We start from the raw sequence: 144,179 nt of genomic DNA, 5'->3' as shown, positions 1-144,179 counted from the left end.
ACCGACATGCTTTTGATGTGAAAATCCAGAGATTTTAGATAGGAGCGCGTATCTTTGTTCCGGTGTATCGTATCCTATTTACGCTACGCCACTGCAACTTAGACGGGCAAGTGCAGTATTCACAAAGCACTTGCCCCATAATCTTCTATTGCCCGGGGGCCCCATGAGTTGTCAGTCCGCCCCTGGACGGGAGCGCTCGTTCTGGTAAAACTACCATTCGTAATGGAGTAACCACATTCATCACGCTGAAACAGACAGAAAAGCGCGAATCGTCTTTTACTAACAGGAAATCAGCTAAAGCAGCTAAGGGTGGCGTCATCCGCATGGAACTTCCCCTTTATAGTGCCGTCGTACGTGTTGTACTTCACCGCGCTTTGCTAGAGCATTTTTTTTAAACGATAGTGTGTGGGCAACGTCGTTTTAATGATGAAGTTGGAAAAAAAACAACGTTTTTTCTACATGCCGAAAAACATAGTTTTTTCATGCCTAAAAATGATCGCGTGTACGCGGCATCAGTGTATTCTCGCTTTAAACACAGAACAATATACTGGTGATATTGTGTTATATTTATCGGCCACTACCAACACAAATAACTCACCAGAAACACATGACTCCCCACTACAGGTAAGTTGTTATGTGCTTGTTTTTACAGTGTTCTGTTGGCACCATCCAGGATAAATCACTCTGCTTCTACTTTATATTCCTTCCACAGATAAACTCTTGCCATATGGAGGAGTTCTATGCGCCTGGGGTCATACAATGGTAATCAGGCAGCAGAGGAGTCCAGAAGAGCAAGCCAGAGGTCATACATGAGTACAGCACACAGGAATGGAGTCAATGGAACAAGCCAAGGGTCAAAGCCAGGAACGGAGACAAGCCAGGTCAAAGGCAAGCTGTGTCGGTAAAAGGAAATCCAATAATATCAAGAACAGGAACACACGGGAAAGCTGAAGATCATCCAGCAACTAGTGGCTGATGCTGCTAAACAGGCCACTGGGCGCCAGAATCTGTCACGCATTGCGTGCGCACTGGCACATGAATCTTCGCCGCCATGTGTGCCCGTGTGCACATAAATAATGATAATAAGGATAAATATAACACAATATCACCAGTGTATTTTTTGGTGTTTAAAGCGAGATTACACGGAAAGACACTTGGATTAAAAGCACTGCATGGACACTTTATTGAATAGATTAGGAGACAACAGGAGCCCAAGATCACTAATATATATATATATATATATATATATATATATATATATATATAGACACTTTGTTTTTTATTTGTTTATGTAAAAGTTTGAATTGGTTTGTTAACCGCTTGCCGACCGCGGCACGATCATATACGTCGACAGAATGGCACGGCTGCGCAAATGGGCATATATATACATCCCCTTTAATTTTCCGCCATGTGGACGCGAGCTCCGTGCCTGCGGGACCCGCTGACTCGATGTCCGCCGGTGTCCCGCGATTGTGTTTACACTGACATCTCCCCGTTCTTCAGCTCTGTGACCCAACACACTGATCGACTGTTCCCTGTCATCGGGAACAGCGATCAGTAACGTGTCACGACAAGCCACGCCCCCTAAAAGTCAGAAGTACTCCCTAGGTCACACTTAACCCCATTCAGCGCCCCCTACAGGTTAACCCCATTCACTGCCAGTGTAATTTTTACAGTAATCAGTGCATTTTTATAGCACTGATCGCTGTAAAAATGACAATGGTCTCAAAATGGTGTCAAAAGTGTCCGATGTGCCCGCCATAATGTCGCAGTCACGATAAAAATCAGTGATCGCCGCCATTACTAGTAAAAAAAATATATTAATAAATATGCCATAAAACTCCTTTATTTTGTAAACGCTATAACTTTTGCGCAAACCAATCAATAACCGCTTAGTGCGATTTTTATACCAAAAATATGTAGAAGAATACGTATCGGCCTAAACTGAGGAAAATATGTTTTTTACATATTTTTTGGAGATATTTATTATAGGCCCTCTGATCCCTCCTGTATTGAATTGTATTGTAACTTTACTGTCTTTCCTGATGTTGTAAAGCGATGCGCAAACTGTTGGCGCTATATAAATCCTGTATAATAATAATAATAATAATAATATAGCAAAAAGTAAAAAATATTGTATCTTTTTCAAAATTGTCACTCTATTATTGTTTATAGCGCAAAAAATTAAAACTGCAGAGATGATCAAATACCACCAAAAGAAAGCTCTATTTGTGGGGAAAAAAGGACGTCAATTTTGTTTGGGTGCCATGTCGCATGACGGCGCAATTGTCAATTCAAGTGACGCAGTGCCAAATCGCAAAAAGTGGCCTGGTCTTTGGCCAGCCAAATGGTCCGGGGCTGAAGTGGTTAAAGCATAAGCGCTGTATATAGAATATTGCAATTAGTAGAACATGGTTAATCATCACTGGGGATACAGCAGCTGTTGTGCTGGATATTATTTCATTTTTGTGCACATAACTATAGTATTTTCATGTTTTATTTACCTTTTTCCTAAGTTCTGGTATATAACATCAAGTAGAAATGAATCGAAAGTCATTATCTCATTACTTGTTTCAGGTTTGTAACTGAAAGTATTGAAGAAAGAGAGTCAATCAGCAAGAGAGCCAGATAACCAGATAAAACTAAAACTGGAACAGTAAAATTATTTGTGCACTGTCTACAACAATGGTATCCTTCCTTAAATGTGACAGGTCCAATTAAAGATAGGTGTGAAATACTTGATTTGAGAACAATACCCTAAAGATGAATGGAATTATCCCACTTTCAAAATAAATATCTTATGCAGCGGCACAACAATGAAAACTGGTACGAGGTAAAACGTTTTTAAAATAACTTTTAAACAACTGTAGGTTGTGATTTATACTGGTGTTTCTCAACTTTATTCAAGGCAACCCTTAAAATTAAGCAAAATCTTGAGGCACCTCATTATAGTTTTACATAATGCAGCAACATCCACAAGCGTAGGACACCCAACATTAGAGATGATTTAAGTCTAGTAAAAATGGTCGAATGTCAACCAGCATCGGCCGGTTCAATAGAAACTAGTCGACAATTGACCTGTGTGTACAACAGTTGGTCCAACAGAGGCCGGTTCTTCAGCCCGGCTTCTTTTGAAGGCCGATGACCGAAATCTGAGTCTGACCAGATCCTGATCAGTTGACCGGAGTGTTCTGGTGGGGCCCCGTCATAACACAATATCTTAGCAGGGGAGATAGCTGTACTAACATCAGATTGGTAGTACAGCCAACGCTGTATCCTGGTCTAGGCCCAGGCCTAGGGCAGCACTTTGCATGGGGGCAGCACGGAAAGAGTCCCCGTCGGCTTGTGCTACACTGTTTGTGTAACGCAAGCTGCTTCTGATTTTGACTGTCCTATCATCCTGGACCACAAACCTTCCTCACTGTGCTATATGTTTTCTGCTGCACCATTGGCATAGTTATATCTTCTTAGTCCTCTCCATAAAATTATCAGATATTTGTGCTTAAAGTAGAACTATAGGCAACATCTTTATTTCCATTTTGGATAGAGTAAAGGAGAGTTATAGCCCCTGTCAGTTTAATTTTTACCATCCCTGTCCCATTGCAGAGATATCCCTTCACTTCCTGCCCCATAGCCAAACAGGAAGTGAGATGAAATCTATGCAAATGAAGGGAATCCATTTCCCTCACCCCCCAGGCCCTAAGAACTAGTGTCCCCATTCGAAAATTTCAGGGTGGGTCTCAAACAGAAAGGGGTGGGTCATATTTAAATTAGGGGGTGCACAAGTTTAGTCAGGCCTAGGGCAGCACAAAACCTAAATACACTACTGAGTACAGCTACTCTGACATGAGCTGTCAGATTTTTTTCATTCAACCCGCTGGGTCTTCCTTATCAACCGATAATAGAATTGGTTGTTAGGATGCTGGTGGTTAGAAGGTTGTAACAGTGCAAAATTAAAATGTGTGGCTTTGTGTAATTAAAAGAAGGCTTCATCCACCTTCTGGCTTTTTAAAAAAAAATTGGGCAATTTTTAGCCATTTTGTCAAGGCACCCCTAAAGAAACCTAAAGGAACCCCAAGATACCTGAACACCCTGGTTCAAAAACTATACTATACTTTACAATCTATTATTACTACTATAGTGTATTATACTTTACTATGGGAGTATTTACTAAAGGCAAATCCACTGTCTACATCCAAGTGCACTGCAAGTTGCTGTAGATCTGAGGGGGACATGAAAGCAAAATAAAAAACAGCATTTTTGCTTGCACGTGATTGGATGATAAAATCAGCAGCGCTTCCCCTCATTTCAGATCTTCCCTTCAGATTTACAGCGACTGCACTTCCAAGTGCACTTGTAGTGCTTTTGTAGTGAAGAGTGGATTTGCTTTTAGTAAATCAACCACTCTGTATTCTTACTATTATACTATACTATACCATTTAGTCTTGTTTTCCTCTCAGAAAAAAGCACTTTATACTTTACAATAATTCTTCACATTGCATTGCATGCAGATCTCAAGTGTATGATAAAAAAGAAAAATAATATGTATATATATATATATATATATATATATATATATATATATATATATATATATATATATATATATATATATATATATATATATATATATATATATATATATATATATATATATATATTAGATCTCTGGAACACATTCACAAATCCCATGTTTTAATCACTTTATTTATTTGTTTATTTTGTGGTTTCAATATTTTTATTAAAAAAGATAGAATACATAAACAGGGTAATACAGATATGTTATATAAAATAACAACAATGAATATACAATTTATCTATTTTGGGAATAGTTAACAACGAAAAAATTTAAATTTGTGAAATAAAAAGAAGAAGGGGAGGAAGAAGAGAAGAAATAAAGAAAAGTAAAAGAAGAGGTGGATTAGGATATGCTGGGCTTAGGTCAATGGTGGATATAGTCATATCATTTAAGAGAGAAAGCAAAGAATTATTAATATTAAGTGTGGGTAAAGTCAAGCCATGGAGGCCAGATTTTTTAAAAGTTAGAATGGTTATCAAGTAGGATCATTTTCCATGAATCATGGTGCCCATAATTCTTTGCTTCACTTCTCTTGGGGGTTTGGGACTACCGGGACTGGGATTAGGTTTAGTGTTCTGGGTTTGGGACTACCGGGACTGGGATTAGGGTTAGGGTTGGGGGTTTCGGACTACCGGGACTGGGATTAGGATTAGGGTTAGGGTTCGGAGTTTGGGACTACTGGGACTGGGATTAGGGTCAGGTTTGGGACTACCGGGACTGGGATTAGGGTTAGGGTTGGGGGTTTGGGACTGCCGGGACTGGGATTAGGATTAGGGTTAGGGTTTGGGACTACTGGGACTGGGATTAGGGTCAGGGTTGGAGGTTTGGGACTACCAGGACTGGGATTAGGGTTAGGGTTGCGGTTTGGGACTACAAGCTCCAAAGATGCTGCTTGCAGGACTTTTGTCAATGCCCAGTCAGCGCAATGCCTCAGTGTCAAAGGATCCATCGAGATGCATGGTAAAGCATTTTGCAGGTGCTTTTTTAGGCACTAAAACACCTGTAACACGTCTCAGTGATGGAGTTCTCCAGGCTTTTGCAATAGTTTGTCGTGTGGCCAAAAAAAAATAAAAGAGATACATAAGTAGTAAGGCTTGTTTTAATCACTTAAAACATGCTGAATCTACATAAAAATAACCGTTGGTATCAGAAATATAGAATCCTCTTAGAAGTAGCAGGAGCCCTCTCAATAACTAACAAAGGTGTGTATAACATAAGAATGGCTAAAATTACAAATGTATAATTTAAACAGGAAACATACATTTCTGAACTGTATACTTCGCTGTTTTACTGGTGTTCTACTTTAATAAAAATCTGTTTATCCACTCTCTAATAAAACCTCCAAATGAAACTACTTTAGATTTAACCAAAGGTCCCTCAAATAATGTCTTTGTTGCTATTAAAACCAATGTTCTCTTCGAGTAAAGATAGACATCAATAGACAGATCATTATCCAGGTTAACTCCACAAATCACTCAGTCTTTAGCATTGCGTACAGATTTTCCAAGAAACAGGAATATTTCCATGGGCAATAATGCTATCACCCCATAGGCGTACCCCTAAACAGCTCAATTATCACCTGAGCATTGCATTGGGTCATCAATTTGGGGTGGGTTCATGCTGTTTATTGCCATCCTAAGTGATTAGGCAGTCTAACAGTCCCACTGAACAATCATACACCCACCAGTCAAACCCACATTTACATAGCCTCTAGACCTCTAAGCAAGATGATCAGCAGATGCCAGGGGGCAACCTACAAAGGCTCTGTCACTTTGATCCACACTTAACACTTTTTGCAGTTTGCTAAATGGATGCTCGTTTCTCACTTTTAAATCAGGGGTCTTAAAGGTTATACATTTGCAACTAGACCACAGCTCCGGGGCATAAGCATACATTACACTAAACTCACTTACTTGTGATCCCTAAATCACACAACTGATGGTAGCAATCTGTCAAATATGACAACTTGGCAGGAAGATTTGTTATTAATCCTGATATTATATTATTATATTTGTAATAAGGACTCAATGTACATGGGAGTTAAAAACACCATGGGGTAGATTCAGGTAGCAATTGCGTCTGCGTAACCATAGTTATGCAGCGCAATTGCTTACTTGCGCCGGCGTTTCAAATGCTCCTGATTCAGGAACCTCGTTACGCCGACTGCAGCCTAAGATATGACTAGCATAAGGCTCTTATGCCAGTCATATCGTAGGCTGCATTCTTACGATGGCCGCTAGGGGGCGTTCCCGTAGTGGTCAGCGTATAGTATGCAAATTGCATACTAACGCCGATTCACTACCCTACGCGAGCCCTGCGTATGCAGTTTACGTTGTTTTCGTTCGTCGGGTTTCGCGTAAGGCTGCTCCTGCTATTAGCAGGGGCAGCCAATGCTACCTATACCCGTCGTTCCCGCGTCGCGAAGTTTAAATTTTACGTTGTTTGCGTAAGTGAATCGTGAATGGCGCTGGGCGCCATTTACGTTCACTTTGAAGCAAATGACGTCCTTGTGACGTCATTTGCCGCAATGCACGTCGGGAAAGTTTCCCGACGGAGCATGCGCACTACGTTCGGCGCGGGAATGCGCCTAATTTAAATGATCCACGCCCCCTATGGGATCATTTAAATTACGCGCCCTTACGCCGGGCATTTTTGAGGAGCGCCCACGCAAATTACGTGGCTACTGCTTTGTGAATGAAGCGTAGCGCAGATAATTTGCGGGGGCGCAGGGCAAAAACGGGACGCTGCGCCTCCGTAAGAAGTGCGCAGCGGTACCTGAATCTGGCCCCATGTCTTTTTATGAATCTAGACATAAACGCATTGTTGTCTATGGAACCATACACACAGCTATATAAAAATGAGTAATAAAGCAGCGAGTACAGAGCCATAAAATTTTAATTTTCAGTGCAGTCATTTATGTTCCCATGCCTATATGCATGTTTTTCGAGCGTCTATACACAGATATTGCAATACTGGCAACGAAGAAGAATTTTATGCTTGTATACACTTACATGCCTTTATGCTCCTTTACAAACATTTAGCAAGGTCTCTACAGAACATTCTACTAAGGATCTTTTTGTCAACAAGATCCTGAGTATAAACCTCAATAAATTCTTATGTCCATGTACAATTGGCCTTAAGCCCTGTACACACGCTTGTTTTTTTCGGCGGTAAAAAGTCAGCCGAGAAAACGGAGGGGAAAGCCGAGAACCCAGCAGGAAAACTGCCATGGAGCTTTGGCCAGGAATCCCGGCCATGTGTATGCTCCATTGGCACTGCCTCGCAGTCTTTTCCATAGGTATGTAGTAGATCTGGCGGGAAAAAAAACGCTGGGAATCCCGACGGGAAAATAGAGAGGAGGTTCTCTATTTTCACGACGAGATTCCCTGGCTGTTTTCCTGATGGGAAAACTGCGAGGAAGCATACACACATCCGGTTTTCCTGACCAAAAGCTTTCCTGGGAGTTTTCCTGCCGGGAAAACCGGTTGTGTATACGAGCCTTTAGAGAAAATTTCTTCTTGAGGGATAATGGAAAGTATTGCAAGACAAGGTGATCCATATTCTCTTTAGAAAAATGTGCTAATATCGACCTTTATGTGTTTTTTTTCTCTGGATAATAAAACCGACAAATATACAAGGGTTGAGTATAAAAGGGTGAAATGTCCATACTTTTTTCTTATTTTTCTTTTGTTTTATATTTTTTATGTATTTATACATCTAACCTTTTGACTTTGACCTAAAATAATGCTGTAGCTATTCAATTTCACTTCAATTTCTAACCATATACATATCTCCAAAACACACAAATTAGGGCGGCAATAAACCCTAAACCAAAAATGTAATATATTGCAGATTACTAATCCTTAGATGAGGTGGGTGCATTTTTTTTAAGCGTTCCCCTCCCCCCCTCTGTTTTTACCTGGTGATCTGGCCAGTAACCCCCCTTCTTTATTAGAGTGAATGATATTATTTTTATTACAGGTACTTATATAGCTATGACTAAGCGCCACAAAAAGGCATGAAGCGCGTCAGCTGTTCCTCCATATACATGAAGTGACAGCATTTGGATTTTACATATTTTTTCATATCAATAAAGATGCCTTCTATGGTGTGCGGCTGTCCAGGATCTTTTTTCTTCCCTCAAGCTTGTGCAGAGCCAGCACCTGTGGGTTCCATTAGGGCGGGTGTTCCTGTTTAGATTTGAAAGGCTGGAGCGGCAATTTTGCTTCACTTATATAGCACTGTCAGCTTACCCAGCGCTTTACATATATATTGTACATTCACAATAGTCCGTGTCCTCAGGAGCTTACAATCTAAGGTGCCTATCTCACATACACTATATTGCCAAACGTATTGGGATGTCTTTAATGGCCCCCCAGTCTTAGTATATAGGGTTCAATATTGAGGTGACCCAACCTTTGCAGCTATAACAGCTTCAACTATTCTGAGAAGGCTGTCCACAAAGTTTAGGAGAGTGTCTATTGGAATGTTTGACCATTCTCCCAGAAGCGCATTTGTGAGGTCAGGCACTAATGTTGGACGAGAAGACCTGGCTTGCAGTCTCCACTCAGGGCCGGCCTTTGGGGTGTGCGAGCTGTGCGGCCGCACAGGGCGCCATGGGCAACAGAGGCGCCGTGCGGCCATCACAGCTCGCACACCCCAAAGGCCGACCCTGAGGCTGCCATCCCGTGCCCTCCATCCTCCACTCTACTATACGCCGGTGCCCGCACTCATCTCACCTGTCACACCCAGCCGCCGGGCACGTGCATTGGGTTCCCAGTAACGCGGCGGGAGCGTACACGCCCCCTAGTGGCTCTGCAAGACAAGGACATCATATGACGTCCTCTCAGAACAACAGAGCTATCGTGCCGCCGTCAATTGACGGTGGCTGGTAGTAAAGTGGTTAATGTATTTAATATACATCATTGTTACCAGTCTATCCAGTTATTTATTATTGTAATTGTTTGCACATTCACTTAAATAACTGTTATTAAAACAAATTATTTGTTATAAATATTTTTTTCCTTTGTGTATGTTTAGGTGACCAGGGGGCGAGGGGTGAAGATGGGGGGGGGGGCGCCACAGGATTAGCTCGCACAGGGCGCCTGAACACCTAAGGTCGGCCCTGTCTCCGCTCGCATTCATCCCAAAGGTGTTCTATCGGGTTGAGGTCAGGACTCTTTGCAGGCCAGTCAAATTCATCCACCCCAAACTAGCTCAACTATGTCTTTTTTGGATCATGCTTTGTGCACTGGTGCACAGTCATGTTGGAACAGGAAGGGGCCATCCCTAAACTGTTCCTACAAAGTTGGGAGCATGAAATTGTCCAAAATGTCTTGGTATGCTGATGCCTTAGGAGTTCCCTTATCTGGTACTAAGGTGCCAAGCCCATCCTCTGAAAAACAACCCCACACCATAATGCGACTTCCCCCTTCCATCTCTTCCATACAGGTGAGGAGAGAACTATATGTAGAAGAAGAGTAGGGGAGGAGAGGAGAAGGGGAGTAGGGGTGGAGAGGGGTAGAAGTAGAAGAGGAGTAGGGGAACAGAAGGGTAGAAGTGGAAGACGAGTAGGGGTGTAGAGGAATAGATGTAGAAGAGGAGTAGGGGAGGAGAGGATAAGCAGTAGAGTAGAAAGAGAAGAGGAGTAGACTTGGAGTAGAAGAGGAGTAGACTTGGAGAAGAAGAGGAGTAGACTTGGAGTGGGAGTGGAGTATAATACAGTAGAGTAGAGCAAACTAGAGTAGGATTAGACTAGAGTAGGACATTTTTAAATAAATAAATAGAAATCTAAAAAAAAAAAACATTTAAAAAACATATATTTTTCATGACCATTTCACATCACCTTGCCCATCCAAGCCCACAAAAGGAACATTTTGGTTGGACCATCTGAATTCATTTAATGAACCATCTTCTGGATATGAGGATGTAGAGTAAGAGAAGAAGTAGGAGTGCAGTAGGGTAGAGAAGAAGCAGAGTAAGAGTAGAAGAGGAGTAGGAGAGGAAAGAGGTAGAAGTAGAAGAGGAAATTGAGAGGAGAGGAGTAGAAGTAAAAGAGGAGTAAGGGAGGAGATGAGTACAAGTAGTAGAGGAGTAGGGGAGGAGAGGAGTACAAGTAGAAGAAGAGTAGATGAGGAAAGAGGTAGAAGTAGAAGAGGGTTAGGTGAGGAGAGGAGTAGAACTAGAAGAGTAGGGGAGGAGAAGAGTAGACATAGAAGAAGAGGAAAATACGTAGAAGAGGGGTAGGAGAAGGGTAGAAGAAGACAAAGGGTGGCAGAAGAGAAGGGTAGAAGTGTAATGCCACGTACACATGATCGGTTCATCCGATGAAAATGGACCGATGGATTTTTTCATCAGATATCCGATGAAGCTGACTTTCATCAGTCTTGCCTACACACCATCAGTTAAAAATCCGATCGTATCCAACGAGGTGACGTAAAACACAACGACGTGCAGAGAAAAATGATGTTCAATGCTTCCGAGCATGCGTCGACTTGATTCTGACCGATGGATTTCCCCACAGACGATCGTTTTTTTCTATAGCTTTTTTAATTTTTATTTACCACTGTTTTTTTATTTTTTGCTGAATAAACAAAAAAAAGGCAAAAAAAAAACCATTTCTCTTTGTTTCTGTTTTTTTTTTTCTCTTTTGCAAATAAATACTCTTTTCGTTAATTTATGTCAAATTATAGAAATTTCATATGGGTATAGTGTTGCACTACTACGCAATTGTGGCAGTATGTTAAAAAAATTATAATAATAATAATTTTGTAATAATATTTAAAATATTTATTTATTTTTTCTTTACATACAGTGATCAGAGCAATGCAATGGAAGAAAGCAATCTTGATAAACAGAAAGGCTTCCTCTTGAACATATTTCACCAAAAATTCTAAACTGATGGTACTTGACTCATTACATGTTATTAAAAATATACCCCTCTGCTTCCCGGATATGTTGGAGGTTCAAATAGGAAACCTACACCACACCTAATGGAGCTGTAAAAAGGTACACAGCTTCTGGAAGGCTATAGCCACATTCATAGCTGACCATACTGGTAACCTTGATTTCATTCCTGCTATGGCTCTATTAGCAGTCCATTAAAGGCACAGTGGCGACACCCTCTCTATCATGCCACCTCCCTATATGTATCATGGATAGATTCATGCAATCTATCCATGGTGCTGTGGCCACCCCCTATTCAGGCATCCGGCCCCTTTTAGGACACCTGAATTAGTGGTGGGGGTGTCCAAATAGGATGGACTTGGAGCGCAGAGCATTGCACTTGGAGCCCACCTAGGTGTATTAAAAAAGCAAATGAATATTCGATTTTCTAAAACTGAACCGCCTCTCTGCCAATCAGGAAGCGCAGGTCTAATACCCATCACCTGATTGTCTGAAAGGACATGTGCTCCTTTTGGATGCCTAGCAGGAAGAAAGAAGAGATGCATGGAGGACACAGTTCGCCGCTGCCTGACCCGCTGCCTTTCCCACAGCTCGCCGTTGTCACCCCCTGCCTGACCCAACCACCATGTTGGGGTAAGTGCCGGTCAGACAGCGAGCGGGTGTGTGGGGGTCACAGTGGCTGCATTTAATGGGCACAGTGGCGGCATTTCATGGGCACAGTGGCTGAATTTGATGGGCACAGTGAGACTGAAATGTATGTGTTTTTTTTTCAGGATTTTTCGGTATAATTGCCTGCTCACCTCCCAGCAATGACCCTATTACAGAGTCAAATTTGCCTGATAAGATGTCTTTTTGGGATGATTTTGGGATACTCCTGCAGAGAATGTCTAAGAGCCACGTGATTCCACTTCCACACGCTCGATCATCTGTGAATCACCAGAAAGGAATTGAGCCAATTTCATTCCTGCAAAATAAATGTCCAATGTGTATGGGCTGCCTTATTGTGTGGTGGTCTAGTTGCAGTGTTCTTGCATTACGTTTTCTTTTTCTTTTCTCAAATGATGCCTAATAGCAAAAAAAATTGATATTAAAAATAAATAAAAATAAAAAACAACATCACTACAATAAATAAACACAGACAAAGCTTGAAAAACTTACAGACGTATTACATTTTTTGAAAGCCTAAAATATTGCAAATTCAAAATCAATATTTAAACTGCATAAACACTATGGGGTAAGTTTTCTAATTAGATTTCATAGAAAAAAAATCGTGAATCCTGAGTTTAAGTTTAACAAATCTTAGGGGAGTTGTGCAAACTCCTCTGATTTTATAACATGGAGGAGATGCTGCTCCCCATTAACAAAAGGAGAGCAAGTCCCTTATTAATGTAGCGCTGGTCTCCCATTGAGTCGGGCGCTATTGTAAATTTAGGGATGTCTGAGCCAATAGTTGGGCTCAGACTTTGCTAATTCTATGTACATTATCCTCTGTTCTAGCTGTGGTTGTGCTCAATAGAGATTTTCCTCTGTTGCCTGTAGGTGGCGTTACCACCTCGGGCCCATGTTGGAACTCGGGCGAACCATGGTGTGTTAGGTGACCCTTCTCGGCAGCAGCCCAGTGGGAGTGGTGCCCCGCTGTGCATGCTGGGAAGAGGTACTAACGGCTTTGGTATTCTGACAGCTGTCACCCATGGCTGCCGAATACCAGAACAGAATACCAATACAGTGACAGCTTCTTATTGGATGAAGTCACTGCTCATCTGACATGCTCCGTGGACTTAACAGCTTTTGTTAACCAGGTGGCCACCAAGGGCTGTGTTTTACACCTTTAAAAGAGTCACATGGTACTGACGAAACATGTTGGGTCGGAGCCAATGGCATTTCCACATCACTGGAAGTGCTGTCTGCATTGTCAGGAAGGTAAACCCGATATTTTATGCTCCTTAATGGGTTCTTTTTCCTCATACTAGCCCATTATTTTGCACTTACCTGCAAAGGAAGCCCATGATGTCACTGCTGTCCCCGCTGTGTTGAAGCATCCATTTTAACCCCTCTTCCTTCTGGGGCCACGGACTGGAGTCACGTGACTTCACTGCCGTGCATGCGTGTGGGAGCCGTCAGTCACGAAACAAGCCCTTTAGAAACGGCACAATCGTGCCATTTCTTAAGTGCGAATGCGCCAATGATGTCGATGCATGTGTATATGGTAAATATCGCCTAAACTGTACAGGTAAGCCTTAATATATGCTTACCTGTAGGTAAGCTAAACGTGGTTATACAAGGTTTACAACTTTAAGGAGGCCAGTGTCTTTTTTTTATCTGCTTTTATCCCTTTGTAAGTGCACATTTGAATGTAAGTGCATTTGATTTAGTTTTTTAATAAATTTAAAGTCATTTTAAAAAACATCTGCACAATGGTGGTTCCAATGTTGTTCTTTTGAGTGCTTTAAATCCCTTATTGGAAGGAGTGGATCCAGGAAGAGAGTCGGCCATTGTGGTTACCATTCAAAGGTGTATACCATAAGGAAAGACAACCGTAATGGTTGTCTTTCCTTATGGTATACACCTTTGAATGGTAACCACAATGGCCGACACTCTTCCTGGATCCACTGTTGGTTCCAAGTTAGTGATGACCCCTGCATCCACTGAGCAACCCAAGGGTTAGGCTATTGCTTGTACAAGTATTTTTTATGAGATAATTATGTGGAACCATCTCAAAGGCTTTGCTGAAACCAAGATGTCAACAGCACCTCTCTAGTCTAAAATATTTGTGATATAGTCGAAAAATACCAAAAACTGATATCTGGAAGTTCTGTTTTTTTTAGAGACCATTGCAGATCAGGGAAGCAAGCCAATGGTACCAGCGGACCTTGGTATACAGATGCAGGACTGCTTTGCTTTTTATACGCATGTAACAAGTTTGCTATATGAATTGCAAAACTGCTGAGCAGTTAAGGGTTAAAACGAGGACCTGGGCAGCAAACTGGTAGGGAAGAAATGTACAAATTTTAGTATACTCACCACACAGATGTAGAAGGGTAAGAACCTGCTTGTGTTGCACCATGCAGAGCAGTCCTTGTATCCAAGCTCTCCTAACTGACTCATCTTTCCAGGTTACATTGTTATAGCTCCATTCCCCAAACATATCCTGTACAACATGATTACCCTGGAAGTGGTGACAGTGTCAGAAAAGGAGGTTATACTCAACATGAGGTGGACAGAAAACTGAGTCATGAAAATTATAAATACAAAAACTACACACAAGTGGAAAACCATAGTGCTCTCTGCTACCAGCCATTTATCGAAGTCGAACATAGGGATTAAAAACAATTGCAGAGCTACATGAATAACAAGCATATCATCATCTCACCATGCTGATACAAAAATGCAAACGTCCTAGGTAATGGCTCCTCCCACCTGGACGCGTTACGCCCCCTGTAGGGCCTATTCAGCAAGACTTGGATGTGGTATGTAACCCTAGGCACCTGCGCCCGCCCGTCTTTTAAGGGTTTCTGAAAGACAAGAAGGTTGAGGCGGGCTTCCTGAGCATGAGATCTCTGTGATTGGCTAGCAAATGATTGGGAGCCTCTCCCACTGGCATAAATAGTTGTTATGACAATGAGCGCACTCTCTCCACAGAACAGTGCTTCTGGAAATGATAAACTCTCCTTTAAATGTCCCCTTCAGTGTAGTTGCAGGCCAACGCAAAGCACTTACTGATCTTCTGCACCCCTGGCAGACATTGTTCCCAATGCTCTGGTGGAGGATTGTCCCTCAGCATCCCTATGTTCAATACAGGGCTTTTGGACACTGCATTGATTTTAATGAAATCAGAGGACCTCTGTCTAGAGGAGCAGCATGCAGGAGTGGAGAATGAATTAAGTAAATTTACTTTTCCAAATCCCCTAGACAGAAACGAGTAGTTAATGCTTGCAGTGCAGGCAAATCCCCACTGCAATTTTTAGGCTTCCTGAAGTTCAGCTTGGTGCATGGGGAAATGCAAACAAATGGCTTGTTTATACATCATCACAGTTTACTCTGTTATCATAATAATAATAGAACCGCTGTGTTTATTGAATTGCTGCAGTCCCGTAGGAAAAATTTACATTTTCAGATTTTATTATGGTCTCTTTTTATATTTATTCATTTTTGTTTATGTTTTGTGTGCAAATAAAGCATACATATTTAGAATTTTAGATGTCTGAAGTTGCCCTCTATATTTTTCTGCTCATGTCTAACATTGTGAAGTGATATAGGGCGCAGAGAACCATTTGTGAAATTAATAAAAACACATTCTACAATCAATCAACAAACAAATATATATCGTCCATATGTAAAAAATGAAATATATTGTGTCCAGGCAGATTTCTTCTGTATATCCAATCACATGTGCAAATAATATTCAATAAAGTACAAAAAAGAAAAGAAAAGAAAAAAAAATTAAAAAAATAAAAAGGAAAAAAAATATATATAAAAAAAAGGAAAAAAATAAATAAAAAAAAAGGAAATAAATAAATAAATAAAAAAATAAAAATAAAGTGCTTCATCCGAAGTGATAATGGTTGAACTCTCACCAGAAATCTTTGACCACCAAGTGATCCACAAGCATGTAATACAGGGCATCAGTGGCCTCTAGGAATCGCATGACAGATCACATCAAATAACAATCGATTCTCCCATCCAATCAGCATCAAAGTGTGTGTTGTATCAAGCTCTTGTCCCCAGCAACTGCAGATATTTGGCTCCGCCAAACAGAGCCACCAAAAGCCAAAATAGTGCAGTAACTTATTTTTAATAATAAAATCAGCACTTACAGTTCATGCATGTAAGCCAGATGCAGCAAACAATCATGCGCAGCTTGAGGGAAAGCGTAAGCCAGTCTGTCCCCAATGGATCGCTCTATGGGCAGGCAGTGTGTGTCAGCATGTACCTCAGCTGTGCGCTTCAACAATGTGGAAGAGGAGGACTCCTGTACTTTCTATAGAGCCTCGACTTCAATGCATTTCATGCTTGTCCCACACGTCATCAGAATTTTTTTTCCCTGATGACGTGCGGGACAAGCACGAAATGCATTGAAGCCGAGGCTCTATAGAAAGTACAGGAGTACTTGCCCTTGTGGGGAAGAAGCCAATAAATATGTCACACATGCATATGTGTTGGAGCTTTGAGGTGCATACCCTAATGCAATAGGGAAGGCTGTGCATGCCTATGACTGGTGTTTTGTGATGTGGGATAAATGGGGTGATTTTGCTGTAAAAATACACATTTCACTGATTTATGACAAATCAAAACAATTTCACGCATTAAGCTGCTTAGGAGAAACTGGCTTGAAATGTAAAGCAATACACTATTATTTTAGTAGGTGCGTTTGGGACAATGTATTTAGTATAGTTTAATTAATTTAGTGAACATTGTATTTCTGTTTTATTTCCTTTCTTGAGTATTTTGATTGTTATCTGTGTGTTTTTGTTTTATTTTACTGTCTGTTTTTTTTTCTTTCTGTAAAAAATAAAAAAAAATTTAAGCAAATGAGGGAATGGTTATTTGCACAAGAAAAATGTAACCCACAAGAATAATTTAAAGCAGTTGTAACCCCCCCAAAAAAAGGTCCTGTAAACTTGTATGCAGAGCTTTTTTTCTCAAAAAATAGGTGCAGGAACTCAACCACGACCCGTTTAGATTTCACAAACAGTAGGAGGGTCTTAAAAGGGCATTAAATACCAGAATTGCATTACATACAGATTGCAGAGTTCAGGGGGTTACAAAGCTGTCACTTGTAAATACAGAAACCAGACTTCTGTGTTTACAAGTGATTGTGGTGAGCAGGCACCAAAGGGTCTGAGCCAGAGGTGGTGGAACTGAGTTCCCCAAGTTCCCCCTGAAAAAAAGCCGTGCTTGTATGTATATTACATTACATTGTGCAGCATGGTGCGCTTTAGTGCAGTTTCATTAACTTCGACTTTGTATGCTCAATAGAGTGCTATTCAAAATTTGCACATGCATGAATGAGTGTTGGGGTAGCATGTAGAAAGTGCATGTTTTGCTGCATGGTACCACGTGCGGCCTTAGGACATTTTTGTGCCTTGAGCAACGCTGCTTAAAGGCAGCTCATTTATTTAGAATTGGCTATTAACATGCGTCGATGTACATTACATCAAGATGTCCCAGCCCTTGCAGCCTTTTCCATCTGTGCAAGGAGCTGAGTCTCCACCTCCTCATTAACACTGGGAGGTCTATAACAAACGCCAATGATAACTTTTGTAGGATGCACAGCCATGTACAGTTCCACTCACAATGCTTCAGACTCATCACACTCTCCATCAACTAGGTCCTCTTGCACACTCACTTTGAGATCACTTTTCACATAGATGCAGACACCACCACCCCTCCGTTTTACCCTGTCTTTCCCAAAAGAGAGCATAGCCTGGAATATTATAGCCCAGTCATGTGAAGAATGAAGCCAAGATTCAGCAATACCAATTAGATCATAGTTCTCCTCGTGCACGAGAGCTTCCAACTTACCTTTTTTGCTTGGCAGACTTCTGGCATTGGTGAACCCTCTTATTCATTGTCACATTTTGCAAACATATGTTGCATATTTTTTATTTTAGTACAAATAATACCATTTCCAATGGTTGTTGGTAACATAGCAACCTTCATATCATCTGCTATAGCCCTCCCCCATCTTTTCCCATTCCACCCACCAGTAGGGGCCGACCCCTGTCTGACCTGTCTGGCCCATTATAATCTAATTCACCCTCCCCCACAATCCTAGTTTAAATACTCCTCCAGCCTTCCCATACACGCCAGGGGGAAAACCTGGAAAAAAGATCTGGGGTCCTAGTTGATGACAAACTCCGTAATAGCATGCAATGCCAAGCTTCAGCAAGCAAGGCCAGTAGAATATTAGCATGCATTAAAAAAAGGTATCTACCACTTTACAAAACTCTGGTCTGGTTGCATCTTGAGTATGTCATTCAGTTCTGGTCACCAGTCCTCAGAAGGAATGTTCTGGAACTGGAGATAGTCCAGAGCAAAGCAACAAAACGAATAAGGGGACTGGCGGACCTCAGTTTACTTATTCTTCCTGGAAAAGAGACACCTACGAGGGGCTATGATAGCGATATACAAATATCCTAATCTCTTAACGCCGGCACCTCCCAGCTCTTTATGAGGTGTATGATGCCGGGAGGCAGGGCTTAAGAGCACGTGACCACTGTCATTGGCTTTCACAGCGGTCACGTTAACCTAAAACTCCCGATCACTGAACTTTCGGTTAGGCGCCGGTGACTGTGTCAGGAGTGAGTGCTGCATTATGAGTTCTCACCACAGCTGTATGGACAGTAATTCGCAAAAATAGGTGCCAAGTGGCTGCACATATGCATGTGGCTGGCGCCAAGGGGTTTATGGGGCAGTTATCAACATTTATAGGGTTCTAAATTTGATGTGAACATATACAAAGAAAAACACAAATTGGCTGTGTTTTAGGGCCGGTTCACACTAAAAATTGCATAGAAACTAGGGGCCAGATTCACAAAAGGGATACGCAGGCGTATCTGCTGATACGCCGTCGTATCCCTGTTTCTATCTATGCGGCTGATTCATAGAATCAGTTACGCATAGATATCCCTAAGATCCGACAGGTGTAATTGTTTTACACTGTCAGATCTTAGGATGCAATACCGCGGCCGCCGCTGGGGGGAGTTCTCGTCGTAAACCAGCGTCGGGTATGCAAATTAGCACTTACGGCGATCCACGAAAATTTTTCCCGTCAGAAAGTCGCCGCAAGTGTTAGTTTGCCGTCGCAAAGATAGGGCTGCTTTTACAAAGTGTAAAATTAGTACACCATGTAAAAGTATACCCGTCTTTCCCGCGTCGCTTTCAAATTTTTTTAAAACATTTTTTTTCCCAAGCGCAACTCTTTTTTACCCGTCGCGATTCACAAAACCTTGGCGCATCGTAACTTTGCGCAAAGCACGTCGAGAAATTTGCGTCGGGAGCATGCGCAGTACGTCCGGCGCGGGAGCGCGCCTAATTTAAATGGGACTCGCCCCATTTGAATTGGCCTGCCTTGCGCCGGACGGATTTAGGATACACCGCCGCAAATTTCCAGGTAAGTGCTTTGTGGATTGGGCACTAACTTGGAACATTTGCGGCAGTGTAACTTAAATTGTTTAAGTTACATTGCGCCCGGGCTACGTGAATCTGGCCCTAGATCTCTGTGTGATTCAAGTGTGGTGCATTTTCAGTCCATTCATTTGAATCAGCTAAAATTGCACCGAGCTGCACCAAAAGTAGTGCACACCTAAAAAATATACTGCAGGGGGCGTGGCCTGGAGCGGCATGTAAGCGGACGTCTTTCCTAGCAGCTCCGAGATCCCTCTGTACAATCCTGCACCATCCTGCCATCCTGCCCTTATACACCGACGGATAACCTTGCTAATCCCTCGGGGGACCCCTTGGGATACTTTTCGGAGGAATCTGGTGGATGGGAAAGAGGAAAAAACAGCCCGTGGCCAGGATGAATGTCACCACGCGCTCCGGCCATGATGGCCGCCGCAGCATCGCGCCACTCTCCTCTCTGGCATCTACGCCAGAGTTGTTTGCAGACGATCCGGAAACATCTCCCCCACCCTCTCCCGGGTCCTCCACCACGCCAGCGCTGCCTGCCCCTGGGTCGCCCAGCGAGGATGGCCTGGAGGAGGGCCCGGAGCCGGAGCCTACGCTGCTGGAGGTCCTCAAGTTAATGAAGGTAAACCATGCAGACACTATGGGAAAGATGGAGGAACTAAAGCTGGACATTACTATTATGCGCCAGGACATGCACAAGATGCGGGACCGCGTTAAGGAGGCAGAGCGCCGTATCAGTGACCTGGAGGATACTGTGGGCCCCGTCCTTCCTACTGTTAAAGCCCAGGGTGTAAAAATTCGCTCACTAGAGGACAAAATGGACGATTTGGAGAATCGTTTACGCAGAAACATCCTGCGCTTGGTGGGCCTTCCTGAACGGGTCGAGGGGTCCAACCCGGTAGCTTTCCTGGAGAGCTGGTTTACCCAGGAATTTGGGAAGGACTGCCTATCCCCCTGCTTTGTCCTGGAACGGGCCCACAGAGTGCCGGGCAGGCCGCTGCCTGCCCTAGGCCCCCCTCGTACTATGGTAATGCGCCTCCTTAATTACAGGGACCGGGACTCTATCCTGAGGGCCGCCCGGATTAAGGGGAGCCTAAAGATCAACAACGCCTCGGTGTCCCTCTTCCCGGACTACTCCCCTGCTGTCCGTGCCTCGAGAGCCAAATACCAGCATGTCAAGCAGAAGCTGAGGGAGAAGACCATCCAGTATTCTATGCTGTTTCCTGCTACGTTGAGAGTGGTACACCAGGGCCAGGTGAATTTCTTCCAAACCCCTGCCAACGCCTTATCCTGGTTTGAATCCCTGCACCAGCCTGGCCGTGCATCTGACAGGGCATCCGATGGGTGATTCCTCTACTTTTGTTGTTTTATTTTTTCATACATTCGTTTTTCTTACCTGGGATAGCCCCCCTTGGGGTTTTTTCTTTTGTTGAACTCCGCTCCACCAGAGTGCCTCCGGGGCAGGAGGTTTTTCAGATACTCACCGTGACAAGAGGACTAAGGTCTCCTCAAGGTGACTGTGCTGCTATTATTTAGCCTATAACCGTTCTGTTTGAAATACGTTTATGTCAGTCAAGTGAACATTGACCGTTCCTAACTCGCTTGCTGGCTTGCCTGCGGCGGGCCATGTTCCCTGTGTCCACAGGTAGTTCGGGGTTAAAGCCAGCCCCGTGTTTTTTTGGGGGTCTGGCAGGGGTTAATTGTAATGGGTTGCTGTCTAAGATGTGTATGTTTTGGAGTGTGATTGATTTCCTGCATGTGGTGTTGTGTGTTGTGTGCTTGTGTGTGTGGGTTTCTGGCCCTCTCTCTGCCCTCGCCTGCGCCCTGTCTGGGCCACTGTCACTTGATCCGCCCTGTGTCCCATTGTATTTAAAGCTTTAACATGTCTGTGGTAAAGTGTATTTCATGGAATGTTCGGGGGTTAAACTCTAAATTTAAGAGAGCTTTATTGTTTGATTTCCTTAAGGCATACAACCCCCATATTTTATGTCTGCAGGAAACGCATCTCTTGGGTTCAAAGGTTATGGCATTGAAGAAAAGTTGGGTTATGCATGGTTTTCATTCCACCTACTCTAGCTATGCACGGGGGGTATCCATTCTAGTGCGGAAGGGTCTCCCTTTCTCCTGCGAACGGGTGGTGTTAGACCCCAAGGGTCGGTATGTGTTCCTCCAATGCACAGTGTATGCCACGCCACTATTGTTGGTGGTGGTATACGCCCCCCCCCCCCCTGTAACGGCAGACATCTTTACAGACTTAAGTATACAATTTGCTACCTTCCCGGCTATGGCTGCCCTTATAGTGGGTGACTTCAACTCGGTGCTCGACCCTGTTCGGGACCGCTTGAGGCCCATCCCTTATGACTCTAAGCTGTTTAGTCAGTGGTGTGACTCCTTCGGTTATGTAGATCTCTGGAGGCTCAGTCATCCAGGGGCTCAGGAATATACATGCCAGTCCCGGACGTACCGTACTCTTTCCAGGTTGGACTATGCTCTGGGGACTCCAGACTTGATTCCCAGTGTACAGACAGTTTCCCACTTACCTCAGACGTTGTCTGACCATTCCGCAATGACTGTGGAATTGGTGATGGGTCATAGGCCCTCCTTTCGGGTGTGGCGGCTCAGTCCTTTTTGGGTCTCCGCGCCTGAATTCCAGGAGCCGATCAGGCAGGATATGTCCCACTATTGGGGGGACAACGCTGGGTCGGCCTCCTTTGGTCCCACCTGGGATGCCTTTAAGGCGACGGTGAGGGGTTCATACATTTCTAACATCTCCAGTCATAGGAAATCCTCCCGGGCCGCTCTTTTGGCCCTGGAGTCCTCCCTGGTGAACGCCAGGGCTCAATACTCCGCGCACCCCACCCCGGACTCCCATGGGGCCCTGGTGGGGGCGCACAGAGCCCTGGACCTTCACAGGGTGGATGTGACGCGGAAACAACAGCTATATTTGTCAGCTAAGATACTTGAGCATAGTGGTAAGAATGGCAAGATGTTGGCATATCTGTCCCGCACGGAGTACGTGGATCGGACGATACCCCGTATTCAGTTGCCGGATGGCTCTGTCGCTTCGGATCCCATAGCCATAAATCAGGCCTTTAAATCCTTTTATGAGAGCCTGTACGCCACCCCTCCCCCCCCAGACGAGGAAGAGACATTGGGATTCCTAGAATCTCTTCGGTTCCCAGTCCTAGAGGAATCACATGTTTCGATATTGGACAAACCCCTAACAGTAGAAGAAGTCACCGAGGCTATTTATTCACTTCCTCCAAATAGGGCCCCTGGGTTAGACGGCTTGCCCGCCGAGTTGTACAAAAACTGTGCGGAAGAGTTGGCACAGAAGCTACACTCCTTGTTTGGGCAGGCTCTGCAGGAGGGTGAGCTCCCCTCCTCCATGTGTGAAGCCCTGATTGTGGTGCTCCCTAAGCCTGACAAGGACAAGTTGCTATGTGGGTCGTACCGCCCCATTTCGCTACTAAACAGTGATGTGAAGGTGCTAGCTAAAGTTTTGGCCCTAAGGTTACAGAAGGTTATTCTCCATCTTATTCACAGAGATCAGGCGGGGTTCATGCCTGGAAGGAGTACGTACGACAACATCCGGCGACTATATTTGCACATCCACAGGGCTGAGGCCAGGAAAAAGGGGGGCTTGGTGCTGTCTTTAGACGTACTAAAGGCCTTTGACACTGTCAACTGGTCGTTCCTGTGGGAGGCCATGCACCGAATGGGCTTTAGTGCCCGATTCATCAGGTGGGTCCGCTTGCTGTACACCAATCCCAGAGCCAGGGTTAGCACTAATAAAGATGTTTCCGATGTTTTTACTTTGCAGAGGGGTACCAGGCAGGGCTGTCCGCTCTCGCCACTCCTGTTCGCATTGGCCATTGAGCCTTTGGCTCTGGCGGTGCGACAGACGGCGGAGGTGGCTGGGATCTGTTACGGTTCCCTCTCTGAAAAGATATCTCTATACGCGGACGACGCCCTGATTTACCTCGACGGTACGGAGCGGTCCTTTGTCTCCCTGATGAGGGTGGTGGAGGGATTTGGGAAGGTCTCCGGGTTGAGAGTTGGTTGGGAAAAATCGGTTGCATTCCCTATAGGCCCTATGCTTGATTATTCCTACCTCTCAAGGTCCAAATTGTCCATTCAACCTACCTTTAAATACTTGGGGATAAATATTAACGCAGACCTGTCTTCCTACGAAACCCTAAATGTTACCCCAATTGTTGCACATATGGAGACTAGGCTCAAAACCTGGACCTCCTTACCGCTCAACCTTATTGGCCGGGTGAACATTTTCAAGATGATTTACCTACCAAAATTTTTATATGTGTTTCGGGCATCCCCAATTTTTTTGTTAAAGAAACTTTTTAAAAAACTTGACTCGATCCTTTTCACCTTTCTGTGGCAGGGATCGAGCCCCCGCATGGCCAGGGCCTCTCTCCAGGCGGCTAAGCTGGAGGGGGGTCTGGCTTGCCCCAACCTACGTCGGTATTTTATTGCGTCTCAACTAACGTATGTCTATGATTGGTTCCTGGAGGCCTCCCCATCATGCTCCACTGCTCTACTGACTGCTCAAGTGGGCTCCAGGGACTCGTTGGTCGATGACCTTCTCAGGTCAAAGGCAGGACGATGCTCCCGTTACGCTCCGTCAGAGGTTGGCTGGTTGGCGTGGCACGAGGGCAATGGCTTGCTCACTGATTCAGGTGGGGTATCTCCTAGGGCCCCCCTATGGTATAATTCAAATTTCCCTGAGCTCCTGGGCCATCCCGACTCTGGGTGGTGGACCCAGGTTGGGATCACGCGTGCTTCCCACATTTTTATCAATGACCGGTTTATTTCGTTTGAGGAATTGCGGGCTCGCAATGGGGTACAGGCGAAATTTCTATTCAGATACATGTCCCTCCGCCATGCGGTTCGGGCACAGTTTGGGGGTCTGGCCCAGGGGCTCACAGAATCGCCCCTGGAAGCACTCATGTCCTACTCAGACATAGAGAAATTGGTCACAGCGTTCTATACACGCCTACAATCAGTGGGGGTTAAACCCTTTCAGCTTGCTCAAAGAAAGTGGGAGGTGGATATTCCGGGGCTGTCCGAGGAGGGGTGGGAGGAGGCCTCGGAGGCGTGCTTCCTCGATCTTATAGGCTCTAATGATCAATACATACAATTTAAGTTCATCCACCAGTTGCACTATACCCCTGCCAGGTTGGCCCGTATGGGTCTGAATCCCAGTGCTTCCTGCCCCAGGTGTGACTCCACTGAGGCCGACTATTCACATATGTTTTGGTCATGTCCCGCTGTTTTATTATACTGGAGGGAATTATTTTCTTTTTTTAAGGACACTTTACACATCTCTGTTCCCCTCGCCCCGGAGACCGGATTGTTGGGGGTGCTCAATGACTCTGTACCTACCACCCATGCTCGAACTTTAATACGAATTGTTCTATTCTATGCCAGGAAACTGATTTTGTTACATTGGAAGAGTGCCTCTGCCCCGAATACCCAAATGTTGTATCGTATGGTGAATAAGGTATTACCTATGTTTAAGTGTATATATAAGGGAAGGGCCTGTCCCAAGAAGTTTTACAAGATTTGGCAGCCCTGGTTGGACATAGCGGACTCCTTTTGGGGGGACACCCCTCTCTCTCAGCCATAAATGGCTGCGGGTGGGGGGGGGGCTCCGAGCGGCCTGGGCTGGGGGGTGTGTGTGTGCGGGGGAGGGGGCTGGGAGGCCAGTATGGTTGTATGTGGGTGTGAGCTGGAGTGAATGTTGGCGGTATATGATATGTCATGTTTCTAACTGTTCCTTTTGCTGACAGCCAATTGTTTGCGCCGGTGGACCAGCTTGGGCCCAGGCTGGGTCACCCGGCGACAAATTATCCCTCCGTTGAGGGACTGGTGCAGCTATGTTCCGGGAGGGGACGGGGCATGGGGGTTTGAAATGTTTGTTTCTATGCCACCTCATGCTGATTTTGTGACAACCATTGTTCCCTTTCTTCCTTTCCGGAAGTGTATGTCAAAGTAAAACCAATAAAAATTGTTTTAAAAAAATAAAAAATAAATATACTGCAAACAGATCACACGGTACTTCTGTTTGTGATCTACATTTGGGGTGTCATTAGTATTGCATTGATACCTGCTGCAGATAGTAATTTCAGAGCGTTTTGAACATAGTGTGGGAAACATGCACAGAACATGGGTTTCCCGCACCCTGTTCTGGTGTGAACAGGCCCCTACCCAGATTGTATGAAGGAAGAAGAATTATCATGCAGTGGATCCTCTCCCTGCCTGTGTATGGAGACGAGTGAGGGGAAGATGGCCTCCACCTGTTTCCATATCCCATTGCTCTTAAAGGGACATATTTATTTAAATTTTTTTTTAGAATGCCATCATTTTTTTATTGCATTTTAGTGTAAATATGAGATCTGAGGTCTTTTTGACCCCAGATCTCATATTAAAAAGGACCTGTCACCTTGTAATAGGAATAAAAGTGACCCAAAATAATAAAAAAACAAAAAATAAATAAGAAAATAAATGTTTTAAAGTGCCCCGTCCCGACGAGCTCGCGCGCAGAAGTGAATGCATACGTGAGCAGCGGCCGCATATGAAAACAAACTACACATGTGAGGTATCGCCGCAATCGTTAGAGCAAGAGCGATAATTCTAGCACTAGACCTTTACTTGGCGTAACATTATCTTTCACAATCAAAAAATTGGGCTAACTTTACTATTGTCTTATTTTTTAATTAAAAAAAGTGCACTTGTAAGACCGCTGCACAAATACGGTGTGACAAAAAGTATTGCAACAACCGCCACTTTATTCCTCAGGATGTTAGAATAAGATATATATATATATATATATATATATATATATATATATATATATATATATGTATATATATATATATATATATGTATATATATATATATATATATATATATATATATATATATATATATATATATATATATATATATATAATGTTTGGGGGTTCTAAGTAATTTTTTAGCAAAAAAAAAATGTTTTTAATTTGTAAACACCAAATCTCAGAAAGAGGCTCGGTCCTTAAGTGGTTACATTTGGTCATGTTGCACAATTATTATAGTTATATTAATAAGTTATGATAATTATTTATCATCTGATTTTGTTACACGTACATCTATGAGAGTTTTGATTTAGTGTTTACACATGATTTTAATTTACATTTTATTGTTTACTGCTGCACAATCTTTAAGTGCTTAATGTGTTTTTATATATATTTTATAGTTTTATATTTATGGATATACTTTGCAGCCCAACTCTTTCAAAATCATAAAACAGGATAGTTTTAGAGGAAAAATCAGCCCTGGCTGACTTCATCTAGCATTGTCCTGCACAGTAATACATTTGTGTCACTAGATGTCCCCAGTCTTCCAGTTTAGAGATGTCTATCATCATTCAGCTTGAAAGACTGAGGACATCCAGTGAGTGATGAGCATCATGTCATTGCATCATGCATTGTTATTGAGAATCACTCTCTTCTAGAGAAGAACTCAAAAGTATGAGGAGCCTGAAGACATCTGAAAACAAGAAGACATTAGCATTAGCATTTCCGATGTTGTGAGCTGAAAACATTATTCTTGCTCTATTACTGTATAAAATGGGCATTTCCAAGCCGTGGAAGTGATTGCTACCTTGCAGCATGTTCAAAAACCTGAAAAAAGATTGAAAAGTTTGAGTCTTTCACATAGCTTGTGCCACAATACAGTTCTATCGTAAATAAAGATTGTAAATAAAGATTGTGGGGTAGATTCAGAGAGAAGAAACAACGGCGTATCTCCAGATACGCCGTCGTATCTCTGAGTCTGGCCGGTCGTATCTATGCGCCTGATTCATAGAATCAGTTACGCATAGATTTCCCTAAGATCCGACCGGCATAGGTGTTTTACACCGTCGTTATCTTAGGCTGCATATTTAGGCTGGCCGCTAGGTGGCGCTTCCATAGATTTACGAGAGGAATATGCAAATGAGCTAGATACGCCGATTCAGAAACGTACGTCCGTTCGGCGCATTTTTTTACGTCGTTTACGTTAGGCTTTTTTCGGCGTATAGTTACCCCTGCTATATGAGGCGTATCCTATGTTAAGTATGGCCGTCGTTCCCGCGTCGAGTTTTGAAAATTTTACGTTGTTTGCGTAAGTCGTTTGCGAATACGGCTGGACGTAATTTACGTTCACGTCGAAAGCAATGACGATTTGTGGCGGAATTTCGAGCATGCGCACTGGGATTTTTTCACGAACGGTGCATGCGCGGGGGTCACAGTTAATATACATAAAACACGCCCACATCATCCACATTTAAATTAGGTGGGCTTACGCCGACACAGATACGTTACGCCGCCGTAACTAAGGGCGCAAGTTGTTTCTGAATACAGAACTTGCGCCCTAAATTACGGCAGCGTAACGTATCTGAGATACGTTATGCCGGGCGGACAGATAGACCATTCTATCTGAATCTACTCCACCAAAAAGAACACCGGATAAGTGAGAATATAATCTCCTTACCAAAAGGAAAGACCGGATTTGCAGCGGTCTTATGGAGCCCAGGGATGTTTATACTAGTCTTCCCAAAAAGACTGTTTCAATGACTGAAAAAATCCACAGGACCGGTTCCGGATCATGTATGCTCCAACAATCATGTACCGATATGACCACTGTGGAAGGGGTTAATCCTGTGCATTGAGAAGAAAGGCTGATCCTGTCCTAGACGTGCAGTTTGTTTCATTACAAATCAAAACTCTGAGAAATTATTTGGAAATTCAGATTTATCCAGATTTCCGAATTTCAATAGTAACGAATTTAAACTAATACTGACTTTTCAGTCTCTAAATTTGCCAGGGTTCCTCCAGAGGTTTCTCCTTGAGCTGTGGAAAATTGACCTTGATGGTGCCTTCATAGTTCAGGACTAACCCTAACAAACCCAGCAGCCTGACCTAATTATCTTTAGTTGTCAGCAAGGGTTGCATTCTTCAGGAAGAATGCAACCCTTGCTGACAACTAAAAATAATTAGGTATGCAAGACAAGTTTGAGCCAACATCCATCGTAACAAAATCCACGGTTTTGTTGTCGGAATGTCTTATCGTCTGTACAGTTACAGTTTCTCTATACCATTTTTTTTATCACTTTTATTCCTATTACAAGGAATGTCGGGTCTTCTCTATGGAGAGATTTGGGGTCTACTCCAAGCTGGAAAGATAAAAACTGTTTCGGCCTTTCCAGTCACGTCCCCGGCATTTCTTACTTCCACCAGCCCGAAAGCGATGTCATAACGTTGCGTCCGGGCCTCTCTCCATATGGTCACCATAAATCTCTATGCTCAACTTCCGGTGGTGACCAATTAATTCTCCGTCTAGCCGATCGCACGGGTAAGACAGTAGATGAACCAGAGGGAGGCGGGAGAGGGGATGTCCCCTCCCACCGCCTGTAAGAATGATCAAGCGGCTGAACTGCCGCTATGATTGTTCTTACGGTGCACAGAATTGCCGGCCGATAAAACATTATATCTGCAGGATGCCTGCAGCTGATATCCCCGATATAGATCTTTAGCTAGACTTAAGCCTTGTACACACGACCGAGGAACTCAACGGGCAAAACACATTGTTTTCCTCGTCGAGTTCCTTGTCAGGCTGTCGAGGAACTTGACAAGGCAAGTTTCTCCATTCCCGTCGAGGAAATAGAGAACTTGCCGGTTTCCTTGGCAAAAAATATCTCCCAGCAAGTTTCTTGCTGGTTTTTGCCGAGAAACTCGGTCGTGTGTACGAGGCCTTAAAAAGGATGTAAACCCCACATTTTTGTTTTATGTCACCACGTACAGTATAAGATTTCCTATCATCTGTGCCCAGTCTTGCCACACGGAGTTAATCCAGCTCTGAGAAATCCTCTTTTATTGTTCAGTGAAATAAAAACAGACTTACGGAGAAAAACCTTAGTCCGTTCCGCCCCTGAGTGACAGGTTATTTACATATCTCATGCACAAGCCTGGAGACAGGCATTATTTTTTAATTCCCACCCCCACTCCATTTCTGAAATCATGTGGTTACTTTTCTGAATTTTGAGTGGATGTTAGTGATCATAGCAGAATTTAGTGTAAGGAATACACAGGAAAAAATGCATGTTGACAAGGGGAGTGTAGAGGAGGGCGGGGAGTCTACTCACATCACGACTCCACCCACAGAGCTCTAGACAACAAATCCACCCACAGAATCTGCAGTTTTTCAGTTCTTATAACAGACAGAGGGGAAACATTTGACAGGTAAGGATACATGCAGGAGGCAAGTATATCCTTATAGATCAGCACTATGACAGTAGTTTAGAAAGGATGAGAGTGGGTTTTCATCCACTTTAATTTAGAACATTGGGCTCCATTCATGAAGCAAAATAAACTAAAATACTGCATAGCGTTTTTTCCCCCAAAAATGTTGGCATTCACTAAAAAACGCTTCTAAAATGCCACATTCTATATTTTTCCAAAATAGGCAGCATTTATCTCATGAAACCATGCAGTATTTTATCTTATGCAATATCCAGTGGGATGGATACAGTGGGTAGGATTAGAACCCCTGTCAGTTTTTATTGCTAATAAGGAAATAAAATGGTTTAAACTGTAGAAATATGCGACTCACTAAGTCAATATGGTCCCTGCAGCATACGTGTTAATACAAAAGTAAAAACTAGAATACCAGTCAAAGGGAAGCTGCTTTCACAGGACACACATGGTGTATCAAAAACAAGTAAGTTAAATTAGGTAAATACAAAATATCTTAAAAAATGTCAAATATTAAATGAAAATAGAATAAAAAATCACACATATATACAGTATATAAATACCCTTCTTCTACATTGTTGTCATTTTTATTGGTGGAAGAAGGGTATTTATATATGTGTGTGATTTTTTTATATAATTTTCTTTCAATATTTGACATTTATAAAGATACTTTGTATTTACTTAAAGTATACCTAAAGGAAAAACTTTGTTTTAAAGTTTTTGATAGGGTGGGCAGGCATTAAAATACCTATTACATTTTTATTGCTGTCTATGTCCTTATTAGGGAGATTCGCCCTCTCTATTTGTCCTGTTTACCATTATAATTGAAAGTGAAATGAAAAGAAAATCCCAACTTTTCCAATAAAGACACTAATTCTGGAGACCTGCGGACCCCAAGGAATTCCTTTAATTTGCAGAGATTTACTCTCACTTCCTGTCTTGGCAATGGAACAGGAAGTAACGGTAAGCCTCCCCGATGGGACACAGATGGCAAACAAATAAATAATAAAACTCACAGGGGTCCTTCATTACTCTCTCCAAAATTAAAAATAAAGTTTTGCCTTTAGTTAGACTTTCAAGCAGCCTTTCTCTTTGGTCAGTAGGAAGAATGTCCCTTACAGTTGTGGTCACTGGGAAGAAATACCCCTTATAGATAGATAAAAAAAATTCTCTAAAAATAGTTGGAAAAATTCCCACTACATAATGACATATGTTCTAATAAGGGATTAGAGCAGTGGTCTCCAAACTGCGGCCCGGGGGCCAGATGCAGCCCTTTGCCTGCCTCTATCTGGCCCTTGGGACATTATTCCTCCAACTGACACCAAGGATGAGGCACCATTAATCCCACTGACACCATTAATGGGACACTATTTCTCCCACTGGCACCATCGATAGGGCACTACTCCTCCTACTGAGACCAATGATGGGGCACTATTCCTCCCACTGACACCGTTAAAGGGGCACTATCGCTTCCATTGATACCAACAATGGCGCACTATTCCTCCCACTAACACCATTGACGGGGCACTATTCCTTCCATTGATACCAACCATGGGACACTATTCTTCCTGCTAAAACCCAAAATGTTAAAATTAATGATGGGGCGATTTTTACTCCCACTGATGTCGGGACATTTTCTACTCACACTGGCCACAGTTCGGCCCCCATAAAGTCCGAACGACACTAAACTAGCCCTTTGTTTAAAAAGTTTGGAGACCCCTGGATTAGAGCATTGAGATTTGTATGTACATTGTATTATGTTTTTTTCGTGATTGGGAGCTTTTTTGCAGAAAATTATGTATATGCTTGCATATTAACCACTTCCTGCCTGGCGTATTGTAATATGATGTCTGCAGGAACCTCTCGTCCCTCCGGGCAGACGTCATATGACGTCCGGGGATTCCCGGCCATCTAGGGGGAGTGCCTGCCGCATTGCTCAGGACCCAGTGCGCGTGCCCGCCGGAGATCTGCGATTGCCCGAAATCACAGCAGGACCATGGATCTGCGTGTTTGTAAACACACAGATCCACGTTGTGTCAGAGGTGAGGAGACTGATGTGTGTTCTCAGTACAGAGGAACACAGATCGGTCTCCTCTCCTTGTGAGCCCCCCTCCCCCCTACAGTTAGAATCACTCATTAGGGAACATATTTAACCCCTTCAGCGCCCCCTAGTGTTAACCCCTTCCCTGCCAGTCACATTTACACGGTAATCAGTGCAGTTTTATAGCACTAATCGCTGTATAAATGTGAATGGTCCCAAAAACGTGTCAAAAGTGTCCTATATGTCCGTCGCAATGTCACGGTCACAATAAAAATCGCAGATCGCCGCCATTACTAGTAAAGAAAAAAAATGCCATAATTCTATACTCTATTTTGTAGATGCTATAACTTTTGCGCAAGCCGATCAAATACACTTATTGCATTTTTTTTTACCAAAAATATGTAGAAGAATACTAAGTGGAGCTCCTGCGCTGTATGGGATATAGGTGAGAGGGAGTGGGCCAGGAAAGGGGGCAGGGGAGTGAATGAACGTGAATACTGCAGCAAACAAAAAGGATATTGTCCTCTCAAGACAAGGAATAATAGTGCAAAAAATATGTGAAAGTGTCTGCGCTGTGAAATCCAGAAATGGGGAAGGGGAAAGGGAGGGGTGAGTGGGCAAAGATCCGTGGACCAGTGGGGTGGTGGGGTGTACAAACACAAATGGAAGTGACCTACACCCGGAAATAAAGTGAGTGCAGTCTATCCTGGACTGTATAGCAGTGAACACACAGAAAATCTTCCAATGTAAATGGTTAATACACTGCAACTCAAAAAATCTTGAATTGGAGATGGAAGTCAGAAAAAATAAAATAAATAGAACTAAGCAAAAACTGAAATCCTACAAAAAATATTGGAGTGCAGTCCAAAATTCCAAACAAGTTCAAGGTGACAATAGGTGAAATGAATGGTTAAATGTGAGAGGTACCAAACTCAGGTGAGTGAAGGTATGTAATCAGGTGAAATCCACACACCGTGCACCCTTCACCAATGGTGAATCTTAACAGCTTACCTCCCTGCTGACATACAGAGCCAAATGAATAATCACTATACCAGTTTTCTATTTGGTGGATGTCTTCTTGTCAGATCTCAGTAGTTGATCATACATGTAAAGATAATGGTAAAAGTATTGTAGCCTTATCCTCTTTTTAGACAAGGAGGAAAATACTGCGCAAAAGAGTGGTCAGATATCCACTTACACAACTTACAGAGTGTGTAGGGAGCGTGTGCCTATCTCCACGAGCGCCGAGCTCATATCCTTGTCTTCTTCCTGCTAACAATTTCTCCCCTTATCATCCCCTGATGAAGTCACGTGATGTGACGAACACGCGTCGGGACAACAGAGCATTCACCAGGAGCAGTACCTGACGGACGGTGGACGAGCGCGGTGCTCGTGACTACGTGACCGCCTTTAGACTGCCCCATGTGAGTCTTTTTCCGACTGTTTTATGACCCAATACATTTTATTTTGCTGTTTTATGCGATGTGCCCCCTTCTCTTCTTCCACCCCTGCCTTTCATATCTCGCCATGAGCGGACGGCTCTATGGATGCTAAGGGGAGAAATTGTTAGCAGGAAGAAGACAAGGATACGAGCTCGGCGCTCGTGGAGATAGGCACACGCTCCCTACACACTCTGTAAGTTGTGTAAGTGGATATCTGACCACTCTTTTGCGCAGTATTTTCCTCCTTGTCTAAAAAGAGGATAAGGCTACAATACTTTTACCATTATCTTTACATGTATGATCAACTACTGAGATCTGACAAGAAGACATCCACCAAATAGAAAACTGGTATAGTGATTATTCATTTGGCTCTGTATGTCAGCAGGGAGGTAAGCTGTTAAGATTCACCATTGGTGAAGGGTGCACGGTGTGTGGATTTCACCTGATTACATACCTTCACTCACCTGAGTTTGGTACCTCTCACATTTAACCATTCATTTCACCTATTGTCACCTTGAACTTGTTTGGAATTTTGGACTGCACTCCAATATTTTTTGTAGGATTTCAGTTTTTGCTTAGTTCTATTTATTTTATTTTTTCTGACTTCCATCTCCAATTCAAGATTTTTTGAGTTGCAGTGTATTAACCATTTACATTGGAAGATTTTCTGTGTGTTCACTGCTATACAGTCCAGGATAGACTGCACTCACTTTATTTCCGGGTGTAGGTCACTTCCATTTGTTTGTACACCCCACCACCCCACTGGTCCACGGATCTTTGCCCACTCACCCCTCCCTTTCCCCTTCCCCATTTCTGGATTTCACAGCGCAGACACTTTCACATATTTTTTGCACATGTAGAAAAATACGTATCGGCCTAACCTGAGGAACATTTTTTTTTTTTTAAATTGTGATATTTATTAAATCAAAAAGTAAAAAATATTGTGTTTTTTTTTCAAAATTGTCGCCATTTATTTATTTATAGCGCAAAAAATAAAAATCGCAGAGATGATCATATACCACCAAACAAAAGCTCTATTTGTGGGGAAAAAAACATAAAGATTTTATTTGGGTACAATGTTGCATGACCGCGCAATTGTCATTCAAAATGTGACATCGCTGAAAACTAAAAATTGGTCTGGGCAAGAAGAGGGTGAAAATTCCCTGTATTGAATTGGTTGACAAAAAATAATTCTTTAAAAACCTGACAAAATGACAAGTATATTTTACTCCATGAAATGGGGTTGATTTACTAAAGGCACAGAGGCAGTACACTTTGCAAGTGAAGTTGCTCCAGAGCTTAGTAGATGAGGGGAAGCTTTGCTGACTTCCATAATGCAATCATGTGCAAGCAAAAATGCTGTTTTTTTCCTTTCATGTGATTGGATAGTCTTTGCAAAGTAGGGGAGGGACCCTGTCATGTTTTTTTTGCCATCTGTGTCACCATTGGAAGATGTCCCCTCTATTACTCTTCCGAGGACAACACAAAATTTGGGATTTCCTTTTACTTGCAATAATAATGGAAAACAGGACGAATAGAGAGGGTGAATCTCCCTAACGGGGGCACAGACAAAAAAAAAAAAACATGTCAAGTGTTATAATTAATCTCCACTAAAAATACATTTATTCATTAGTTACACTTTAAGTAAATCAACCCCAATAATTTCCATATTTAGTTTTCTATGCATTACTTTTACATTCCTTAACCACTTGCCGACTGCCACACGCTGATATACGTCGGCAAAGTGGCACGTTCCCGCAAATCGCCGTATGGGCATGTTGTCTCCTTCAAAAAACCATAGCAGGCGCGCAGGCTGCTCGACAGGGAACACAATGCACATGGGCACAAGAGCAGGTACAGGGATTTGTGTGTGCAACCACACAAATCCCTGTTCTGACAGGGGAGAAGATACAGATCGTCTGTTCCTAAGTAGGAACAGCGATCTGGCTCCTCCTCTAATCAGTCCCATCCCCTTACAGTTAGAAACACACCTAGGGAACACATTTAACCATTTAATCGCCCCTAGTGTTAACCCCTTCCCTGCCAGTGACATTTACACAGTAATCAGTGCATTTTTATAGCTAGTCACCGGTCACTGGTCCCAAAAATGTGTTAAAAGTGTCTGTCCACCGCAATGTCACAGTACCGCTAAAAATCGCAGATCACCGCCATTACTAGTAAGAAAAAAATAATAATAATAAAAATGCCATTAAAATGCCACAAATCTTTCCCATAGTTTGTAGACGCTATAACTTATGTGCAAATCAATCAATGAATGCTTATTGCTAATTTTATTTACAAAAAATATGTAGAAGAATATATTTTGGCCTAAACTGATGAAGACATTTGTTTCTTAAAAACATTTTTGGGGATATTTATTAAATTGTTTGCTCTTTTTTGTTTATAGCGCAACTGCCCCCCCCCCCCCAGAGGTGATCAAATACCACCAAAAGAAAGCTCTATTTGTGGGAAAAAATATGGCATTTTGTTTGTGTACAGCATAGCACGACCGCACAATTGTCAGTTAAAGCGATGCAGTGCCATATCGCAAAAAAATGGCTGTTCATTAAGCAGGAAACTCTTAGGCCTCGTACACACGACCGTTTTCCTCGACAAAATCCATCAAGAAACTTGGTGGCAGAGCTTTTTTGCCGAAGAAAACGGTCGTGTGTATGTTTTTCATCGAGAAAACTGTTGTGGTTCTCGACAAGAAAAAAAGAGTTCTGTTTTTTCTCGTCGGGAGTCTCAATTTCCTCGTTTTGTTTCTCGTCGGGCTTAAAACGAGAAATACGTTTGTGTGTATGCTTAGAAACCCGCGCATGCTCAGAATAAAAAATGAGATGGGAGCGCACCTTTGGTAAAAGTAGCGTTCGTAATGGAGATAGCACATTCGTCACGCTGTAACAGACTGAAAAGCGTGAATCGTCTCTTACCAAACTTTTACTTAACACGCAGTAACATGAGATTAGCAAAAGCAGCCCCAAGGGTTGTGCCAGTGGAATCAAACTTCCCCTTTATAGTGCCGATGTACGTGTTGTACGTCACCGCGTTTGAGAACGACGAGATTTTGTCTTGGCAGTGTGTACGCAAAGAAAGCTTGACAAGTAGGGATGAGCCGAACATCCCCCATTCGGTTCGCACCAGAACCTTCTAACGGACCGAACGTTCGCACGAACATTTAGAACCCCATTGACGTCTATGGGACTCGAACGTTCGAATTCAAAAGTGCTAATTTTAAAGCCTAATATGCAAGTTATTGTCGTAAAACATCTCTGAGAACCCGGGTCTTGCCCCAGGGAACATGTATCAATGGAAAAAAGTTTTGAAAAACGACCATTTTTAAAACTTTTTTTCCATTTATACATGTTCCCTTGGGCAAGACCCGGGTTCTCAAAGACGTTTTCACAGGCATACTATAGACACCCAGCAGGTACAATATTTAAAGGAATTTTTCCTTTTTTTATTTTTTTTATTTAAGCATCATTAAAATCACTGCTCCTGAATCTTTAGGTGCAAACTACAGAGCACACGGCCAGTACACACCAAGTAGCTTTAGGTGCAAACTACAAAGGACACAGTCAATAAACCACGTAAGAATACTGCAGCTAGCACAATCACCTGCCTGCCAGTAAATTAGGAAGAACTGATCTAGCTAAACTATACAGTGTTTAAATATATATACAACACCTGGGAAGTATATATATCCTCTACACACTGTAACATTAACTGACTAGCCTGCCTGCTCTATCTACCTGCAAAAAATGACACTCTCTCTGTCCTCTCTTGACCACCGCAACACACTACACAAGGCCAACCTGCAGGCGGCCTTTTATAGTGTGGGGCGTGTACTAAACCCCCTGAGCCATAATTGGCCAAAGCCTGGCTTTGGCCAATTATGGCTCTCTGTTTTTTGCAAGCTGTGATTGGCAAGCACGCTGTGATTGGCCAAGTGCATGCTTGGCCAATCATCAGCCAGCGATGCCGCAGTGAATTATGGTCTGTGAAACGTAACTCGAATTTGGCGCAAACGACCTGTTTTGATCGTATTTCGACGAACAATCGAACATACGATGTTTGAGTCGAACATGAGTTTGACTCGAATACAAAGCTCACCCCTATTGACAAGATTCTCGACAAACCTGACAAGGAACTCGTCGAGGAAAACAATGTTTCTTTCACGACGAGTTTCTCGGTCATGTGTATGAGGCCTGGCGGTCCTTAAATGGTTAGATGCAACATGCCTGGACCCCTTTTAAATCATCACATGCAGTAAATTATTTATTTCCTTCTGTGAATTAACCCCTCTTCGTGCGGTATTTAGCGAGCTCTTTCTGTGTTTCGCGCTGAAAACCGCAAAACAGCATAGTTAATTGACAGTTTCAGGATCGCATGCGATATTAAGGAAAAATGTGTCCAGACACCTAAATACTGCATGTGATCACCTTTAGTGGATGGAGCCCAGTGTGTCCAGTTCTGGAGACCTCACTTACAAAAAGATATTGATAAGATAGAACGTGTCCAGAGACAGACAACAACAATGGTGAAAGATCTGAGGGATAAACCATCAGAAGAGACTTCAGGAACTTAATATGTACAGTCTGGTGGGAAGAAGGGAAAGGGAGACATGACTGAAACCTTTAAATACTTCAAGGGGGTGAATATGATTCAGGAGGGAAAATTTTCAATATGAGGCTAAGAACAAGAACACGGGGACATGACCTTATGCCGCGTACACACGATCAGGCTTTTGCCCGGCCAAATCACATCGGAATTTCCGACGGAATTCCATAGAGAAAAATAGAACATATATCTATATCTAAACTCAGATGGAATTCATCGGAATTTCCGAGGAAAAAACTCTGATGGGGCTACACATGATCGGAATATCCAATGGAAAAAGTCAGTCAGACTTTTTCCATCGGTAATTCCGATCGTGTGTACAAGGCATTAGACTAGCAGGAGAAAAGTTCAAGACTCATCTTAGAAAGTATTATTTTAACCTAACATTAAATATAATAACATAACACTTTACCTATCTCTCTCCCTCTCTGTCAAACTTCGTTTCTAACCACTTCAATACCAGGCACTTTTCGCCTCTTCCCGCCCAGGACAATTTTCAGCTTTTAGCGCTGTCGCACTTTGAATGATACTTGCGCGATCATGCTACACTGTACCAAACAACATTTTTATCATTTTGTTACCACAAATAGAGCTTTCTTTTGGTGGTATTTGATCACCTCTGCGGTTTTTATTTTTTGCTGAATAAACAGAAAAAGAACATAATTTTTGAAAAAAAAAAGTTTTTCTTAGTTTCGATTATAAAATGTTGTTTTCTCCTTCACTGACGGGCACTAATGAAGCGGCACTGGTGGGATGGCACTGATAAGGTGGCACTGATGGGCACTGATGAGGATACACTGATATGTAGAATTGATGGGCACTGATATGCAGCACTGATGGGCACGAGTAGGTAGCACTGATATGCAGAACTGATAGGCACTGATAGGCGGCACTGATAAGCGGCACTGATGGGCACTGACAGGCGGCTGTCATGGGCACTGACAGACGGCTGTGATGGGCACTGACAGGCAGCACTGATTGGCAGATAGGCGGTACTGATTGGCACTGACAAGTGGCACTGACATTTGACATTGATGGGCAGCACTGATGATGAGGTACTGACAGGTTTTACTGCTGGGCACTGAGATGGGCACTGACTGGCACTGTGGTGGGCACTGATTAGCACTGTGATGGGCACTGTGAGCTGTGTTTTTATGGGGCACTGTCTGACAGCTTATGGGCACATTTTAAAAGGTGTTGTGGCACATCTGAGGGGGCTGATTATCAGCACAGACCCACCCCTCTGACGTGGAGAGCCGCCGATCGGCTCTCCCTGTCAGCGTGAACCGAGAAATGCCGTTTACTGGCACTTTCTGATTCACGCGATGATCAGCTGTGATTGGTCACAGCTTTAACTGTCAGATGCTTCTTACCACGATCAGAGATGCGGCGTGTCAGACTGACAAGCCGCAGTCGCAATCACCGCGCTACGCGCCCTCATGTTATCCTGCTGGACGTCATATGACGCCCAGTCAGGATAACAGAACCCCTTCCTGACCATCTGATTGCTGTATAAATGACAATGGTCCCATAATAGCATCAAAAGTGTCCGATGTGTCCGCCATAATGTCGCAGTCACAGTAAAAATCGCAGTTCGCCGCCATTACTAGTAAAAAAATAAATATTAATAAAAATGCCAAAAAAATATATCCCCTATTTTGTAGACACTATGGGCCAGATTCACAAAAGAGATACGCCGTCTTATCTCTGAGATACGATTGTCGTATCTATGCGGCTGATTCATAGAATCAGGTTACGCATAGATAGCCCTAAGATCCAACAGGTGTAATTGACTTACACCGTCGGATCTTAGGCTGCAATTCTAGGCTGGCCGCTAGGTGGCGATTCCATAGCGGTCGGCGTAGAATATGTAAATGACTAGTTACGCCGATTCACGAACGTCCGCTTTGCCCGTCGCTCTAAATTTACGTCGTTTCCGTAGAGATACGCGGCGTAAAACTAAGGGTGCCCTCTAGGTGGCCTAGCCAATGTTAAGTATGGCCGTCGTTCCCGCGTCAAAATTTTAAATTTCATGTTGTTTGCGTAAATCATCTGTGAATGGCGCTGGACGCCATTTACGTTAACGTCGAAACCAATAGCGTCCTTGCGACGTCATTTAGCAATGCACGTGGGGTAACTTACGGACGGAGCATGCGCAGTACGTTCGGCGCGGGAACGCGCCTAATTTAAATGGTGCCCGCCCCATTTGAATTAGGTGAGCTTGCGCAGAGCGGATTTACGTTACACCGCCGCAAGTTTACAGGTAAGTGCTTTGTGAATCAGGCACTTATGCTGTAAACTTGCGGCGGTGTAACGTAAATAGGATACGTTACTCTGCCGCAGCGTAACGTATTTGTATGTGAATCTGGCCCTATAACTTTTGCGCAAACCAATCAATATACGCTTATTGCAATTTTTTTTTACCAAAAATATGTAGAAGAATACATAAACTGAGAATTATAGTAAAAAGTTAAAAATATTGTTTTTTTTCAAAATTGTCGCAATTTTTTTGTTTATAGCGCAAAAAATTAAAACCGCAGAGGTGATCAAATACCACCAAAAGAAATCTCTATTTGTGGGAAAAAAAGGACGTCAATTTTGTTTGGGTACAACATCGCACAACCGTGGTTGGCACCAATGGTTGGCACCACAAGGAAACTTTATTGCCCTCCATTTTATCAGAAGTCTTTCGATCTTACTGTGCCTTGCTCTGCAACTTACCTTATGTCCCACAGCAGAGATCACTGAAAGTCAACTTGTCTGGTTGCAATTATAAAGCAGCCTCCAAGCAACCATTACTTTATAGAGGACATTTGAGAGCTTAGGTAAGTTTGCCCCAAACCCTTCCCCAGATTTAAGCTTCCAACTGCTTGAAGGCTCATGCCAATGCTAACCGGGATCTCATTATTCATTATGTCTAGTCATGTAATTTGGGACACCCTTCCCATATTTAAATGATGGTTTAGACATATTTATAGTTTTAGAGTTTCTAAATTAATGCATAAGAGCAGTTTAACTTCAATGTAACAGTGAGCATTAAAAAAAAAATGCTTGTTGTCACACAGAGATTTCCCCACAAGCCTGAAATCTTATTGATTGATGAAGTATCATTCAGTTTTTGGCACTGAAGTAGAAAACTGTAATGACCATCAAACCAGTAAAGGTCTTGCCCTGCATAGCTGGAGCCCTCTAGTGGTAAGGACTGGAACTAGCTGGGAGAAGAAAGTGATTATTGCTAGCGACTATAGCTGGTTGTACCCAAGATGATCGATCGACCAACTTAATACATTCAGCTGGCGCACACACGGTTCCTGTTGAACCAGCCAAAATTTGAACCATGCCTAAAAGTTACTTTTATGGCACGTTCCCTGTAATAAAGGATCTCCAGAGGAAAAGCTCTATGATATGCATCTCTACACTTAGATAAGGTTACATTATCTGATTAAAGAACAATTCCAGCAACAAGTGAAACCAATTAGCAAGTTGTCCAACAGAAATTACAGCGGTCTAAAAATCACAATGGGGTGGATTCAAGAAGCAATTGCGCCTGTGTAACCGTAGGTTACACAGCGCAATTGCTTACTTGCCCCGGCGTAACGAGTGCTCCTGATTCAGGAACCTCGTTACGCCGACTGCAGCCTAAGATCTGCGCGGCATAAGGCTCTTATGCCCACATATCTTAGGCTGCATTCTTGCGATGGCCGCTAGGTGGCGTTCCCGTTGTGCTCAGCGTATAGTATGCAAATTGCATACTAACACCGATTCACAACGTTGCGCGAGCCCTGCGTACGCAATTTACGTCGTTTACGTATGGCGGTTTTCGCGCAAGGCTGCCCCTGCTATTAGCAGGGGCAGCCCATGTTACGTATACCCGTCGTTCCCGCGTCGCGAAATTTGAATTTTACGTAGTTTGCGTAAGTGAATCGTGAATGGCGCTGGACGCCATTCACGTTCACTTTGAAGCAAATGACGTCCTTGCAACGTCATTTGCCGCAATGCACGTCACAAAAGTTTCCCGACGGAGCATGCGCTCTACGATCGGCGCGGGAACGCGCCTAATTTAAATGATTCCCGCCCCCTACGGGATCATTTAAATTGCGCGCTCTTGCGCCGGGCATTTTGCCGGCGCGCCCGCGCAATTTACGGAGCTTCTGCTCCGTGAATCAAGGGCAGCGGAGCAAATTTGCGGGGGCGCAGGGCAAAAACGATGCCCTGCGCCTCCGTAAATAATGCGCAATTCTAACTGAATCCGGGCCAATGTTTCTTCAGTATAACTTAGGACCCCATTTACACATAACACAGTGCACTGGAATGCACAAATTCTCATGTGTTGGAGGCATTGCTTTAGGCATCCAATTTCATTTTGATGGACTGTCAAAACGCAAACAATTACGTTTTGCATCTTTTTTTTTTTCAGTGCAACGCAATGTATAGAGCATTAGGGTGCGCACCCCAAAGCTCAATGCATAGAGCATAAGTATCTGCACATTGAAGTACATTTTAACGGTAACTGTGAATGGTAACCACTTCAAAGCACATCAGCAGTGCGTTCCCGTAACAATGTGCCCTATGTCTTGATGCGCATCATAACGCATATTATGACGTGAGTGAGCCCTCGGTTTTATTTCTGTGTAATCTGCAATGGACCAATTTCATAATATATAATATAATACACAAAAAACTATGTAAAAAATAAAATTCTTATTTAATTAATTATTTTATTTGCACACGATTGGATAATTAAAGTGAATGCTCGAAAATTCTCATTTCCTATCAAATCAGCCTCAGACGTTCAACTACAACTTTTAGTTACCTTCTCTGTTCTTCTTCTGTCACCTATTATACTGAATCTTCAGAAATAGGTTTGGATCTGATCGTTGGACATACACACAATTCCTACTAAATTGGCCAATATTTTAGCTGTGGGTGGCCCTATCAGCACCACCCAACGCAACAAACTTGATTGAAAAATGAAAGGAGTTGGGTGAAAAATTGTCTGCCGAACAGTGACTGCATACCCATTGCTGGGGTATGCAGATAGCCGCAGATGCTAGAGACTTCATTGGCCTAATATGGTCATCATGTGGCACTGTATGGTCAATGTCACTGTCCAAATATGTCCATGTGGCCATTTTACGTCAATGATGTCATCAGCATTCATGTCCCTTTGTTATGTGCAACCAGGGCCGCCATCAGGGGGGTACAGGCATTACACCTGTAAGGGACCCGATGGTCCCCAGGGGCCTGGCCACCCCCCGTTTTTTATTTGGGGGTACAGGCATTACACCTGTAAGGGACCCGATGGTCCCCAGGGGCCTGGCCACCCCCCGTTTTTTATTTTTACCCCCCTCCACCTTTAGAAACACGCGGCAGGGACCCCCACCCCCCCACTTTATTTATTTATTTTACTTTGACCCCCCCACCTTTAGAAACTCGCGGCAGTTTTTTTATTTATTTATTTTTAATTATTTAAAAAAAAATCATCTGACCCCCCCCACCTTTAGCAACTTGTGGCAGGGGCTTACCAGCCCTGTTTTTTCATTTTCATTTTTATTTATTTTTAAAATTCGTTTGACCCCCCCCCCACCTTTAGAAACTCGTGGCAAGGGACCGCCCCCCGTTTTTTTAAAATATTTGTTTATTTTTCATCTACCCCCCCCTCCCACCTTTAGCAACTCGTGGCAGGGGAAAGAGAAGACTTGATTTGACTTTGTTTTGTGATGGCTGCCCTGTGTGCAACTGTGAGGCAGGGAGTTCCACATCTATGCTGATTGGGCCCTCTATCATGTGACAATTTCCAGTGGTTCGACCTAAACTATAGCTCATCCCTAATCACAAGAAGGAGTTTTTGGAATAACAGATTATCTAGATATTATAATGCACATTAAAATTTAAGGGGGGCATGTCCATATTGAATAATCATCTGCCGTGTCCAGGTAAAAAGCAGAACTGAAAGTTCTTGCTATATCTATATTTTGGGGTTGAAGACTGAAATGGAAGGAACCGAAACAAATAATTGTATACTACAATATATCTGTCAACCACAGGAAATATTTAAAAAAAAAGTTGGGCCGAACACCGCCCCGGTTGGGTTTACATCAGAACTCTCGAACATCGCAAAAGTTTGGACACAAACTCAGAACCTTATTAAAGCATACGTAAAGGTTTGATAAAAAAATAAAAAATAAAAAATAAACATGTTATACCATTACCTACCTCCTCTGTGCAGTTGGTTTTGCACAGAGTGCCCCCAATCCTCCTCTTCTGGGGTCCCCCCGGCACTCCTGGCTCCTCCTTTTTTCTAGTGCCCCTGTTGGAGAGCCGCTCTCACTTGGGGAACTCGTGCGGGCATGCTCCCATTTCCTGCTGCTGCATCCATTGACGCAGACAGTAGACTTGGCCCCTCCCCCAAGCTCCTGCGTCATTGGATTTGATTGATAGCAGTGGGAGCCAATGGCTGCACTGCTATCAATCTATCCAATCAGGAACCGAGACACCGGCTGGAGCTGGTGTGCTCATGCCGTCGCTGAAAATACCCGTTTCAGGTAAGTAAAAGGGGGCCTCTGGGGGTCTGCTGCATCACAGGAGTTTTTTTGAGGGTTTACAACTCCTATAAAGTCTATGGGACTCGAACTTAAAAAGGGCATAAGGGAACTGCCCTGGGGGACATGCATCAATGCAATCTTTTTTTTTTTAAAAAGATCATTTTTACAGGAGCAGTAGTTTTAATGATTGGACAAAGCTTTGCCCATTTAGGGCTTAGAATGCACTGCGCAGTGCATTGTGGAGCGCTCGGCAGGCAAAACATCCCACGAGCCCCCTGCAAAATTGGGTGTTCGCCAAATGGGCAAAGAGGCAATGTTCGGCTAAACTTTTGATTGGCTTGAACTGTTCGCCCAACTCTATTCGAAAGTAAACTGCACAGTAGCTTAGTGTATAAATAGAAAACCTTTTGCGCTTCCCCTTTAAATAAATGTGTATCAGAAAATGTGCAGTAAAGAATCAAAATGTGCCAAAACTAAATACACAATCTCCAAATAAAGAGATAACAATAAAAAAATCTGTGAAATACATTTATGTGTATAATATCCCACAACATTCAAACCACAAACAGTCAAAATAATAGAAGTGAATAACTCCACAATGAAGAATAAAGTCCATCCACAGTGAAAAGTGCTGCTTAAAGCGGGGGTTCACCCTATCAACGCAAAAAAAAATATTTTTTTTCCTTTTACCATAAAATCAGGCATTGTAGCGCGAGCTACAGTATGCCTGTCCCGATTTTTTTACCCCCGTACTCACCTTGTACTCGTACATCGAAGATACCGGGGAATGGGCGTGCCTATGGAGACGGAGGATGATTGACGGCCGGCTCTGGCGCGTCACGCTTCTCCGGAAATAGCCGAAATAGGCTTGGCTCTTCACGGTGCCTGCGCATAGCCTGTGCGCAGGCGCCGTGAAGAGCCGAGACCTACTCCGGCTGTCTTCGGGGAGAGTGACGTGCCAGGGCCGGCCGTCAATCATCCTCCCTCTCCATAGGCACGCCCATTCCCCGCGGGAGCCGAAATCTACAATGTACGATTACAAGGTGAGTCCGGGGTTAAAAAAATCGGGACAGGCATACTGTAGCTCGCGCTACAATGCCTGTCTCGATGGTAAAATCAAGTCAGTGAGGGTGAACTACCGCTTTAAATAACCTGGGATCACTTCTGTGCTCCAACACCGAACACAAGCTCGTACTAAAGATATCAGACCTCTGAATGAAGGTCATAAACAAATGAAGACTATCCAAGGCAATTGTCAGATGAACCTCCACAAACAGGCACCAAATCTCCTCAAAGTATCATGTACAGAAAGAGGAAGAGGACATACTCATAGCCCAATACTATCATTTATGGTAAAAATCTCCAATAGGCACTCACATGGGGAAGACAAAATACAGCATGTACCAGCCAAAAGCCATCCACCAGCATGTGTTTTAACGTCAACCACTCAGGCTCCGCCCAACATGTTTTGTTGCAAGAGAACGTCTTCATGGGCCCTTAAAACCTAAAACCCTGAGCCTATATTTCATACGTCTATCATGGATTCTATGTGTAGCACTACCCCGGAAGGAGCTGCTGGTTACATTTTGGGTTTGCACGTTACCTCTTAAGCTTCGTTGTCAGGGTAGGGAAGTCCATAATAAATGCAATGTCCAGACAGATGTAAAACCTTCAACAATTTGGTTTTATTTTCACTGCAGGATAACTTGAAGAAGAGAAAGTAGAAGGGAGGAGATAGTAGGGGAAGGTTCAGGCACACGGTACAGAATGCTCAAGAATAGTCAATCAGTCTCAAGTACTGAGTGGGTATTGCTCACCCGGATAGTTCCCTCTCACATGGCCTAGCAGCCGGGATGATGCACAAGCTAAAGTCCAGACAGTCTCTGCCACAGACTGTCGTAGAATGAATTTGGTCTCTGCCACAGACCTTTTGGATTAAGTTGGTCTCTGCCACAGACCTTTTGGACGAACTTGGTCTCTGCCACAGACCTTTTGGATGAACTTGGTCTCTGCCACAGACTGTCGTGGAATGAACTTGGTCTCTGCCACAGACCTTTTGGATGAACTTGGTCTCTGCCACAGACCTTTTGAATGAACTTGGATGCGTTCAGGAAACCTTTGCCACAAGGTTTTTAAAGTCCTGAACCTCCAGCCGTGCAGTAGAAGAGCCTTTGAGTCCAACTGGGAACTGCAGGGCTTTTAACGTAGTAGCTCCCTTCTTAACCAGGTCACCAGGCCTCACCCGAGACACTAGCACTTTGCCGGTCTCCTCCAGGGCAGGTCCTTCCCCACTTTCCTTCATAGAGGCAGCTTCCTCCTTTGTGGACAGACAGCTTGGATCCCCTTTTTGGATTGTAGGCACCAGCCAGCATAGCTGGGCCTACTCAACAGCGAAGCAACCCCGGGCCAACGTGGCCCCGAGGTCAGATTCACACACACACACACCTCGCGCCAGAAGGGCCATCCCATCAATGGCGCCTGCCCTTAAGTATCCCCTCCCAGCAGCCACAGCGGGGTCACAACTCCCACTATACCGATCACTTCTGCTTTTTTTATTTTTTGTGCTATAAACAAAAAAAGAGTTGGAGCTGCTGGTTAAATTTTGGCTTTGCACGTTACCTCTTAAGCTTCGTTGTCAGGGTAGGGAAGTCCATAATAAATGCAATGTCCAGACAGATGTAAAACCTTCAACAATTTGGTTTTATTTTCACTGCAGGATAACTTGAAGAAGAGAAAGTAGAAGGGAGGAGATAGTAGGGGAAGGTTCAGGCACACGGTACAGAATGCTCAAGAATAGTCAATCAGTCTCAAGTACTGAGTGGGTATTGCTCACCCGGATAGTTCCCTTTCACATGGCCTAGCAGCCGGGATGATGCACAAGCTAAAGTCCAGACAGTCTCTGCCACAGACTGTCGTAGAATGAATTTGGTCTCTGCCACAGACCTTTTGGATTAAGTTGGTCTCTGCCACAGACCTTTTGGACGAACTTGGTCTCTGCCACAGACCTTTTGGATGAACTTGGATGCGTTCAGGAAACCTTTGCCACAAGGTTTTTAAAGTCCTGAACCTCCAGCCGTGCAGTAGAAGAGCCTTTGAGTCCAACTGGGAACTGCAGGGCTTTTAACGTAGTAGCTCCCTTCTTAACCAGGTCACCAGGCCTCACCCGAGACACTAGCACTTTGCCGGTCTCCTCCAGGGCAGGTCCTTCCCCACTTTCCTTCATAGAGGCAGCTTCCTCCTTTGTGGACAGACAGCTTGGATCCCCTTTTTGGATTGTAGGCACCAGCCAGCATAGCTGGGCCTACTCAACAGCGAAGCAACCCCGGGCCAACGTGGCCCCGAGGTCAGATTCACACACACACACACCTCGCGCCAGAAGGGCCATCCCATCAATGGCGCCTGCCCTTAAGTATCCCCTCCCAGCAGCCACAGCGGGGTCACAACTCCCACTATACCGATCACTTCTGCTTTTTTTATTTTTTGTGCTATAAACAAAAAAAGAGTGACAATTTTGAAAAAAATTCAATATGTTTTACTTGTTGCTATAATAAATAGCCCAATTTAAAAAATAAAAAAATAAAAAAAAAAACATTTTTTTTCTCAGTCTAGGCCGATACGTATTCTTCTACATATTTTTGGTAAAAAAAAAAAATCACAATAAGTGACTGGTTTGCACAAAAGTTATAGCGCCTACAAAATAGGGGACAGAACTATTATTATTATTTTTTTTACTAGTAATGGCGGCGATCTGCGATTGGCTGGGGGAGGTGACCGATCTGTGTCCCTATGTACAAGGGACACAGATCTGTCTCTTCTCTCCCTGACAGGACGTGGATCTGTGTGTTTGCACACACAGATCCACGTCCTTGTCTGTGTAACCGCCGATCGCGGGTGCCTGGCGGACATCGTGGCCGCCAGGCACGCGCATCGGCATCTCAGTGATGCGGCAGGCAATTGGCATCCACACTGCGGCCGTACAAAGTCGTACTGCCGGCAGGAAGTGGTTAAAATCCTGACTCAGTTTGCGAGTGTTGCAAAACAAGCAGGATTCAAGCCACAGCGGTGTGCAGTACTGCATTTGGCCAGAGGTTCGGGGGCGCCAAAGCTCATCGGAGCCAAGCAGAGCCGATCGGAGCCGTTCGGAAATACTTGGAAATACTCATAAACACTGGGAAATACTCCGTTCCCGAGCCTTTCCGAGGGTTTCTGAGTTCAGCAGAGCTTCCCCCGAGTAATTTCTAGGCTCTCCGCTGCCCCCACATCTCTGGCCACATGCGGTACTGCATTCCATAGAAGTCAATGCGTAACTAATTATTTTTGTTTCCATTGACTCACTTTGATATGCGAGTGCTTTGGATTATGCTCGTAATGCAAGGTTCCACTGTACATGATTATACAGAAAAATAGATTGATAAATATCTGAAGATTGGATAGATAGGTATGGACAGATAGATTAAATAATTAGATACATTGGGCCAGATTCACAGTTGAAATACGCCAGCGTATCTACTGATACGCCGGCGTATTTTCAAATTTGCCGCGTCGTAGCGTTGTTTTGAATCCTCAAAACAAGTTACGACGGCTTTAGGCTTCGATCCGACAGGCGTATAGCTTCGTACGCCTTCGGATCGTAGGTGTAATTCTCCGGCGCCCGCTGGGTGGAGTTTGCGTCGTTTTCCTGCGTCGGGTATGCAAATTAGATGTTTACGGCGATCCACGAAGGCACGCGCGTTCGTCGCATTCGCTTACGTCGTCGCCAGTCGGCTTTTCCCGTCGCAAAGTTACGAGTCCTCTTTAGGTGGTGTAAAATTACACCATCCATGTTAAAGTATGGCCGTCGTTCCCGCGTCAAATTTAAATTTTTTTTTTTGCGTAAGACGTCCGGGAATACGAAACGACGTAACGCACGTCGCCGTTCAAAAAATACGAAATTTCCTAACAGGGCATGCGCAGAACGTTCGGCGCGGGAACGCGCCTAATTTAAATGGTACACGCCCCATTTGAATTAGGCGGGCTTGCGCCGGACGGCTTTACGCTACGCCGCCGCAAGTTTACACGCAAGTGCTTTGTGAATCAAGCACTTACGACGAAAACTTGCGGCGGAGTAACGTAAAGGGGATACGTTACGCCGCCGTAATTGTTCGTGAATCTGGCCCATAGAGATTATTGTTTTTTTTTTTTTCAAGGAGTGTATGACTAAAATGTTATGTATGTATGTTTACAGTATGGATGTTTCTATCTCTATCTATGTATCTGTCTTACTATTTCAGTAATCAGTTTACTACTTGATCTATCTATGATGTCATAATGAAGATCCTCCCATCTTTTATCCGGTATAGATTTACTGGGAATGTTGTACAAGACAGAAACCAGTCCTTACAGAATCTACTTTCTGACACACTGATCTACTAAAACTAGAAAGAGATAAATCTGGATGGTAGCCAATCAGCTTCTAACTTGTTCAATTACACTTTGAAAAAAAATAAAAATAAAAACAGGAAGCTGATTGGTTTGTGTGCAGAGCTACAGCAGATTTTTCACACTTTTTTCAGTTTTATATCAACTCCAAAGTGACTACAAGCAAGCTGATAAGTGCCAGAAATGGTGACTACTATGAGGTTGATATGAAGATGGTAAGCTGTGTAGATGTGACAATGAGGGCTGTGTACTGTACAGTTTAGATAAGACCCAGGGCCTGAGTGATGAATTGTAAAGTCTCCTGCCATTGTTAGGGGACTGTGTCCTGCCAACACGTGTAGACTGAAGAGGTCAGTGACAAGAGGTCCTCCAATCGGCTTCTCCCTTCACCTCTCCTATGCACAATGCACTTAGAATAGAATGGGTGTCCTAGGGGCTATTGTTTTCAGCAATCCGTTTGAACACGGTCAGGATAACACATCACTGATAACCTGATCAAACGGAGTGGATGATTGAGAAAACAATATTGGTACCCTGTGGGACACTTTTCCTTCTAGGTGGTTAATGCTTCCCTTTAGAGTGATCTACTTTTCCTAAGTCTTTCCTACATGGTGAGCACTTTTCCTAATGCTTTCCTATAGGGTGATCACTAATTCTTTCCTACATGGTGATCACTTTTCCTAATTCTTTCCTACATGGTGATCACTTTTCCTAATTCTTTCCTACATGGTGATCACTTTTCCTAATGCTTTCCTACAAGATGATCACTTTTCCTAATGCTTTCCTATAGGGTGATCACTTTTCCTAATGCTTTCCTATAGGGTGATCACTAATTCTTTCCTACATGGTGATCACTTTTCCTAATGCTTTCCTATAGGGTGATCACTTTTCCTAATGCTTTCCTACAGGGTGATCACTTTTCCTAATGCTTTCCTATGGTGAGCACTTTTCCTAATGCTTTGCTACATGGTGATCACTTTTCCTAATGCTTTCCTATAGGGTGATCACTAATTCTTTCCTACATGGTGATCACTTTTCCTAATTCTTTCCTACATGGTGATCACTTTTCCTAATGCTTTCCTACAAGACGATCACTTTTCCTAATGCTTTCCTATAGGGTGATCACTTTTCCTAATGCTTTTCTATAGGGTGATCACTAATTCTTTCCTACATGGTGACCACTTTTCCTAATGCTTTCCTATAGGGTGATCACTAATTATTTCCTACATAGTGATCACTTTTCCTAATTCTTTCCTACATGGTGATCACTTTTCCTAATTCTTTCCTAATTCTTTCCTACATGATGATCACTTTTCCTAATTCTTTCCTACATGGTGATCACTTTTCCTAATGCTTTCCTACATGGTGATCACTTTTCCTAATGCTTTCCTACATGATGATCACTTTTCCTAATGCTTTCCTATAGGGTGATCACTTTTCCTAATGCTTTCCTATAGGGTGATCACTAATTATTTCCTACATGGTGATCACTTTTCCTAATGCTTTCCTACAGAATGATCACTTTTCCTAATGCTTTCCTACAGGGTGATCACTCTGTCTAATGCTTTCCAATAGGGCGATCTACTTTCCCCAAATAACCCAAATAAACTGAAGGGTTAAATCATGTTTGTTTTAACCTATTCATAACCCGACTGGCTATTTGTGGCTCACATTAGTAAATCTAAATGTTGATCGCTTTGCAATCTCTGTTTTCAGAATCAACGGGACTGGTTTACTAAAGGAGAAGAGGCTGTTCACTATGCAAGGTGAATGTTCACTTACCTTTGGTGCTATGCAGTGAATACCCAATCATATGCAAATAGAAATGTAAAAAGACTGATATGTGCTTGCTTATGATTGGATGATTGCAGTGAACGCAACTCCACCTTACTGACTACATACATACCTAAATATTCACTTTGCTAAAGGAACAGTCTGTACTACTTTAATATTACTAGTTTTACTACTAAAAATACTATATATATATATATATATATATATATATATATATATATATATATATATATATATATATATATATATATATATATATATATATATATATATATATACAAGTGTATATTTGGAATGTTTTTGTTAGACATAATAAAAAATATATAATAACACTAAATACCTGAATACAGCTTCACAAATCACAATACCTAAGCTACTCGAACATACTAAATGAAAAGTCTATACTCTTTTATTATATCAATCCCGTGTAATACTAATTAGGTAGATATTGTTATTTTTTGACAAAATAATAATAATAATAATAACAGCCCCTATGATTCTACAACATCTTATATTAAAAGGCATATACTGTATATATATATATATATATATATATATATATATATATATATATATATATATATATGTGTGTGTGTGTGTGTGTGTCTATAGAGAGAACAAGAGAGAGAGAGAGAGAGAGAGAGAGAGAGAGAGAGAGAGAGAGAGAGAGAGAGAGAGAGAGAGAGAGAGAGAGAGAGAGAGAGAGAGACATTATTATTGAGATAGTTAGATAGCACTATATAATTATTGATATAAAATATATCTATCTGGATTATTATTATTATTATTATTATTATTATTGAGATAGCACTATATACTATTAGATATACAATCTATCTATCCATCTATCTGTCTATCTATCTATCTATCTATCTATCTATCTATCTATCTATCTATCTATCTATCTATCTATCTATCTATCTATCTATCTATCTATCTACCTACCTATCTATCTCTATTCTTTATTTCTAGGTGGATATAGATAGATAGATAGATAGATAGATAGATAGATAGATAGATAGATAGATAGATAAATATATCTATATAATATTAGATATTCTATCTATCTATCTATCTATCTATCTATCTATCTATCTATCTATCTATCTATCTGACATATATTTATAAATAGACAGACAGGTAGATAGAGATAGATTATCTATCTATCTATCTATCTATCTATCTATCTATCTATATATTTATAAATATATGTCAGACAGATCGATAGATAGATAGATAGATAGATAGATAGATAGATAGATAAATAGTCTCTCTTTTTTTCCTCTCTCTCTTTATATATATATGTGTATATATATATATATATATATATATATATATATATATATATATATATATATATATATATATATATAGAGAGAGAGAGAGAGAGAGAGAGAGAGATTATCTATCTATCTATCTATCTATCTATCTATCTATCTATCTATCTAAAATGTCTATCATACTGTGGTAGCTTCCTTGTGTTTTATCTAGTTTGATCTAGTGTCACTATAGCCAGTATCCCAGTTATTAATTACTAATATAATCCCAATAATCATTTGCTTATATAGAGATAGAAATAGAGACGGGGGGATTATCTATCTATCTGACAAATAGATAGATAGGTAGATAGCGATATATATATATATATATATATATATATATATATATATATATATATATATATATATATATATAGATAGATAGATAGATTGATAGATAGATAATCTCGTTCTCTCTCTCTCTCTCTCTCTCTCTCTCTCTCTATATATATATATATATATATATATATATATATATATATATATATATATATAAAAGCGAGAGAATATATATCTATCCATCTGTCTGACACACACACATATATGTAATATATAAATAGATAGACAGGGAGATAGCGATAGACAGATAGATAGATAGATAGATAGATAGGTAATCTCTCTCTCTCTCTCTCTCTCTCTCTCTCTCTCTCTCTCTCTCTCTCTCTCTCTCTCTCTCTCTCTCTATATATATATATATATATATATATATATATATATATATATATATAGAGAGAGAGAGAGAGAGAGAGAGAGAGAGAGAGCGAGATTATCTATCTATCTATCTATCTATCTATCTATATATATATATATATATATATATATATATATATATATATATATATATATCTGACAGACAGATAGATAGATAGATAGATAGATAGATAGATAGATAATCTCTGTATCTATCTATCTATCTATCTATCTATCTATCTACCTATCTATCTATCTATCTATCTATCTATCTATCTATCTATCTATCTATCTATCTATATATATATATATATATATATATATATATATATATATATATATATATATATATATATATCTGACAGACAGATAGATAGATAGATAGATAGATAGATAGATAGATAGATAGATAGATAGATAATCTCTGTATCTATCTATCTATCTATCTATCTATCTATCTATCTATCTATCTATCTATCTATCTATCTATCTATCTATCTCTATCTACCTGTCTATCTATTTGTCATATAGATAGATAATCTTTTGCTCTCTTTCTCTCTCTATATAAGCAAATGATTATTGGGATTATATTAGTAATTAATAACTGGGATCCTGGCTATAGTGACACTCGATCAAACACAAGGAAGCTAACACAGTATGATAGACATTTTATTGCATTAACTAATTATGTGCCTTTTACATTATAAATCATAAGCATGTTTCAGCTCTAACTGTATACAGAACTTAGACACGTTTCCTGAACATTATTTGTTAATCTATGCCAAACGATTGTAATACTAATGTTTGCACCCAGGCATATGTTGGCTGTATGATGCCATTGTAATAAGTTGCTTGAATGAAGTTGTAGCTCAGCTAAGAGCAGCCAGGAGTTTTTTCTGCTTTGTGCACTTGGTGGCTGGCTTCTGGCGTAACAAGTCCAAAGTTCACCTGAAAGTCTGACCAATAAACAGAGGCAATAAATGTGTTGTCACCAGCATAGACTGGGAGATGAGGCCAGCCTACCTTCTCCTCCTTCTCCTGCACTCTGGGTGACTGGCTGCCTTCCCACTCATTTGCATGATTTATATTGCCCGATGGAGGAGAGCATGGCTAGTTAGAAGGAGCAGGCCCTTTGTAGGAGCTTCCTTGGATCTTCAGTGGGCACCACAAGAACAGGTGCTCAGTGCCAAGAAGATTCCTTTTTTCCCCCCTTTCTTTTCCTTTTTTTCCCCCTTCCTCCCCTTTTTCTTTGTAAAATGGTTTCCAAATTATCCTCACTACAGCAGGAACTATTAAATGCTCTCCTGAATTCTGGAATAACCAAGGAGGTGCTGATCCAGGCGCTGGAGGATCTGATTCCCTCGTCCAGCTTTGGGGTCAAGCTGGAGGACATGCAGATGTCCCCTGGGCAGGACCCTGACACCAAGCCAGTCTTCCACACCCTCACCAATGGGCACCATAAGGGCAAGCTTTCTGGGGACGAGGGATCCGAGGATGGGGAGGACTTTGACACCCCACCAATTCTTAAGGAGCTGCAGTCCCTGAACACCGAGGAGGCGGCTGAGCAGAGGGCCGAGGTGGACAGAATGCTAAGGTGAGTGCCCACAAACCCTGGCATTGACAGGGGCAAATTCGCAGTCACTTTGCTGGCTTGGCAGGGATCTTTTTATTTTTGTTTTTTATTAAAGATCATTCCATGTGCAATATTATATAAAATTATGGCAAACTACACTTGCTCTTATTTTAGCTCCAATGCAATCATATTTAATTTTAAGGGTAAAAATAATAAAAACAAATAGTCTTTTGACAGCGTTGAAACAGCACCATTTACTTAAGGCGCCCAGCGATGTCTTACTGCACATTTTCTGTGTTTTTCTTTTTGTTTTATTCTAAAAAAATATTGTTGACATCCTAGAAGTTAAATATCTGCCAGGTTGTCTGATTAGGATTTTTGATACATTAATCCCGACAATTAAACTCTTTCTGTTTTCGAAAACTTTTCTCTAAACTTGTCAGGTTGTGTTCGTTACTTTTTTGTTTTAATGTATCGATTTTTTGCTTTAAAATAAATAAATAATGGTCAGCTGTTTCAGTTAAAAGGTCCTAGTTCACGATTCGGACCAGTCCTGTCTGTACAGGTCACTTTCACCAAGTCTTACTACTACCGCTGCAGTTAGAAATATACGGTGTTAATGTACGGTAAAAAAGAAAAATCCCATAACATTATTTTATTAAATCTGGTGCTTCAATTTACTATATATATATATATATATATATATATATATATATATATATATATATATATATATATATATATATATATATATATATATATATATATATATAGATAGATAGATAGATAGAGTAGATATATACAGATAGATAGATAGATAGATAGATAGATAGATAGATAGATTTATATATATATATATATATACATAGATATATACATAGATATATCTATATGTATATATATATATATATATATATATATATATATATATATATAGAGGTATATCTATATATATATAGAGGTATATCTATATATATATACCTATCTATCTCTCTCTCTCTATATATATATATATATATATATATACACACACATTAGATAGATATTTGCTCCATTGTCCTGGTGCATTACATATATTATGGAGTATGTGTGTGTGTATATATATATATATATATATATATATATATATATATATATATATAATATATCTGTCTATCTATCTATCTATCTATCTATCTATCTATCTATCTATCTATCTATCTATCTATATATCTGTGTAAATGCTTTTTGATACAATATATCTATCTCTATATATGTATGTATGTGTATATATATATATATATATATATATATATATATATATATATATATATATATATAGATAAATAGATCTATATATAGATATTTAAAAAATGCACCAGGACATTGGAGAACATATCTATCTATCTATCTATCTATCTATCTATCTATCTATCTATCTATCTATCTATCTATCTATCTGACTTATATATAGTGTGTGTATACTTTTTGATACACCAGAGCAATGGAATACATACATAAATAAATATATATATATATATATATATATATATATATATATATATATATATATATATATATATATATATATATAAATATATTTAGATATAGATATATATCTATATATAGATATCTATATCTATATATATATGCATCAGGACATTGGAGCAAATATCTATCTATCTATCTATCTATCTATCTATCTATCTATCTATTTATCTATCTATCTATCTATCTATCTATCTATCTATCTATCTATCTATCTATCTATCTATCTATCTATCTATCTATCTATCTATCTATCTATCTATCTATCTACCTATCTGACTTATATATAGTGTGTGTATACTTTTTGATACACCAGAGCAATGGAATACATACATAAATAAATATATATAAATATATTTAGATATATATATATATAACTATATATAGATATAGATATCTACATCTATATCTATGTATATATATATATATATATATATATATATATATATATATATATATATATATATATATATATATATATATATATATATATGCATCAGGACATTGGAGCAAATATCTATCTATCTATCTATCTATCTATCTATCTATCTATCTAATGTGACTTTTATATTGTGTGTGTATACTTTTTGGTACACCAGTGCAATGGATTTTATATATATATATATATATATATATATATATATATATATATATATATATATATATATATATATATATACATACTCCAAAGGCGTCCCAAACTATTATAAGCTTTTTTTTTTTATCAAAAGTTACTGAAAAATGTTACCAGAGTGTAATATTTGACGAATGTAATATTATCAGTAAGAATAAGTATCTGAATATTCCCAATCAAATAATTGTTTAGGCTAAGTTCGTTGCATTGATGGCATCCAGAAGGTTTTCCCCTGTCTTTTTTTTTTTTCCTTATTGCTGCTTTTTATTGCTTTTTTTTTTTTTTTTTATAAGCATACATTAATTATTTTACGGGCGAAAGGGTTTACCCTTGTAACTTAAAAAAAAACAATGGTGTTTGTAGTGAGGTTGTGTGGATTCTTAAGTAAATCAGCCCACCATTTGGAGTTTTTGTGTATCCTCCCAGCTTGCCCTCTATGTACTTTCTCTTAGTAATACTACATCAGAAATAAGGCTTGGCACTTGCCGACAGCCAGTCTGTGTTAAATGACACCCACAGTCCAGAGATTTAAAAAAAAAAAAAAAAGAATTCTTCAACTGTAAAAGAATAGTCGGATAACAAAAATAACTGCCGCCTCTTAGTGTAAGTAAGTGAGCATGTTTTGATGATGTTTACTCTTTCCTTTCAAATATTTGCTTAATACATCTACTTTAACCAGGAAATTCTCCTGCTCTCCAATAAAAGCCAGCAGATCCTGCTGAAGAGTATAATGGCTGCTTTTACATTTAAAACAGTAATTGCAGTGTGTTAGGATAATACCTGGGAAAGTATAAAAAATTGATTGTATCCTACTAAAACAGAGTTTTTTCTAAGAAATTAGAGAATTATTTGCTGTTGCTGTCTTTTTTTTTTTTTTTTTTAAAGAAAAATCTTGCATAGCAAAGCTGGATATGCAGCTAATTTCAAAGTACATAAATCAGAGAAGATTTAGTGAACTCATTTAGTCCTGGGCAACCCAGTTCTCCTGCTTGAGGGGTGCTGAGAGAAACTACATGAGCACATTATAGGGGGTGACTAATGGCTTGGCACTAAGTTATGCACAGAGGTGTACTGATCCCTCTACATATACCTGTGTGTAATGTGCCTGGGAGGACTCATGGGAACAAGGACGTGAGCCATACACCCTACTGCACTGGCACACACCTTACACAATGATGGCTGTAACCTTGCTTTGTTCTGGTGGGAATTTACTAAAAGGATTATTTTATTTATTTATTATTTTTTTAATTTTTTTACCCCACAGAACCACAAATCTTGCAAAAAACAAACAAAAAACAACAACAAAAAAAACTTTTAGTTCATAGCTATAGTTTTGTAGACAAGCACAACTTACTGTTTTTCTTTTAGATCCCAATGCACAAGATTGGGTGTTGGCAGTGAACACAGACTAGAACTACTTTAGTACTTGCTTTAGTATTTACTTTCTATACAGAATTCTCAAAATGTGTTCAGTTCTTAAGTGCAAATTGCAGAACAGTAAAGTTTCTCCACTATTGCTGAACAATCAGACACACACATGGGAGATATTTTTATAATATATTTTTTTTTAATATTCTTTGTGTGTGCCCTACTGTGTGAGGAGCACCAAGACTGATGCTACAGTATGTACAAACTCATTTGAGTTCACTACACACTTTACAATCTAAGTATACAAACTCCTATACCAACAACCCTGTAGTGCAAGGAATCAAATAATCACTAAGTATGTACAGAGCTAAAAGTACTTTGCAATATATTACAGTGTACATACATATATATATATATATATATATATATATATATATATATATATATATATATATATATATATATATATATATACACACATACAGTGTATGTATGTACACATATATATATATATGTGTGTGTGTGTGTGTGTATATATATATGTATATATATATATATATATATATATATATATATATATATATACACATATATATACACACACACACACATATATATATATATATATATATATATATATATATATATATATATATATATATATACACATATATATACACACACACACACACATATATATATACATGTGTGTGTAGAAAAAAAATCTACATTATACATCTATTATATGTTAGCGCAAATAAAAAAATGATCACGGACAGTACTCAATTTTCTCTAGAAAAAAATCTGAAATAATTGTATAATGATAAAAAAAATACTTTTTTTTATTACTTATATGATTTTTACATATATTTATTTTGGTACGTTTTGTGCTGTGCATACTTAGTGATTATTTGTTGTCTGTCCCATATAATATCACACAACTACTTTAAATTAATTTCAATACAAGGATAATTTTTGAGAGCAGAGTACCTCATGCATACAGTATATAATGTGTAGCGTAAGGGCGTGCCTAATTGGATACAAATTGATTGAAAAGATTAGGCGGATCCTGATTGTATACATTTTTGGTAAATGCAAAGTCGAGTGAATAGTTAGATTGTATCATGCATGGTGAGCTTTAGATTTATCAACAGCCTCCTATTGTGGGCCAAAGGGAGATTTATGTTGTAACATAGGTGGTCAGTTCTACAATGACTGAGCCATGTAGTGTTCCTGTCCTGATAATATTAACTAGTATGTTCTAAAACAGGGATCCTCAAACTACGGCCCTCCAGCTGTTGTAGAACTACACATCCCACGAGGCATTGTAAAACACTGACATTCACAGACATGACTAGGCATGATGGGAATTATAGTTTCTGAACAACTGGAGGGCCGTAGTTTGAAGACCCATGTTCTAAAAGTTCCTTGTTAAGTTTTCCAAATGGAAAAGGCAAAACATATTTGAGTTAGTAAGGCAGTTTCTAATTTTGTCAGTGATCAATCTTACTGTCCCTAGTTACCCTCTAGCTGGCTTTGGATCTGCATAGTCCTAAGGTTTTTTTTTTTTTTTTTTAGATATGTATACCCCTATAAAAATGTGCAAGTGCAAAGAGCTACCATAATTTTAGCTTACAATTATTTTTTACATGTACTTAAATAGCGCCATTAATTTACATACGTATTATACTTTCACATCAGTCCTTGCCCTTAAGGCACTTACAATCTAAGGTCCCCAATTTAGACAGGAGCCAATTAACTTACCAGCATGTCTTTTGGAGTGTGGAAGGAAACTGGAGTACCCGGTGGAGACCCACGCAGGGACAAGAAGAACATGCAAACCCCGTAGAGCAGGGGTAGGCAACCTGGGGCCCTCAAGCTGTGGCAGAACTACAAGTCCCATCATGTCTCTGGGAGTAATTGTAACTGCCAGCCTTGCAATGTCTCATGGGAAATGTAGTTCCACAACAGCTATAGGGCCCCAGGTTGCCTACCCCTACCGTAGAGGTAGTGTCGTGGTTGGGATTCAAACCAACGACCCTAGTGCTACTAGGCAGATGCGCTAACCACTTAGCCACTATAATTAGAGTGATATTTTCATTGTTATTTGGTTAATGAAAGGTTCATCTCCTTTTATTCAGGCAAAAGGTCCATTTAAGGGATCTTGATGGAATGCAAGCAGTTACTTCATATCCAGCTTGTCAATAGTGGTGTTCCAATAGATATCATGGGTATGTAACATATAATTAGATGTCCTGCTGGAGTTTTTATAGGAAAGTGAATTTGTATTTATTTATAGGTTAAACAGAATTAAAACTATAAAAATAATATATTCACTGGCCGTAGACACTAGAGCACAGTTGGGCATATAGGCATATAGGCATGACTTGAAACCCCCCAGTCATCTCCAGTGTATTGCAAATAGTTGCCATGGATAACCATTCATGGGGAGGACTGTTGCAGACACCTGTGTTGCTGGCTTATCAGTGGCATAATCTTATGATTGAATAAAGTTTTCTACCCTGTCCAATGGCTATTCAACCAGCTGAGCCATGGTTGGTGGCATCTGCAGCTAGCTCAAAGGTAAAAGATCTTCATTGTAGCCATCCAAAAACATCTGGAATGGGAGACTGCCGTCTAATGTCTATGGGCACCAGAATGGCTGTTTGATGATAACACAAGTTTGTGGGTCTAAAAGACCTCTAGCAAACCAACCAATACAATATATTATGATATTACAATATATATGATATATTATATTATATTATGATGTGTATTTAATCAGGGATTGCTGGCATGACATAACAATTGCATTTAACATAGCAGTGATCATAGCTTCAGGAATTTAGTAATGTACTACTATATATAGTGTGGGTGTCACTATTAAATATTTATTTCCATTGTGCGAGCAGAGAATGGTGTAGTAAATTCCCAGCTTTTCTGTGCTTTCTGTCATGTTGTCGGAAATGGTAGATAACCTCTAACAAAGCAGGATCATGGTGCTGTAGAAGAGAGTATTTTAATATGTATGATATTACATACTCCTTTACTTTCATAGTTTTACATAATAACAATATACCTCTGAGATAACTAGGAGAGCTAGCAAACTAACAAGATGGTTAAAGAGATGATAAAAAATGTAAGCCAGGGATAGATATAGAGGTAAAAAAGTAAAAAAAAAAGTCAAAGTTCTATCTAAAAGAAAATAATAATCCGAATTTGTGTATATATATATATATATATATATATATATATATATATATATATATATATATATATATATATATATATATATATATATATATATATATATTTTTATTTATATTTATATACACGTTTTTATTTTTCAGTTTTTTACCTGTCATACTACCTGAACCTTGTATTTTTTTTTAAATATTTTAGTTAATAAAAGGTATCAGTTTGACAACACATTAATCTCTAAACTAATATAATAAAACTAAAAAAGACTAATTCTTCCTTTAAAAAAAAGTAAAATTAAAAATAATAAGATGATACTTTATTTAAAGACATTTGCCACTGTACCCTTAAAATATCCATGCATGCAATGACAGTGGCCCAGTCTGGGTGGTTGTCGGTGCCTGCTCTCCATTCCCCTCCTCTATAGTGAGGTTTTCAGACCTAAAACATGTTTATGGTACACGCCGCAGATAGCTTGCCCTGACGGCAATCAGATTGTGTCTATATACACAACCACCTATAAAGTCCATTTATAGTTCTTTCTGTTTAAATTCAAAGCTCTATAGCAGAAATGTACATAGCGTGTGGGGCTCCATGTACATGCTGTCAAAAATGGGCACACCCTGCGGCCCCACACTGACTTTGTTTAATTACTAAGTGCTGCATGACCAGGAACTGCTTTTTTGGGTGGCAGATTCTCTTTAAAGAGAAAGGAACAAAACCTAGCCTTCTGTGTCAAATACAATGTGAGCTATTTTACACACTAAAGGCTCCATTTATATTGCTCATTGTAGAGTGTTTTATATAGAAATAAACCTATCATGATCAAAGTGAAACTCCAGTTACTGTTTTTCTTTTAGCCCCCTCCCAAACCTTGTTTAAGAATAAAACCCAAGTTCTACTTACCTTCTCCACATTTCAGTGCTGTACCCGGCTTTTCCCTATATCCGGCACTGGCAGTCCTCTTTGAGTAGGATGGCAGTCATGTTATTCTTTCCTGTGAGTCAGTCTGTCCTTTCCATGCCCCCTGATGGGCCACACAGTTTGGGCTCATAGTACTCCAGGACTGAGCGGTACTTTCATGTAATTACATGAGAGCTGCTCAGTCCAGGAAAAAATGCTCCCCCACTCCACCACCACCACCACAAGAAGAATAAGCTGCCGTAACAATACCAGACTGGTTAGAAGACTGCAGGAAAATGTGTGGTTACCGGAAGGGGAGAGTTGGGGTTTTAAATATTCACTTTTCAAAATTTTAGTCAAATCCAAAATCTTTATATTATACATGGGAGCAATCAAAATATGTTCCTAGTTCTAGTTAAAATGGGGAAGGTTTAGAGCCTCTGTCAGGTATAAATTGCTGTCTGTTGGCCTATTGGGAGAACTTTCACTTAACAGGTTGAGTGTACAATGTTCTTTTGGACCAAAACTAAGGCCTCGTACACACGACTGAGAAACTCGACGGGCGAAACACATCGTTTTGCTCGTCGAGTTCCCTGTGAATCCGTCGAGAAACTCGACAAGCCAAGTTTCTCCATTCCCGTCAAGGAAATAGAGAACATGCTCTCTTTTTGGCTCGTTGAGTTTCTCGACAGTTTCCTCGACGAAAATGTACACACGACTGGTTTCCTCTGCAAAAAAATATCTCCCAGCAAGTTTCTTGCTGGTTTTTGCAGAGAAACTCGGTCATGTGTACGAGGCCTTAGGCTGGTCACATTTGGATAATTTTTTTCCCCATCAGCCTGTGGGACGATTAAAAAAAAATGAATGGCTTCCCCATATCCATTCAAGCTAGGTGGATGGAGGAATCCTCCCCGCCCTGCTACAGTATTCTGACAGCGGGGATTCCTTAACTGCCAGAATACACTGATTAGTGTGCAGGCGCTGATCGAATGGAAGTTTTCCAACGGTCTTATTCAAGAGAAGTCCCTGCTGAACTGGCCAAATTTTAATTACTTTATGGTCAAGTTTAGAGGGAGAGCCTACTTGGTTGAATATGAATTGATTGGATTGTTTAGATTGGCCTTACTTATTTACCAAGTTGATTGTTGATAAATCTAACGAATTCTACTTGCCTTTTACAATGTGTGAATTTATGTTGTGAATAGTTTATAATTGTAAATTGCTTTATGCACCGGGAAGAATTGTTCCCTGAGGAATAATCAGACATGTATCTGAAAGTATTTTTCCGCACACTGGAAAACCTCTGCAACCAATAGTTATAGCCATTTGTAAACACCTGTGTTCTGTCATACCTAAACCTAAAGAAACATGGGAGCAATCATTGTCTACCTGCTTTTGAAAATGTTAGTTAACTGGCTTTTATGGGCTTTAATACTTTTTGAATCTTAAGGGTTGATTTATAGTCAAACCTATTGTGTGCAAAATGAGTTTATACTTAGCTTAGTGAATGAAGTAAAGCGTTGCCTTCAATCATACAAACCTATGCAAGCAAAGTTCCTGTTTTTTTTATTGTCCTCGAAGGCAGTTAGGTTTCTTTGGAAAATGAATGCACACTTAAGCATAGTACACAGGAGACGAATGTTGGGTGGCATCGGCCGGTTTCTAATGAACATTCAGCTGGTCCGACAGCTTCTGTCGAAGGGGCATGAACAAAAACGTTCTGCTGATCGGCATCCAATCGGCGCTGACCAGTGTGTTCTGGGGGGACGACAGCAGGGGAGTTTACTGTACTAACATTGAAATGAGCTCTTAATTTTTTTTTATTTAAAAAAAGTTACTAGTGTGTACCCAGGCTTTGGGCAGCCCCTACAAGAGTAACCAGCGGGTTGAAAGAAAGTAAGTTATTTGATTCCTTCTTAGATTGTAAGCTCTAATGAGCAAGGCCCTCTGATTACTATTGTATAAAATTGCATTGTAATTGTACTGTCTGCCCTTATGTCGTAAAGTGCTGCGTAAACTGTTGGCACTATATAAATCCTGTATAATAAAATTCCCCCATCCACACTAGATGTGAGTGAGGGAATCCCTCCCACTGTGCTGTTGTATTCTGACAGCAGGGAGATTTCTGGTGGCGCTGATCGAGAGAACATTTTCCAACAGGCTGGTTGTACACAAGACGATCGAGAGATTGACTTGTGTACATCCAGCCTTCCCATACGTTATTACTATTATTATTAAAGGTACTTTATGGAGCGCTTTATATATACATTGTACATTCATATCAGTCCCTACCCTCAAGGAGCTTATAATCTAAGGTCCCTAACTCACATTCATATACTAGGGGCCAATTTTAGACAGAAGACAATTAACATACCATGGATCAAAATTCCGCCAGTCCCTGCTTTGCAAATTTCAATCCATGTATGGGTTGGCTTTAGCTTAGTGAATGAAGTGAAGCTGTGCTGGATGCAATCATCCAAACCTATGCAACCAAAAATCCTGACTTTTTGCCTTACTTCACCGCTCTTACGTTAAGCAAAGTAAAAAAATGAATTTGCAAAGTTAACACATTCTATTCCTTTAGTAAACAAACCCCATTTGACCTGAAAAAAGCATGTAGCAACTAAAATCGAAAGACTAAGGCTTATTTTCCCGATCAGCCAGAAAAATGTTAACGTATTCCCCATTTACACATGGGAGGTGGATGGAGGAACTCTCCCCACATTACTATTGTATTCTGACAGTGGGGACGACTCTGATATCAGAATACACTGTCTGGCGTGGTAATAGATGGTAATAGATGGACAGAACTTTGGCTGGTGCCTGCTGAACCAGCCGATTTATCAATGGGCAGCTTTGGGATATTGAAGTCATTGGTTCAGCACGACAGCTGGGCAATAAGTTAATTCAGAGACAAACCTTTTTGTTTCTCTCCCGAAAGGTTCCTTTAACCCCTAGGCACTTATCACTATAAATGCTTAAAATGGGTGCATGGTTAGCAAATATTTGCCAGACTGTTAACAGAATTTGATACTTGACACTTAGGGGGAGACGTAACAAATATTCTGTAGAGCAGTAAATCTGTATTCACAAATGCAACTTAAGTTTCTCTAAATTAACAAGCATTTGTACCGCTCTGTTGTGCGTTTTATTTTAAACTGCAGAATCTTTCATTCTGCTTATTTGTTGGTGTGTGCTAATGAGGCATACATATGAGAACAAATATCTGGTTCGCTGATGTAAAGTATGGTTCATTTACTCAACAGGGTTTGTGTACTTATACCATATGTTCACTCTACTCTTTTGTAAAGCTTCAAAATGGAACAAAGACTACAAGAGTCACCACACCAGCCTTTCCACCTGTTATAAAAAAAACAGTGACTTTTTTTTTTAAGTCATAAATTTATATAGTGATTCATAGAGTGATCCCAAAAGGGTATAAAGGTAATACCTATCTGGAATGGTGATGTACAGGCATACCCCACTTTTAAGTACACAATAGGGTTTATTTACTAAAGCTGGAAAGCGCAAAATCAGACTGTCCAAGTCCCAGGTCTGCATATACCTGCTTTGGCAATTACCCGTATATACTCGAGTATAATCCGACCCGAATATAAGCCGAGGCACCTAATTTTACAACAAAAAACTGGGAAAACTTATTGACTCAAGTATAAGCCTAGGGTGTGCATCTGCATGCCTCACTGTGCTTCACTGTGTCCATGTCCATGCCTCACTGTGTCCATGCCTCACTGTGTCCATGACTAAACTGAAGTTTAACATGGGAGTCTATGGAAGGGGTGCCTGGCTTTAAAAAAAATACATGCTCCCCAGTCGTAGGTCCCCCCAGACAACAAACTATGCACACTTGTAGAGGAAGAGTGGGGCTACATGTGTGCCAAGTTCCGGGTTTAGGGGACCTACGACCGCCCAAATCCAGGAGATCTGGCACAAATAGGTTACTCGAGTTTAAGCCGAGAGGGTCATTTTCAGCACAAAAAAATTTGCTGAAAAACTCGGCTTATACTCGAGTATATACGGTAAATGGAATGTCAACACTTTGGGTCATTAATCTATTTTATTATATGGAATATAAGTAGGACAGGGGGAATGCCTTGGAAAACCCCTAAAGTAGTACAAAATACAAAATCTAAACAGAGTCAGGAATTACGGTATGCGTGAGAGATTTCCCCAGATCTTTCCTCTACAGTCTTCGAGATATGTAAGAAACAAATGAGTTACTGAGCCTATCATACAGCACATGTGGTTGAACTTTCACACAAACTAAACATACACCTATCTATCTATCTATCTATCTATCTATCTATCTATCTATCTATCTATCTATCTATCTATCTATCTATCTATCTATCTAATAAATTCATGCTGCCACTATTTTTGATAAACAGCAGTTAATAGCAATTCGGATATCTGCTATTTAAATGGATAGAACAACATATTTTTAGTGACCATATATTCTGAGTAATTATTGTACTGATTGATGTGCATCCATATTATTATATAGTTATTCTAAAGCCCAGTACACACAATCAGAAAACTGTACAAAAAATACAGTTTTCAAATCGATCGTACGATAATCTGATTATTAGTACACAGCTTTCGTCCGAAAATTTTCACACGTGACAAACACAACATTTTTACCAGGTTGTACGATTTTCGTTTAATCAGTACAGTTTTCATCCGAAAATAAAATACAAATATAATACAATACATTAAATCGCTTTTTATTTTTATTCTGGCGTAAGAGAATTTTTGTAACTTCATTTTCGAGACGTCGCATAGTGGCCCATTATGTGTCACTCACCTGAAACTGAAGCCTGCGATGTCACCGCTGTTCCCACTAGCAGTGAATGTCCATCTTCACCCCTCTTCCTTCCGGGGGCCGCGAACTCCAGCTCAGTCACGGACCACTTTAGAAACGGCACGATCTGCCCTTTCTAAAGTGCGCCATAGACATCGGCATGCAGTTTTCTTGTAAATATCTCCTAAACTGTGGAGATTTAGGAGATATTTCCAGCACCTACAGGTAATCCTTAATATCTGCTTACCTGTAGGTAAAAGTGGTTGTACAACCACTTTAAAACAACAAGGGCAGAAGATTTAATAGATAGAAAGATGAAAAATGACTGAAGTTCCACTTTAAACTTTTGAGATTGCAGCTAATGAGCTCCAACTCAGACTCCTCGATATTGGCCTGCAAAGAATTATTGCATATGGAGGTGATGGAAGTGAAGTTATTACTGCAATAAATACCAATCCACACACTGATAGAGAGAAAATATGCTGCTTAATCTGATTAGTCAATTGTTATTTGTGTAAGTGTTGGTTTATAGGTGACAGTGAGCCATATTTACTAAAGGAGTTATATTCACTCAGATAAATAGTGAAATAACAAATCACTCTAATTACCCAAATTACCTAAAAATCTGATTCTTGTTTGTTAATTTTAACTGCACATAATTAGAGAATTTTTTGAGATAATTTTCTCAACTCCTCAGCTTTTGGGCCTCAAAAAGTTTATAACATCATAGGGAAGGAAGATGGGCAATGAGTCAAACTCTGATCACAGTTCTTTAAATTACACTTTAAATTATTCAACATTACCATGTCCAGACTAAAGCTGGCCATAGCGTGATTGAAATTAGATTCAGCAAGGACCAACATTTTGGTTGAGCAGTGGCTGTAGCTGCTTATCAGTGTACTCCTGTTGTACAATGTCCTCGCGAGGCGATTCCTTCATTCACCATGTTTGTGTAGATGAAGGAATCTGTTCATATTTATTTTTCAGCCTCCCGATTGAATAAAATAAAACTATCCATCTACGGCCAGCTTTAGACTAGCCATACAGTGGAACACAAGAACCTTATTGAGTCCTCCATTCCAACTAAACAGTGGGAATGGTGGAATCTCCCCTGCCAAGTGTTGATTTATACAGTCACTATCTGCGATAGTCTGAATAACTAAGCAGTGACAACATCTGATTGGTTGCAGTCAATATTTGAATGACAATTTTCCACACCCTGCACCCTGCTCAATTTTTCAATTGATGTTTGTTGAGCCAGGTAGTTTCTGCAGGGCCACCCCCCAGCTCAAATTTTGACCAATTCAGCAGGAATTGGATAAAATTCAAACCGTGTCTAGCAGACCTAAGTTGTATATTGTTATGCATCAATGCACTGCCTACATAAATGTAAATGCATTAGGGCTGGGGAAATTAAAGATTAATTCCTCGATCAATCTTTAAATTTTTTGATCGATCAAAATTCTTTTGATCAATCGAAATTCTTGACGTCACCGGACAGCCTGGACAGTGAGACTTACCCTGCTGGATGCGAGCAAACTGCACCCATTGGATTGAGGTACCTTTGTATCTGTGGAGCAGGAGGATGCATCAGGCTCCATCAGGGGAAGGGGGCAAAAATAACCATCGTTTTGCTGTCCTAAGCAGTTTTGTGCAGACAATTCTTTGTGTATCGGCAACATCTGTTCCGTGCAAAAGACTTCAGTTCTTCAGGGTATATTGTCCATAAAATGCGATCATGTCTGGCTAAAGTGATGCCTACTTGCCTACTATAAAGTGACTGACAGTCAATATACTAGATACGTTTTATAATTGAAGTTAAACTAACTTTCTATGTTTTTCTTAAAGTTTAATAAGAAAAAAATACTTATGTCAGTGCTACAGTTTGAATTTAAAACGTATTTGTGTGAACTGTTAAGTCATGGATTGTGGAAACTAACTAGTGTCGGGTGATTGTATATAGTGTATACCACATTTACCACTGACTAATGCAGAGTTGCAAGGAGATCAGCTAAAAGTAGTTGGATCTGTAAGTGCGTTATAATTAATCGAAAAGAGTTGATTAATCGATTAAAAAAAAAAATCGATTAATCGAACACGAAAATTTTAATCAGTAACAGCCCTAAAATGCATATAAGGCTTCATGTATACTAGCAGCTCCTAAACTTGAGTTTAGGAGCTTTTGGCATTTATTTTTTTGCCAACGCTCCTAAACTCAACTCCATAAAATTCTATTGGGGTTGATTTACTGAAGGGAAGATCTGAAATGAGGGGAAGCACTGCTGATTTTATCATCCAATCATATACAAGCAAAAATGCTGTTTTTATATTTTCCTTGCATGTCCCCCTTAGATCTACAGCGACTGCATTTCCAAGTGCACTTGTAGTTGATTTGCCTTTAGTAAATAAAACCCTCTAGTTTCAATGTACATATAGGCTTTTACAAGAGTTTAAAAGCTGCAGTGGTTAGGGGAGCTTCAACCTCCCCCTCCTGAACGAGGAAGAATCGGGTTCAGGATAGGAACATTTTAACCGCTGGCCACGGGAAAACGCGAATCTCAGAAAAATCCCGCACGTTTTCCCGTGGCCAGTGGCCAGATTAGGCAGTGTGTACATGAAGCCTAAGTGCAAGTAATGACTTTTCAATGGTGTCAGGCTCCTTTAAGCTAGTGCATTGTTGGTTCACTTACCTTTTCCTTCTATTTCACTTCTAAATGTTTTTTTTCTTTGTTTTCTTTGTCTGAATTTCTCACTTCCTGTTCCTCCTCAGTAAGCCGTTCAGTAAGCTGTTCTGGCTGACTAACCACCGATCGGATGATGGTGGCAAGTTTACTGAGGAGAAACAGGAAGTGAGAAATTCAGACAAAGAAAAAAAACATTTAGAAGGGAAATCAAAACCCCTTTAAATGTAAGACATGCTCCATCTAACCAAGGGATATTTTTTAATAGAAAGTCGGACACCATTTGGACAAATGCATCTTTTATTAAATTAAATTGTTTGGTATAATCACCCACAGTTTAAATCTTCACAAAGCAGCATTTATTGTCCAGCCTAATCATCACTTTAATATACAGTACATAGGTGTGCGCACAGGGTGTGCCAGGTGTGCCTGGGCACACCCTAATCATCCTGTGTGGCACGGCGTTAAATGTGCACTAATGCACAGAAAAATACAGCATTAAATGGCACATAACACACTGAAATATACAACGTTAAACATGCAGTAATGCACAGAAATATACTGTGTTAAACATGCAGTAATGCACAGAAATATACTGCGTTAAACATGCAGTAACGCACAGAAAAATACTGCGTTAAACGTGCAGCACAGAAATATACCCCTGATATTTCACCAAAGTCCCTAATGTGGCTCCTAAAATAATAAAATATAATAAAAATAAAAACTTCTGACACTGTCCACTGCTCTGCTGACACCATCAGTATACTGTATATGCACATGCAGACACATGCAAATATGTTTTAACTTTGGGGTGCACACCCTAATGCAATAGGCTGCGCACACCTATGATACAGTAGCATGTTAAAATATTTATTACTCAAATCATTTGAAGAAAAACTTCCTATTTTTTCCTATTCTCCCACATGTGAGTGATTGTTTGAACTTGACTGTACCCGTTAAATTTCACTTTAGTAAATCACTCTTATGGAGTATACCCACCAATCTTTTTTAGTTATTTTTGTATTTTCTTTTCAGTGGTCTGCCCATGTACTGTATATTGTCATTAAGGTGCAACCAAAGTCAAATATTGACTTTAGGTTCCCAGGCCCGCACTCTTCTCCCTAAACCTTATAAGAGCCTGAACATCCAGTCTTGTTCTACTTCATACAAAGCCCACCTTCAGCCACATTGAAATACTGGAACCAGTGGGCAATCTGCACTTGTATTAAGTTGTTCACATTGCAACTGCAATTAAGGGCTAGAACACTTTTAATATGTGCACATTGACTAATCATCATCTGCATGTTAGTAGCTGCACTTAAAGTGAGTAGGAATCTTAATCTGGGGGTTTGCTATGGACATTTTAGGCCTTCCTTGCATGAACGCTTCTGAAGTACATACCACAGTCGATCTTTGCTGTGGATTTACCATAGCATTACTGTCAGAGTTTAGTACATAACTTTTTGAATAGGAGCTATAGCTATACCTATCTGTGTGTATTTATTTAAAAAGAATAAAGAATGTGTTGTGTACTAGGCAGGCCTTGATGAAAAAAAAAAAACCTTTGTTTGTTTTTGCTATTTTTTTTTTTTTAAGATATTTTTATTAGGTTTAAGACACTATAAAGTAGGCACAGTGGTAACATGATCAGGTATAATACCTGGATATAGCAAAAGCGGAGGTCCAGACATTAGAGATCCGTGAGGCGTTGTTGCTATTTTCAGTTCATAGTTATGCTATAGCCAGTTGAGATAACAATCTCATAAAGAGCATATTTACCTAAGAAGTTTTCATACATATTTTAGATATACTGTGTATTGAGCAATATAATCAGGGTTTATTTACTAAAGAAGTGGACATGTTAATTTGAATGAGTGAATAAAGTAAAGATATGTTCAATTCAATCATATGCAAAGAGAAATCCTGTTTTTCTTAAAGCGGAGGTTCACACAAAAAGTGAACCTCCGCTTTTTGGATCCCTCCCCCTCTCCGGTGTCACATTTGACACCTTTCAGGGGGAAGGGGGGTGCGGATACCTGTCTGAGACAGGTATTTGCACCACTTCTGGGTTTGGATCCCCGCTGGGAATCCAGCCTGGCGTATCATCCCCCCCCCGCTGTCTTCTGGGAAACACTGTTACCAGGAGAGAGCGGGAACCAGTGACGGCGCGCCGCGATCCCACTGTTACCAGGAGAGAGCGGGAACCAGTGATGCCGCGCCGCGATCCTCGCGCATGCGCAGTAGGGAATCGGGCAGTGAAGCCACAAGGCTTCACTTCCTGATTCCCTCACCGAGGATGGCGGCGGAAGCAGCCGAGAACCGAGCGATTGCTCAGCCTCGGCTGCTGACATCGCGGGCACGCTGGACAGGTAAGTGTCCATTTTTTAAAAGTCAGCCGTATTTGTAGCTGCTGGCTTTAAAAAAAATGGCCCGAACCTCCGCTTTAAATTGTCATGCACCAGATTGGATACTCAAAAACATAGATTCACAATGGGCGAGATTTACTACAACTGGAGCACTCTGTGCATGGTAGCCAATCAGCTTTTTTAAATTAATTAAGCTTTGACAATGAAACCTGGAAGCGGATTGGTTTCTAAGCTGCACCAGATTTTGCACACACTGGTTTTGGTAAATCCCCCCACATTATGGGCCAGATCCACAAAGAACTTACGCCGGCGTATCTATTGATACGCCGCGTAAGTTCTACGATGTGCCGTCGTATCTTTGTTTTGTATCCACAAAACAAGATACGACTGAATGTGGGCTCGATCCGACTGACGTACGTCTTAGTACGCCGTCAGATCTTAGGTGCATATTTACGATGGCCTCTAGGTGGCGCTTCGGTTGATTTCCGCGTAGAGTATGCAAATTAGCTAGATACGCCGATTCTCAAACGTACGTCCGCCCGGCGCATTTTTTAACGTCGTTTACGCAAGGCTTTTTCCGGCGTAACGTTACCCCTGCCTCTATGAGGTGTAAGCAATGTTAGGTATGGACTGCTGGCAGAGCTTTCTTGCCGAGTAAACCGAGTGTGTGTACGAGGCTTTCAGGTTTCTCGTCAAGAAAACTGCCTAAAATCTCGACGAGAAAAATAGAGAACCTGCTCTGTATTTTCTCGTTGTGATTCTCGGCAGTGTTTTCCTGCCGAGAAACCCGAGAGTGTGTATACCTGTCGCCGTGGAAACCCACGCATGCTCGAAATGACTTTGATGCATGCACGCAGGCATAGGTAGGGTGTAGCAAGATGGCCGTGACGGGATCGAATGTGACAATGCATTCTCGTCGTAGTCGATGACGTCGCCGCATTTGTTCAATTCAAAAGAACGGCGGTTTTTTTGAATGGAGTGTCTGTACACTCGGCCGGCAAGAGATTCTTGGCAAGAATCTCATCAGGAAAAACAAAATCAGTTTCCATGATGGACTTCTGTAGATTTTATGTATGCTCTTCTACATCGTGGATGAGAACACATATGCAGGACATCTACAAAGTCAGCAGTGTTGATAGGTTGGCACCAGGTTCCAGTAGTAACCTGTCTATTCAGGACGCTGTGGCTATGAGCGCTACTATTACATAAATACTTATGACTCATTTGTTAGAGAAGAAATACATCCATCCACTGGTTTCATCATGAGTCAGAAGTCTAATTATAAACCCATACTCTGATTCAGCCTACTTAGTAAATTGGATTTAGTTGGGAAAGTTAAAATAAAACTAAATTTTTCAGAAATTTATATGCAGATCAGGTGTGCTTACGTCTGTCTGATTTCACTTGCTGCATACTTGTTCCAAGTCAATGACTCAGAAAGCATAGGATTTTCAGAACATCACCAATGGCAGTTTACATATTTGTCCTATGATACATTTCCTGAAGGCAATGAAAAGAAGGATGAGAAAGAGAATGAGATTAAGTAACCCCAGAAAAACCAAGCAATAATTTCTTCGTTAAATCGATTTCAGTAAGCTGAAAATAGATTGGTGGTGCCATGGGCTTTTGCACTTTGCACATGCTCTTCGCATTATCTTTCTGAGTGAGTGAGTGAGTGAGTGAATAACTTGTATAGAGCTACAAATGCGAACTAATTCGCCACAAGGCGCTTATTTCCATCCAGTGTCATCCCGATCCTTCAGAAGAGGTGGGTCTTAATTTTTTTCCCGAAGGCCCAATTTTTTTCCTCCATGCGGATGTTTGTGGGTAGAGCTTTCCATAGCCGTGGTCCTTGGATTGGAATTCTTCGTTCTCCCTTCGATTTGTAGCGGGAATTGGGGATGTGGAGGAGGTTTTGATTGGTTGATCGGAGAACGCGATTCGGGGTGTAGTGTTTTATTTTCACGCACAAGTATTGAGGAGCGTTTCCTTGTGTGCACTTGTGGGTGAGACAGAGGGTCTTGAATGTGACCCGATCCTTTACGGTTAGCCAATGAAGGGTCCTCAGGGAAGGGGCGATGGATTTCCACATTTTTGTTTCCGTTACCAGTCTGGCTGCCGTATTTTGGACGACTTGTAGGCGCGAAATCTGGTATTTAGGTAGTCCTACGTAGAGGGAGTTTGCGTAGTCGAGTCGGGAATTGATGATTGTTCCTACTACTGCTACTGCTGCTATGTCCTCTTCTAGATAAGCCATACAAAGAATTCTGTTTAGGCTCAATGCACACATGGACATCATAGTCGCATGACAAGTCGTTCCCCATTTTTTCCAATGAAAACAATTTATATGTGCCACTTAAAGTTACAGCGACTTCAAAGTAGTTCCTACACTGCTTTGGTCTGAATTTCATGCAACTTGAGGGCCATAGACTTTCATGCAACCTTTGAGGGTTTTAATATTGAAAGTTGTACCTGAATGAACAGTTATTCCATTATCACTGGTCAAAGCTAAAGTCGTATCCAAGTCACACCCATCCACACTTGCGTCAAAGTTTCAACAAAGTTGCACTCCAAAGTCGGCACAACTTTGGAGTCGTACAAGTGTGAATGGAGCCTTAATGGGAAAATATAATGCCTTAAGGTCAATTTTATCAGATTTTTTTTAATGTTTACAAATTATTTATTTATTTATTTATTTATTATTATTATTTAACATTTATTAAAGGGTGCTTCCATGACATCTAGACTGCAGCAAATACTAGGTTTTCTAATTAGAAACCCATTCTTACCGACAGGGAGAGGGTAAACGTGTGAATAGCAGGAGATCAATTTACAGCTATTTAGGTTATTCACAGCATAGCAGTAAAAAGTAAAGTGCAGCTGCTTGTGCTTGTCCTGTTCCCCGCAAATAATTTATATAAAATAATCATATGTAATTCATCTTTTTTTTAGTCCCGAATATATAAATACAAAATGATTAAACATACTTTAAAATGTTAAATGCAGGGAAACGAATCCAGGTAAATATTATATGATAACATCATCACAGTAACAAATTTCCTGTCCTACATTCAGTCCATCAATTTGGCTTAGGGACTAAATATAGTAGTAAACAAAAAAATCAGATCTTCTAACACTAGTGACAGGACGTGACGATTGCATGAATGAATTCACTGGAATACTGACGGATCTTGGCAACTGACCATTCAATGGGTGTTTGCTTTGTTCCCCCTACGCTACATTAATTGGCAGTACAACTAGTGAAAAACAGGTAACATTTTCTTAACCAGGATACAGAATAAAAGCTCAAACTTGAATGCTAACAATTATGCAGCAGAAATCACTATAGTAGTGGTGAACCCTTTCTCTGAGATTTGGGGATGCTTAGAGTTGGTATTGCTATCACTTTATCTCTTAAAGTGGATGTAAACCCGAAATGTCACAATGTACAGTAAAAGATTTCCTATCATCTGTGCCCAGTCTTGCCAGTTAATCCAGCTCTGAGCAATCCTCTTTTATTGTTCAGTGAAATAAAATAGACTTACAGAGAAAAACCTTAGTCCGTTCCGCCCCCTTGCTGTGAGTGACAGGTTATTTACATATCTCATGCACTAGCCTGGAGATGGGCATTATTTTTTAATTCCCACCCCCACTCCTTTTCTCAAGTCATGTGGTTACTTTTCTGGATTTTGACTGGATGTTAAGCTTTGTGTATATGACAATGTAAAATACATTAGAATCTAGGCACAAAATACCTGATTGGCTCTATTAATCTGCATCAGTTTAAGCCCATGTACACACAGAGGGCCAGTTTGAAATCGTGCGAGTTCAGCGGAACTTGCACGATTTCAAACCGGCATTTCAGTCCGACTTCGGGGACGATTTGACAGAAATTTGTGCGGGTTCCTGCACAGGTGTCTATTCAAATCACCCCCAAAGTTGCCAAAAGTAGTGCAGGAACTACTTTTGGGAATTGGTGTGGCGTTGGATGGGGCCGTTGACGGCAATAGCCAGTGATTTGATATGTCAAAATGGCCGGATGTGAACGTGGGCTTAAAGCCTCCTGCACACAGCGCAATACTGGAAAATACTATTCCATCAAGTTTAGACCGTATACTTTTTTTTACTAGCTAGATGGGTTTGGTTTTCAGCATGTTGACAAAATAAATGATTCATCTGATATCAATGGAATGCCAAAAGAAATGGCTTGTATAAACAGGTGTATACATTCGTTTTGAACTTCATTACCTAGTGCAGAACATGCATTCCTTTTGTTTGGGGGTTACTGCAGGGTTTTCAAAAAAGTAAATCACGTGTTTAATCCCAGTACCAGTCCCCCCCCCCCCCCCCCCCCGAACAGACTAAAACTGTTCTACTGTACTACATGCCTGATTTACTACAAGCATGATAGTAAGGGTGAAGCAGTGTTTGCTCTCTTTTGCAGGCAAGCATAATGCACACCTGCCTAGGCATTTCTGCACACACATATGTTTGCTGGGCTATAACAGCTGCTCTCAATAGTTAATACCCTGGTTGTAACTCGCTATGGTTGATCAATTTTCAAATAAATAAGTGTGGATTGAATTTCTAGCATTCTTCTTAAATTATATGATGAACAAATGTATAAGCATTTGTACAATGTACTTTTAATACTTGGGAAATACTGTACATAAATAAATCCAAAATCATTTTTCACCTTCAAATGTAACAATAAATATATGGCTGGTGACCAAGTCTCGAGTCGACGCACATGTACAATACCCAAACAGTGGCAGAAATCTTCTATATGTTTTTATTCATAACTATAATACTGTATTGTACCACACAAATATTTTAGGAAACAAACCTGCATAAAACACTTCAATGCAATCCAAAGCTACAATAAAATATATTTCACTGTATATCTGCAATGACAGTTAAGGCAAGACTGCATCATAGGCATGTCAGAGAAGCCATCATAGAAGGCATGTCATATAATCCATCATAGAAGGTATTTCTGAATTTTGAAACCTATGAAATGCGTGTCTTCTGTGTGTGATAAATTCCCTCTTGGATTTATTTAGCTAGTGGTTTATTGTAGTAGGGGGCGGCTGGTGCTCAACATTTTTGGAGGGCGCAAACAAACTGAAAAATTCTGAAAAAAAAACCATCAATTGCAGCCTCACTGTGCCCATCAAACGCAGCCACTGTGCCCATCAAATGCAGCCACTGTGCCATCAATGGCAGCCACTGTGCCCATCAAATGCAGCCACTGTGCCATAAAACGCAGCCACTGTGCCATAAAACGCAGCCACTGTGCCCGTCAAACACAGTCACTGTGCCATCAATTGCAGCCACTGTGCCATCAACACAGCCACTGTGCCACCAAATGCAGCCACTGTGCCATCAAATGCAGCCACTGTGCCATCAAAAGCAGCCACTGTGCCCATCAAACACAGCCACTGTGCCCATAAATTGCAGAATGCTGGCTTGGACAGGAAGATAATTTAGCATGCCGGTCTTCAAGTGTTTAAAGCAGCACTCTATTTAAATCCCTGCAAATAAAACGACTTGTCTGCAATCTCATGATTGCATAGATGTGGCACTTCCCATAGCACATAACTGCCCAAACACAGTGCACTTAAAGGACATTTTCTTCAATTTATTTTTAAATGGCCTTTTATTTTTTTTGTGACTGCTGGGGAGGGGGCCCTATGGACAGGCCGCCACTGATGTACTACTTATTTTAGAATTCCAGCTTACACCTAACTAACCTTAAAATTACCCCCCCCCCCCCAACAATGTCAATGCTGACTAACCTGTGCAAGAAAGATGTATATACTTACCAATTTCCTGCTCGCTCCAGTCCAGTCACATGATCCAACTCATCTGTGTCAGCCAGCAATAGCTGTAGAGGAGAGGAGGGAGCGCCGACAACAGATGGGCCATTGGGTCTTATGGGTGACGTCACTGCTCAAGCTTTACCAGCCATTGTTAAGCTCTCTCTCCTCTCCTCTTCTGCAGCCAGCGTGGCAGCCACAGGGAAATCATGTGACTGCACTGCAGTGGGCTGAACATAGGTAGGTATAAACATCTTTTTTTATTTTACACAGGTTAATCAGCATAGGTGTAAGGAGAGGACATTTTTAAGGCTAACTAGGTGTAAGCTGGAATTCTTCTTTAAAAAAAACCCTGACAGTGTTCTTTTGCTGTCTGTGTTTTATTGTGGGAAGCTTCCCTTCCTTTCTTATAAGTAAGCATGCACGGATTTTAAAACATAAAAAAACACTTGCAGCGCTATTAAAATGTTAGAAATAATTAGAAACAAAATAAAATAAGTAAATAATGGTGATCAGTCCAAAAGTGTCCAAAACAAATGAATAAATCATTGAAGTAGTATCTCAGAGGATAATACATGACAAAACACCCAAAGTGCACCTTCTACCGTGATAATAAAAGATGTGTCTTTACCGGATAACTAGACTCCAGGTTATAGGAGCCTAAGACATAATAAGACATACAGTAGATTCACACATCTTGGAGGATCTTTTAACTGGAGGTAATAAATAGATAGGCATTAAAACCAACTGTGCTGGTTTCTCAATTTCCCTCCTTCTCATGGATGTGATATAAAAGAAGAGAAGGATCTCTACATAGTGTAAAACCATTGTGGTTTATTGAAGATTTCCACAAGTCCAACAAAACATGGATTAAAACGCTCCAGGGTTAAAAGCATCTGAAGATCACATACAAACTAGCATGGTGTAGACTCCACCCTACTAGTTTTGTCATACATGACGTCACCCCCGATATATGAATATTAGGGAATGGCAAAATATGTTGCCCACAATGTTTAATCAGATTTCAACTGTCATATGTCCTATACAGTTTAGAAAAAAACTAAAAAACTAAAAAAATCTACTCGATAAAGTCATAACATATAATTCTTCCATTTCTATTTTACACATCAGGCCTGGTGTGTTTCTTGAACAGCTTCTACTTTATCTGTACATCCCTTCATTTCTTAAGCTGCCCATAAATGGCTGGATAAAATACAGTGATTATCTCAAGACATTAAGCAGCACATCACTGGAGGTGCTTGTTATAGTACAGGGAGTTTTTCAAAAAATCTTCCTGTGAGTATGTCCACGGTCCCTTGTTTTGTGTAGAAAAATTAAAGATTGGTGGTACATCTTGCACTACTGCCATTTGGTGAGGATTGGGGTAGTTTCTCGATATACAATGAGTCATGAGCGCATGGACAGATAGCTTGCCACCAGCTGTTCTTTAAGAGATAACTACCCATCTGTGGCTGGTCTGGGGCCCTGTGTCAACAGAATTTTGTTAATGTCAACTGTTTCTCTACCCTTACAAGCCTATACGAATGCAAAAGCAGCTTGACACATTTCAAAAGGAGGTTAACTGTAGGTCAAATGCACCTGTTAGTAAAGTGTAAATGATTTCAGAAGCATCCCAAACTGATGTCAAAAGCAATCTGAAAGTCCAGGGACAAAAGCTGTTGGACTAATTTCATAGTTGTTGGTCATTGCAACTTTTATAATGTGGCATGTATATTAGTAAATCACCTAATGCCATGACATTGACATTGACTTCATTATCTTTTCTTCTCTACAGTGAGGATCCCTGGAGAGCTGCAAAGATGATAAAGGGATATATGCAGCAGCACAACATTCCTCAGAGAGAGGTAGTTGATATTACTGGACTGAATCAATCACATCTTTCCCAGCATCTCAACAAAGGCACTCCAATGAAAACACAAAAACGTGCTGCCCTGTATACCTGGTATGTGAGGAAACAAAGGGAAATTGTCATACGTAAGTATAAAGGGGAACTTGACTGTTTTTTTCTATGACATGGTTCACTTTACTTAAAAAGCAACATTTTGTTTTGTAATAGTTAACAAAAATTCCTTTGACCAAAGTGTGTATACAGCAGAATGAGGTTTTCTACTGCAGAAAGAAAACGTTTGTATTTTTCATACCTAACAGAGAAGTGTGGGTTTTGAAAAAAAAAAAAAAAAAAAATTCACTTAGGTGGATACAGCATCAGTCCGATACTGCATCTGTCCCTTCCTCCCTCTACATCCAGAACTGAGCGATCAAAGACTGCTGATCGCTCAATTCTAGGTCTTCAGTGAGCAGAAAAATATAGAGAACGAGATCAGCGCTAAAACACAAAAAAAAAATAGCTGCTGGCAATAGAGGAAATACACACCCCTCGAAAGAACAAAAAAATGCAGTGCTAATAGTGCATGAAAACGTATAAATGGTCAACAAACAAACAACTTGCAATAGTCCTTCATTGGACTATCATAACATTGATAAAGGCCCACAAAGTGTAGAAGTAGTCCACAAATGATAGTCCATAAAAATGTGCAATAATTCTGGATGGATATGGAAGAAGTAGCCACTCACCAGAGATGAATGCTGTCTCAACTAAGACACTGGCTTTTTGCACTACTAATGCCCATGCGATTATTCAAAGGGAGTCCACACTTGATACTGGATGTTAAATCTCATAGTGTAGTAAATAATATAAACATTAACATAAAATAAAGGTTCACCCGTGATGATGACAGACAATATTGCATCCATGCATCAGTCCATCTTCACCACATGCAATGCAAACTCACCAAAGGGAGTATGAAAACACGCAATAGATGGCCCAATCAGCTCAACTGGGATAAACGGATGAATCACAGAAATACCTCCAGTATTCATTTAATACAAGACTCTCAGTGTATAGATGTTAGGGGACACTCAGCCGCTCACACCACATCCGTATACCAGTTAGACAGGAGAAACAGGGTATCATAGTGTAGAAATGTTTATCACCTGGGATTGAAGCCCCTGCCGCGGTGTCCGGCACAACACTGGCTGGTGACATGTCGTCCCGGAGTTACTTCCGGGTATCGTGGCTCCAGCTGTGATTGGCCGAAGCCGCGATGACATCACTCCCACGAATGCGCACGGCACCCGCCAGTAACGGCACTGTCACTGAAAGCAACGGCACGTACATGCCATTGCTTCAGTGCGTGTGTGCCAATTACATTGGCACATGCAAATACAGGGAATATCTCCTAAACCGTTCAGGTTTAGGAGATGTCCAGGGTAGCTACAGATGAGCCTTATTATAGGCTTTCCTGTAGCAAAAAGTGTGTTGTAAGGGTTTACAACCACTTTAATAAGTATATAGGGAATGTTTACCCTTAGGCAGCTTTCTCTGGAGTAATTGCTGAAAGCCGGCTCTTTGCTCAGGTAGAGACTGGATGCTGTCTTAACTGCCATCTGGAGCAATCATACTAATTACCCATTAGGATCCCTCAGTTTTTTTCAGTCAAGTGCACAGTTTGTTTAACAGTGCCAAGCCCTGATGAAGGGGAGCCTTGGAACCTCTGAAACGTATTGGATTTTTATAACATAAGAGTCTGAAAAAAAATTAAACTTGGATTTTATGTGTTCAGCGATAGGCACTTTGCTCCTTGCAAATGTAGTCACAGTCCTTTTTTAAACCTTAGGTGTTTTTTGACATCATACATTGATTTTAAGACCTGGTCCATAAACATAGTACCATTCTTTTTAAACCTAATGATGATTTCCACAAAGTGGAGCAAACAATGTGGAACACATGAAAACTCAAATGGAGAGGGACAGTAGGGTAATCATTAATGTTCACCAGTGCTAAGGTGGTTAAAGTATTCGTACCTCTTGAAATGTTCCACATTTTGTCATGTTACAACCAAAAACGTAAATGTATTTTATTGGGATTTTATGTGATAGGCCAAGACAAAGTGGCACATAAGTGGAAGGAAAATGATAAATGGTTTTAAGAATTGTTTACAAATACATATATGAAAAGTGTGGCGTGCATTTGTATAGATGTATAGATGTATGCTAAACTGCCAACCATTTCAAAATAAAGAAAACATGTGCAAAGTGTCTGTTGACATGACATGCTTTGACATCTTTTTTTTAAGATTTGTTTGACTAGTTTAGAACAAAAGCCACATTGTAGTGAGCTAAGTGGGTAATTAAAAAAAAAGGGACCGATGATAGTGATAGTTTTCTAATGTATAAAATAGTGAGCTAAATTATGTTGGTTCAGTTTAGAGGTTCTGCTCTCGAAAGTGGATCTGTGTCCAGACTATGGACATTAAAGCTGAACTCCAAGATTTTTTAAAAACCTACATTAGTCTGGCTTGGTTACATCTAATGCCGCGTACACACAATCGGGTTTTTGCCAAATCACATCGGAATTCAGACAGAGTTCCATCTGAGAAAAATAAAACATGTTCTATATATAAACTCCAATGGAATTCATCGGAATTTCCAATGATAAAACTCCGATAGGGTTACATGCGATCAGGCTTTTGCCCAGGCAAATCACAACGGAATTCCATCAGAGAAAAATAGAACATGTTCTATATCTAAACTCCCATGGAATTCATCGGAATTTCCAATGATAAAACTCGGATAGGGCTACACGCGATCAGGCTTTTGCCCAGGCAAATCACATCGGAATTCCGACGGAATTCCATCAGAGAAAAATAGAACATGTACTATATCTAAACTCCGATGGAATTCATCGGAATTTCCAATAATAAAACTCTGATGGAATTAATTGGAATTTCCAATGATAAAACTCCGATGGGGCTACACACGATCGGAATATCTGATGGAAAAAGTCTGTCAGACTTTTTCCATCGGAAATTCCGATCATGTGTACGCAGCATAATTCTTCATATCTCACATCTGGAGGGCTGCTGAGGATGAACAAATTCGCTATAGTGTTCTGTGCTACATGCAGTCAGCGCTAGCCTCTTCTGGGTGCTGCTGGAGTGACTTGCCTTCTGTATACAGAACACAGGAGGTTCCTCACTTGGCACCCTTGCCATTCAAAGAACATACATTTTTTCTTTGAAACATTTCAAGGTATTCTCTGATTTGATCATTTCAATTACCTCTCTCCGAGGTATTGTATGTTGCTGCAGATATCTCTTTATCATCTTTGCAGATCCCCAGAAGGAAAAACAATGAAGTCAATGTCATGACATGAGATGATTCACTAATAAACATGCCACACCTTATGGATTACAAAGACCAAAAAATGTGGAATTTTTCCATCAGCCTGGGTCAATGGACTTGCGGTCTTTTTCAATGGACAAATGAAGCTTACTTCGGCATCAGTTTGAGATTAAATTAAGTGACATGTGCTTTTTTTCTGCAGTTAGCCTCCTTTCCAAGGAGAATGACAAAAAAAACGTATGCCTAGTACACACAATGAGAAAATCAGATGCCAAAATACCGCTTTTGGAGCAATGGTCTGATAATCTGATCATTTCGAGAGCCGATCACGACAGTTCAACAATCCAAAGTGATAAGCACAAAAAAAAACAACAGAACAAATGATGTTTATGCAATTAGAATGATAATTGTACAAACCATGTGACCACGACCACAGATGTTTGGAAATTAAAGAATACATTACAATACAACAAATCCCTTCCGAAGTTGTATTTTGCCGTTACAAGAATTTTGTAACTTCAGTAACCTCTTGGTTTTCTATATGAGGCTAGCATGGAAAAAAATAGACGATCATTAGTCAGATATTCCTATCGTGTGTATGAGGCTTTGGTGTATGGCCAGCCTAATGGCTGCTATAGCCCCCAGCTATCCGACTTTTCATTTTTGAATGCCAATGGCAATTACAGCCTCTGGGTGTTCTGAGAGTAGAATTTGATTACATTGTGTCCATTTTGTTTGCGCTGCTTTATATATGTTTGCTGTGGCTAGAAATGTTTGCCCTTTCTTTACAGAATTCAACCAGACAGTCCAGGGTTGTGGAAATATGACAGACAAAAGCAGTCAGGATCAGCTGCTGTTTCTCTTTCCAGAGTTCAACCATCAAACTCAAGTCACAGCGCAGTCTGATGACTCCTGCTCAGAGCCAGCTAACAAGAAAATGAGACGGAACCGTTTCAAATGGGGACCTGCATCCCAGCACATTCTCTACCAGGCCTATGAAAGACAAAAGAACCCCAGTAAAGAAGAAAGAGAGGCTTTGGTTGAAGAGTGTAACAGGTAATAGAGAAATTGGAGTATATACAGTAAATTCACCTGTTATAAAATTTTAAGGAACATTAAGTGCCAGTCCACACAGGGGCGACACGACTCTGGCACCACAGCGCGACATGGGGCGACTTAGACGGCGACTTCAAGTCGCCTCCAGGACAGGAGGCTTTCCAGTGGCCAATCAAGAATCAACTCTGTGGGAGGGAGGGGGAGGGAGGGGTTTGCCTGAGAAATGTATGTTTTCTTCCTGTATTGTTGCTTCTGTTAAGACAGTGATCCAACTTCTGAGGTGACTTCCATTGAAATCAATGGGTACAAGTCGCCTAGAAGTCAGATTGAAGTAGTACAGGAACCTTTTCTGAAGTCGGAGTGACTTCAGTAGTGTACATTAGGATGGCTCCATGCACTTCAATTGCTTTTCTCAACAGCCCAAGAAATAGCATTCTTCATTAGGTATTTTACATATTAGATAGATACATATGCTACGAAATATTTTAAAAAATTGTTGGGGATTCCGCCAAATTTACCAACCCCACTCCAGAGATCCATCCTCTGTAAGCTCCACTGCCCATATGGCCTAGACCACAGGTGTCAAACACAAGGCCCGCGGGCCGAATCCGGCCCTCCAGGCCATTTCATGTGGCCCTGCAGCTACAGCCTTTCTCTGGTCCTACTCCAGACCCTTACTTTCTGCTTCCAGCTTCTTCCCAGCAGCAGCATAAGGAAAAGGGGATACACTGTGATGTAATGGAGAGTAGGGGACTCAACTTCTGATGGTGGGGTGGCTCTTGACATCTAATGTAAAGGGGAGGGGATGCGCTGGACATCTAATTTTACAGATACAACGGCTCTTTTGAGGGCAATCATAATGCTGATGCGGCCCACGATGAAATTGAGTTTGATACCCCTGGCCTAGACACTCGGCAGTCTGTATGGTCCAACAAAAACCATTACGGACCTGAGAAAACATTGCTTATAAGAAACGCAGAATTTTAACACAGTTGTGATGGAGTAATGGATATGGTATCTCAGGGAGAAAAATTCTTGCAAAAGAAGTATATTGAAAAGGTTATGGGAGATCAAACCCCCTAAAGTCTATCCAATTCTGTACAATCAGTTGTAAGTGGTTGTGTCTTTTACATTGGCTTTTTAGAAATATCCCTAGAATTCAAGGCATGGTTTGAACTCTGTCGCAGACAGCTTTTACCCAATGCATGAATTTTTGCACAAATATTGACTCATTCATGGTTACTTTGCTTATAGAAAAAGAAAAATAAATATTTCAAATGTTTTATGCTCTGTGCACTCTTTTGTTGCTTATGTTTACAGAGCAGAATGTTTGCAACGAGGTGTATCACCATCAAAGGCTCAAGGATTAGGATCAAATCTGGTCACAGAAGTTCGTGTTTATAACTGGTTTGCTAACAGGAGGAAAGAAGAAGCATTTCGGCAGAAATTAGCCATGGATGCATACAGCTCAGGATCCTCACATCCGCACAATATGACTTCTCTTATGTCACATGGCTCTCCGCACCATACTCAGTCAAGTTCTTCTCCTCCAAGCAAATTGCAAGGTAAGAATTTAATTATTATTATTTTTTAATTATTGGTTATAATAAAAGTATAAAGTCTTTTCATGACACATTTAAAGATTTATGTCAGAAAAATGAAAGGTAAGAGATCATAATTATAGAATTCATGCAAAAACTATGCTTGTGTTTTATACAGCAGGCCAGATTTTATGTATTTCCTTGGGGAGATGCAGACTAGAATACTGCAATCACTGAGCAGCAAATGATATCACCTGTGATGTATTTCAGTTATCTTGCAAACCTGGCCTGTTAGTGGGCCCTGAGGACAGGGTTGATGACCACTGTTATACAGTATACAAAAAGAAATTCAATGATGTGCAAAGCAGAAACTCAACTGTAAGATACTTAATACAGTGTGATAAATCATACATTAAAATTAATACAATATATCGAATACTCAATTGTTATGCACCTTAAAAAAATGCGTAAACAAGGGGGTGGTGCCAGGAGCGCAGAAGAAGAAAAATCAGGGCTGCTCTGTGCAAAATGATTGCACAGAGCAGGTAAGTATGACATGTTTTTTTTTTTTTAAATGACCATTTATTATCACTTTGAGGCAGGAAAAAATTTGAGACAGGAAAGCTTTCCCATGTCATTGATTCAAATTTACTGAAATGTGACATGAAATTGAAAATGATCACAAGTTCATTTTACTATACTTCTCCTTTACACATTAGTCAATCAGGCCCATAGGAAATATAATATTATAAAATTCTGCAGTGGTTGCATTAGTCAAATTCTATTTTATTTTACTTGATAACATAGGCATGCGCACAGGGTGTGCCAGGTCTGCCCAGGCACACCCTAATCACCCTGTACAGCACAGATTCCCCCTACTGTCCTGGCTCCCCTATTTTCCCCGGAAGCGCTGCTAGCTTCCCTCCTCTCCTATTGGCTGTTGCTGCTGGAATGTTTTAGGAGTGGGAAAGGGGCCAGTAAATATGTAATCTACCGGCCCATTCCCTTTCTGCAAAACACAGGGGGAAGAATTGTTGGAGGAACAATGAAATGGACTTTCTAGGCACTAATCGTTTCTAAAATGTTATTTTATTGAGACAATCCCATCGTGGGTATTTGAGTCAACAACAATATATTTACATTAAAAGGTACATCAAAAATACGACAATAAAAAATAATAAAAAAAATCACAAATAATGCAATAATTACAGACACTTTAAAACCAATAACTGGTCCAAAGACAACATCAACAGAGTGATGATTATCGTGAATTGTAATATTCTAGGCAAGCTCTACATGTTTCGCGGGGAAATCCGCTTCATCAGGAGCTACAAGTATTTCTGAAATAAAAACAGGCTGTTAATGGTTTGTATAGGTCCATTAGTTTACAGATCAAAGAAATTTCAATATTGTATGTGCAGTATAGTATATGCATGAAAGCATCATATAATATCCATGCAATTGTAACCGTGATTGCCAGGGGAAAAGAGTCACCATTCCCTTTCTGAATGAACACCGTGATCGATCGGTAGTGTGTGTTTGGGCTTTGGGGTGCACACCTATGCTTGATACTAAGATTATTCCAGTGTTGTTGTTTTTTTTATAGTTAATTATCCCTCATATAATATCTAAGATTTAGCATGGAATGCCATCAACATTTGCTCTTTGTAAACTGCCTGTCGCAATAATTGTAATTGCTTATTATTATTACACAGGATTTATATAGCGCCAACAGTTTGCGCAGCGCTTTATAGAATTACTGTATTTATTGAAGTGCAGACAACTATCAGATTATTTGCTATCGCCGAAAAAGTCCCTGCGTATTGGCCAGCGTTAGAAAATCGCGAGGAGAATTATAGCCCTGTGTAAAATATGCACCAGAGATTTATAGTACAAACACTAAATAGGCTATATTTGGTAGCACAAAGGAAGTGAATGAGTTGTTCAGTTCAGTTGAGTTGTGTGCAGCTCATGTTAGCGAATTCTAAAGAACAGCTATGGACATTTTTGCACTTAAGCTTATTAAATGAGACTAATGGTGTCCCTGCAATGACAGAATTCACTCTAATGCGCTCCATTAATCACTCCCCTTCCAAAGACTGATCACATCAAAATTAATAATGAAGAGGTTATCTTTATGGTCAGTTTGGAAGTCTACGGCTGTTGGAGATGTACTTCGCTTCATGAAGTAAGGAATGAAACTTCCCCAGCTTAGTGTGTTTTCGGAGGCGTGGTGCCTGTCTGGAATGTTCATTTGTGTAACATTGTTTAACCTTTTAGGCGCTGCTCACAATATATACCATAGCGCATTGCTTCTTCCAGGGGGCCAGCAGGCGTTCAGTAACAGTCATTTCTATCGGAATGCACATGAGATCATCAGAGGAACCAGAAAGTGTCAGACCAAGGGGGTAGAAAAAACATGCAGCTAAAATGATTCACTGTTCTGATGGCTGAGAACTAACAATGATATAGGCTTTGTTTTTCTGACAAAAAATATTTTAATGATACGACAATTAAAGGGGCAGAAGGTTTTTGCTTTACTTGTCCCTAATGCCGCGTACACCCGACCGTTATTCATGTCATGGAAAAAAACTACGTTTTTCTCAAGCCTGCCTTGCATACACACGATCGTGAAAAAAAATGCTCGAGCATAGCATGGTGACGTACAACACGTACGACGGCACTATAAAAGGGAAGTTCCATTCGAATTGCGCCACCCTTTGGGCTGCTTTTGCTGATTTTGTGTTACCGCGTATTAGAAAAAGTTTGGTATGAGGCGATTCGCGCTTTTCAGTCTTCGTGCTTTTCAGTCTGTTACAGCATGAAGAATGTGCTATCTCCATTACGAATGCTAGTTTTACCAGAACGAGCGCTCCCGTCTCATATCTCGCACTTTTTTTTCCCCCTTGTTAAAGCGTACACACGTCCGCTTTTCACGACGTGAAATAGAACGATGTGAAAAACGATGAGAAAAAATAGAGTAGGTTCTAAATTTTTAACTGCCATTTTTCTCATCAAGAAAAATGCTCTGGAGCATACACACAACCGTTTTTCACGTCCAATTAAAAAAAATTGCATTTTTCTCGTCGTGAAAAATGGTCGTGTGTACTTGACGTAATAAAGGAAAACTAAACCCAAGAACTAAAATGCAATATATTGCAGATTACCAGTTCATAAATGCGGTGGTTGCATTCATTTTTATTTTTTAGGCTAAGAACATTTCAGTAAGTACACAAAATACCTGTCCTGTACCTCTCCTTGTCATTTCCTGTTAATTGAAAGCCCAAACAACCTTATCTTTTTCTGTAAGCTACTAATCCCATTGCCCCAATTGTAATGGAAATAAGCAAAGGCAGACATGTCTGAAGTCAAGATGGGTGGCAACCATGGCTCACCCTGTATATACAGTGTGGAAGTGAGCATAGCCACCCAGAGACAATAGGTATGTTATTTGCATTACCAGGTGATATCAATGGAAAAAAAAACTTGAAAAAGATAACAAATGCATTGTTTACAAGTTTAGATATGCTTTAAAATTCCCATGGTCATGATACATTTCTTGCTAGATCTAGCCGAATGCCATTGACATTTCAGGTCAGCTAATCTGAGGAAACTAGTAAACAGATGAGATAAATCAGTGCCTGAGGGTATCTGGCCAAATTCACTTTCCAGATTCCAATTTCTTATGCGTATGTGTTCATTTAATTCACTCTATTTTTAAAATATCACTATCACTAGCATTCATTCTTATGGGTTTCTATAGTTTTCCTTTTAGTTGGATCTTTCTGGTTTACAGTCTTGAAAAAACTGGATGTTCCTGACTTTAAATTAAATGGAACAGACTGAGAACATGTCTGCTCAAATATGGGCTGTGGCCAAAATTTAGTTTAATGCTGACCATAGATGAGTCGAAATTTGGCTTCAGGAGGCACTGGCTGAATTTTGATCCATCTGTGACTGTTCAGCCTCCTACACACGACCGATTTTCCCTGCAGGAAAACTGCCAGGAGAGCTTTTGGCCGGGAAAACCGGACTTGTGTATGCTTCTTTGCAGTTTTCCCGTCAGGAAAACAGCCGGAAATCCAGACGGGGAAAATAGAGACCCTGCTCTCTATTTTACCGTCAGGATTCCCAGCATTTTTTTTCCCCGCCAGATCTATTAAATATGGGAAACACTGCAAGGCAGTGCCGATGGAGCTTACACACAGCCGGGATTCCTGGCCAAAGCTCCATGGCAGTTTTCCTGCCGGGCTTTCCCCTCGGTTTTCTCAGCAGACTTTTTACCGCCAAGAAAATCGAGCATGTGTACAGGACTTTCCTGTTTGGGAAAAGTCACAAACAAGCTTGTTGGGAACTTTTTGTGTAATTTCTATCTGTTATTTATGTTATTTATATATGGGAATAGTTTGAGTAAGGATTGAGATTACAAGTATTGTCATGTTTCTATGTATAATTTTTGCTGCAGGATCTGCATGTCTACTGGCAATCTAAACTGGTATATTAAAGAGGAAGTAAACCCTTATTGGTTTTACTTCTTTTTTCCACAGGCTGTTTTAGGCTGGATACACACTAAAGTTTTTCTTTGTTCAACCCAGTGGAATGAACGAAAAAGAACCCGGAAAGATTGCCAAACTAACACAAGCAATATTTGTGCGGCATGGCTTTTGTGTTTTGACAGGGGGACTGCCCCTTCCGCCAGAACACACTGATCAGCCTTTTAAGCCATTGGCTGATAGTGCTGATCGAATGCTGGTTGGTTGCTGGTTTTCTGACATGCCGGTTCGACAGAAGCTTGTTGTAAGACTGGCTTCCGTAGAATAGACAGCTGTGCACATGAGCTAAAAGTCATCTGGTTCCTGCCCAACTGTTAATGGCTGATTTTATGCCTGTATGTATCCAACTTTAGACCTTGCAGGACGAAGGGTAGTGCTCCATAAAAGTATATTCTTCACTACAATTGTAGCCCAATATACAGTGGTCTACAGTCGATAGTTCTGCCCAAAAGTGGTCAGCCAGAAGTGTCTTTGGACACCTGGAAACATTAGGGTCATGTCCCCTATGGGTTGCCTGCTTCATGACATTTATTTTGGTGACTAGCAGCAACTATATGCCATTATTTTAGTGTGTCCAGGTGATAAGATTCCAGACTGGAGGTCTGAGATGAACAGTAGGTCAGGAGGTATTGTATGATAGCAAAGCCATTGTCCCTTTACCTGTAATCTAAACACCAGCCAACTCAGAAGTCAAACAAAGGAAAGCAGTCTGTGACAAGCACAAAGGTTAAGCATGGGGTCAGGACAGGGTTACTACACACATCTCTCTGAAGAGCTTCCCCGTGTATTCAAACATTTGTGTGTTCATTCAACTTATCTACCCCTAGGTGGGTGTTCAGTGAAATGTAAATGAAATGAGGCTGACAAATGAAGAAATGAGGTCTACTGTCTTTACATGTGCACCTTGGATATAGTGAAACAACTTTTTTTAACCCCAACAATTACAGGAAACCTACACTGATAGAAATAAGAATACTAGTTGGCTGGTGTCAGTACTTTCTCATTCACTGACCTACAACAAGTATGCACATTAGAAAGCCAGAGTGAAGGCAGAACTACTCATCTACATATACATACTCAAGGTCAATGCCTCTGAAAGCATTGAAGACTGTGGTTTAGCTTCATGGTCAGGCAACCAGCATTTTTCAAATAAATAAATACAATCACAGCCCTCAAATCCTCTGACCTGGCAGAGATGTTGTCAACTTTGGTGTCCCTATAGCTTCATGTTCTGCTTACTAGTTCTCTACTCACTGCCATGTTATGTATAACCATAACAAGATGTGTAATGGGCATAATTCAATTACCTATATGAGGGCCACCATACAGTTATAATCTGTACAAACATGTATGGTCAATCAATTTAGGATTTACCAAAAGTATATAGTATGAGGACCTACCTAACCTATCCGAACAATTTCTATAAAACCAGGCAGGCCCTTGCACTACATATTTTTTGGTAGGTCTAAAGATTGTACAATTATACTGTAATGTGTTTGGTGAGCTTAAAGTGGTTGTAAAGGCAGAAGTTTTTTATCTTAAAGCGGAGTTCCACCCAAAAGTGCAACTTCCGATTAATCCACTCCTCGCCCCCTTACATGCCAATTGTAATTTTTGGGGGGGGGAGTGGGGGCTACAGGAGGAGTGGGACATCCTGTCCCACTTCCTCCTTCCGCCGAGGGGCCGCTAAGGCGATATGTCATATCGCCTTTTGGTGGCCCCTCCCTGTAGGCGATCGCCTGGGACACGTGACAGGTCCCAGGCGATCACCTTTCTAATCAGACAACGCAGCGCGGCTCGCGCATGCGCAGTGAGTGCCTGGCCGTGAAGCAGAAAGCTGTCACAGCCGGGTGCCCACAGTAGCAATGAGGACGCCGGCCGGAGAGGGGGCTAGAGGAGCGGAGCTCTGGCCGGCGAGTTGATGAAACGTGGAGCATTAAGATAAAAAGCCTTTTGTGTGCAGCAGTCCCCCTAACACTTACCTGAGCCCCATTTCTATCCAGCGATGTCCACCAGTGTCTCAGCTGTCCGAAAGTCTTCCTCCTGATTGGCTGAGACACAGCAGTGGCGCCATTGGCTGCCACTGCTGTCAATCAAAGTCAGCTAGCCAATCAGGGGAAAGAGGGGCGGGGCCGGGTCAGGGCTCCATATTTGAATGGCAGGTTTTTACTGTTGTCCCCATTGGAAATATTTACCAATCTTTTTGACTGGTGCCACCAGGACAGTAAGTGAGGGAAAATTTCTCAATTGTTGACTTAATAAAAGTGGCAGCATTTCTAGCCCCTATCCACATCATACAGTATAAAACTAAGGATACGTTTTGGCTGGACTTCCACTTTGATGGCCACAGAGAGGGATGCACAGGCATAGTCTGATCAGTGGAGGTCTTTCTCCGAAGCCTTGTAAATACAAATACCATAATGCCAGAAACACAGTCTGTGCATAAACTGTTACCATAGTGTTGCATCTTTCAAAAAAGCATAATTTGATCTCCCATATATAATTGAAAATATTGAATGGGCATTAATAAGGATATTTAAATTTGGTATAATATTAATAATGAGAAAAATAATATCGACTTGCCTGCTATGCAGTGAATAAGCTGCTTCTCAAAAGGGGTAGCATGTAGCCACTGGACTGCTGTATTTAACGTCATATCTATAAATGAATATGAATCCAGTATAACGAACATTATCAAATTTCACAGTAAATATCATACTACCGTCTTTCCCCCGAAAATAAGACCAGGTCTTATATTAATTTTGGCTACAAAAAACACACTAGGACTTATTTTCAGGGGATGTCCTATTTATTTACAGTATATACAATGATGATCTTAAAGTGGTTGTTCCCCACTCCGAATACTGCAGAGGGAGGGGCCGCTGAATGAAAGGAGATGATCTCTGGCGGGTCATTAAATAATCTTTTTACCAAACAGAATACATGTTCTTACAAGGACTTTAAGCAGGGCTTATTTTCAGGGTAGGGCTTATATTGCAGCCATCCCCAAAAATCAAGCTAGGTCTTATTTTTGGGGTAAGGGTTATTTTCAGGGAAACAGGGTATAGCATAGTATACTACAGTATATACTATACTGTAAACAATATACAGTACTAAATAAATTGTTTTACCGTATATCAAAATCTAAAAAGCATTCAGAAAAAAAAACAGTAGGATTGTTATCTATCAGACTTGCTATGGCATGTGACTTTTGCTGGCGTTTCAGTAGGTAAAATTAGCTTGTCGTAGAAACTGACCTGTGAAGACCTGTTTTTGTACTTGGTAAAACATCAAACACATTTGGAATATTTATTCACTACAGTTGTGTCTGATAATATTGCTGCTATGGCTGTCTTATTTTATATGTCTATTTTATATATAAAAAGCCTGAAAGCAGAGAAAAAAACAAAAACAAATAGCAACTCAATATGTTTGTGATGTGTAAATAGGGTAATGTTATTTAAAGGTACTTTAACACCACTAGCTTTTTTTCGCACAACCAAGCAAATTGAATAATAAAAAACTGACAGCTTAGGCCGGAGCTGTTGTATTAACAATCCAATGTTAGTACAGCAATCTCCCCTGCTATTCTTATGTGTTCTGACAGGGGGACGTGCCCTCGCCAGAACACTTTAGTCATCGGAAGACCTTTTCCGGTCATGAGCCTTCATGAGCCAGCTGAACAGCCAGCTTCTGTCGGACTGGCTGCCCAACGTTCAGCCGGTTTCTATTGAACCGGCCAATGCCGGACGACATTCTGCCCGTGTGTACAGGGCTTTAGACTATTACAAAACTGTTGTGTGATTTCGAGACTTAGGTTGGCCATACACTAGTACATTTTTGTTTGAAATATTTCATTTTAAAAACGTTCATTTTATAATTAGTGGGGTCAAATTGTTTTAACCGCAATGAGGGAAAAATTCCAAGGAGCAGGATGGATGATTATTTTTCTTTCTAATGAATTCTTAACAGTATGTGCTTTTCATTCGGTAAAGTCCATTCATTCAAAATGTAATTCTAAAAGCAAAAAAAAAGCATGTAATCGAATGTACTGAAATCTATTGTACAAGTGTTCGTATCTACAAATCGTCAGCTCTTTTAGTGATCCTGCAACTGACAAGTCCTTATACATTGATGATTCTTGTGGCAAAATTCATATGTGTGATAACCTCTACAGTATACTGAATAATTTCAAGACTACATGTCATTGCTATGGAAACCATGTAATTGAATAGACAGTAATGTTCTATTTTGTAAGGCATGCAAAGCACAGTAGCTAATATTTTTTATCTTTATCCAGTGGCTAAGAACAGTTAAATGATGCCTGATTGGTTTTCATGGGTAACAATTTTTGCTGCTTTGGAATTTTTTACCATTAGAAAAAATACTTGGCAAAGTGGTAATGTGTCTATTGCTGATCAAAAAGATAACTTAATTTACAAAAGAACACAGATTGTGGTACAATAATCCCATCACTGAAACCGGGTAAATCTGGAGGCAATGGCCGGTTCAAAAAATAAAACTGGATGACATTCGGCCCGTGTGTATGTCGGTCTGTCCAACAGACATGCATGCTGGAACACCAGCATCAATCCGACTACCAATCAGCGCTCTCAGCCAATAGCTAAGAGCGCTGATCGGAGTGTTCAGGTTGCGGGAGCCATTACAACACAACAGCACAGTTGGGGAGATCGCTGAACTAAGTTTGCATGGGTTGCACACTGGGTTGTATGAAAGAAACTGTTATGCCCTGTACACACGATCAGTCCATCCGATGAAAACGGTCTGATGGACCGTTTTCATCGGTTAACCGATGAAGCTGACTGATGGTCAGTCGTGCCTACACACCATCGGTTAAAAAAACGATCGTGTGAGAACGCGGTGGCATAAAACACAACGACGTGCTGAAAAAAATGAAGTTCAATGCTTCCAAGCATGCGTCGACTTGATTCTGAGCATGCGTGGATTTTTAACCGATGGACGTGCCTTTCTATCGGTTAGGTATCCATCGGTTAAATTTAAAACAAGATTGCTTTTTTTTTAACCTATGGATAAATAACCAATGGGGCCTGCACACGATCGGTTTGGTCCAATGAAAACAGTCCATCAGAACGTTCTCATCGGTTTGACCAATCGTGTGTACGCGGCATTAGTGTGTATCCGGCTTTATGGACTGCTCTTGTGCATCCCAAAGAAGTAGGAAAATTGCACTTTTTTCCTCCTGTGCCCAGATTGCTGCACATGTGCCCTTTGTGCCAGTGTTCTGCCCATATTATCTACAGGGGTTGATTTACTAAAACTGGAGAGTGCAAAATCTGGTGCAGCTCTGCATAGAAATCAGCTTTCAGTTTTTTTTTTGCCAAAGCTTAATTGAACAAGCTGAAGTTAGAAGCCGATTGGCTACTATGCACAGCTGCACCAGATTTTGCACTTTTCCGTTTTAGTAAATCAACCCCTCAGTTTGAACCTTAACCCCTCAGTTTGAACCTCAGCAACTAATTTTCATCTTTCCAATTAATCGATTCAAGCTTATATTGCTTAAACTGTATTATACGCCAGAGAAGAAATAACCCTTCTATTATCATAGTTTGGTTCAAATGATTTTATTACATTATATAAAACTGATGCATGTCATTTATGGTGACTCTTATCAATTTTTCAGGTAAGAACATATTATAGAGTACAGGTGCTTCTGTTGCCTTTGCTGTCAGAGGTGTGTTTATGGCCTCTACAGTATACAAGTATTTACTACATGTCATGAAGAGTAATATCCCTAATCCATTTCTCTTGTTGAATGTTGCATATAATTTTCTGTTAAAAATGTAATAATTTATGTTCTTTGTTTTTTAACTGTTTGGGCCACACTTAGCCTACGATATAGGAACGCATCTTTTGGCAAATCTTGGGATGACCAAAAGGTGACCTTAATTCAGGAATGTTCCACATAAAAGAATGACAGAAGAGAAGTTCTGCTCTCTGAGACAGATAGCTTTCAAGATTCCCCAAAACTGAGCACTGTCAGCAAAGTCAGCTGTTTTCAGTGTTGTTCACTGGCTGTTCTATAATACAACAGCATGTAGCCTTCTGTTGTCATGGCATTGTTGCCTTTATGCATAGTCAAGACAATTAAATGGCACCTTTGTACAAGCCTTGTAGTCTTTGATGTGCCCTCACTCTTCCATTGCGTACTCAGTCACACCATGACACCCTTTGTTTTGTTTCTCTTAAAGGGACTGCAATTACTGTACAAGTGTTCATTTATCTTTACCCAGAAGGCCTCTTAAACTCGTAGTTTATTTTACTGCCACTAGACTGAGACAGCAGGAGCTGTCCTAGGGTATAGGAGGTATAGTGGCAACCTATTCTGTGGTTCTCTTTCACCAGACAGGAGTGATGGTTACCTCCATAATACAGTTACTGAGGTCATGCTAGGTCGGGGTGAAAATTGATTGAATTAGCTGGAGACTGGTGCGCGCATTGATTAGATTCCATAAAAGAAGGACATTTACACAGGACATTTGTTTGTTTGACACTAAAGTGCAATGATATAAATATGGCTTCCTGGTAAAATAGGGAAAAACATTTTTGAGCTTCTTCTTAATGTTAAGGATATGAGTAACATCAGTGATAAAGGTGAAAACTAAATAGGATACAAAAAAGTCCCATTTTACCAATAGTTGTGTAAAGCGTTATACATATAAAGAATTTTAGCGGTAATGACAAATATGATATTTGCAAAGATATAGCAAAACAGTGATTGCACATGGTGAAAGATAGGTTTTCTAAAGTTAAACACAGGACCTGATGTTTGTGAGGATAGCATTTTAGGTTTGTTCATTCCAATGTTTTTCTGTGCCCTTTAAATACATGAAACTTGCATGTAAATTATTACATGTAGGTATTATGACAGTTGTCACACCACAAGCTGCAATAAAAGCTTCTAAAGAGTAAGCTCTTCAAGAAATCATTGTACGCTTTCGATTTCCTTTTTTTAATTATTTGCTATATCAAGCAGTAGTATTTTTCTAGGCTGCACTAGTTTCTCGGTGTATTTGTGACAGGAGACAAGTTTGACATCAATGCGAGTTTAAGGCAGGAGTATAGACAAAACCATGTAGAAGATCCCTCTGCTGGAGACAGCAGAATATGAAACCTGCAGATTCCACCTGATACTGAAGGAGGTTTGTATATCCCATTGCCAATGCTCCAGCTGATGTTTTTGTACCATTGGTATTATGGAACAGAACGCAAACTGGGCACAAGAGAAATAATGGCGCAATTTTCCTACTTCTTTGGGATGCACAAGAGCAGTAATACAAAGGTGATCAGACCTAATTTTAGGGACCTACATGCTACTCCTATGACCTTAGGCTTCATATAATCTACTACAAAACATTTGTTCTACTTAATATACAACAATGTTCTAATCAGATATTTATGTTGTAGCCAATGAAATTATGCTTCTGGATTTGTCAAAGCAATGATAAAGCTTCTCTAATTTTGATTAGCCACACCACTTAACATATCACTGGTATAATTCTAAGTGTTATAGTTAAAAATATTTATATAGAGGATATATTTAAAAAAGCAACTTTATTCTTAAAGGAAGACAAATTTGTTGAATGCACAGCAGGTTTCCTGTTCATATAAAGAAGGAAGCCCGGTATTGTAAGTCTATTGAAGAACACAACAGGACATCACTTAAAGCTGACTAGGGAGGAGTTCAGAGGTCAATTGCTTATATGTTGCCAACCATGAATAACTGTATAAATAGTCACATTTTGGAAAACTATATCTTCAAACTTCTGCCCTCATTTTTAATTTTTTTAATTTACTAAAATAGAATTAAATTGGACACATGTCGCTTGATATATTGATAGAATGTTTGTGGACATGTTGTATAGTTGGAGAGGTGCCTATTTCACTCTAGAAAGAATTCTGACAGGTTAAGGTGGTATTACATTTTGCTTGTTAGATAAGAATTTCAGTCAAAACAGAAATTTTTACAAAGAAAAATTTTCAAACAAAATTCAACTTCTGCTGCCAGACAAATAAAAAGCCTTTACATACAATGATGTTTGACCTGTCAGTGAACTCCTCCCCACAACCCTACTCCTTGGTTAGGGGAACGTGTTCACTACTTCCGTGTAGAGATCTTTTATGCTCTCTAGTAATAGTATTGTGACTGTAGATCTCCTAAATTCAGGACTCAATGCACCACAAGAGCTCCCCTTCCTACAGAGTTGGGAGTGGGATTTAAACACAACTCTCTCTCAGGCCTCGTACACACAACCAAGTTTCTCGGCAAAAAACAGCAAGAAACTTGCTGGGAGATATTTTTTTGCCGAGGAAACCGGTCGTGTGTACATTTTCGTCGAGGAAACTGTCGAGAAACTCGACGAGCCAAAAAGAGAGAAAGTTCTCTATTTCCTCAACGGGAATGGAGAAACTTGCCTTGTCGAGTTCCTCGACAGCCTGACAAGGAACTCGACGAGGAAAACAATGTGTTTCGCCCGTCAAGTTCCTTGGTCGTGTGTACGAGGCTTCAAAAGCAGAGGAAAAGAATCTTGCTCTTCACCCACAAGACCTCCTTGTCCAGCAGATACCTAGAGAGAGCATACAAACTCCTCACCAGATGGTATAGGATGCCAGAGGTGCTTCATCACATGTTCGCCCAGGTCCCAAATATCTGAAGGCAGTGTCTGCCTTCTGAGGGGTCCAGAAAACTCTGTATTTTCTGGAAGTTCCTTAAATTAAGGGATTTCTGAACCATGGTGTAGCAAACAATAACAACTATAATGGGAGTGTCTCTTGGCGGACATCCTGCAGCCTTTCTACTACATGATACACCACTCTCAAACAAGCGATACTAATTACAAATTAATTATTGAAACATCTCCTTAATGCAGCAAAAATCTGCATTCCAGCCCTATGGAAGTGTATGGTGCCTTCCAATAAAACACACTGGCTTGCTCGAATTAATGAGATCCAAAAGATGGAAAACTTGATCATGATGATATTGAAACAAGAAGACAAGTACTGGACACCTTATATTTTTTATAAAGATCAAACTATATTAGCTTCCCAACCATATGTTGGAGTGGGACTTTGCAACAAACTGCTCAATCCTTATAGATGCAAGGTTTCTCGAGGTGCTGCGCCAGGGGAATGATGTACATATTTTCCTTCATGTTTCGGTGTACAATTTTCTGTTACATTTCCCGCTGCTACATCTGTGCTGTAAAGATATGATGTGCTGATTTTTCTAAATAGAGAATAAAAAATAAATAAAAAAATAAGGCCTTATGCACACAAGCTCAAAAACGCCTGTCTTACAGACGTTTTACTTTTTTTTCTAACTCTAACTGCCACTCCATGCTAGCCTAAGTGTCCATGCACACATAGACATTTACAGAAGTTTAGTGGCAAAAAAAAACAAAAACATCACTTGTGCATTCAAGAGAGGAGGGTTTTAGCAGAAAACGTGCCAAATGTGTGTAAATGTGTCAAAACAAGTCTAAACGTATCTACATGCTAGGTGGGTTTAGCACTTGAGCATTTTTTTAATTAAATAAACAAGCACCTAAATGTGCCTAAACACATTTGTTGAAATGTGGCTTAGGTGCGTTTGGAAATGCTTTTCTCTGGGTAGGCCCCAGTGTGAATGAAGCCTAAAGTGCAGTGTTTTTACATAAATGGACTTTATTTTTTATGGTTTAAACATAATTGATAAAGACATTGAAAAGACATTGTTAATATATATTTTTTTCTTTTTATAGTCAGGTAGACAATTAAATATTTCAAATGAACTGGGATAACTATAACTGCTTTGCAAAAAAAAAAAAGCTTATTGTTTACACAGATAATTAGCGGAAGCATTTTATTTATTATTTATTTAAGTAATCTCTGCCCTGGACTTTGAAGTTAGCTGTGATATTGTAAAGACACATGATAGAGATGGGATGAGTAATTAGTACATGCTATATAAATGTGACATGATCTATTCACAAATTGACATGTAGGCAAGTCAAGGACATTTTATACAAAAATGTATTAGTGTAAGAACGGTTAGCAATCAAAGGTAAATAATCTAAAGTCATTGCTGTATACAGTGTAAAACTACATAAAAACTACTACTGTCTGAATTTGTAATAGATTCATGTTGGACCTTCTACCACACTTTACCAAAGGTTTGCGCAATGGACTAAATAAAACATCCTATATCTCATCAGGTTGTCCTTTGTACTACATAGTTTATCAAATTATTCATGAAGTCCGGAGATTTCAATAAATGAACCACCTCCTATAGAGTATAACAAAAAAAGTGTGTAAGCCCCAAGGGGGCAGTGAGTAGAGTTTTAAGTGCAGAAAATCAAAGAATCATCTATACAAAAAATGTATTGATACATAAACAGTATAAAACTACTTATACAATTAGAACTATAGATAGCCCAATGGTCATATTTCAAAAGAATGGTTGCCTCTACATGTTTCACCACAAACATGGCTTCTTCTGGAGATTTTATAGGACCTTTATTTTAAAACATTACCACTAAAACAGAATAAAATAATAATAAAATAAATTTTAATTTAAAACAAACAATACATTCATTTAGGGAACCCCAAAGGTTCCTATTAACTCAAACACAATATGCCATATAGATCACCTGATTAATGTACTTTCTCACCCCGTTGAATGGTCACGATTCCAGATACTACCCAAGACCCACCAAGAGGTCCAATGGGGACGTCTGTGCCACAAGAGTGAAAGGAAAACAGTTGCCCTATAGTTACACCTGCAAAATTGTATAAACAGGATTGATCATTACTAATGCCACTTGAATCGCCAAGGACTCCATTTAATTAAGGCATAGACCTAACCTTTTATTTCAAGAAGTTTGGGCAAATTGTTCGATCAGTATTTAACCTTTCCCCATAAACGGACTTCCATTACCAACATACTTCAAGGTGCTTGTACCCTCTAAAAGAATGTGCAATGAATTATATATTGAACTTACTCATTCTAATCTGCTAAATATCCAGTAATTGTTCAAATAGCCTTTCAACCCTTCTCGAGCATTTCCTTTATTTCACTTTGCCACCGTTGCTTGACTCAGTGCCTGAGAATGACACCATATACCCAGGGAGGATCAAATAAATTTGATCTGTCCCAAGGGATTAAACCCTTAAAAATTAACATGAGAAAAAAGGCAATCAGATATTCACTGGATCAACTTTACCTAGAAATATTAGTATCCAGCTGTGTACATTTAGGAAAGAATCCAGGCCTTTTTTAAAGCAATTTACTGAGCTGGACAGAACCAGCTCTTGAGGGAGTCTATTCCACATTTTTTTGTATTTGGAAATTAAATTTCCTTTCCTCCAGACATAAAGAGTGCCCCATTGTCCTCTGTGATGATATTAAAGCGAATAATTTAACACCAAGTTCACTATATGAACCTCTTATATATTTATATATGTTAATCATATCTCCCCTTAATCTCCTCTTCTCAAGAGTGAAAATAATTAAATTCCTCTAATCTTTCCTCATAGCTGAGCTCCTCCATGCCTCTTATCAGTTTGGTTGCCCTTCTCTGCACTCCAGTTCCCTGATATCCCTTTTGAGAACTGGTGCCCAAAACAGAACTGCATATTCCAGATGATGACTTACTAATGATTTGTACTGGGGCAAAATTATATATCTCACTCTGGAGGCTCAGCAGCCATGATTACCGTGGTCAGCACACACAGGACTAGGATAAACCAGGTATATTACAACATAGAAAGGGACAAATTACATGGCACAAGCACTGTGCTATAGATCTTGCCTTAAAGAAACAGGATATTTTTTTAGGATTACAACCACTATTACTTTACACATTAGCCGCGTGGGAACTGTGACAAATGTTTTCGCAAAATCCAAGTATATTACGTCCACAGCCACTCCTTTGTTTAAGGTTTTACTTACCTCCTCATAAAAAGAAATGAAACACTCCAGTATCAAGGAGTTAAACTAACAGGTCTATAGTTACCTTCTGCCAATCCAGTGGTACTATTCCAGTCATTAATAAGTCCCTAAAAATGAGAAACAATGGCTTTGAAACAACAGAGCACAATTCTTTAAGAATCCATGGGTGTAGGCCATCTAGTCCAGGTGCTTTATTCACCCTTATGATGTCTAAATATTTCTGGACCATATCAATTTTGAGCCATTGTGGAATATTTGGGTATTTTATTTATATGATATTTAGATAATATTGAAAAATGTACATTGTATTATTTTATCATATAGCTTATTTGACCAGTTTCCTAATGTACGTGTTACTTTTGTATTCAGTAGATCCCTACTGAAATTCTTTATAAACTACAATATGTAGTCATATATAAAGTTACCAAAGAGAGTTGTTAAATGGATTCAGGGTTGTCTGTACTTGGTCTCAAACCAGTTGACTGAGCTGGAGTGGCTATTGTTACACCTTGATATGCTTGCTAATGCATGAAGATTGTAAATCTGAAGAGCTGGAGGCTATTGCAGTAAATGAGAAATGCAATGTGATTGGAATTACTTAGACATAGGTGGCTGATTCACATGATTGGGCAACAAATGCTGGTAGTTTACTCTTGCAGAAGTAGAGTAAATGGAAAATAGCTATTTTCCTACTTTGATAGGGATGACCTCACCAGCTATGGGTAAGCATTTGAAAGACTAGTAGACCTGTAGGGGCATTATGATCTGAAAACCTCAGTATAAGGAAAGCTAACAAATAGCTGGTTCTGTAATTCTTGTTAAAAAAAAATATATATGTTTTTTTTAGCAAGTAATAATAGATTTTTTAGCTAATTTAGTTACATCAAAAAGCAGGCCTTATTTATCACATGAAAATAAGAATTCTCAAGACTGCAACCTTTAAGAATGAGAGCCTTATGCATAGTGGATGCTTTTCACGTGGCTTTTAGGGTCTGGCGTTTTATTTTTCTGCCTCTACATGTTAGCCTATGTGTCCATACACACATAGACTTTTAGAGGCAGGGGCATTTTGAGGCAGCAAAAACCTCATGGTCAGCATGTCCAGGAGCAGTGTCTTTTTGGCAGAAAATCAATTGACGCGTGTAAATGCGACTGAATGCACGTTAACATTAGGCTTGTTTAGTGCTTGGACTTTCATTCATTTCAATGGTTAGAATAAATTCTTATTCTGGCCAATAAATGTAATTAACACCCAAATGATTTACGTGCTTAAATGTTTACAAGTGTCAAGTGTTTTTACTGCCAAAACGCTGCTGTCAGGAGGAAAGGTGTCTAGGAGAGATGACAAAATGTCCAGATGAGGGCTAACTGAGGATAGCACAAGCAGGTGTTCCATCAGATATGGTGACCCGTCTGAATTGGTAATGGAAGTGACTTTCCATTGCCGCCATCTTGCTACACCCTGCACTCCTCCACAGTAATGATACACCGAGAAGGGAGCAAGCGGATATCTTGTTACACCCACCGGAGTTTTGCATTTCACAGTTATTTTTAACACAAAACTGAGCTTATATGCTTAAATACAGGAAAACCACAGCGGTGTTCTATGAGGTCAGCAGGTTTGCTGCTGCTTTTAAAATTTAACATCGGATTTCCAAATACTGTATTTAAGCATATAAGCTCAGTTTTGTGTTAAGAATAACTGTGAAATGCAAAACTCCTGTGGGTGTAACAAGATGTCCGCTTGCCCCCTTCTCGGTGTATCATTACTATGGAGGAGTGCGGGGTGTAGCAAGATGGCGGCGATGGAACTTCACTTCCGTTACCAATTCTGACAGGTCGCCATATCTGACGGAACACCTGCTTGTGCTATTTCAAAGTAGGATGTTTTAAACAGTTGGAAAAAAAGACTTGATTGTCCAACATGTCAAATATAAGTTAATCATTACTGAAAAAAGGGGAAATTATTTATTTTTTTGCAATCCATTTTGATATAACAAGATTGATTTTACTCTGTCATCCTTAACCCTGCCTCTGCTCTGCGTCCTGTTGTTTTTGGAAAATTGGGACTAGAAGCTGTGTAGAATAGAACAGCCCTAAAGCTGCGTACACACAGTCGGTCAAAACCGATGAAAACGGACTGAAGGACCTTTTCATCGGACCAAACCGACCGCGTGTGGGCCCCACATGGTCAGTTATCCTTCGGTCAAAAAATGTAGAACTTGCTTTAAAATTGAACCGATGGACGCCTAACCGATAGGTCAAAACCGATGGTTAGTGTGCAAAAGCATCGGTTAAAAATCCATGCATGCTCAGAATCAAGTGGACGCATGCTTGGAAGCATTGAACTTTGTTTTTTTCAGCACGCCGTTGTGTTTTACGTCACCGCGTTCTGACCTGATCGGTTATTTAACCTATGGTGTGTAGGCACATCAGACCATCAGTCAGCTTCATCGGACCGTTCTCATTGGATGGACCGACCGTGTGTACGCGGCCTAAGACAGTCGCAGTTGCCTATTTCTTTTTTTCAAAACCATGATGGGACCATGAGGAGGACCTGCAAACAGCCATGTGCAACTCATGTTCTACCATAAAGATATGCAGTACATATTGTGAGTATGACAAGTGTACATGTACAATAATCTAAGACATTATAAAAACCTCTATGATGTTTTCTCATGCTTAAGCAGTTACGGTACTTTTTTTGCAATCCTTTTCCATATCATAACATTTCTTTTACTCGACCATCCCTAGCCCTGCCTCTGCCTACTGTTTTTCATGGAAAATTGGGACTAGATGCTATGTAGAATACAACAGCCCTAAGATAACCACAGTTCTCTATTTTTTAATAGAGAACCACGAGGAGGACCTGCAAGTAACTATGTGCAACTCATGTACTGTAATTTATAAGTAATTACGTTTTGCAGTACATATTGTGTGCATGATGGTTTTAAGTAGGGAAACAAGTGTACATGTGCAATAATGTTGGAAGTTAGAAGACATTATAAAAACCTTGATGATGTTTTTTCATCCTTACGCAATTGTTAAATATGAAATACTAATGTCTGTGATAGATAGCTACACGAGTATTATACATATTATTATACACGGGAATATATTATTTTGGTGTCAGAGTGGAATAAATTTGAAAAGTAATGTCATTAACCTTGAAATATTTCAGATCAATGCAAAAGTAAAATTTTACCATTCTATTCAGTGCAATGACATGCCACAGCATACTGATGCTGAAAATCTTTCAGTTTTATTGGGGTAATAAGTGCTTTGAAACCACTGCTGAGTGGGTTGGGTTGGTGGCAATAAACAGGTTTATGATGGAAATAAAAGCTACACTTTATAACGTTTTGTGACATAATAACTCTCAAGGAGCATGAATGTCAGGATATTGAAAGGGTTGCATTACTGAGAGCTAAGTAATCTTTTCAAGCAAACTTTTTCTTATGGTATCATATCAATGTAGTTGATTTATATTTTGTCTATGCATTATATGCATACGTGTCATAAGTGGAAGTTTCCCTTGGAACAGGCTTGTGTTCGTGTTTTGACAGATGTCAGTGGAGTTTTTAAAATGGTTACTCAACTCTCTCACCCCTCCTCCATCTCAGACTTCTTATCTTTATTGACTTACTGATAAGGACACTTGGTTGCCTGGCACTGGAGAACAACGGTGGGATCACTTAATACATTTACTGCATACATTTACTGCACTTTTGCAAGACGGATCTTAGCATTTTCTTTTACCACTCTAGCATTTCTTTGAGAAGCTGGGTACAAGGCTATATTAGTGTACCTCAGTCACTTTAAAGACAAGTTTATGGGTAGGAGCTGGTTTAAGTAAGTCACAAGAAAAAATGGATTTGTTTTAGGAATGTACCAGATACTGTCATATGGAAAGATGATTTTTTTGTGCAGAACACTATACTCTTTCTTTATGAGCCTTTCCCCAGCTTGAAATGGCTGACCACAATTTCTTGCATTTAGCTACCTAGAAAAGGATGATAGAGTATGAAAGCATCTTAACTTCTTTCAAGGAACAGTACTATTTACACAAATCTCTATATTTTACTCAGTAGCTGTTTAATGTAAGGCAAATGATGTTGTGTATGTGCAGTGGGGATCGAAAGTTTGGGCACCCCAGGAAAAAATATGTATTAATGTGCATAACAAAGCCAAGGAAAGATGGAAAAATCTCCAAAAGGCATAAAATTACAGATTAGACATTCTTATAATATGTCAAAAAAAGTTAGATTTTATTTCCATCATTTACACTTACAAAATTACAGAAAACAAAAAAATGGCGTCTGCAAAAGTTTGGGCACCCTGCAGAGTTAATATCTTGTACTGCCCCCTTTGGCAAGTATCACAGCTTGTAAATGCTTTTTGTAGCCAGCCAAGAGTCGTTCAATTCTTGTTTGAGGTATCTTTGCCCATTCTTCCTTACAAAAGTCTTCCAGTTCTTTGAGATTTCTGGGCTGTCTGTCAAGCACTGCTCTTTTAAGTTCTATCCATAGATTTTCAATTATGTTGAGGTCAAGAGATTGTGAAGGCCATGGCAAAACCTTCAGTTTACGCCTCTTGATGTAATCCCCCGTGGATTTTGAGGTGTGTTTAGGATCATTATCCATTTGTAGAAGCCATCCTCTCTTTAACTTCAGCTTTTTCACAGATGGCATCAAGTTACCATCCAAAATTTGCTGAAATTTTATTGAATCCATTTTTCCTTCTACTCGTGAAATGTTCCCTGTGCCACTGGCTGCAATACAACCCCAAAGCATGATTGATGAACCCCTATGCCTAACAGTTGGACAGAGGTTCTTTTCATTAAATTCTGTGCCCTTTCTTCTCCAAACGTACCTTTGCTCATTCCGGCCAAAAAGTTCTATTTTAACCTCATCGGTCCACAGAACTTGTTTCCAAAATGCATCAGGCTTCTCTATATGTTCATTTGCAAAGTTCAAACGCTGATTTTTGTGGTGAGGACGTAGAAGAGGTTTTCTTTTGATGACTCTTCCATGAAGACCATATTTGTACAAGTATCTCTTTATAGTGGAATAGTGTACCACAACTCCAGTGTCTGCCAGATCTTTCTGGAGGGATCGTGCAGTCAAACGTGGGTTTTGAATTGCTTTTCTCACAATCCTGCGAGCTGTTCTGTCTGATATTTTTCTTGGTCTTCCAGATCTTGCTTTAACTTCCACTGTTCCTGATGACTGCCATTTCTTAATTACATTCCGAACAGAGGATATTGACATCTGAAAACGCTTTGCTATCTTCTTATAGCCTTCTCCAGTTTTGTGAGCGTCAACTATTTTCAGTTTCAGTTTTCTAGACAACTGCTTAGAAGAACCCATGGTGCTGATTGTTGGGGCAAGGTCAGATGAGTCTGGGCATTTAAAACCTTTGAGATTGACATCACCTGGTCTTCCCAGACGATGATTGAGAACAATCCATGACACTGGCAGGTCTCAGCTTTTCAAAGGGGATGCATGCTATAAATCCTGCAGGGTGCCCAAACTTTTGTAGACGCCATTTTTTTGTTTTCTGTAATTTTGAAAGTGTAAATGATGGAAATAAAATCTAACTTTTTTGACATATTATAAGAATGTCTAATCTGTAATTTGATGCCTTTTGGAGATTTTTCCATCTTTCCTTGGCTTCGTTATGCACATTAATACAAATTTTTACCTGGGGTGCCCAAACTTTTGATCCCCACTGTATATTACCCAGTGGTGTCGCTAGGGGGGGTGGGGGGTTTGGGCCGCACCCAGATGACACCCACCAGAGGGGTGACACCTGTGGGTAGCAAAACCACTCGCTGCTCTACACTGATCTGCGTCTCTCGCGTCTCCCTGCTGTGTCCCTCAGCGGAGCGGACCAAAGCTGCCTCCCCTCCTCTCTGTTTACATCCACACAGCAGGAGGAGGAGCCAAAGGGACACACACCTCTGTGCATATTTGGGGAGGGTCTGTACTGAGGGGGGTGTCTATACTGATGGGGGTGTCTATACTGATGGTAGGGGTCTGCACTTAAGGGGGGTGTCTATACTGATGGGAGGTCTGCACTGAGGTGGATGTCTATACTGATGGGGGGTCTGCACTGAGGGGGGTGTCTATACTGATGGGGGTCTGCACTGAGGTTGGGTGTCTATACTAAAGGGGAGTCTGCACTGAGGTGGGGGTGTCTTTACTGATGGGGGTCTGCACTGAGGGGGTGTCTATACTGATGAGGGGACTGTACTGAGGGAGGGGGGTCTGTACTGAGGGGGAGATCTATACTGATGGAGGGGGGTCTGTACTGAGGGGGTCAGTACTTAGTGTGGGGTCTGTACTAAGGAAAGGGGGTCAGTACTTAGTGTGGGGTCTGTACTAAGGAAAGGGGGTCTGAACTTAGTGGGGGGTATGTACTGTGGGAGGGGTTCTGTACTTAACTGGGGGGGGCTCTTTACTTAGGAAGGGGAGTCTATACTTAGTGGGGGGGTCTGTAATTCGGGAGGGGGTTTTGTACTTAGTAGGGGGATCTATACTGAGAGAAGGGGTCTGTATTAAAGGGGGACTATATTATATATAGATGATTTTTAAACTATTTCAGATATTTATTTATGAACTATAATTTGAATGCACTTTATTGAAGGAGAGCGCTACAATTTTTGTGACAATCATTTTTTTGGGGTTTCTACATGAATGGATGCTGGAAGTCAGCAGAGGTTTAACTAAGTCACAAAGCTCTTGGCCAAATGCCCTTGCAAAGTGAACAGCCTATTTGCCTTTAGTAAACAAACCCCTTTTGGAAAGCAAGCATCAGAACTCAATGCCAGTTTTCTTGGCTTTTACCTGAAAAATCTATACAGTAATTAGTTCAGCAAACATAGGTGACACTAAGCCTGATGAGTTATTGTATGTGTACTACGAATTGAAGATACTTCCATAAGCAGCCATTCTCATTCATATCTGCCCTGAAATCCCTTGAGGTTTTGATTGGTTGCTTGGTGCCCTACATATTAAGGTATCTGCAGACATAAAATAATTATGTACTGATCCTACTTCTTAAAGCAGTGTTCATAAGAACCCTCTTGTATTGAATTGTATTGTAAGTGTACTGTCTCTCTTTAATATGTAAAGCACTGCACAAACCATTGTCACTATATAAATTCTGAATAATAATAATAATACTAATCTGTTTGTAGAATCCTTTATGACCCTGGCTAACATTTCCTAGCTGAGGCTGCTCAGGGAAGGATTTATTAGCTTGGGTGGCTTTTCCTTGGGGCAGTATGTGTGGTGGCGGTATAGCGGCGCTATTTTTAGCAGCGATATACCGTCGGAATTGACGCGCAATTGCGGCGGTATTCAGCCACTAGTGGTATTAACCCCGAAAAAGGGTCTGCAGTGTCCCATTGTTTTCAATGGGAAGGAGCGGTATACACACCGCTCCTCTCACCGCTCCAAAGATGCAGGAGATTTTTTTTCTCCCGCCAGCTCATTGCCTCAGTGTGAAAGCCCTCTGGCTTTCACATCGAGAATGCTGGGCCAGGAGTATTTGAGGGGTTATTTAGCGCTATTTTTAGCGCTAAAACGCCTGAAATACACCTCAGTGTGAAGGGGGCCTAAATGCTTTGCCCTTGCCTTCACAGCTTTCCCCTTGCCTTCTTCATGGGTATGAACCAATGACCTGGTCAATGTAGCTTTGTCAGATGGCATCTTTTGTTCCCAAAAAGAAAGTCAAATAAATTATAGCCAGCCTTGTTTGAAAACCTGCTATCCATCCAATAAGTATTACACTAGGAGATAAATAGTACAGTTGGAAAACAGTAAGATCCTGGGTCCCACTGGCAAATAATTCACAGGGATCTGGCCATGCTAAAACTATCAACTGTATCTACAGACATTTTCTTTTTCTTAGGATTGTATACCAAGCAATTACTTAAATTGAGTAAAAAAAGTTTTTGTTTTTAATTTAGAGCATAATCAGATCTTTTTTTTTTTTTATGAAAGCAACCCAGTTTTTTCCCACTGTGACAAATTGAAAGTAGTTAGCACTGACTTTTTGTTTGCCTTGCTTGATCAACAGTGGGGTAATGTAGGAGAAGCTGAACTCTGTGGACTTGCCTTTTTCAAGCCTAATAACTATGCAGCTATGCATGAGGTTAAAAATACGGTAAAAGAATGTGTGTAACATTGCCTGGGTTAATTAATGTTTATGCTGCGTGAAGCTGGAACTCTAGCTAAAGCTTGCTTATTTGTGAAAATGCTTTACAAGTACAAGTAACCTTTATTTTGTTAGATTTGGTCAATAATGATGTCAATAGCAGTGTAAATAATTTTATTTATAATACTACTTATTATTAATATTTTTATCATTATGAATATTTGTGTATTCTACTGAACAACAAGTGTTGTTTAGGGAAAAATTATCTTCCCTGCAAATTGATTTTTTCAATTATTCATAAACATTTAAAAAAACCTGATTCAAAGTATAGCTGTCACCCGTAGTGACCTATCAGATTTTATTTTCTTGTATAATGAACAAGGAATCTGATTTTATTTTTGAAGGGATCCAGGCAACCTGCCACCAATCATTTTTATATTCATATCTATATGGCGACAGGTTAAATCAATTTCCAATTTTCAGTCCCTGCATGACACCACAGGTGACTCCAATATTTATAGTGCTCACTCAGCAGATGGCCATGACCTCTTATAAAAAAGCAGGTCAAAATGCGTATTTCACAGAAGAAACTCCTCTGTTCCTCAGCCTTCAACATCCAGGATGCTCAGAATATTGTGTTCCTTCTCCTCTCAGCAGTCCCACAAAACTACCAAAGACTCAGGCCGCGTACACATGATCGGTTAACCGATGAAGCTGACTGATGGTCTGATGTGCCTACACACCATCAGTTAAAAAAACGATCGTGTCAGAACGCGGTGACGTAAAACAACGACGTGCAGAAAAAAACGAAGTTCAATGCTTCCAAGCATGCGTAGATTTCATTCTGAGCCTGCACGGGTTTTTAACCGATGCTTTTGCATACTAACCATTGGTTTTGACCTATCGGTTATCAGTCCATCGGTTACATTTTTTAACCGAAGGATAACTGACAGATGAGGCCCACACACGATCGGTTTGGACCGATGAAAACGGACCTTCAGTCCGTTTTCATCGGTTTTGACCGATCGTGTGTACGCGGTCTCATAGGAACATTTTATTGTGCAGTGTTTATTACTAATATGATATTCATAAAAAACATAAGGTAGACCATCCACATTAAAAAGTGCCCGCTGAACATCCAACTGAGAGCCACAGTAAGCATTAGGAGCCTTTTTTCTAGGGGGCTTTTATAGAATTTTTCTTCAAGCAAAAGTCACTTAAAAAGTGGTTGGATTTGCTAGCAGATTGACCTGTGTATTCGCACATACATGCCAAGAGATACCGAAAGGCTTGAATTTTGTTAGTTTGTTGCTACTTCTCATAATTTAACTGGGTATGAACCAGGAAACAAAATCTCAGTGTGTCAGACATCCAATTATGAACTCATAGTTTTAAAATACTTGTAATATTTGAAGTGAACACACGTTAATTTCACAACACTTCAGTGCACCATCTAAACACTGGCCATGAGCATGGTGCTATCTAGATCTCACAATGGAAAGCATGGGGGAAAAGTTTCAAAACTTCTCAACTGGTAGTGGTTTTTAAATGTAATTTACTGTCACAGTCTATACAGGAACTAATTAGTTATTAAACGTGTTGAAATATTTAGGATTTGATCAGTACTGGGACAAGGTCATCCAGCGCCCAGAGTAAGCATGCCAAATTACCCAGCCCTGTAAGAGAATTAAAGAGCCCCTATCCCTACAGTAAGTAGGGATAGGGGCAGCCAACTCTCCCACCCACCCCTTGTCTCAGCCCTGGATCATGATCATAATCTTCTGCAGTGTATAATTAATATTGACAAAATAAATTACCCTTTTTTGGGGCAAACAAAGCAGATAAGAAACCATCAATAGGACAGGGGGGAATCTTCCTCATGGAGTCACAGACAGAAATAATAAATCCTGATAGAGGATCTAGCCTTATGCCTCGTACACACAAGTGGGATTCCTGGGGGGAAAACCGAGAACCTACTCTGTAACTTTTCTCCCGTACACATGAGAGGTTTTCCCGTCAGGAAAACTCAGATGAGAGCTTTGGTCTTGAATCCCAACCGCGTATATGCTCCATCGCAGTTTTTCCCATCTGAAAACTGCCAAAAACTGCCGGAAAGCCCACCCGGCGGGAAAAAAGAGAGCAGGTTCTCTTTTTTTGTCCGGCGGTTTTTGGCAGTTTTCCCGTCGGAAAAACTGCAAGGGACCATACACATGGCCGGGATTCCCGGCCAAAAGCTCTTCTCGCTCTTCTCTCCTTTGGAAAACCTGCTCGTGTGTACGAGGCTTGACTCGTTATGTAAAAAATGTTCTGTCTGAAGTTGGTCTTTAACAAAATGGTAGTGGTTTTGTCTCCAGATGGACAAAGATGGCCCAGAGTTTAAACATAACTGGACTGGTGCTTACAGTAAATGTCTTTATTTATTTTTTTTAATTGTCAAGATTTAGAGTATGATTTTATTGAATTGAATTAAATACTTCCATGGTATAAATAGGATACATAATAATAACATTTTTTTTTCAGGTATAAGATACAGTCAGCAAGGAAGTGAAGTCACGTCATCATCAACGATTAATCACCATGGTAACAATGGCATGTTAACCAGCCAATCAGTCCTCCAGCAAGTTTCTCCAGCAGGCTTGGATTCTGGCCATAACATGCTTTCACCTGATGGTAAATTGGTGAGTACACCTGGCCTATTGTAGCTGCAGAGCTGATAAGATAAGAGAGACAAGCAAGTAAAACACACAGTATTCTTTTTTTTTTTTTTAGGTTCTCACAGGGTCAGCAGTAAACAAAGAGGCATTGTGGATGAAAAAAAATCATGAATGCACAGTTTGCTCTAAAAAGCAGTACTCTGACCCACTTTAAGGCCTTTTTTGAAGCTGACCAATAAATGTAACAAAGAGCTGTTCACTTTTTATTGATTAAATGCCTTACAAAGTAGGAAAGTGGGTGGAACAGTGTTTGTTTTTCCTCACAGATGACATGCACATTGATAAAACTGGCTCTCCTGAAGCCTTCATGTCTAAAGACTTTGGCTAGGTGTAGACAGGACAGGACTTTTTTCACTTGAGGCAAAATACTTTCCCTTTTCTATCTCAGTCATTGGCTACTTTATTTCACAGGTAATCAGCAGAGAGGTGTCAAATGTGTCATTAATGAGATAATTACTTTGCCAAGCCTTAACACTTTATTTTCCCTTCAGTTAATATCAAGGCAGGTATATAATGTAACAGTGGTATTTGTTGCCATGTACAGTGCATGACTAATCTTGTATGATATTTTAATGAACTCTCAGTGTTTAAACTGCAGAATGGTCTTAGATTTAACATATAGATATATAGATATTAAAACGTAAAAAAGTAAAGTTGCTATGGGACAGGTAAACACTTTTACCAAATTTCCTAATCCATGTAAAAAAAAAATCAAATTGCTTAGAAATAGTTTATGGTCAGAAAAAAAAAACTTTTGCCTGCATCAATTCTTGAGACTGCCACTTCATTTTACATCCCAATGTAAAATATTTCTTATAGATAGTCTCTGTACTACTATCTGTACAGTTTTATCACAATGAATATATAGAATAGCATTGCCACTACTGAAGGGCTATGTGCATGCAGAACTCTCACCATGCCAAAACCTGTCTGTATACCCTTCAGCACTGGTAGGGAGGATCCAAACATTTAAAATGCCCCCCTCCACTCCCCACTGTTCATTTTATTTCAACATTATATAGATTAATCCAAGGGTCTTCTTCATTTTCAGTCCCATGCTTCTTCTCCTCTTGCAATTTTTTCAAAGCAAGCTTTCCCAAGTTGACATTGTGGTTGCTAACATGCAGCTAAATACTTATCTATTATAAAAATAAACAGAATAAATCTGATTGTATGAATGTTTTTTTTGCTTAGGTAACTGAGTATTTGAATGTTGATACCCTGACCCAATGTGTAAATTTATGGTAGTAGTAGTAGTATTAAAATAAAAATATATGTACTCATTATACACAAAATGCACTACAAAGTGCTCCAATCCCTAAAAACAAAATTATTAACACTTTAAATGAACTTGGTTCGACATAGAGATAAAGACACTGATGTCACAAGCATGTGAACACCTTGTCTTTGTTATAGTAATATAGTCACCGTGCTTATTTTCATCATTGTAGATGATGAATTGTCCTAAAACTAGTCACATGATGACGTATCCTTGAGCCCACTCTACGCATTTCTGGGTTAAGCGCCTTAATGTATACGTTGAGCACCGCCTCTTCATCCTTGCACATCATAAATCCCTTAAGGCAGTGGTTCTCAACCTGTGGTTGGGACCCTCTCAGGAGTCAAATGATGATTTGCCAGGGGTCCCCGAATCCTGGGCTGTTTTTGAAGCCCGCACTGCTCTCCCTGCCTTTTTGTGACCGCCCAGCTGGGCTGTTCCTGGAGCCCGTGGCCTCCCACTCAGCCTCTTTGCAGCTTCCCATTCAGTTCACGTCATGGGTGGGGGGGGGGAGAGGCCAGAGGTCAGCTGACTGGTGAGGAATGTGAAGTGGGAGGGGCTGGAGGAGACCCTATCTCCTGATTTCGGCATAGGTGTCACTGCAACGAGACGCCACAAAGTCAGAGGCACAGTGAGTAACACTACCTGTGATTATAGTTGCCATTAAAAGTCCTCACAACAGTTCTCAGATCAGCAGGCGACCTTGTTCAAGAGCACCTAATCCACTCATCCCACCCCCTCCCACCAAGGAGTAAGAGAAGGAATAAAAATAGAGAATACATGGAAGGGAGAGGAAAAGAGGGGTGGAACAGAGAGAAAGAAGAAGAAAGATGGCTAGAGAGAGTGATGGGGGAAAAAAAAAGAAAGAAATTTGAATAGAGAGAGATAGAAGGGAAAGAAAGAAGAACAAAGAGAAAGAGTGGTACATCCTAAAATGTACCATAAGGGGTTTTAATACTGTACGAGTGGAAGGGACTCAGGGAGCGCTAAATGTCTGTGGGTTAGGGTTGCAAATTACATGTCTTGTCCCGGGTGCTGACAACCCATGCTACGAAAATAATTTTACTGTTAGGGGTCCCCACAACTTGGGACATTGTATCAAGGGGTCACGGCACTAGAAAGGTTGAGAACCACTGCCTTAAGGGGAATGTCTACATACTCTTTGTGCTGACCCAGAATCTTTGCCCCTCCCTATACGGCCTTTGCTTCATGCCTATAAGCATGCTAGTCAAAAGCTGCATTTTCTATTCAAACATAGACAGCTGTGTTCAAATGAAAAATGTAGTGCTTGACAAGAAACGCCTGAATTTGACCTGCTTTGCCAGCAGTATCAATGCACCTTAAAAGGACAAGCTGCTTTAAAAAAATGCAGCTCAATACAAAGCAGATCAAATTCAGCCCCTCAACTGCAACATGTATTGCTCAATTAAGGTCAATGGGATTTTTCTGACCTGCGTTTGACTTGCATTCTAAAAACACATCAAAGTCAAGAAAACAGCACTTATCAACATGAGCCCTATATGTAGCTTGCAAAGGCAGGAGTAAAGAGGAACATTTAAGTCCCATACACACGATCAGAATATCATACAAAAAAGGACTGCTTTCGAAGCAATCGTATGATAATCTGATCATTAGTACACAGCTTTTGTCTAAAATTTTCTGAAGGGACAAACATGAAAATGTTATCTTACAATACCAGATTTTTTGTTTAATCAGTACAGTTTTCATCTGAAAATAAAAAAACAATTTGATTACATGACTTCCAAATTTTTATTCTTTCATATGAGAATTTTCGGACTTTACTAACCTATTGGTTTTCGATATGGAGTCTAGCATGCAAAAACAAAACAGACAATCATTCATCTGATAATCTCATCGTGTGTACTAGGCTTTAGGCCCCTTTCACTGGGGCGTGAGGTGCGGTGGTGGTATAGCGCAGCTATTTTTAGCAGCACTATACCGTTGTAATTGCGTCAGCATTTAGTGGCTAGCGGTGCGGTTTTAACCCCTGCAGAGGCGCATTGTTGGCGGTATAACCACGGTTTCCCATTGCTTTCAATGGGAAGGAGCACACCGCTTCTCTCACCGCTCCAAAGATGCTGCTAGCAGGACTTTTGGAGCGGTCCTGCTAGCGCACCGCTCCAGTGTAAAAGCCCTCAGGTTTATACACTGGAGAAACAGCAACTGTTGTTTAGGGTCGGTTTGTAGGCGCTATTTTTAGTGCAATAGCGTCTGCAAACCGCTCCAGTGTGAAAGGGGCCTTAGAGGGTTACTTCAGTGACAGTCTGCTCGGACCACTGACATTACACCCATTGGTAACACCCAATATCAGTCCCAGAGCTTAGGGAGATTCGGGTGTCTACATAAGATAGGCTTTTACAATTACAATAAATACATTTAGAGCACATACAATCTTATGGGAGGATTTTTGTTAAAATGAGTGGTCTGATGATAGGATCTCTTTAATTGTATGTTTTCAAACCCATTCATCTTGGTAGTATAATCTACTACCTATTTAAGTATTTCTTACCCCTCTCCAAATGATTTTTTGCAACACTTTTTTTTACTGAAACACACATATTATGAAAAGCAGCTTTTAAATCATCTGTCAAAGTGAGACTCTTTAAAAATTAAAAAATATTGCTTTGGCACATATTAATAATATTATAAAGCTGTCCTTCTAGGAAATGCCCGATTTATTCAGACCAGGCCAGTCATAATGGCAGGATGCATCATTGGCCTGTGTGTGTTAGCCATTGTTATACAAGCATTGCATTTAGCATTTAAGGATTTTGTAATTGTGCGAATAAAGTTTTTAAGTTATACCATGTTATTCTTTTTAAATGCCCTGCATAATATACCATTTATTTTCCCTTATTCATATTTTTTCCCTGTGTATTTCTCTCATACGTCATCATTATTGAAAGTTTCCTGCATCTCACAAACTTTTGTTCTTAGTTCTTTTCTAATCACACCTTTTTCCTTTTTTACAGATATCTGTGTCAGGAGGTGGACTACCACCAGTAAGCACACTGACAAATATCCACAGTCTGTCCCACTCAGTCCATCACAATTCCCAACAATCGCAAAACCTTATCATGGCACCCATATCCGGCGTCATGGCAATAACGCAAAGTAAGTTGGCAAGAGGATTTGTTTCAAACTTGTCTTTAGACTAGATATATCTCAGAACGTTATTTTTTATTTTTTTTACGGTGGGTTCATGTTGTTTTCAGAAATATTTGATTTGGAGAAATAAACCTTTACATACTAAGGCCGGCCATAGATGGATTGAAATGCGACCGGTTTATCAGGAACTATACAAATTTCTGATCCATCTATAGGCAGGCTGGTTGTACCAAAGATCGACTTTCGTGCGATCGCTGCTGACAACAATGATCATTGTACTCTACTGGCTGGGATCAAGCACTTTTCTTTCCTTTGACCTGCGGTTGTATGGCTTGGTATTGATCTGTCAGTGCTGCATGGCCTTGCAGCACTGACTATGTAGACTCATTCCCTTTATCCCGAAGGAAGACACGGCAGTCGTGGTAGGAACGATAATAAACTCCAGACTCGACTATGCAAACGCCCTTTACCTCGGACTCCCAAAGTACCAAATCGCTCGTCTACAAGTCGTTCAAAATACGGCGGCACGACTTGTGACTGGGAAAAACCCCTGGGAATCAATCTCGCCCTCCCTAAGATCCCTTCACTGGTTGCCAGTAAAAGACCGAATTACATTTAAGGCAGTTTGTCTGACGCATAAGTGTGTTCAAGGAAGCGCCCCCCAATATCTATGCGAAAAATTTAAATGCCACAACCCCCATCGCGTTCTCCGATCCTCCAACCAAAAACTACTCCAGATACCCAAGGCCAGATACAAGTCCAAAGGAGAACAAAGATTTGCAGTCTATTAGCCAGATTCACGAATAGTAACGCCGGCGTATCAGTAGATACGCCGACGTAACTCGGAATCTGCGCCGCCGTAAGTTTAAGTGTATTCTCAAACTGAGATACACTTAAACCTAGCTAAGATACGACGGCCTGCGCTGTTGTATCTTAGGGTGCAATATTTAGGCTGGCCGCTAGGTGGCGCTTCCGTTGAGTTCGGCGTAGAATATGTAAATGCCTAGATACGCCGATTCACAAACGTACGTGCGCCCATCACAGTAAAGATACGCCATTTACGTAAGGAGTTTTCCAGCGTAAAGTTATTCCATCAAATAGCTGGCCTAGTCAATGTTAAGTATGGCCGTCGTTCCAGCGTCGAAATGTGAAAATTTTTACGTTGTTTGCGTAAGTCGTCCGTGAATAGGGTTGGACGTAATTTACGTTCATGTCTAAACCAATATGTCCTTGCGGCGTACTTTGGAGCAATGCACACTGGGATATGTACACGGACGGCATGCGCCGTTCCTAAAAAACTTCAATCACGTCGGGTCACCCCCCATTAACATAAAACACGCCCCCTCATCCTCATTTGAATTAGGCGCGCTTATGCCGGCCCCATTTACGCTACGCCGCCGTAAGTTAGGAGGCAAGTACTTTGTGAATACAGTACTTGCCTCTCTGACTTAAGGCGGCGTAGCATAAATACGGTACGCTACGCCGCCTTAAAGATGCGCGCCCCTACCTGAATCTGGCTACAAGGACCTAGACTGTGGAACGCACTACCAACCAGCATCCGAATGGAGGTGAATCACCAGGCCTTCAGGAATAAACTCAAAACCCATCTATTCTGAAGGCAAAAAAATACAGTAAGAAATGGATACTAAGCGCCCTGAGGCGATTCAGTTCGCATGTGCTGGGCTATATACGTTTCTCACTCACTTACTCACTCGCTCAGTAATGTGCAATTTTGATGGCCAGAACACAGACAATTTTAAACAACTTTTAACCAGCTTTGAAATGCTGCTGGATCAAGGTAACCTACCAACCTACCAACTTTTTTAATATACATATAAATATACAAACAGTTGCTGGTAAATTATCTGGATCCATTAAACTATTTTAATGATCTAATGCTGGGTCAAAGTGGTGAAAGTTAATATAAAATTGCCCTGTGAATGCCCAGCATTATATCAGTTCAGAGATTTTCATTAAAGGGTAACTGTATCATACAATATTTTCAGTAAGTAGACATTTTGAGTTATTACTGTAATGTTTACATGGCGATAACTTTGCTTTGTAGGTCACATGTGATTTGTAAATACAGTGCCTTGAAAAAGTATTCATACCCTTTGAGATTTTCTATATTTTGTCATGTTACAACCAAAAATGTAAATGTATTTTATTGGGATTTTATGTAATAGACCAACACAAAGTGGCACATAATTGTGAAGTCAAAGGAAAATGATAAATGGTTTTTAATTTTTTTCACAAATAAATATGCGAAAAGTTTGGCGTGCATTTGTATTCAGCCCTCTTTATTCCAAAATCACCTAATTAGTAAATAGAGTCCACCTGTGTGTAATTTAATCTCAGCATAAATACAGCTGTTCTGGGTAGCCCTCAGAGGTTTGTTAGAGAACCTTAGTGAAGGCCTCATGAAGGCCAAGGAACATACCAGACAGGTCAGGGATAAATTCGTGGAGAAGTTTAAAGCAGGGTTAGGTTATAAAAAAATATCCCAAGCTTTAAACATCTCATAGAGCACTGTTTAATCTATTATCCAAAAACTGAAAGAGTCTGGCACAACTGTAAACCAACCAAGACATGGTGGTCCACGTAAACTGACAGGCAGGGCAAGGAGAGCATTAATCATAGAAGCAGACAAAAGGTCCATAGTAACTCTGAAGGAGCTGCAGAGATCCACACCTCAGGTGGGAGAATCTGTCCACAGGACAACTATTAGTTGTGTACTCCACACATCTGGCCTTTATGGAAGAGTGGCAAAAAGAAAGCCATTGTTGAAAGAAACCCATAAGAAGTCCCGTTTGCAGTTTGAGGAAAGCCATGTGGGGGACACAGCAAACATGTTGAAGAAGGATGCCTGGTCAAATGAGACCAAAATCCATCTTTTTGGCCCAAAAGCAAAATGCTATGTGTGGCAGAAAAGTAACATTGCACATTACCTGTTCAGATGCTTTTGGTTCCCTTTGAGATAAACAGAACAACTGCCCATCTTCTCCCCTTTAGAGTAAGGAATGTTTTCTAAGGTTGGGCAGAGCCAGAAGCCGTAAATGCCTAAAGACTAGTACACATGGGCCGAATGTCAGGCGGCATGGGCCAGTTCAATAGAATGCGGCCGAAATTTGGCCCGTGTGTACTGCAGTCAGTCCGACTGAAGCCAACTTCTGTGGAAGGGGCATGACCGAAAAAGGTCTGCCGATCGGCTCCCGATCAGCACTCCCAGCCAGTGGCTAGGAGCCCCGACCAGAGCATTTTTCATAGTCAATCCTCCCCTGGAAGCCAGCACTCTCCTCTACTCCCCTTCACTCCGACAGTGGTTTGTCCCTCAGAATCCTCACGTCCGATGCAGGGCTCTAAGCACTGCGTTATACTTGATGATGTCAGATGACCAACAACCGCCTGAGCATAAGAGAAAAGAAGCTGCGGTTTTACAGCCTAAAGGGAACCTGTGGGAGTGGAGCAACAGGTAAGTAAAACTGCTTTTTGTGGCGCCCTCGATCGCAAGCATTTTATTTTAGCTTTAACACCCAGTACAAAATGTATACAGTTTTTTCAGTTATATTGTTGAAATGAGAATGATTGCAGTCAAATACATTTTAATAATCCTGTGACATTCTTGTCCCCAGATTTGAACACTAGTCAGGCACAGTCTGTTCCTGTCATCAATAGTGTTGCCGGAAGCCTAGCAGCTTTACAGTCGGTGCAGTTTTCACCTCAGTTGCACAGCCAGCATCATCAACATATCATGCAAACATCTTCTGGTCACATGTCACAACAACCATTTATGGCCACAATGACTCATCTTCAGAATTCACACAGTAAGTACTGTGCTCAAACAAAGCTATTGCCCTTTCTAGGAATTGTATTCATAAGCAGAACATTTGTACCAGATTTGCCTGAAGTGTAATGGCACGGAGTTCATGTAAAACGGGAGATAACGTATATTTATTTCTCAATCTTGTCGTGTTTGAGATCAGAGGCGGCTCTAGGCTTTGTAAGGCCTTAAGCAAAACTTAGACACGGGGGCCCCACTCATGTCTATAATGGGTACAAAAATGAAAGCAAATAAAAATGAAAGCATAAATATGCATTGATCTAGAGCAGTGTTTCTCAACTCCAGTCCTCAAGGCGCACCAACAGGTCTTGTTTTTAGGCTTTCCATTATTTTGCACAGGTGATTTTATCAGTTTCACTGCCTTAGTAATTACCACAGCAGTTTCATCTGAGGGAAATCCTGAAAACATGACCTGTTGGTGCGCCCCGAGGACTGGAGTTGAGAAACACTGATCTAGAGCACAGTGATTAAGCAGAAGCAAATAAGGCAGCCGTGAGGCCCCTGTGAGTGCGAGGCCTTAGGCGACCGCCTAATTTGCCTAATTAAAAAGCCGCCTCTGTTTGAGATCTACAGTGATCTTGTTTGTAACTAGACATTAATGTGCTGAAGGTCCCTATAGCTGGCTAAAATTGTCATACTGGGTGACAATGTTATGTCTACACTGTATTTCCCAGCAAGCATTGGAAGCAAACAATATTTTGGGGGAAATAACTAATGTACACATAAGGAGTATTATCACCACTGTAACTGTTTCCCCCAGATAAAATTGTACTGAAGGTATCTGCATGTGCCTTTCCCATCCCTTTCAATAGATATAAAAGCAGATGCCTAACCAAGCTGGGGAGTTTAGTTATGGAACTATCATGTGATTAAGGTGCCCAAGGGCAGCTGGATCATACCTATACATCTGGGTGCCTTTTATGCTATACACAGGGGCGGACTGACAACTCATGGGGCCCCCGGGCAATAGGAGATTATTGGACCCCCGGGCAATAGGAGTTTATGGGGCCCCCAGGCAAAAGGAGATTATGGGGCCACACAGTATACACATACAGTATGCATACACAGTATACATACACACACTGAAAAGGTACTGGAGAGGCAGTGCAGCTATATTCGTGGGATTTTTAGACCAAAAGGATGTCGATAAGGGACATTTCAGGGACAGATGTAAAAAAACACAGATTTTGACATACTGTCCCTGGTTTTACTGGGCCTGGAAACCCTGATGGGGCCCCCTAGTGACTTGGGGCCCTCGGGCAGTACCGGAGAGCCCGAATGGTCAGTCCACCCCTGGCTATACATTTTGCATATAAAAGAATAGTAAATGGCTTCATCCAAAGCATCTGCCATGAAAAATTGGGCAAGAGCGGGTATGGACTTGCCCAATCCATATGAATGATATACTCTAAAAAGTTTTAAAATATAACTTCTATATCAGATCACATTTATCATGAGTAATAACGAATACACAATATACACATTCAGTCTCAAACTCTTTTTACTTTTGAACCTAAATAACCTTTCAAAGACATAAAAAAGTAAATGTTTTGCATAGAGGATTTGAGATAAAGGGGGAGACATTGGAAAAATATAAAATTTGACTTCCTAATATTGGTGATTATTTTTAATATCAATAAGGCAACAGTCCTTTAGTGACCCAAAATTTCACTGGCCACATTTAAAGTATAACTAAAGGCAAAACTTTTTTTTTTTAGTTGTGCATAAAGTGCAGAATGATTAGAGTGCTTGTCAGGTTTTATTGCTGTCTGTGCCCCCATTATGGAGATTCACCCTATCTATTTGTCCGGTTTACCAATATCATTGAACGTGAATGTAAATGAAAATCCTAAATTGTGGGTCGTCCCCAGAAAAGTAATAGAGGGGAAATATTCCAATAGGGACATTGGTTCTGGTGACCTTGGGGGGCCCAAGGGATTCTCTTAATTGTCAGGGATTTTCTCTCACTTCCTGTTTGGCTATGGGATAGTAAATTAAGGGAAATCTGTTTACCAATATCATTGAACGTGAATGTAAACGAAAATCTTAAATTGTGGGTAGTCCCCAGAAAAGTAATAGAGGGGAAATATTCCAATAGGGACATTGGTTCTGGTGACCTTGGGGGGCCCAAGGGATTCTCTTAATTTTCAGGGATTTTCTCTCACTTCCTGTTTGGCTATGGGATAGGAAATTAAGGGAAATCTTGTTTACCAATATCATTGAACATGAATGTAAACGAAAATCCTAAATTGTGGGTCGTCCCCAGAAAAGTAATAGAGGGGAAATCTTCCAATAGGGACAATAGTTCTGGTGACCTTGGGGGGCCCAAGGGATTCTCTTAATTTTCAGGGATTTCCTCTCACTTCCTGTTTGGCTATGGGATAGGAAATGAAGGGAAATCTGTTTACCAATATCATAGAACGTGAATGTAAACGAAAATCCTAAATTGTGGGTCGTCCCCAAAAAGTAATAGAAGGGAAATCTTCCAATAGGGACACTAGTTCTGGTGACCTTGGGGGGCCCAAAGGATTCTCTAAATTTGCAGGGATTTCCTCTCACTTCCTGTTTGGCGATGGGATAGGAAATTAAGGGAAATCTCCGCAATGGGACATAGATGGGGGGAAAAAAATCTGACAGGGGTTATAACCCTCCTTTACTCTATCCAAAATGAAAAAAACGTTTTGCCTATAGCTCTACTTTAAGTCATGTGTCTTTTCGTGCTTTCTTTCACATATGTTGTAGCACATTTTCATTCTGTTTTTGGGAATGACAGCACATGAAAACGCACAGAAAATTAGAAATGCCTTATTTTCATCAACAAAGCAAACAGATTTGAATTGCCTCAATAGATTCCTCTAAAATGCACATAAAAGGTCTGAGTCAGGCCTAGAGCACATATTCACAATATACATTTATGAGCCATTTAGTTGCAAAGGATTAGTTACTATCTTTTTGACATATATACAGTAGATAAATGTTCTTCTCATGTAATTACTTGTTAATGATTAAAAACTATTAATGACCAACAATAATGATCTAGGATTTTTTTTTTTTTTTCAATAAACAGTGCTAATTTTAGCAGTGTTTACAGATTATATATTTTTTTGCATAAAGATGAGTGAATGGATTTCCAAATCTGGATAATTCGGTAAACCTCACTTTTTCTTTGGTGAATGGTGGGCTTTCCTTTAGCCTAAATGTGTGTAGATTTGTTTCATCTGAGGAGAGCAGTTCCTAAACCCAAGACCACCAGGTTTTAGAAACAGTTGCTGAATTGTCTAGATTCCCAAATCAGTTTGCTAGTAATTTTCAGTGTCCTAGGCAGGGGCGGACTGACCATTGGGACTCTCGGGCACTGCTTGAGGGCCCCATGCCACTAGGGGGCCCCATCAGGGTTGCCAGGCTCAATAAAACCAGGGACAGAATATAAAAATCAGTATGTTTTACATCTGTCCCTGATATGTCCAAAATCGACATGCTTTTGATGTGAAAATCCTGAGATTTTAGCTGCCCTGCCAATGCAATGCCTCCTGGCGTGGTGGCCATCTGTAAGCCCGGGGGCCCCATAATCTTCTATTGCCCGGGGGCCCCATGAGTTGTCAGTCCACCCCTGGTCCTAGGTGTAAAATAAAAAACATTACAGATCTTCCATTTGTGCTATGAGTCTTTTATTGGCCAGAGCTATTTCTATGCAAACATTTTTATTTTTAAAATAATTCTGTCAATTTGATAATTATAGATTGGATTATGTGGGCAATAAATAAAACATTATACCCCAGACTTTTTTATGCACAGCCAGGGACTTCAACATTAAAATGCTGAAAACCCAAGTTGTGGCTCATCTTCAGCTGTAGCACATTGAAATGCTCCCTGGGGCACTTGTAGAAAATGACAGCTCAAGTAGGTCATGTCAATTTGAGGGGACCAATGGCTGTACACAGAAGAACTTTTAGAATCTGTTTAAAAAATTAGCTTTTTTTAACTCACATTTCTATTATTTTTTATACTGCACCCTGTAGGGTGTTTGAGATTATTTTGATGTTTCTCATGGAGATATCTGTGTATTTTGATGGATGGGCTAACCCTTGTTCTTCTTGTGTCTTTTGATGTCCACAGTGTATGCACACAAGCAGGAACCTCCCCAGTATTCACACACATCCCGGTTTCCCTCAACCATGGTTGTCACAGATACTGGCAGCATCAGCACGTTATCAAGCATGTCTTCCAATAAACAGGTGGGTTGCACGTAGAGTTGGCCATGAGTTTTACATTCTTCTGAGCACTTGCTAATCTGTTTTCTTTGTCCAAATCTGATGTCACTGGGAAAAAAGAAGCAAGACTTTTGATGAATTTTTATAGTTTTGGACATAGCTAGGATGAATTGGAACCTTTGTTTTAGCTATGTTTTTGTAGTAACGGAAACAGTCGCCAATAAAAAACAAAACAAAAAAAAAAACTACAGCATTAAATATTGTAGGTGACTGAATACAGATAATGTTGTCTTACCTTGATTTTTGTATTTTCATTTGCATATTGCAACTTGAGCAATTTATAACAATTTTGATATAGAATTTTAACAAATTAATACATATCATTACCTAAACCTAGAGGAATGAGAAGAAATTGGGAATTTTAGGACAGTTTTCCAGTGTTTATTATTGTTATATTCGGATAGGCTTGCTGGTATTGGCTAAACATCAGGTTGTTTGGTCTAATTATTGATAGATTAGCAGCCGGTGGCAGGCATACATAGCTCTGCAATGGGCATTATAGGGACTTCGCTGAAGATGGGCGTAGCTTGTAAAGAGTAACTTATACTTGTCATTGAGTAGGGAATGTCAAAAAAATTCAACCCAGTTTAACTTAATAAGGTACAGCATAAAATGTCAATAGGCTGATGGTGTCTAGACTGCGAAGGTGGTTTATAGAAGTAGATGTTGTCTGTTATTTTTACGTTTAATTGTGAAGACAATTTAATTCAGCCTTAGCTGCTACACATTCATTGAAGCAGTAATTATTGGGAGTTGTGACATCTTAACGGGCTGAATCCTAATGTACTTGGATTAGATAATTATGTCCTGCATCTATAGGACTTGTTTCAACAAGCATCAAAGTCAGCTCGGGCAAGATGAATAATTAATCAGGCCTGGTTAGGGCTGAGCGCCCACCAGATGGATTGATAAGCCTTTTCAAGGAAATAGTATTCCATGGTGCCTTGATTTGCTTGATTGCCTGACTGATTATGATTTGTGGGGTTAGATAAATGTTTTTCTCTTGACTACAAAGAGTGGGAAATGCAAAAAGGAATTGACGAGGAATACATGGAATTACATTTTCATTACTGGCTCTGCCAGACAGGGGCAACATTAAATAAACCATCCTTTTATTATTCACCCATTATATTTGGGCATTTGGCCAAAATATTATCTGTTAACTGATCCCAAGAACCATCAAATCCTTTCAGTGTTTACATTTAAAGCCCAACTCCAATAAAAACTTTTTTTCAGTTTGAGATAGAGTAGAGATGGTTTATACCATTTGTCATGTTATTACTGCGCTCTGTGTCCCCAATGGGGGGATTCAATCACTTCCCATCTTAGGAACAATGGGACAGAGATATAAGAATAAATATCTCCCAACAAGAGCAGCAAAAACACTTTGTAGTAGTGTGGAGAAAAGTTTAAACTAAAAGCCAATATTTAACCCCAAATGGATTCAAAAATAAAAATAAAAAGACTCCACTGAAGTTGGGATTTTATATCCAATGATATATAATTCAAAAACACATGATCATTACCTTTGTAAATACTTGAAAGTTATATTATTTACATAATGTCAAATATGATGTTCTTCTTGTTGGACTACTGAACTACTATTATGATCATGACCTCCCAATCACATGACTATACTAGGGGCCTATTAGAGGAGAGTGCTGTGTTTGAGTATGTCTTTTACATCACAGTCAATTGTTTCACCTGAAAATAATGCACTTTTATAACTGTTCACAAGTCCCAACACATAAAGGAACACATTTTGGAACTTAATTATAAAGTTTCATAAAAATGATATGTGGTGACTAATGGCAACTGTAGGTCATATACAGTATTACTCTTATGCCTCATACACACGACCAGTTTTCCCGTCGGGAAAAATGCCATGACAGCTTTTGGCTGGGAAAACTGGACGTGTGTATGATCCATGGCAGTTTTCCTGAAGTTTTCCCAGTGGGAAAAATGAGAACATGTTTTCTTTTTTCCTGACGCGATTCCCGGCGGTTTTTAGGCAAAGCCTGCTGTGGAGCAAACACACGGCCGGGCCCCCATCGACCAAAGCTCTTATGGCAGTTTTCCTGCCAGGAAAACCGGCTGTGTGTAGGGGGGAAAAAGCTACCGGGGCAGGTTCTCGGTTTTCTCCTTGGTTTTCCCTGCGGACTTTTTACCGCCGGGAAAACCGATTGTGTGTACAAGGCATTATTCTTATATTTTACACAACAAAAATTACCAACTGATTGCTACAATTTTAATAACATCCTCATAGTTAGTTTTTTCTAGGCTATTTTAATTACTTTATCAAAAAAAGCAACCACTTGCTTATTGGGTGTCGCCAACCGTAAGTTTTAAACAGACACAGTACAAACAGCATTTTAGCAAATACAATTTTAGAAAGATTCATAGTAACTACCAAAAGCTTAAAGGGGTTGTAAACCCTCGTATTTTTTCACATTAATGCATCCTATGCTCTACCTCTCTGCCTGGGGTGCTCAGCTCTTGATTGGATAGATTGATAACAGCACAGCCATTGACTCCCGCTAGCAATGAAAGAGATGGTTGCACTCCAAGATCGATCAAAATTCTTTCATTTCCGAACATCCCAAGTGTTACAAACAGACAGGCAGGTAGACTAGTTTTACACACTAACAGGTGCGCTTATTCATTAAATGCAATGAATAAGCGCACCTGTTAGTGTGTGAAACTAGTCTACCTGCCTGTCTGTTTGTAACACTTGCGATGTTCGGAAATTAAAGAATTTTGAATGATCTTGGAATGCCGCCATCTCTTTCATTGTTGGTCGTATGCGTAAGCGAGCTGGGGTGGGCACTCGTGAAATCATCAGGCTTCCTGTCTCACCTAGAGCAACAAGTTATTTTTTATTGGCTCCTGCTGCTGTCAATTAAATCCAATGATGTGGGCGCCAGGGGGCAGGGCCGTGTCCAGCATTCTGTGTCTATGAGCGCAAATGCTGGACTCGGGAGCGAGCCCGCAAGGTAACCCACAGGGAGAGCGCTTTTTTTACCGATGTGAAGAGGAGCCACGAGCGCCATTGGGGGACCCCAGAAGATGATGATTGAGGCCACACTGTGCAAAACGAACTGCACAGTGGAGGTAAGTATGATATGTTTACAACCCCTTTAAGGCCAATGTACAGTGCAGACTTTATTATACCTACAAATGTGGATCCCTGAGTTTCTGATGCCGTGATATAATTTATTTTTCTTATCTATGTTGACAATACAATGCAATATCATCCAGTGCAATTATATATTCAGACACTAAATACCATTTCTTAATGGTATGCAATACTATATGTGTGTCTTCTTATCTTGCTAACAATGTTTGTTCTTCATACACCAAAAATCTAAAAGTTTGCAGTTTTTTTCTCTCTACTTGATCTCCTACAGACTTTATTAACAAATATTACAGATTACAGTTTCAGAGCAATAAAGTTTTATACCTAAAGTAAATTCTACATTTTGGTAATGCTTTTAAAGCTGTTTGAGTGCTTATTATAGTTGCGCCGTTCAAAGCCTACAGGCCTTCGTTCTGTAGTTGTGTATATAGTAAAGGGTAAATGTCCATATTCCATGGCCAAGTAGCTCTGTCATAAAATTCATTTGTGGTGCAATAAAATAATTTTGCTAAATTAGGGTAATTTATCATAATTAAATGTCGTTTCTGAAAGTCTTTTTTCTTTCTTTTGCAGTGCCCTTTGCAAGCCTGGTGATATCCTGCTGCACTTAACCTCCTATGTTAGCAATATGGATATTTTCTCAGAACTTTACAAACAATGGTAACATCTAGGACTTTCAGTTGTTACTATATGGAATTTGATTCAATCTCCATTTCAGATGTGAACCACTAAGAACTGGAGAATCAGACTCTCTAAACAAGGGGAAAAGACAGTGAATTTTCACTCTCATGACAATACTTGATTTTCAGTCATCTTCCCAGGTAATTTGAAGGCTTTCCTGAGTTGTGTGACCCAGACATGACACGTAGATGGAGTGTGATAAAATGCAATTACTTATACATAGGAGAGACTGCAAACCTGTGTGGTGCATACAGACTGCTGCTGGAACATTGCCATAGAAACTGGAAATTCTGGAGCCGAAAACTGTGTACAAAGCTGAACTGAGCCATTGTAAATGTTTAAATAAGTGAACGATTGCTGTAGAAGTGAATTTGTTTAATAGCTGTAAATTGTAAAAAAAAGTGCAATTATTTTGTACATAATGCATAAATATAATGTTTTGGTTGTTTTTTAAAGGAAAGGTCAAACATCCAAGTAAAAGGAAGCATTTGATCAACATACACAAAGCCATGGGATGAATTTGCAGTGTTGCACAATATAATGTATTCCAATGTGGTAAATTGTATGCAGTACAGTCCATGACATCATTCTGGGACTGATTTGTAAAGACAGGAGGAAATGAAAAAAAAAATTTTGTAGATAGGGAAAAAAGATTTGGGACCTCCTTTGACTGGTTGTTATATATATTTTTTCCTTTTCTCAGGTCTTTGTAAATTAGGTCCATTGCTATTATTGTAAACTGTAGGTGACACAAGGGCATTCATCAAACCCTATGTTGCTTTAGAGAACAAGACATTTTTACATATATACAACAAGCATAACACAACAAGTTGACCATTAATGTAAATAATCACTTTCCCATCAAAATTTTATGTAATAATCAATACTTGCTATCACTGCCTTATCATACTCCCTTAAAAATTCAGTTAGATGAATATTAGTATTCTGGTTATGTGGATATTTATTTCTTTACTTCTAAACACTAAAGGGTCAAACACAGATGAGCCCAATGAAATTTAAAAAAAATTACAGTCACACAACAAAAATAAAAATCCTTCTCTAGTTATCCTTGAGCCTTAAAGTGGTTGTAAAAGCTAAAGGTTTTTCGTTTTATTTTTTAACTTAATGCATTCTCTGCATTAAGGTAAACAAACTCTTAACATGCAGCTCCCGCTTTTCACTCCCCAAATACTTATCTGAGTCCAATCTCGAGGCAGCGCTGTGCCTGAGAGCAGAAACACTGCTCACACTTTCCCTCCTCCCTGGATTTAGTGAGAGCAGCGGGAGCCATTGGCTCCTGCTGTTGTCAATCAAATCCAATGACAACAGAGCCAGGGATGGGGCCGAGCCACACAGCGCAGCTGGGGATTGAGCCTGCATGGGTGCCTCCATAGCAAGTGGCTTGCTATGGGGGTACTTCGAAGACAGGAGGAGCCAGGAGCACCAGTGGGGGACCCTAGAAGGGAAGGATCAGTGCTGCTCTGTGCAAAACCATTGCACAGAGCAGGTAAGTATGTCATTTTTTTTATTTAAAAAAATAAAACCTAGAGAAGCTAGTCTATAATATATTCAAAATACTGAATGTTGGCCTTGTTCAAAGGATGTTATGGAGAGTGAAGTCAAGTTCAAAATGATATACGATCTTTATAATTGCTACAGATCTTGTTTTTTTTTTAAAGAGGTTTGCTACTTTTATCAAGAAATTAGAAAACCTTTCCTTTCATGTAGATCATGGGGATTGGCCTGCTGTAGAAAAAGCCTAGAGGAGTGCCCTATGGCGTTCCACAACATGTGGCAAATGAATTGGATTTATTTATTTTTTTTAGCTTAACGTTCAAAACTCCTTTAGACCGGAGTTTAACCAATGTTAAAGGTGAAACAGAAATGGAAAATAGGATTACATTATTTATTTTCAATCTACGCCATCTAGCATATGTTTTCATTACTTCAGCAGTCTTCCACTAGAGCCACCACCATTCGAATTTTTTGAATATGTTGCCAAATTCCATTAAGATAATTGTGGCCAGTAAATGCAGAACAATGAACTAAAAAGTTAATGTACAATTGTAAACATTTTAAACTGTATTTAAAAGAACTGTAACAGCTTTACCTGCTATGATGTACAACTGAGTTGAAATTTTGTGTAGAATCAACACTCAATCAACGACTTTGTCCCTAGATAAGAGTGGCATGAGAAAGAGAGCTCTGTAATTTCATGCCACCTGACCACAGAACACATGATTGCAACTGTGAAGTGGGCTTGTGTGTCATGTGACTGTTCTCATCATTGGCTATCCAGCTACTTCGCCTCATTAAACAAGGCAGCAACTTCATCCAATTGTGTTTAGAGGACCGACAGTCTATATACATCATCAAATTAGTGAATTGGAACAAAGGTCAGCGAAAGCCCCAGTTCACATGTCTAAGAGGAAGTGAGAAAGGAAGGGGGGAAATAAATATACACACCCATTACAAACTAAATTGTAGGCAGTTGGTAGTTGCCTTTGTCTACTGGATTTAGACTTTGGCAGACTACATGATACAACCATGTCCATTTAATTACAGACAGTATTATTTAAGATTTCCTTGTGATTTTTATAGTGCATTTGTAACTGTACCATACATGCAGTTGATTTTTAAAAGATCATTTTTTATATACAGCAGTATTAATTTAATGTTAACGTTCTGTTTCATTGTAATATGTGATACAATTTATGTTTCCAATGATACATCAAACATAGTGTTGGCACTGGACAAATTCTTCCCAAGATAGATTTTTGGCTAAAATTATTCTGTGTTAAAGTGGCAAAGAACAAGATGTCTCAAAGTCAGCCCACCAAACTTACTGCCAAAGATCCCATTTTTTTAAGGGAAGGAAGAATTCACGCAATGATTTTTTTGTAATATATTGTTTGTAATAAATTACAGCCAATCCTTGTTTTTTAAATCATATTTATATTTGTTGTAAAGTCATTTTTTTTCAAGTAAACTGAAAAGATATATAAATTATTGTGTGTACACTTTTTATTTTTAATGGTTTCTGGTAAAGTCCAAAAGTGGAACAAAATGTTTATTCTCAATACATGACAAAAGCATTGGGAAATCAAATAATAAATTTATTTAGAAATACAAAAAAAATGTATTGTTTTTAGAGATGATTTCCTTTTATGAAAAAAGATACAAGTCAGCTGATACAAAGAGTTATTTATGATTTTCAAAGACACTATGGGGTTGGTTTGCTAAAACGAAAGAGTGAAAATTCAGCTGCAGCTGTGCATAGTGGCCAATAAGCGGAAGCGGATTGGTTTCTATGCAGAGCGGCACCAGATTTTTGCACTCTCCAGTTTTGTTAATTCGACCCCAATATTATATTTTCAGAAGGTATAGATTTTAAATTATAATTTGAGCATTTAACTACAGTATAACGTTGGATGTATTCTTTTCCAGTTTTTGGTCTTTGACTATCATGCTCATATAGGTTGACACTTCATCATCATTGTACATGAAAATGACTGCCATAGTGAAGACAGATTCCAAAGCATATATGACATGTTGCCTAACATTTCATAATTGTGTTCCAGTCACCTGCTTTGTCACACACAAAATATGTTGTCTTAGATGTGTCATTGCTGTGGAAAAAAGTTGTACTCCCTCTTCACACAATGGAAGGAAGGGAATGAAATATCATTCCTGTCCAAAGGAGGTAGAATGACAGTTAAACTGGTTGTAAACACTTACATCAGAGTTTCTCAACCAGGGTTCCATGGAACTCTAGGGTTCCTCCAGAGGTTGCTAGGAGTTCCTTGAGAAATGAGCAATTTCTGCCTCTTAGATAAGTTCCCACTAACACCATTTATTTTTTTATTAATTATAATTCTTCACTATAGCCACAAGTGTAAGGATCATTCTTCCCACTGACCATCACACTAATCTATCATGAGTTGTAGATATAGTAGTTTTTAGCAGGGGGCAGCAAAGTTATTTCAAGGGTTCCTCTATGTTGAAAAGGTTAAAAAAGCCTGCCTTACATACAGTGCCTTGCAAAAGTATTCACCCCCTCTTGACATTTTTCGTGTTTTGCTGCCTCACAACCTGGAATTAACATGGATTGTTTGAGATTTTGCATCATTTAATTTACACAACATAGAGCAATTGGATCTAGGGTCCCCAAACCAAAGAGCCAAAGAGAAGGGGGTGAGGCCATGGTTGGACTATCATGGTACTAGTGACATGAATATAAAATGTACAAATGCAAATATAGAGAACATTTTTTATTAAATACAGCATCAATAGGACACAACAAGGGGTACAAAATTAAAATAGTGACGACCATACACAACACCAGTATAATAATCCCCAAAGGGGGAGAAGAACAGTGGGTTGAGGGTCACAACAATCATTGACTAGTTTTGTGGCTTAAGCCGCTTCATCAGAAGCATGTCTAAAATTAAAATGACAGACAATCAATGGTTATACATTAAACAACAGCTACAATGGGTAAATTGGGGAACAAGGGCTTAGCTGCTCACCCAAAAAAAAACACAAGCAAGCAAGGTGGGTGCCACCAAGCAGGGTCCCGTACGGCGACCAGGGGGCACGCATATGTATGGATGGACCTACTTCCCGGATATATAAGGTAAGGATAATAGTTATTAGTCTAAAAAGCCCAGACCTTGGACTGGGGGGGTGCAAAATATTCAAATTCTGGATGATGGTACGACTTTTTAAAGTGTTTATGGATCTTTACTTTCAGAGGTTAAATTTAATTTACAGAACATGTCCACAACTTTGAAGTTTTTTTTATTGTGAAGCAAACAACAAATAGGACAAAATAACAGAAAAAGTCAATGTGCATAACTATTCACCACTTTAAAGCCAATACTTTGTAGAGCCACCTTTGGTGGCTATCACAGCTCCAAGTCACTTTGGATAAGTCTCTATGAGCTTGCCACATCTTACCACAGGTGTTTTTGCCCATTCCTCCTTGCAAAACTGCTCCAGCTCCTTCAAGTTGGATGGTTTGCGCTTGTAAACAGCAATCTTTAAGTCTGACCACAGATTTCCTATTGGATTGAGGTCTGGGCTTTGACTAGGCCATTCCAACACATTTACATGTTACCCCTTAAACCACTCAAATGTTGCTTTAGCAGTGTGTTTGGGGTCATTGTCCTGCTGGAAGATGAACCTTCGTCCTAGCCTCAAATCACACACACAGGTTTTGCTCAAGAATATCCCTGTACAGTCCTGATCAAAAGTTTAAGACCACTTGAAAAATGGCAAAAAATCATATTTTACATTGTTGGATCTTAACAAGGTTCCAAGTAGAGCTTCAACATGCAACAAGAAGAAATGAGAGTGAGACAAAACATGTTTTGAGCATTCAATTAATTGAAAAAAATGAATAAACTGAAACAGGCTGTTTTTCAGCTGATCAAAAGTTTAGGACCACACCTCCAAAAAAAATTAACCCCCCCCCCCAAAACAGAAATCCAACTTCCAAACATGAACTCAGTAATGAGTAGCTCCGCCGTTATTGTTGATCAGTTAAAAAATTTGTTTCGGCATGCTTGATGCAAGCGTTTCCATGAGGTGGGTGGGAACATTTCTCCAAGTGGTGAAGACAGCCGCATGAAGGCCATCTACTGTCTGGAGCTGTTTTCCATTTTGGTAAACTTCCCTTGCCATCCATCCCCAAAGGTTCTCAATTGAATTTAGATCAGGGGAACACGCAGGATGGGCCAAAAGAGTGATGGTATTCTCCTGGAAGAAGTCCCTTGTCCTGCGGGCATTGTGTACTGTAGCGTTGTCCTGTTGAAAACCCCAGTCGTTACCACACAGACGAGGGCCCTCAGTCATGAGGAATGCTCTCTGCAACATCTGGACATAGCCAGCGGCCGTTTGAGGCCCCTGCACTTCCTGAAGCTCCATTGTTCCACTGAAGAAAAAAGCACCCCAGACCATTATGGCGCCCCCTCCACTGTGGCGCGTAGAAAACATCTCAGGTGGGATCTGCTTGTCATGCCAGTAACGTTGGAAACCATCAGGACCATCTAGGTTAAATTTTTTCTCATCAGAGAATATAACTTTCTTCCATCTTTGAATGTCCCATGTTTGGTGCTCTCTTGCAAAGTCCAAACGAGCACTTCTGTGGCATTCAAGGAGACCAGGTTTTTGAAGACGTTTTTTGTTTTTGAAGCCCTTCAGTCTCAGATGGCGTCTGATGGTTATGGGGCTGCAGTCAGCACCAGTAAGGGCCCTAATTTGGGTCGAGGATCGTCCAGTGTCTTGATGAGAGACCCTGCTTATGCAGTTCAGCAACCCGACCACGTTCAAAAAGGTAGAGTTTTTTTGCCTTTGCCATCACAACGTGTGACTACCTGACAGAGAATGACAATGAATCCACATCTTTGCACAGATTTGGCCTTTTAAAGGCATGTGGTCCTAAACTTTTGATCACAGCCTGTTTCAGTTTATTCGTTATTTTCAATTAATTGAATGCTCAAAAAATGTTTTGTCTCACTCTCATGTCTTCTTGTTGCATGTTGAAGCTCTACTTGGAACCTTGTTAAGATCCAACAATGTAAAATATGATTTTTTGCCATTTTTCAAGTGGTCTTAAACTTTTGATCAGGACTGTATTTAGCACCATCCATCTTTCCCTCAACTCTGACCAGCTTCTCAGTCCTGCTGAAAAACATCCCCACAGCATGATGTTGCCACCACCATGTTTCACTGGGGATGGTGTTCTTTGGGTGATGTGATGTGTTGGGTTTGCGCCAGACATAGCATTTTCTTTGATGGCCAAAAAGTAACTTTTTAGTCTCATCAGACCAGAGCACCTTCCTCCATACATTTTGGGAGTCTCCCACATGCCTTTTCGCAAACTCAAAATGTGGCATTATATTTTTTTCTGAAAGTAATGGCTTTCTTCTGGCCACTCTGCCATAAAGCCCAACTCTAAGTACGGCTTATTGTCGTCCTATGCACAGATACTCCAGTCTCTGCTGTGGAACTCTGCAGCTCCTCCAGGGTTAACTTAGGTCTCTGTGATGCCTCTATGATTAATGCCCTGCTTGCCCGGTCCTTGAGTTTTGGTGTGCGGCCGTCTCTTGGCAGGTTTTCTGTTGTGCCATGCTCTTTCCATTTGGTTATGATAGATTTGATATGCTCCTGGGGATCATCAAAGATTTTGATATTTTTTTATCACCTAACCCTGACTTGTACTTCTCAACAACATTGTCCCTTACTTGTTTGGAGAGTTCCGTGGTCTTCATGGCAGTGTTTGGTTAGTGGTGCCTCTTGCTTAGGTGGTGCAGGCTCTGGGGGCTTTCAAAAAGGTGTGTATATGTAATGACAGATCATGTGACACTTAAATTGCACACAGGTAGACATCATTTCACTAATTATGTGACTTCTGAAGGGAAATGGTTACACCAGAGCTTTTTATGGGCTTCATAGCAAAGGAGGTGAATACATACGCACATGCCAATTATAATTTTTTTATTTCTGAAAAATAGTTTTATGTATATATTTTTCTAATTTTATTTCACTAACTTAGACTATTGTGTCCTGATCCATCACATATAATTCAGATTTAAAAACATTGAACTAAAGGTTGTAATGTAACAAAATATGTAAAAAGCCAAGGGGGGTGAATACATTTGCAAGGCACTGTAAGTATATCCATTGAAGTGACTGGCCTCAGGTGATACATAGAGATGAAATAAATCCCCTTGCATAGGTTGTACATGTTTTTTCTGCAGTCTTCTCTTCTCTATATCCGTTCAAAATGCAGAATTTTTTAAAGGTTGTCTGAGCTGTCAAAAAACAGGGGGCAAGGACCTAAAATGACATACCACAGAGCTCATTGAGGAGAAGCCTGAGAGCTGATTGGAGGGAAGCTTCACACAGCACACAGGAACAAAGCTTAGGATGTCAATCAGCTGGAGCTCCCACCCCTGTCACCTTTTTTCTCTTGGTGTCAGGAAAAGTTGTCAGAAGTGATTTACGCTGATAGCAGAGGAATGAAGCAGTAAACAAAAATTGCACTTAGAGCTCTTAATTGAGACAAGTACACATTATAGAGTGATATGCTTTGTTCATATTTCATGTCTGAGTTTTAAAACCGCTCTAAGTTTGCAGTTAATGAATTACCAACAAATGGCTGGTACCCTGGAGCCAGCTCTTCCTTTACTGCCCATGCTACGCTACTTCCTTGGCCTGATGGGACGTAATTTGGTGACAAGCTGTCCCAGCCATGGCATTGTGCATGTATAAGAGCAGTTCCGTGAGGTACAGAGTGCGTGAGTACTGCTGCAAAGAAGATAGGATCTCTGTGCTGCTTTCTTGCTTCACCAAATTGTCACTTACTGAATGCGGTGCACATTTTTAGGGGATTATTTGTGAAAATGTAATAGTAAATACCAATGAGAATTATGTAGTAGACAATATAAATAGCAATACAGTTAATATGCATAATATGCATCTATGTTATTGGCCATTTCTGTACAATTGCACACAAGTAAGGTGGATGCAGGAATCTACCTTTTTTTTCCTTCAGTTCGCTGGAATGAAAAAGAACTGACAGTGTGTACCCAGCCTTAAGCAGCCCAGCGACAGTCATCAAATCTGGTCATTTTATAGACTATGCTGATTAGTAGGAATAAAAATCCTGCCCTGTTGCAAGTGTTTTCCCCTCAGATAAGTAGCACGAGTCATGTCTGTGGGTGGTTGTAACTCCTTAAAGGTCTATGGGCAACAATATGAATCTAGATATGACTTGTGATAATGTCATTATATGGGGAAAATCACATAATAGGACATTAGTCATTCTATCCTGGTTGCCCTTAACCAGTGACAGCTGATAGACTGAATTATGAGGACTATGAGGACACATGTTAATGACTTTGGGCTAGTGTTAATGGGCAAATGCGTTGCAGATAGAGAAAGGAGTTGTGTGTTAGTGGGCGTCCTGACTCTCCTGTAGTCCAAGGGAGGGGGCGAGCATGACACTCCACACCAGGGAGAAAGCCTTGCATTACTGTGTGGAGTTACAGACAGAAGAACAAGAAGTGAGGATTTGTCAGAAGAAACAAGGACATTTGAAAGCAAAATTGAAGGATGAGGTAAGTGAAGGAGGACTGCACTAAGGTAAAGGAAGCTATTTAAGAAAAAAAATTGTACCTTTACAACCCCTTTAATCCAGTCGATTATAACTGTAAGCCCTTCCCCAACCATGGTTGTGCCTACGTAGGGGAAAAATGATTGGTTAGGATGGATTTTCCAGGCTTTTTTTTTATTTTTTTCAATATAATTAATTTATTTTTTGTAGCTTTTTTTTTCTTAGGTTTATATTGAAAATACTGCCCCCCTGAACCTCATTCACCCCCTTCTTGATGTATTGAAATATTTCAATCATGTCTCCCCCCCCTTTCCCGAAGTCTCTCCTGATATGTTTTATCTCCCAGACCTTTCACCACTGTTATGTCCATCTCCGGACATGTTCTATCATGTCAATACAATATCTTTTTGAAAGTGAGGTCTCAAGAACTGGACACAGTATTCTAAATGAGGTCTCACTAAAGATCTATATAGGGTGACCCATCTAGTGATGCATGCTAGAATTCTATTTGCTTTTCCCCCCTGCCTGGCCACACTGTTTGCTCACTTTGCAATCATATAATTACCCCCAAATCTTTTTCCGCTGTAGTTTTGGCCAACACTGTACCCCCAATATTGTACCCTGTCAATAATTTATTTTTCCCTAGGTGCATTATTTTATATTTAGAAATATTGAACTGCAGTTTCCAATGCTTTGACCAACCTTCCAGCAATGCCAAATCATGTTCCATGTTACAGACACCTCCAGGAATATTAACCCTATTACACACCTTTGTGTCATTAGAAAAACACAAAGATATGCAATGGGTTTGTAGGATTGTTTGCTGAGTGTACAAGTGTTGGCACTTTCCATATATGCTCTAATTTTATAAAAGATCAGCGGAGTGGAAGGACAGGGGGGCATTGTAATCCAAAATCACCTCAGTTTAGCTGACAAAAGAATATAGATAGAATCAATAGGCCAAGGATGATTTAAAACATTTGTCTAGAATTAGTTTAAACATGCGGTAGTCCAAAAAAAAAGAAAAGAAGACCAATAATGATATTAAAATGATAATTGAGTACAGGCTGTATTTAGTTGCCAGTTATTATCCACTTGCCGACCGCTGCACGACTATTTACGTTGGCAGAATGGCACGGCTGCGCATAGGGACGTACCCGTACGCCTCCTTTAAGAAGCGGCATTGCAGGAATGCGCATGCCCGCCGCGAGCTCCGTGGGTGTGACCGCGGGTCCCGCAGACTCGATGTTCGCCGGGTGCCTCAATCGTGTCACGGAGCTGCAGAACGGGGGGATGCCTGTATAAACAAAGCATGTCCCTGTTCTGCCCTGTGACAGGACACGGAACTTCTGCTCCCTGTCATCGGGAGCAGCGATCAGTGTCGTGTCACATGTAGCCCACACCCCTCAGTTAAAATCACTCCCTAGGACGCACTTAACCCCTTCCTTGCCCCCTACTGGTTTTACCCCTTCCCTGCCAGTGTAATTTACACAGTAATCAGTGCATTTTCATAGCACTAATCGCTGTATAAATGACAATGGTCCCAAGATAGCATCAAGTGTCCGATGTGTCCGCCATAATGTCGCAGTCATGATAAAAATCGCTGATCGCTGCCATTACTAATAAAAAAAATAACAACAAAAATTACCGTAAAACTATCCCCTTATTTGTACACGCTATAACTTTTGCACAAACCAATCAATATATGCTTATTGCGATATTTTTTACCAAAAATATGTAGATTACATATCGGCCTAAACTGAGGAAAAAATCTTTTTTTTATATCTTTTTGGGAATATTTATTATAGCAAAAAAGTTACAAATAATGCTTTTTTTCAAAATTGTCGCTCTTTTTTTGTTTATAGCGCAAAAAATTAAAACTGCAGAGGTGATCAAATACCACCAAAAGAAAGCTCTATTTGTGGGGAAAAAAGGATGTCAATTTTGTTTTGGAGTCACGTCGCACGATCGCGCAATTGTCAGTTAAAACGACGCAGTGCCGAATCGCAAAAAATGACCCGGTCATTGGGCAGCTAAATCCTCTGGGGCTGAAGTGGTTAATACAGATGTCTGACTGATTTTTTTTTTTTAGCAAGAGATGTGTCAGATTCAAGTGGCTATGTTGTTGCCTGGCTAAAATAAAAAATGTTGGCTTTTCTGTCCTTTCTGTATTAAACTGTACTCTAATTGTGCTGTCCCCCCTCTACATTGTAAAGCGCTGCATAAACTGTTGGCGCTATATAAATCGTGTATAATAATAATAATAATAATCAGCTGCATGATTTTTTGTCAGAATTCACAAGAAGAGTAGCCATTATTTGAACTTATCCATAACTTTTTGTCTGCCTGAAAGTATTCCAGTTATGTTCAGTGGTGAATAAAGCTGGTTATTATAGGTTTGATTCAGTTCACTTAGCCAAGTGAATCTCTGTTTACTTTCAATGCTCAGTCATAGTGAGATTCAAAAAAATAAAAGTTAATTTGCACCTGATCGGGTGATTGAACACTGCAATGAACACTGATTTAATTGGCTAAAGCAAACATTATACCCATCTGTAAATACAGAGAAGGGTTAAACATTATGCACAGGTGTGTATATTACAAAATGCATACCACCTTAATAAACTGAAAATAGTTTCCAAAATTATGTAGGGAACCCATCCCAGAAAGTGAAACTTGGAGCTTTCACTTCGGAAGCACGTAAAATTACATGTGGAGTCCCTCAAGGATCATCCCTATTACCCATGCTCTTCAACATCTACCTCCGCCCACTCCTCAAAATCATCAGCAAACAGGACCTGCTTTATCACCCCTACGCTAATGACACCCAACTTTATCTTTGCATCACCAACAAAAAAGACCAATACCACGCACTAGAAAACTGCCTCTCATTGATCGATGATTGGATGATTGAGAGCTCCCTCAAACTTAATGGATCCAAAACAGAATTTCTCTTTCTCCACGCAAACCGAAAGAAAAACCCTAGCACAACATGCACACCACTCACCATCCTTGGACAAACCATCACCCCAAGCACCAAAATCAAAATCCTTGGAATCATCTTTGACTCAGACATGCCTATGGACGCACAAATAGAATCAGTAGTCAGCGGATCTCTCTACTTCCTTCGCCTGTTGTGAGACTCATCCCCTTCATTCCGTAAAGGAGACAAAGCAGTAGTAGTTGGAACAATGATCAATTCCCAACTTGACTACGCAAACTCCCTCTACCTAGGACTTCCAAAATACCAAATTTCACGTCTACAAGTCGCCTAGAACATAGCAGCCAGACTGGTAACGGGGAAAAAAACCTGGGATTTGAACCCTGCCCCTGAGGACCCTCCATTGACTAGCCATGAAGGATCGGGTTACATTTAAGACCCTTTGCCTCACTCACAAATGCACACAAGGAAATGCTCCGAAATACTTATGTGAAAAAATAAAGCACTACACCCTGAGCCGCCCCCTCCGATCAACTAACCCAAACCTCCTCCACATCCCCAAGACCCGATACAAATCAAAAGGAGAATGAAAATTTGCAGTCCAAGGACCACGGCTATGGAACGTTCTACCCACGGAAATCCGCATGGAAGAAAACCATCTGGCCTTCAGAATGAAGCATAAGACCCACCTCTTCTGAAGACACTAGGATGAGACTGGCTGGAAAAAAGCGCATTGAGGCGATTTAGTTTGCATTTGCAGCGCTATACAAGTTACTCACTCATTAATGATTGTATACAGATTGTAAATTAAACAGTTTACTATTTGTTTCACTGACCTAGGTTACACTAGTGTTAAAGTTTTCAATCATCAGGAGGATGCTAAAAAAAATGTGGGCTTGTAATTGTTCCTGGGGCATACATGCTGCAGAATACGTGTAGAAAAAAATTAAGGCAGGCAGTAGAATGAATGTGGACCTGACTACAAAATGTTAAGATGGCTATGGAGCCATGGAGCCTAAGGAAACCTAGGGAGTCTAGAAATGCTAATTGTTCCTAATCTGTACTATGAAAATGTACTTTTATTCTACCTAAAATATAGCAGTAGACATCACAGAATGTGAGTGTGCCTATGCACTTTTGTTCCTATGTCATTATTGAGGATCATCTGCAGGGAGACCACAGGCAATACTGGTGACTAGTCCTCTGCCCTCTGCCTGACTGCCTTCTTTTTTTTATACATAGCTTTAGCCTATCTTGACCTTATAAAAAATCTGGGGAGTACATTTTGCAGTGTTGAGTTATCTGGTGCCCTGTTTATTGAGCAGAACCAGTATGGGAAAGCTTCATATATGTATGACTTAACATAAGTGGGATGCCTTTACAACCAGAACAGGGTAAATATTAATAAACAATCACTTTACTTGTTAATATTTCTTATATGATATCTCTGTCCACCAAGATTAACTGCACCTAAATATATACCCTTTTACTAATAAACAAGTCTTTATATTATCTTTATAGTGTTTAAAGTGTTACTAAACCCAGGAGGCTGCATTCACTATATCTGGTCTCCCGCAGTACACAGAACATGGAAATTCCATTTCTTTTAGTAAATATAAACTGCTAAATACATTTTTTCATCAGCAGTATATAGCAGTCTTGTGACTTCTATTAATGCCTGGTTAAAGTTTGTAGGAGGAGTTTTCATACTGCACTGGCTGTCCTATCAAGATGCAGGACCCCTCACTTTCTGTCTGGACAGTGCTGATTGGCCCTGTGCTGATCACATGCACCTCTTAAGAAAAAAAAAACTCTGTAGCAATACACACTAAACTAAGCAAGTTCAGCCTGACTCCAGAAATTCTGTATTACCCAGACATGTTTTGGAGACTGCAAGAAGGGGAGTGTCTGTG

The 144,179-nt window shown here is 40.3% G+C and overlaps 1 protein-coding gene across 1 annotated transcript; it reads left to right on the top strand.

The window, feature by feature from the left end:
* Positions 1-54,802: 54,802 nt before the first annotated feature.
* Positions 54,803-130,700, top strand: HNF1B (HNF1 homeobox B). Its single transcript, XM_040337814.1, has 9 exons — positions 54,803-55,373; positions 80,463-80,662; positions 84,664-84,928; positions 86,249-86,493; positions 113,674-113,831; positions 118,140-118,281; positions 121,908-122,099; positions 126,233-126,351; positions 130,097-130,700. Exons 1-9 carry the CDS (start codon positions 55,036-55,038, stop codon positions 130,115-130,117), a joined length of 1,680 nt encoding a protein of 559 aa, XP_040193748.1. The 5' UTR covers positions 54,803-55,035; the 3' UTR covers positions 130,118-130,700.
* The last annotated feature ends 13,479 nt before the right edge of the window (positions 130,701-144,179 follow it).

This window comes from Rana temporaria, chromosome 2, assembly GCF_905171775.1.
Source record: "Rana temporaria chromosome 2, aRanTem1.1, whole genome shotgun sequence".
NCBI classification, from domain to species: domain Eukaryota; kingdom Metazoa; phylum Chordata; class Amphibia; order Anura; family Ranidae; genus Rana; species Rana temporaria.
Note: the sequence above shows the minus strand (reverse complement) of the source record. Positions and strands in the feature narration are given on the sequence as shown.

Bases quoted from the DNA above. Each gene is read 5' to 3' on its own strand.
- HNF1B (XM_040337814.1), top strand. From the start codon at position 55,036: ATGGTTTCCAAATTATCCTCACTACAGCAGGAACTATTAAATGCTCTC. The intron at 55,374-80,462 runs GTGAGTGCCCAC...TCTTCTCTACAG, and splicing joins GAGGTGGACAGAATGCTAAG to TGAGGATCCCTGGAGAGCTG. The intron at 86,494-113,673 runs GTAAGAATTTAA...TTTTTTTTTCAG, and splicing joins TCCTCCAAGCAAATTGCAAG to GTATAAGATACAGTCAGCAA.